Here is a 118,592-nt window from a genome sequence, read left to right on the forward strand (position 1 = left end):
TCAAGGGAATCTCATGGATGTTTCAATTTTGCCCCACAGCCATAAAACTACACGAAATCTCTCTCTCTCTCTCTCTCCCCCACACATTTTGCTGGCCAGCACAAAGGTTGCCAAAACTTGGAACCTTTTGCTATAAAAGTCTACTTAGTTTTTATCTTAAATGGGAAATGGGAAGAAAATTTTGATCCCAAGACTTAGAAACAAGAATTTCTCTAATGCTAAAACAGCACTTAATGATATAAAAGATTTAAAATTAATATTAATTTTTCTTGGCCTTCCTTTGTATTTTCTTTGCTAATTATTTTTTAGACCCTCCAATTAATTACAGCACAAATTGTACTTAAAGTTAGAATATCTTCTATTATAGATAAGATGTATAAAAATAATTAAGATGGTTTGCTATGGGAGAAGAAGATCAATAAGAACTCAAAATTGATAGAACAAACGAAGTTTTTAACCCCAAAAAATAAATAAAAGAACACTAAAAAATTTATTAGAAAATTAGTGTGTTTATATGAATTAAAATCTTGAATTCATGACTTGGCATTGTTGTATTGTTATTCCCTAGCTCTCTTTGATGATCATAATCGTCTAATTGAGATGCGTCAGCGAAGGCCAATAATGAATGGAAAACAAAGGTATTCAAACAGAAGAAAGCAAAGCAAAGCAAAGCAAAGCAATTTGATCTTTGCTTTGGCTGTCCTGAGGGCAGTTTGGCAACTTAAAAAGAAATCTCAGTGTGGAAAGGTGAGAAAGTGAGAGCTGTGGGGGCAGATGTGGAAACCTCACTAAAGCCTTAAACCAAAATTTAGACCCAGCCCTCAATCCTGGAAGCAACTTAATTTAAAGCGAATTCCCATTAAAAGTTGATTTAATCTCAGTTTCTTCCCAATAATTTTCCCTTTTTGACCAAAGACCCCAGTATGAATTGTGAACTGGGTGCGAACATGCATTAGATACCAGAGTTTTAAGTGGCAAACAAGCCCCAATCCTTTGCTCAACAGATTCAATTTTGCTGCCCGGCTAAGCTAAGAGATGCATTGCCATTGTCTGATGGGAAGGGAAGGGAAGGGAAGGGAAGGTTTCCTCCAGTTCAATGGTTTCAAGTGAATGGGATGGGAGGACCCAATTAGCATTATCTCGCGTGGTTACAAAGACATCATCAAACCCAACAAGATTTTAGTATTTTACTTCACCTTGTATTAATAATCTCATGTGTGATCGACTTATGATGAGTTTATTATTATTATAAGATTATTTTTTATTATTATGACTTGGAGGATTTCAATGGTTTGTATTCTTGCTTTGTGTTTGGCTCTGGTTGTTGCTCTGCTCTAGTGTAGCTAGGTTAGCGTATTTTGCAATTGAACTCGTCGATAGTGTTAGTTTTGTTTGTGATTTTGGCTCAATATATTTTTTGAAGAATTGAATATTGACAATAACAATCATTTTTGCTTGCTTAATTGAATAGATTATTTGGAGTTATTAAATTCCCCCCCTCCCTCCCCTAATCAATCATTCATTCATTTTCAGCAGCAGCGACAACAGTTGAAGTGTCCAAATCTTGCAAGGATTTGGTCCACCATTGCTTCCATTGAATGGTACATTAAGTTGCAAACCCAAGTGAGGAGCTCATCTCCAAAACCAAGAAAATTTCATCCCTTAAAAAGTGGGATTCATCCTCCTTATTAAAGCATCCCTACTTTACACAATGACTTTTTCTCTATTAAGACTTGCTCTTAATATATATATATATATATATATATATTCTTTAGAATTTTAATTTTGACATAAATAAGATCATTTTCACTCAATACAATAAAAAATAAATAAATAAATATTCCATAATATTTCACAAAAGAAGTATTACCAAATTATAAATCTCACAAGAATTAGATCGTGATACCCTAATTAATTTTAACCGATACCCTATTTGGACATTGATTTTTTTTTTTTTGAAATGCGATGTATTTTTGAGAATTAATTTTTACATTTCTTATAATTTTTTTTTTTTTTTTGGGGGGGGGGGTTTGGAATGAGATAGATACATCATTAAGCATTTCTTAGCTCACACATGTGTTGTGTTAAATGTAGCAAATGATAAAGAACTCATAATTCGAGTACAATTTATTTTAAAAAATTAGTGAGGAGAATCTTTCCTTTTCATCATCTACCTGCCTTCCATTGTTTAATTTAATTAATGTTCCTCCCGTGGCCGTGGAGGTCAAATGAAACATGTCTATGAAAAGTTTTAACTTTTTATTTGTAATTTTTTTTTTACAAATTATAATTTTTTTCTCATAACTTAATCAATCATGACATTTTTAGCTAAAAGGATTAATAAAATAATATTTTTATCCTACTACAATTTCTTTTTTATTTTTTCTTCTTTGGTAGGTCTTAAAACATGTTTCTAAAGCCATTGAAGTTGGGATGCTTCTAATTTAAAAATCTAGTGAGGATACCTACCAATGAATTTAAAATGAAAAAAGAAATCACCTCAGTACTCAACTTATACAATTAATAAATTAATAAATAAAATAAAAAATGAAAATGAAAAATTCACCAAAGCGAATATATATATATGTTGTGTGAAGGCATGGATAGAGGGAGAATGATTTGAATTTTTTTGGGGGTAGGGAGAGGGGGGGGGGGGGTGCCCCATGGTAATGATGGTGATTTGAGAGCATTTTAGGGTTTGTCAAAGGAAACCCCCACACCTTTTGCTTTTCTTCCTACCAAACATTCACAGTATTTTAAGCGTGAATTCATTCAAATATCAAAATAGCCCACTCTTAACTCTTTACCATATCAAAACCCACAATACATATTATATTTATTTATTTTATTGAAATTAAAAATTTATTAACAGGAGTTCAAAATGCTCACTTTAATCAAAACTTTCTAAAATTAAAGGAAAAAGGAAAAAAAAAACTAAGTTTTAGTACACAGCTTCTCAAGCTTGCTTGTCAAAATGTCCTCTGCTTGCATGCCCATGATAAGATGACAGGGTGGTCTGAATTAAAACAAACAATAGTTCGTGCAAGACACCCAATCCAATCCAATCCAGCAGCAAGCAAACTTTAACTGCATGAGGAGCAAAGCAAGACTTGAAGACATCAAAATGATTAATGGATGAAAAAAAATTAGCAAGGACGGAGGGGGGCCACCCTAAATGATTAAACAGGGGGATCATGATTGATGAAGCTGTGGTGTGGTGTACATGCACCACGTTTCTGCTTAGTATTACCCCCTCCCCCCAAATTCACATCATTACCAGTACCAGATACCCAACTCCCTTCACTCGGTTTACAACAAAATAAAAAATAAAATCCCAAAAGTAAGATTAGGTATCCAACCCAAATCCCAAATTTAGATGAAGTAATCGTACATTAAGAGCTCTCATGACACTTCTATGCCATCTAATAAGTGGGTTGTATTTTCATCTATTATATTATTGTGTTCGATTTTCATTTTCAGTTAGAAAAGTAAAAAAAAAAAAAATTAAATTAAATTTATTGTTTATGACAAATTAGGGGTTCTCGGCCTTCTTTTCTCAGTACCAATTCCTTCACAATCACAATAACAAGATATTAAACCTTAATTACTAGCTAGGTGATTTCAGTTAAACCAAACTTTTTTATCTCACCGTTAACCTTTACGCATACAATACAATGACTAAGAATGTTTTCATTCTCCACCACACACGAGGTTGTCAATTACTTGAAAATAACAAAGTGGAAATAGGATGCACCATCGAAATCGAAAGAGAACAAATTGATCAACAGTAAGGGAAGGGTACCATATGATTCCTAGCCCATTGTTTCTCTCCTAGAATACAATGCAAAGAAGTGGAATGCCAAAAGTTTTCATAAAATCTGCATTCACTTTGACCATTCCGATGCAATATGATGATACATTTTTTTTTTTTTTTAACGCACCATCACGAGCGCTCCCGCTATTCAGTCCCACGATTAAGCAAAAGAGATAAATCAAAAAATTCGGCAAACAAGTTTCGACCCCTGACACAATATATGTATAGCTACATACAAGTAGATGAATAAAACACTTCCAATAAATGCAGCCCAGACAATATACAGTTCAACCCCTAACTGACTCTGCTTGTCTCACCAATTTGTACCCAAGCTGATTCCGTCACATAAAGAAGTACTGCTTAACTAAACAGTAAACCAATGCTTGTGCCACAAGCAACCACTGCTTTGACAAACAAGGATGAATCTTAAGTCATTTTGACCGAAAATTCTTACATTTTTGCATCATCCAGTTCCTACCTTTTACAAAACCATTTGATTCAAGCTCCGAAATCAACTATGAAGAAGGATGGAATACACAAAGCCACACCCTGCTTTCACTCATCTCCAAGTACAACAAAATCAACTGGGTTGGGGGTACATTACAGTGTTTTGATGTTTCAATCCGTCGCTTAAATGAGGCCTGTGCTTCCAAATGGATTATTTGTTTGTGGATGAACTGGGTTCGCAGGAAATGCCGTAAACCCAGGATCACCAAAGGGGTTGTGAGGGTCTACCATAACATGTTGCTGCTGTGGCTGGTGGGGATAGGCAGGTTGAAATGGACCGAAGGGGTTGGCCTGCTGCTGAGCCATTGCTGCCATTTGCACCGCTGGGGGAGGGGCAACACTGTTTGAGAAAGCAAATGGATCTGCAACTTCAAATGGGTTTGGAGCTGGCGTTCCATACACGGGCTGTTGAGAAGCTCTATATGCACCTTCATCGTACAGACTATTAAGAGTGAGCGAGTCCATTCCACCTGCCTGATATATTTAATAGGGTCCAGTGAGCATAGACGAAATCCCAATCTTTATAAAGCCCAATGGTAATAAATAGTTGAAACCAAGTGCCAAACAGGGGATGTGCTTTGCATTGCATTCTACACCACATTCCTAGACAAAGAATGAGCTTCCTGCTGAGTTCAGGGATGGAAAGAATGTGCACTTAGGGGACCTAATCAATTTGAAGCTAGAAGATATGGCTAAAACTTACTTGATAGAAGCAAAACTTTTATTCCAAAATAATTCCCTTCTGGTTACCAATATTGTTTTGTCTAATGGAACTCTTCAAAGCTACATTATTGAACCTTCCGTCATATCTTTCAACCTATCTCTCTATGGTTCTATAACTTCTTTGGTATGGAAAAGTCAAAAATTGTGGATGAGCCAAATTGGTATATGTCTAGGAAATCAAAATCATAGGATCAACTCAGCCAATTTCTTTTAACAAGGTTAATGATATTTTGCTTATGTAGGCATTTAACCCACAAGGGAAAAAAATAAAAATAAAAATAAAAATAAAAATAAAAATAAAAAGCTGCCATTCAGTCTTAAAATGCTTAATATACAAAGAAATTAACCGGCCATCTTCATTCTGTAACTAATAATGGAAGTACTAGATTTACTCATACTATGTCATAAGCAACGTATAGAAAAAACAAGGAAGGTGAAATGCACATAAAAGGGCCTACCAATTGCCTCTCATTAACAGAAGAGATGTTGCTGCTTGGTGTAGTGACCAAGGCAAGTTCCCATCCAGTAGGATCCAGATCCTTTGCTTGAACAGTACCAGAGTCAAGAGATGAAGAAGTACCTGGATAGACAACAAATTACAACCATTCTTATACAGAAAAACATGCAACACATAGATTATCTTGATTACCAGATGGAACAATGGCTAAAGCCAACGCATTGCTTTCCTCAATTGCAGATGCATCAGGTGTTGTAAGAGATAATCCCTGAAAAACCAAAAAACACAAAAGATTCATCAAGAATTGAGACCAAACGAAAAACAACAAAAAAAGTGCTGACAAGCAACTTTACCAGCAGGTCATCAGTAACCAGGTCAGTTGGAGGCAGTGGAGTGGGAGGAACCTCAACAACGGCATTAGAAATGTCCTCTGGAGGTGGTTGCTCAGCATCATCAGCTGATGCTTCTGTATCTTCAGGAAGAGGGGGTGAATCTTCTGGTTTATATGTCAATTGGAGCCTTTCTGGATACTCCTGATTCATAAAGACCATGTATTAGTCCCACAAGAAATAACTCAAAATCATAGCTGAAAAGATGGAAGAAACCTTGTGCAACACCAATTTAGTCTTGCAAATAAAATTATCATACACACCAATGTCTCCCTGGGAGCAGAAACCATCCGCGGTGCCTCTCTTATATACTCTTCCATGGTTGCAAGAAAGGACTGTGGAGGCTGGAAAAGATTTATAAAATGTGAAGTTGGCATCAATGTTTTTATTCATTTAGAAGGGAAAGTTGGCATCAGTTGCAACGACACTACGTTTTTGTAAAAGAATCATCACCTCTCTCAAGACAGGAAACTGGAAATTTCTAGCAAGTTCCAAGCCTTTGCAAACTTCATAAAAATCAGAAAGGCTCACAGCCTGCAGTAACCACCAACCATTTATCAAAACTCAAGTTTAATAACTAGTGGCAATTTTAGAGTCCAAGCTTAAGACCATCATAATTTAATTTAGTTAAATAAAATATGACAAGTAAATTTGAATAGCAGAAGATTGCCGACCTAGAAACTCGCTGTTATCAAACAAAAGGAGAAAAAAAAAAAAAAATGCAAAGATCACCTGCTGACCAGCTCGTCTATATATATCCAGAGCTTTAATTGCTTCATGTCTTGGCATCTCAAAAAACTGGAAAATAGATTATTTTGGTAAGAGAATTGTTAATCAAGTAAGATGTGCCACATAACACTTGGTACTCTTGCAAGGAAAAAAGGGAATTTACCTTATCAACTAGATTGATGATGCCATCATTGACTGCACAATAAATCTTAAAACTCTCCTTGAGAACCTGAAATTACATTATTTTGGTAAGAAATTGTTTGAAGCCCATAAATTCCCCCCACTAAAGGGGAGCGGGGGGCACTGGGGATCCTCTGTTTCCTTCCTTACCCATATGTGGCTGGAATAGTTATGTTACAGAGACAGGAATAGATGCTACAAAATTTAGCAGGTTAGTTCTTCCACCACCTCCTCCCCCCACACAAAAAATAGGTAAACAAACAATATATGTTGCAATTCAAACTCATGTGAGTAGGGTTTTTCTTTTTCTTTTGGTGGAGGGTTGAAAATATTTGGACAAGCATGTTTAAAAACAAAGGCAAATGTAAGATAGAAATTGATCAAAATTTACAACAGAAGCACAACCAATTCCATGAGCAGAAAGAACAGTTCTTGTAAGTTTTTAGCTGTCTTCCCAAATTTATCTACTTACATGCCATACATCCTTGAAACCAATGTATTAACATTTATTTTAAGTGAACAAAAACCAGACGTACCAAAGCTAGGGCATACTGTATTACGTAATTGCTGACAGCTGCTCCTTCAGGCTGTTAAGTACAATGGAATATCAAAAGCAAATCAAATTCTGCCCATAAAGATCATCTCTGAAATAAAGAATTTATATTCTGAGGTTTCAAAGAGAGTACTCGACATCCAATTAGACGATACAGCAGCTGCTGCAAGGCAGGCAACTGCTCTAATAATTCTTCACTGTTGAGCTCCCTAGTTCTGCTGTAGCCCTATGAGCATAGAAAAGTAATGTTAGGAAGTGTCACAAATCCAGAGTGATAAGAACTGGTGGCACCCAGAACCTTATACAATCAATACCACAGTCAACATGATTCAATATCTTCCCATATAAAGGGACCAATTTACAAATTATAGTTAATGAAAACATAAGTGACACCTGAAAGAAAGTAATGGAGGGAGGGAGAGGAAAAAAGGTCAACCATGTTAACCCGTCAAGCATGGGTGAGTGAACTCACTAAATTATGAAATATATAAATTTCAGACCACATATTTCACAGGTAAAAAGGAGGCTTCCAACCATAGTTTTAATAGGTTCTTTTGGACTACCCCAAACCAACTTAGTAGTTATTAAGCACTTCAAAGCTCAAGCAAGAAATGAGAAACGATCTTATACTGGCTGACAAAGTAAGCCTAAAAAAAAGTAGACTTCTGCACTCAGCCCAAAAAAAGGGGAAAAAAAAAAAAAGAGCAGACTTTTGCAACATTCTACACCCTGAATCATGATAAGTGAGAACTCATAAAATCCACTGTTTTCTTCATTAATTTTCTTCTTTTCTGGCCAAGTTTTTAGCAAAAGAGGTAGAGGAAGACAAACAAAGAAAAACTTGGCTGGAGACACATAGGTGTGATATTAATTATAACAGATAAGGCTATAGATACAAAGTATTGGCTAGCTAAAAAGGCCATGGATAGAAATAATTGGCAAGCTAAAATTCATACAGCCAAGCCCACATAATGGCGTTAAGCTGGATATGATGTTCTTGGCTAAGTTATCTATTTACTAATTTTCAACTTGTAGATGACCAACACTCAATTTGCGGTACACCATAAATCAACCAATACTTCATTTTTCTGAAGCTATTTGGCAGACACAATGTTTCATAGTTGAACAATATTTCCACTTCTCTTACCATCTAGCATTCCCCAGAAATCACTAATAAACGACTGTGTTATAAATATACTCTCTGTTTGCAGTATATATTTTTTTACAGGATGAGTACAATAGTTTACTATTATTTATCATTATTTTTTAGGGTTAATTGCCAAAAAAAAGACCGACCTGTTATGGTATTTTCAATTATGTACCAAGCTTTTAATTTTTCAATACTATGACCAGGCTTTCATTTTTGTTTCAAATTTGTACGCCATCTCTTTTTTGTTAGAATAATCCATTAATTACTGATGTGCCATTCTCACTTAAATGGCCGCTTTGAAAAGATGAGTTGGGCGAATCAGGTGGCATGTAATGTCCATGCATCACCTCTCCACCAACATCCAAGGGTGTGATACATTGGTAGAGAGATGACACATGGGCATTATATACCACCTCATTTGGTCAATTTATCTTTTTTAAAACCACACCATTTAAGTGAGAATGGCATTTCAGCAATTAATGGACTATTTTAACAGATACAGATGACTGGTATACATTTGAAACAAAATGAAAATCTGGCCCTAGCATTGAAAAAAATTTAAAAGATAGGTACATAATTTAAAACATGATGAAGGGTCGATCTTTTTTTGGGGAATTAACCCTGTTATGACATTTGTACTAGATTAGGATTATATGTGTAAACAGATAGTTCATGTATACTGGCATTTGTATGTTTCCTTTTCTGTTTTAGGGTTAGAATAAGTATACTTCTAGAAGGAATGTTTCTAGAAGGATAACTGACCGAGTTAGTTATTTAGGTAATTTCGGTCAGTTGGTTAGTTATTGTAACTCACGACCCTATAGTCTATAAATAGGGATCGTGGGGCAAGGCAGTGTGTGTGCTTCATTTCGAGAAAGCTTTTATGTTTTTGTCATGATCCTAGGGCTTAACCTACGATCAGTTTGAGAATCGGAAGAATCCGAGTCAACTAAAGCCAAGATCAGAAGGAAATTAAGGAGGAAATTGGAAGAATGAGAGAGAGATTAGAAGAAGTGTTAAGGGGATTAGAAGAACAGAAAAGAAGGGGATGAAAATCAAGAAAGGGGAGAGAATTTAGAAGAGGAGAAAAACATATTTCAATTCATTAATTTCTTGGATAAGGAAACAAACCATTATAGCAACCTTTTATGGGCACATTTTCCTTCTAATAGCCTAGGACATGCTCCCATGTGCTTCTAACCACTTGCTAAAATATCTAAAATATCTTCTAACAACTATTATCAACCTATTACTATATTGCCATCTATAGATTCTTGGGTCATGACAATTCCCCACTCTTTGAGAGAGTTCTTGTCCCCAAGAACTTACAACAATTTAGCCATTGCTCCTCAACCAATACCAACTCTCTCTAGCTTGGTTATTCTTTCTTTTATCATTCCCTTTCTAGGCCGCTTCTTCTTTGTTCTTGGATACTCCTCAGCTGAAACAATAATGATAATCGGTGCAATCAAAGCTGCATCTTCCTCCAAGGAGCGGCATACCATTTCTCGTGGGTTGGTGATAGCTACTAAATTAAGATAGCTTGTATCCATAGATTGAGGATCCATTACGATGCCAAATCCAGTCAATATATCCTCATCTAGTGCCTTCATTGAATTAAGCTACTTCTGGTCACAGGCAACAGCTGAAACTTGCAATTCTTTAGCCTTCAATTGATGTTGCTCCTCAACTTCAAAATTTACAGCAACATTGTGGCACATTTTAGGATCAGTTTTACACACCTTCACAACATTGAAAGATATTTCAGCTACATGCACTCCTCCTTCAAAAGGATTCGTGGGCTCCTTTTGATCTATTGTCCTATCAACTTGATCAGTATAATTTTCCTTGAGATTATGCTTTTCACCACCAAAATTACTCTCAATATTGCAGCCATCTTTCTGGTCACTATTGCCTCTGTCAAAATGTTTCTTTTTCTGCCCAAAGTCTAGAGTAGGCAGTGAATCGATCGTTCGTAATCTTGTCTCCTCCTTCGGCTACTCCACTCCAAGAAATTCTTCCTTGTTAAAACTTCCGTGATAATCATCAAAGTATTCTACCGGAAAGTCGTAATGATACTTCTTAATAAGTATCATCGCAAATTCTTGTAGCTTTTCACGTATCATTTGGCCAAATTCTTTGCTCTCTTCATGTATTACACTTCTTGTTTCCTTGTCAACTTGGCTGATCCCTTTTTCCTGTTCCCTGTTGCTGCCAACTGAAAATGCAGCCTTCTTTGGCTGCCATGGAGGCTCCATTCTAGCTGCAAATGAAGCACTCTGCTCCATGTATGCTCTGCCTCCCTTAGCTTCACTAGTAGGATACCCCACTGAAAATGCAGCACTGGTCCGCTGCAATTTAGGCTGCTCTCTTGCTTGAAAATTAGCCACTGAAAATGCAGCATCATTCGGTTGCAATTGAGTCCACATCTCCTTTTGTTATTTGCTTTACAGCAAGCACTTAGGATAAATGATTGCCTCTCAACCCTCAACGGTCTTCAATTTCTCAGCAAGATGAGCCACCTTTGTCACCGTCATAAATCAGCTGGCATGGCCTCAATGGATCTTCAACAGATTTGCTTCAATTCACTCTTCTTGCCCAATCACCGACAGTCTTCACAATTCGCCAGGAATCGTCGGTGCCGTTCCTTCTCGCCTCAGTCACTTCAGCTTCAATAACCCACTGAATTTTACTCGCCTGAAGCACCAACAATCACCGGGCCCATAGGAATTAGATGCGCTGAATTGCCTTGGCTTTAGTAGCTTCGATCAGAATTGCTGCTCGATCAATCGAAGCCCAATTCCTCCTGGCACTAGTCGCCACCCAATCACCGTCCACAAGCTCCCAGCCCAATTGTGCTCGCCTCTGGTATTTCCGAAATCTGGTAGCAACTACAATGGGTTTAAAAAGTCGCCCATATCCACTTTTTACCGTCTGGGTCAAAATCACTGACCAATCAAAGCGGTAGTAGCCCACAAAACTGCGATCGGAATTTCTCGATCAAAACCGCAACACCCAGCCACGCCTACATGAAGCTTATCGGTCTGGTAGCAACTCTCTGGGTCATTCGCTTCACCTTCGACGGACTCACGCTCGCCTCAACAGTCGCACTTCAGTGATCGTAGACCACCCTTCCTTCGTTGCCTTCCAGCCGAACCCCGCTACACAACTGCGATCTCTTGGAACTCCTACACCAGTCGCGACTTCCAGGCTTGCCTGCTGCCAAGCCTCATATTCTCGCCTCAAACGCCTTCCAACTTGGAAATTAGCAGCCTAGGGTGTCGGAACTCACCAGCAAAGAAGTCGGAGGAATCCGTCTCTTCGAACGGAATCCGCGTACAGTTTCGAGTCGAAACTGCTTGCTCTCCTTCGATTGGAAATTAGCAGCTTATAATCACCGTTGGAACTCGAATCAAAACCACAGCTAAGGATGGACTGCTCTGATACCAATTTGTCATGATCCTAGGGCTTAACCTAGGATCAGTTTGAGAATCAGAAGAATCCGAGTCACAACTAAAGCCAAGAACATAAGGAAATTAAGGAGGAAATAGGAAGAATGAGGGAGAGATTAGAAGAAGTGTTAGGGGGATTAGAAGAACAGAAAAGAGGGGGATGAAAATCAAGAAAGGGGAGAGAATTTAGAAGAGGAGAAAGACAGATTTCAATTCATTAATTTCTTGGATAAGGAAACAAACCATTACAGCAACCTTTTATAGGCACATTTGCCTTCTAACAGCCTAGCACATGCTCCCATGTGCTTCTAATCACTTGCTAAAATATCTAAAATATCTTCTAACAACTATTATCAACCTATTACTATATTGCCCTCTATAGATTCTTGGGTCATGATAGTTTCTATCTTGTGGGTTGAGATCGATTGAGAGGTTGAGAGAGTAAGGCTGGGGATAAGTCTTGTAATCTCGAGAATCCATTTAGCTTTCAGGGTATATGGGATGGGTGTGGATTCGGGTACTCCTTGTAATCATCCTAAAGGTTGTTTCAAGATAGCGGGTTGGAAGGAGGCAGCTTCAGTCTAGACGTAGGTCTCACTTTGAGACCAAACCAGGATAAATCTCTTGTTGTTGTTATTGTTTTTTTCTTTATTCTTGTTTGTTCGCTATATTGGTTGTGTTCTTGGAAGTGTAGAGTGGTATTTCTGTGAGTCATTCGGTTGTGAGAGACTTGGGGATCGCTATGTTCTACTCTAACAAACCCTTATTTTTATTTTCTCTTTACCATTTGCCTTCATGTATTGCACTTCCCTCTTTTCATTATATTCAATTTCAAGTGCTTCACAAAACATTTACATTGACAAAAGTCTAGTACATGGCATGCACAATTATATAAAGAGTAAAAATGTCATACCACCTCTGAGGTTTGCCTAAATTGCACCAACCACCTGTCTTTGAAAAACTGGCACCAACCTCCCTTGACTTTTATGATTCCACATCAATTTTCCCCCTGCTATCTAAAGACAGTCATCAATTTTTTTGAATAACCAAAATACCCTCATGAGACAGTCATCAATCTTTAGAGCCTAGATGGGTTTGTTCATCACAAAGACAGTCATGAGAGAGAGAGATAAATGAGGGTATTTTGGTTATTCAAAAAAATTACTAACCAAAATACCCTCCTTCAAACCCAAATCTGGGTTCAAGATGCTTGGAGCCTAGATGGGTTTGTTCATCACAAAGATGAACCCATCTAGGTTCGTTCATCTCCAACCCAAATCTAGGTTCGAGATGTTTTGAACCCAGATGGGTTCGTTCATTATGAAGATGAACTAATGAAAATGAATGAAGATAAACAGGTAAAGAGAAGTATATGTGTGTATCTCTCTCTCTCTCACTCATCTTCGAACAAACCCAACCTGATCTAGGTTCAAAACGAATGAGATTTGAGTTCATTCATCTCAAACCCAAAGCTTCTCATTTGTCTGGTACCTAGAGCTTCTAGGTTCATTGTTCATCTAGGTTCAAGAGGAATAGCAAACCCAAGTCTGGGTTTGGCTGGCAACCGACAGCTGGTGGTCGACTAGCGATAAGATATGAGAGAAGTTAGAGATAGAGAGAGGAAAGAGAAAAAGGGAAGGGGTAATATAATTAGGGTAAAGTGGTCCTTTTGCTTTTCGTTTTAACAACAAAGGAAGTCAATGTCGTTTTTGAAAACACAAAGGTGGTCAATGCAATTTAGGCAAACCTTATGGGCGGTTTATGAAATTTACCCTTGCATAAAATAACCAAAGGCTTCCAATGTTTAAAAGGTAAACCAAAGAAAAGTTAACTCAGTGTTCATAGACAGTCATTTACTTAACAAAAACATGATAAATGCTTCCATAAGCATAAAAGTGAACGTAAACTAGCCAAAGTGACAACATACACCTATATCAAATCTTTAATAGTTTAAACATTTTACGTTTGAGCATATTTCAAAGTTAATTATGGATGAACCTTAAAGAGAGCATCTTCAATAAAAAATGTCCTTTTCCTTATTAGTTGAATTATTTTTTTTGGCAATTGATTATATGTTAAATTAGTTTTAGTAAGAGTTTATTCTAAACAAGGGAAATTTAAAGAAGGTAAAATGATATTGAATAAAAATCTTGACTTCCAAACTGAAAAGACAGAAACAAATGAAACTTTAAACATGGATGTAAGGAAATATTCGAATAGCAAGTTATAGTTACCTAAGGAATTCTAATTGAACAAAAACTAGTGAATGATTATTCAACATAAAACAACAGAATACAACAAGCCAAAAAGAAATTGACTTTGTAAAATATTAAAGAGAAAGGGGAGGATTAAGGGGAAGAAGAAGAAATTGAGAATAAGAGAATAAGCAAAAGTCAAGAGAGATACAGAGAAAGGAGAGAGAATATGTGGAGAGAGAAAATTCAACAGAATTCTGTTTTCAATATTGAAAGTATGTGAATTTCTGAATATATCGTAAACCTATTAACAGGCTGAAATCCATTCCTAATTAAAACATAATTAACCTAACTACAATTACATTACCAAAAATAAATGAAAAGGCTATCTAAAAGATAGTCTAAGGTCAAAAGATAAAACCTAAACCAAATAAGACAAATCAAAATAAGATAAATCAAAATAAATCAACTAATAACCTATCAGAAATCAATCTCAAGAACTAAGACACACCCAAGATTAAGTGTTTTAATCTGATAATTTTATCATTTACTCATCCACAGCTGATAACCCTTTAAGTCTCCCCTATAACCTCAGTAAAACTACAATAATTTATCTGGTGCATACCTTCTCCTGCCCTTGGCCAGGTCTGGGCAGACGCTCAGCTTCAATGTCATATTTCAGAATCCTAAAGCATTCAAGTCGTTCCTCCAAGAACAGTGCATATGTACGAACCCAGGCAGAACAATCCCAAGCTACAGGGGAATAAGAATTTTAATAAAATGTTCAAAACCATAAAAATAAAATAGAAATTAAAAAAGCATAAATTCTTTTTTCTCAAAGTTCAATATTGATTAAGCAATTCATTGCAGAAATATAAATCAAGGAACACTAAGCATAAATTTTGAAATATAGTGTTAAACTAACCAATGGGGCTTGAATCATCTTTGAAATTAGACAATTGGAGAATGCGCCCTCTTTGATGGAAATTCAGAAGTTCTTCTCTAAAAGTGGGATCTCCCTCCCTCAATGTCCTGTGAATAACTATGAGTGTCTTTAATGCCACCTGTTCACCAAAACAGGAAAATAATTCATGAATACAAGGTTGAGTGTTTCCATTAGATAATTCTGGGCTAAACTTTAAGTGATTACATAAGCATCAACTGTCAATCAAATCTTTTGGAGCTTCAGGAAATGTTTTAAGTGTTCATCAATTATATAATGTAGTAGATCCAACAATGAATATCAGATGGTGATAATGGGCATAGAAAAGACAAAAAGCATTAAGAAAATCATGGAATTCCTCTAGATGGTTTAAGACAAACAGAGACTAGTAAGTGTCAGATCCTCAGATCTGGCAAGGGTTGTTTTAGGTAGAATTGGGAATTCTAAAGAATTTGGAGGGAGAGTTAGTTTGAAAGGGAGGGAAAACAGCAAGAAGAGGAGGGAGAGCAGAAGGTTCGAGCGAGAGAGAAAACAGAGACTTGGAGGGAAAGGATTCAATTCATATCACATGATAATCCCCATCCTCTAGGAAAGTGACAGTAAGTTGATCCTCAAATTGCTGAAGAAATTGAGCAACTCAAACGTGTGTTTTTTAGGAAGCAATGGATATTATTAAATAACAAAAAGAAATACAAGAATCAGCAATAAGGCTACTTAACTGTAATCAGAGAAAAGGGAGTACATGAAAAGCAAAAACACTATCCAGCAGAAAATACAAAGGGGTATTGAAAATATGGCACTAAATTGCTAATGTTCTCATTGACTGGAACTCATCTCAGCTATGTGATGTAGAAATATTACTAAATATTCAACTTAACAAGTTTCTCTAATTTATTGAGGGAAAACAGTAATTTTATGTAACATGTGGAGTTCATATTAGATACCTCAATCTTTTGATACAAGTAATTGCAGAAAAGGACCACAATGAAAACATTCGTTTAAGTAAACCAAAAGGCAAAAGGAAAAGTAAATTAAGCTAAAAATATAGCCTCCAAATTACTTGATAACTTCTTTCAACAACTATTTACCATTGCTTTTTATTTATTTATCTACTTATTATTATTATTTTCCCACAAATAAAAGTAGCCTCAACTTCTAGTAACATACTAACAATAAATAAATATACCCAGCCCATGGACCATATACCAGTACATATGACAACTTATAAAAGCCTTGTTCTCACTAAATAGGGTCAGCAGATATCAGCATATATGAGTAGCATAAAATATATTGCGATCTAATAAGAAATCTTCATCTGTGCACAAACTAGCCAACAATTAAGTGACATTTGGGAGAAAGGAATTTTGTAAGGGATATAGTATACTTGATTGCTCTGACATCAAAAAGTCCCATTTCCTTTAATTCCTATTTTCCCCTTCTTTCCAGGATAAAGATTTTAGGCCATAAGAGAATAGTGGTGGCTTTACTTCGAAATCCTAATCCCAAGTTCCAACTGAAATCATTTCCTGATCCCTTCATTTGCCTAATTTTATTCTATTTTATACTTTGGTAACTTGACTCAGTTTTACTATAAGATGCACTTTTACTTTGCTTTGAGGCCATTTTTAGGCTATGTGAAAATTTAACTGAAAGTAGATTATCCTTATGGCACATGTGGAAAGCCCTCAAGTTCATCCTATCTTTACATCCTGAAATTAAGTTGCAAACAAGTTGGAGAAGCTCGAGGAAGACTTTTTATTGAAATGGAAGTAGAGATGAGTTCAACTATAAACTTGTTAGTTAAGATAAGGCCGGCCCTGTTAGGCAAGTGGCCATGGGGCACCATCAAGTCTTACATTCTATAGAGAAGAATTTTGGTCAATGGAGTATAGCTACCTGCCACAACCCCAAGGAATCCCCAAGGATATAATAGTAGTATGTATTATATGTATTTTCTTTTGGTTGTATTCTTCTGCTATAGCTGTTAGTACCTTCAATTGCAAAGCCTATAAATAGGCTGGATTAGTTAGATAATCATATAGTTGAATGACATTTGAATTCTGATTTCCCTCTCAATTGTTCTGATCTCTCTCTCTTTCTCTGTTCTGTCTGTAATTCTCCCCCAATTCTTGCTGTATTTTCCTCTCTTCCAGTCTAATTCCCCCTCAATTTCTTCCAAATTCCTATTCAAACCCTAGGCAAATCCTAGGATTGTGACACTACCTTAGGAGGGCTTGGTCTACACATCCCATTCCCCTTACAATCTAGGGGTTTGGAGAGGCATTATGTGTGTTTGGAATGATATATAGACTTGTTTCTGTCCAGGTTATGGATAGGTCGAAAGTAAATTTTTTGTTAGATAATTGGTGAACTCATAAGAGAACAAGTCTTGATAATAGCAAGAAGATTGTTTCTTTGTGACTAAATTGCCACATGTTCGAGTTGTGCAAATAATTTCTTTGCAAAAGGAAAAAAAAAAAATGAAAGGTTATATACAAATACGACCCTCCCTGCATCTTGCAAAGCAGTGAGCCTTATGCACAGGAGATGCTCTTAATTGGTGTTAAGCAATGTTTTTTGGATTGTTTTGCATAGGCCATGGGGAAAGACATCTCAGTGAAGGACTCCTCTCTTTTTGAGAGTACTTTTTGGTCCCTTGCCTTTCAGACAGAATACTGCAGAGACCATGGATCCACCTACTCTTACTTATCTAATATCTAGTAACCCATTAGTTGTGGGCATCTAGTTTACTTATATACTCCACCCTGGAGTTACATGGGTGATGTCCACTTTGGTTTTAAAATTACTATATTCTCAGGCACAAAAAGTTGCCCAAATAGAAATATGAAATGCAATTGCATGTGATGTGGAGTACCTCGCATGAAAGAAACAAGAAGATTTTTAAGGTGCAAATAGTTCTTTACATCACTTTAAGAAAACACTCCTCATTTTCTTTTTCTTTCTTTCTTTTTGTTCCCTTCCCCCTTTTGTGGCTAATAGAGGATACTGCCTTTTGTCTTTCTTCTTTTATCCAGTTTAGAAATCAGACTTTTGTTGCAGACAGATACTTCCTACAGGATTCAACACAATGTTTGAAGCCTCTTTGGCACCTATTCTTCAATCAAATCTTTATTAAGAAAAAGGAAAAAAATAGAAAAATAAAAAGTTAAATAGTTCAGATTTCTACTAAAGTTATTTAAAGCCAAAAGGATTATGATCAACATAGATCCAAGTATATTTTCAACAGTCATCAACCTCATGAAAATAAATATCTTCAGGCCAAAAGGAAACACAAATTTGGGTTTAATTTTATAGTTGCTTCATACTTCATAAACTTTCCACCCCACTGAAGCAAGAACTTAGACTTGCTAACTACTTTTAGTTCCTAAACAGGTGTGGTCGTCTAACTATAAGATTTTGAGTTTGGCCAGGTATATTACAATGGTGAAATTCCCTTGAGACTCATTGGCAGGCTACTCAGAAATAAGATTCTCCAACAAAAACAAAGGATAAGACACTTGTTAACAACTAACTAGGCATCTTTACATTCATCATTAACAAGCCACCTTATCCTACCCAAGTTAGGTTTGGTGGTACAGCATTCATGATGTCAATTGATTTCTAAAAGTCATATAAACAATACAAATCCATGCAAAAGAACAAAGTGGCAAAATTTTATGCTGGATGCCCTTCGCAAGGCAACTCTCTAGCAGAAGAATGATAAAATAAAGTTCCAACACCAGTTTCATATGGAAATTCCATGATGGCAGTGAATAAAGATAATTGATATGGTTGCTCCATCACATAATGATATTGTAAAACCAACCTACACAACATAGAAACACAACTTTACGAGGCATCTTTATGCTACTTAAGTTTTTAAGCTGGTTTACTTTTATTTCCACTATGTTAATAGGTACTTTCTTTACTTTCATTGCCCATCATCCATATTATGTTTTTTTAATTTTTATTTGTATAACTAAATTAAAACTGCAACCATTATGCTTGGCAAGGTATAAATTGCAAATAATGGCATTTTTCCTGCCAAAACATTAATCTTAAAGTTAATATGACATAGAAAACAAGAGCTAAATAATTAATATACTTAAGGGGTTGTTCCTTTCTAGCCAAAAAAGGGCCCCAAATGGTTTCACCTGAAGCCTACCCAGGTAAATCAACACAAAACTTCAATTTAACACCATTAAGGACATCGTGGTGCCACAATCCACATTAAATGCATTCTCCTACTAACACATCCTCTGTCTTGGTTCTTAGCACCTGTACTGTTACATGAACAGCTACTTCCTGTCATGCCAAATAAACCCAATTGGGTAGAAAATTATTTAATACTTAGAAAGTGAATAGTGCAAACAAAATGAACTCTAAATGATAATTGGGTATAAAAAACCCTCTTCCATCCCTAAAGGCGGAATGCTCTAAATGCAGAGTTTGTGTAAATACTGCGCAGGATAATAACCTAGATTTTGAACGCTCAATTAAAATTATGAGCAACGCAAACCAAGAGACGCCAAGCTAAAAGGACAACCTGATTTCATCTATCAGATCCATGAGAAAATGAACTAATAATAGAAACCCAGCACAGTAAAGTGAACAGCAGTAACGAATAAACCACTAGTTCATTTCCCAAACACATGATTTCAATACAATATACAATCGAATCCAACAAAACACAAAGAATCCATACCGTCCAATTATGGGTCTTTGCCAGTCGTCTTGCAAGCGCATGAATGCAGTATGCAACATCGGCTCGAGGTCGAATCGCCGATGTGGCAGACAAAATTTCTGAAAAAGATAACCAAAGAATTCAAGAAAAATCACAAATCGAAAACCAGAAGAAGAAAAAAACACAACAGAAAATCGGATCTGCAAATAGAAAAGGCAAGAAAGAAGAAAAAGAACTCACTCCTAAGGTGCCTCTCTTTGGGCGGACACTCGACGTGATTGGTAGCTTTAACGATCGCCACATCCACTTCCTAATTATAGAAAACATCATGGTCAAATTAACAGAAAACCCACAAAGAATCGAGTCTATAATTGGCGTATCTACATCCAAAAATCTAGAGAGTGACCTTGAAATCGCTGTTGACATGAGCAAGGCCGACTTTGGTCTGGTCTTTGAGGGCACCGTAGGCCTTGCGCCATGTCTGTAGCGTCCCCATCTTTCTCGCCCCTCTCTCTCTCTCTCTCCCCCAAAATACTCAGTACTGTTCCGTTGCCGTTGAGATCGCTGCCTCTTCTCTCTCTCTCCCCCTCTCTCTTTTACGTGTTCTTCAGACCTTCGCAGGAAAATGGTTTTTTTTTTTTCTTCCCTGAAAAGCCCCCCCAGTTGGCAATATGTCATCATTGCATTTATTATAATTTTATTTTTTTTACTTAAAAGGAAGGTATACTGATTTGTCAAGTTATTTATTTGGTATTATAAATTTCTTTTAATAAATTAGACTTGTCACTAAGACTTACCTAAATTACAATTCATATCTCATCATTTCAAAAATTATACTGACAACCTCTAATAAATAGACATTTAAAATATGTTTCAAAACATATAAAATATCAGTTTACCTTAATTTAATGATAAAAATAATACTCCATATATTTATAAAATTTATTGTATAAATGAAAACTAAAAGAAAATCATAGCTTAAAATGTGCTGGAATCCTAAAATTTGATATAAATATGACAAGTACCAATTATCTTGTAAAAATCATATTAACTATCATTATTCAAAAATTATATCAAATTACCCTTTACCCTTAGATTTACTTTGTGCAAGGTTCTATATATTTATACAAATTTCGTAACTTCCATTTAACAAAGAGAAAATAGATGTAATTTTTAAAATATAAAAAATACAATTATAATTTTGTTGAACTTAAGTGGGTAAAATATAATTTACTCAAAATCATATAAATAAGCCATAGTTAAATTTGTAACATGCATTGCTTATTGATATATGAAAAATTTAGATCGTATTCTTTATATTGTTTTCATGCTATTTTTAGTTTTTAATTTTTTAAAATAGTAAAAATGTATTTATTTTTACATTTCAAAAATATATTTTTAAAAAGAAAGACAAATTTTATAAAAAAAAATTCAAAATAACAAATAATTATTTTGATTGTTTTCATCACAAATACACTTAAAATTTTTAAAATACAAAAAACGTTACAGATAAAAAAAATACATTTTCAGTAATCTTAGACAGACACTCAAAATATAAAATTTAAAATGAATTCAAAATTAAATATTAAAATACGAAAAGAATAATCTTTTATATTCTTTTTTTTTATAACTCAAGTTTCAAGGTTTGCTCAACAAATTTTGGAGACGGGCGACCTTTTCCCTTCGTTTGCACTTCAAGTAAACTCGAATATAGTCACAGCCTATAAACACATAGAAAAAAACATCCAATTCATACCTCCACGTAGGATAAATGTCACCACAAAAATTTGATCCCTAATACTCTTTATGAAACTTCACATACTTTACTATTGAGCCATGACCTCTTATTTATATATATATATATATATATTGGTTAACATACCATCATGAGCGCCTTCTGTTGTTCGACTTTATAATTTTAGTAGGAGAGGTAAATCAGGGAATCCAACAGGCAGGTTTTGATCCCTAGCATAACTGCAAACGTAAAGGCGATAAGTATTTTTCATTTTTTAGGGTCGCTCCTTACCTACGAAACTATCTCCTGAGCATGGTTCGAACACTGAATCTAGGGGTCTAAAGAGCAACACCTCATCACATTTTTTCTTTATTATTTGATCTACGCCCTGAGCCCCTCGATATTCGTTTTAGTTAAAGAGATGGGTGCCACAGAATGTGGAATGGTTTCCATTAAAAAGAAGCCATTGAAAGTTGGAAGCTGTGTTGGTGGCAAAGTGTGTTTCCAGGTTGGATCTCACACAAGCCACAAAGAAATGCCATCTTAGCCTCACGCCACAAAAGAAATTCAAGCAAAGATCAAGCTTCGAAATAGAATCTTCGGAGCTTTGAACATGTGCATGTGGGTGATTATTATTTAAATAATATTGTAAATTATAATTAGGAGCAGGAGGAGAATAAGAATATTATACGACCTTGTAATAATAAAGTTCCAACTTAATAATGTATGAACAAAGGTGTCCCCATCAACATAGTTATTTAAATATCCAAATAAAAAATTACAAAATTTTTATTTTAATGGGATGTTGTTTCTCAATAATTAATTCCAAAGCTTAATAGAAAAATTCTCAGTGTTACTACTACTGCTTTTATTGAAATAACGTTACAAACTAAAAATTAATTTTTGTGCTTCATTTTGAAATAAGGATATCTATCTACTACTATGAAAAAAGAATGGGGGCTATGCCTATGACTATAGTTAAAATGCTATATGACATAATTTAATTCGTTCTAGTACTAAGGAAATGTGATTGATTGAATGTGGGCCTGAACATGGCCCCTACGGTATTGGTGGAGTAATCTCAAGTAGCTGATTAATGTCACCTAATTGTAAAAAGACCCGTGATTTTTAGGTACATAACACAGGCTAGTCTTTCTTCTCATTTTATTAGATTTGATTGCAAAGTGTTTACAATTATTTATTTCGTAAAAATTAAAAGGTCTATCATATCCGTAATTTCTTTACTAAAGTAGTGTATGCTAATTAAAATATAAATAAAAAAATAAGATATAAAAAACATTTTAGATTATTTGTTAAACTTATTTGACGATTATTAAAAAAGAAGTCACGTGAGTTTTTATTTGACAGTTTTAAGATATATTGATCTCTCATTCTTCTAGATAAACATATATTAGAACTTACAGATAAAAAAATAAGGCATATATCCTCCATGTATTCCAAAAAATTTAACAAATAATTTGATAAAAATTTTAAAATACTTCTCAAACTTATCTGACTATTTTATATCTTAATTTGAAAAGTATTTCAATATTATCTTGATACAATTTTTATCTTATTTATTTTAACAAATGCTACTTAAATAAAAAAATTCTAAAGCACAAGCCTTCTCGCTTTTATGAATATCTAGAGAATAAAATATAAGTTGAACGTCTTGTTGTATCAAATTCGTTTCTCAAAATGCTATAAATTTTAGCATTTTCTCACTAGATTTTCTTGTCTACACTATATTGCTCGAACAACTGTTGTAACATCTCACATCGAGCGATAAAAAAGACCGAAACAACTTACCTTAATGGACCTATGCGAATTTTCCAGGGAGGTCATCCATCCTTGGATTATCCCATATCAAACACGCTTAATTTGAGAATTCTTTGCCAATATTCAGCTCAAAATATATTCAGTTAATTTTATTTCTTTTCTTGCTTATTCTTAATATATATATTATTTTTTTCCGAGCTCCTAGGTATTACAACTGTATTCTGGCCGCAAACGAGGTTTGACCCAGAAGCCATGGAGTGAGCCGCCAAACCCATCAAAAGAACAGAATATGTGTTGTCAGCCAACCAATAAGAAATGAATGAATGAATAGTCAAATAGGATGGCTATCTAGAAATACTTAACAAAGTAGCCAGACAACCACGAGACTTGTGTGCTATGAATTTTCAAATTGTATGTCCGCTTTGAATTTCACTTAGGCAACTGACTTCTTCAACCTAGTCAAAAGCCTATCCATTTCGACAAGTATTATTTTAGAATATATGTGCTATTGCTTGCTGTCCAGTCGTTACAAACCTCCTCCCCTGCAGCCTTAGCATCATATTAATCACTCCTGTTGTTTTTTTTTTTTTTTTCCCAATGAGTGCTAAGATTATGATGAAGTTTTGAGTTTATCTTCATAGATTTTGATTTGGGATTGAAGTATAGTTAAAAAAGTACCACCCATTGATAGTCCATTAAAAAAATCAGGCCATAAACCCTTTATTAAGTCTTTGGAAGAGAAATGAGTTGAACCTATTTACTCAAGACTTAAGGAAGTCTAACCTCCTCTGCCTTGCCTTAGCTTTAGCATATAAAAGTGCTCATTTCCTTCTCATGTTATCTTTATTGACGACTGATTCTCTCTCTCTCTCTTTGCTCACCTGATAGTTTCCATGTATGGTCGATCCGATGTGTTCACTTTTCTTTCTCAGTTTGATCCATTTTTCTTTGCTAATGTTCGCGTCTTTCCTTGTGAATGATTTAGACGATCCTCAAATGTCCTCTATTAATCCATCCCGATGGTCTCCCTTAAAAGTAAGCTTTCGGTCACTGCTCTTCGTCCCATATCTTCGTGATTGATCTTGTTCCTTGGTGAATCTTGCTATAAGCATAACCTGTGTGATTTTGGCACAGGTTATGGGTAAGAGATCTGGTGTTCTGGCCGAGAGGGTTTTGGGCTCTGATTTGGGAATTTTTCATGGCTTGGCTCTTGTGTGCTTCTGTGAGGCTTGATGTCCCTATTTTTTGGAGTTATCTGGGTGGTATAAACTGGACTGATCCAGATCTGAGCCTTGAAACGCTATTTTACAGGGAGTTTTATTTTTTACTCTTTTGTGTTATTGGCTGTTTCGATATTTCTTTAATTTTGCTTATATTTTGTTCTAACCCTTTTGTTTTGGTAAGTGTTCTTCCGCAACAACTCCCTCATGTCACAAGCTATTCCATTGTACAGGTATATAGCATGTTCTCATTACTACAAAAACTAAAACAAGAAGCTGAATTTCCGTATATAATTCCCTTCTCCAAATTAACCACAATCTTCTTGAAGCTGAGATCTCAAGATAAATCAACGCAGAGACTTCAGAGCTGGTTTCCAGATTTCTATCAAGCTATCAGCTATCCTCTGAGCTATTCAACTTCTTTTGAAGTTAGTATACATGAAAACATATGGATAATCCTTACAAGGTGTACTTATTTCTTCAATAAATCAAGGGAAACGATGCAATAAATACAGGGAATAGCCAAAACTTTGGACTATGTGCTTCGTAATAAAATTGTTACATATTACATACGTAGTTTAGAGGAATGCGACCCAGAGAGATGAGGTAGGTTATTTCTGTGAGTATAATTCCAGCAACATATGCAAATTCCTTAACCCTTACCCTAGATGTCCCTCGGATGAGAGGTCATTTTTGTTATACTACTTCCAGCTCATAATCTTCTGCTAGTTGGCAACATTCCTCTGTATAAACTTCGAGAAAATTGTTGTTCACATGATAAGATCATCAAGAAGAGGGATACTGAATGGCAGCTTTATTATGCCGGAAGCTACAAGAAATGACAATATCCATATTGGTAGAATCCATTGGAATACAGCCATCAGGATACTTTTCCCTGCAAGATGATGCCCAAAAAGAAAAATGTTAAGCTAATGAAAAGAAATGAGAATTCAGATTACAATGAGACATGCCGGTAAATGAATCAGAATAAAGGTAAAAAGAAATGAGAATTAGAAAGAAACGGATAAGTTGACCCACATAGAGTAACAAGAAGCGAATAAGCAATCGGAAGTGTTGTAACATGGCCAAACATTATGGGGTGTTGGATCAACAAATGAGAGCATTAATCAAACCGTCCATGAACTACAGTTATTGATCCACACAAGCACAACAGCCACAAGCTAATCTGAATTATCAATGTTCTTACCTTAAAGCAAACAAAGAAGAAAAAGGCTTGACAACTCTCTGGCAAATTTGGATTACCAATGTTCTTACCTGCCTTCTTATTTCTTGCACATGCAACACCTCTTCATTTTGATATTCTGTCTCTATTGCTCTTATGTGTCACTGTGAATGGCATTTCAAAGAGCAATCCAAAAATCATATCTTTGAAAGAAACATTTGAAAAACACCTGCGATCTCCTCCGTGGGAAAGAGAGAAACCCCACCCAGGCTGTGCAGCCTGTGCTTCTCACAGCAAGATTCTAAAAGAGAACATTCCAATCTTACTCTAAAAGAGAACATGCCTAAATCACTTAACAAATAATGCCATAAAAAAAACAGAACAAATTCATTCTTCGATAACAGAGTCCGATTTCTCTTCTTGAAATGGACCAAAAAAGAAGTATAAGCAATTTGTTCTGTTGAAATTTCACTTCAACCAATATAAAGATTTCTATTTTCAAGTTGCCCGAACTGAATCCAACTCAATTTGCAGGCGGACTGAACTTTGCAGCCTTTAAGTTTCTGCCAAATCCCACTTCCTGACTGCATATTTCAATTGCAATAATTAACACCACATCATGAAACTTTTCTTTACAAAGATGGTGTTGGAACTTGATCACATTATTCCCTCATTACAGAGTTGCATCAGGAAGGGCATTTGGCATAAAATTTTGCCACGTTATTGTTTTTGCATGGATTTGTATTGTTAATGTAATCTTTAGAAGTTAATTGACATCATGAATGTCTTGACCCTTAACTTGGTTAAAATAAAAAGCAGTTAATGATGATGAACAATTGACACCACAACTTCCAATAGATTCTCGAACTCAATTCAGATAAGGAAATTGCCAAATAAAAGAAACTGCTAGGAGTAAATCTCAAACAGATAAAAATATTCACTTTAGTGAAGAGAATGGCAAGGCATAACACAAATAAAGCCACATGAATTCACTTCCTTGTATTGCATTTGCCAAAGAAGTGCGCTTATCTGTAAGATGGAATTATTCTTAAATTACAAAAGGCAACCTTCAGTTTCTTCCTCTTCTTTCATTTTTTTGACAAACAAAGAACCAGACGTAAATCATCTCAGGGTTTACAGAAATAAGAATCTAACAAATTAACTCCAAAAATGAAAAAAGAAAAAACAAAATTTACCAGCAGAATTAGATTCCTTCTCAGTTCGATCAATGATCCACTCTCCGGTCTCCCGGAGCCTCCTCTCCACCGACCCTTCCGACTTCCGGATGGAATTCGACAAAATTGAATCAAACAGAGTCTTCCTCTGCTCTGAGTTCCTAAAAATGAAAATGAATACAGAAACTCACAAATTTAGCAAAAAAAATTCGAAATTATCAGCATGAAATCGAAATGGGTTTTTGCCTGTTGCTGGTGTCTCTGTCCCGGAAAACGCCGGCGCCTATGGCTCTTTCGATTTCAGCCACAGAAGGTTGATTTTGCCTTTGAAGTTTCTGCTTTGGATGGAGATGATTTGTTGCTTCTGTTGTAGGAATGGCAGTGTTCGCCCCACTGGTTGGAGGCTTCGGATTAGTGTTATTCGAAAAAGAACAAAGAATCTGAGGCTTGTTTGAGAACGAAAATGTCGTTAGACAATGCATCATGAGTCTACCACTGTTCTAGGTTCTTCAATCTCTGGATTTATATCTTGTTTCTATGCAGATTTTAACCAAACCGAGCAGCTGTGACGTCAGGAAAATATCTCCATTTCCTGATAGCTTTGCGGGTTATATGGTTGGAATTCATTTTACTCGATAATACAAGTTCTCTCTTAGCCAAAAAAAAAAAAAAAAAAAAAAGAATACGAATTCTCAATAACATTTTCATATTATTCTTTCAGGTAGTTAAAATAAGAAATTTATTGGGTTCTTTAATAAATTTTTATTTGTCTATTTTTATAGATAGCAAACTACAATTATAATAAGATCGAATCTCTTATCTCTATACTTCCTACTAAATAGAAAATTATTAAGAGACATTTCTTATCAAAAAATGCTTACCTGATGAACGCACACCAATCTCAATCTCATTTGAATTTAAGAAGCTGTGTGTCTCCACATTTGACCCCATTTGGGAAAAGAAAATGTTGTGGTTTTAGTGTGTGAGTGTAAGTGTGTGTGGATAGTTGTCTCACGTTGGTTGTGTAAAAAAATGGGAGTGGGTATTTATATTCCATCTTCTCACTTGGGGTTGGGTCCTAAGGGGCACCCAGATTTTGTGAGCAAGCAAACCCCTTGGGTCTCGCCACCACCGTCCGTCTGTCCAATCGATCGGGCGGGTCAATATATGTATATATCTTTTTATATAAAGAAAATTAAAACAAAAATAAATTATTTTTTTTATATTTTATTTTTGTTTCTTCTAGAAGTGGTCTGGGTTTTCGAATCGACTCCCATTTAGTTTGCCGTCTCTTCAATGTTCAATGCAAGCTTTTAGTTCGTCGTCTCTTCGGTGTCCCGATACAGCCTATAAAAGGCTAGTCGCGCTCTGATCTTGGATTATCAAATACACAGAGCTTCTTCCTCCTCTCAAGTGTCGTTTGTCACAGAGTGCGGCTTCATCGAGTTCTACCAGATCTGAACGGTCCTAGTCGCTGTCCATCGGAGTTGACCGTTGTAACCTGCATTGAGAGTCGCCGTAGCCTGCCAGTGATCGGAGTAGGGCGCATCTGTTTTCAGGCCAGCGCTCCTAAGTGTGCCTCGGTCGGTTTGTTGGTGGCTTCCTGCCATCGTTACCGTCACTAAGAACCAGGTTTGGATTCCTATTACACCTTCCTTGTTGCCATTCATTTGGAAAATACTGCTGTGAGTATCTTGTGTTCATTATACTCTGTGTTTGGGAACTTCGTATAGACAACGTTGCTGCCAATGGGTTTGGGGATTTAGTAAAACCGGTCTAAATATTGTTTGCCATTATTGCTGTTGTGTCAACGTTCTGCATACGTTTTTGTGTTGCTGTTCCTACAGAAAATACCAACAGGAGATCTAAGATTCGTACCGCTTTAACAAATCTTTACCCAGTAGTTGTGAATAAGACAGCACTGGGACTGGGTACACCATTATCACTCATTTAAAGAAAGGATTACAGTATCATGAAAGTCATCAGATCAGTACAATGCCTAAGATAAGAAGAATGATAAAAGCTAAGAAAATATACATTATTCCTACAATTTCATTTTCTCAGCACAATGATAGAAAATCTTTCTTTGCTCCATCATGTAGGTAAAGTCCTCAGTAGATGAAGTGCTCGCATCCAGTGTGACCTTTGTGATAGAATAATCCTTCTCAGAACTGAAACTGCTCCTGCAGCTATGATTGCCGAATGGTTCTCAGCATCCATGCTTAAATTATACAGTATCGCGATTCCTGCTTCAGAAGCCCTTTTGGTCCCTTCGTCGATAAGCTTCACCAGCGGAAAGATCGCCCCCTCTGCTGCAACTGCTCGAGTTGAATCCACCACCTCTTCGGAGATTATCCTGTTCAGTTCTACCACAGCTGCTTCTTGCACTTCTGGGGAGGAGAACTTGATCTGTTCTATCAATCTGGGGATTATCTCGTAGAGAGTTACCTCAATGTTAATCGGGTTTTCGAAGTTTACATTGGGGCCGGACAATGAGCTGAGTCTAACGAGGCAAGCAGCAACCCAGTCCTTGTTGTGGAGTGGAATAGCCGATATGAGGATTTTTCGTAGCACCTTCGTGAACCGGGCTGCGTTTATGGCGCTGCGGAACTGCTCAAAGTCGAGCAGTCTTGTCAGTAGCCGGGATGCTGCAGATATTGCAAGTCCAGCTTCTTCAACTTCTAGGGCGTGTAGTTCTGGCTGCTGAGAGTCCATATCAAGTTCCGTATCTGCATGCATAAAAACTTTTCAAGTATCAACAAATTTGGATAAGAAGGAAAAGAATAAATTCCCTGGCGTTATTTATTGGATGACTCCAATTCTTTGCAACTGTTGTGCTTTTCCAAAAGCACCGGCTGGGGTGTAAAAGTCATTTGCCAGTTGCAAGGTGCCCAGCCAAAGTCACCCACGGGGGATGAAATGAAAAACAGTAGCCCACCACCCAAGGTGATAGCTCTGTGGGAGTCTAAAACTGTCAAGCTAGGGCTTGAGGTTTCAAGTTTGAGTCTACGATTTTAAGGGTGGGGTGTTAATGGCATTGCCTTAGATAGCTCCTAATTGGGGTTTTCTCAAATGTTCTGGATGACTAAATGTGCTAACCCCCACTGGGTTAGAAAGTCGTGCATTGTGTCCTTGCCACATGAATTTTCCCTTTTTACCAATAAAAAAGAAAATAAAAGAAAGGAAAACAGGCAGCCTATCTGAAAAGTTTGGGCCAAGTTTGGTTGGGCTTCCATTTTCAGTTCTCAATTTAAAAATTTTGGAAACAAAAAATTGCAAAGGACATTTTATTGCTTATTTTCCCCCCATAAAAAGTTTCTGAAAACTTATGGAAAATATGATAACACTTTTCACAATTTTCACCTCGTTTCCATTTTCTACCTCCCCACCAATATCCATCCCCCTCCCCACACTCAATGATCTTCACCGTCAGTGGGAGTAACCAGATAACTCCCAGAACAGCTCTGGGAATCATGGTGATTCCCCGAGAGTCTCTGGAGCTAGGCCACTCCCACTAGGGGTGGAGAGGAGGAGGAAAACGAAGGGGGGGGGGGGGGAAGAAGCAAAGCAAACAAAAGACAAAACAAAGTTATCAAACAACATGTTAATTTTTTTTTTAATTGAAAATGGAAATTGAACACACAAAAGAAAGAAAATAAAAACCAAAACAGATAGTCAGTTAAAACCACCCCCCTCCCCTTCATCCCTTTAAAAGACTAAAGGGCATGAAAATTGATTCATACCAAGCACAATTTTTTGTTGGAAAACTGCGTCCAAACCAGATTCAATGTCCGCTGAGATGATTTTGTCAATGGATAGATCAGCCACTGTCACAAACTCTAGTATGGAGGCTGCTTTTCTTTGCAAACTAGGGGAAGTTTTCTTCAGTATCCCAACAAGGCAAGCAAGGGCAGCAGAATCCAATAGATCTCTTGCATGGTCAATGTGCAAGCTGTGCGCAAGGTCAAGGCAACATTCAGTCTATTGGATTTTGAATGGAAAGTATCAAGGGCATATTGTTGGTTACAGATAATAGTGAGAATATATTTCGATTCGCATGAAGAATGTGAATTGGCAGCATAGTAGAACTAGGAAGTCACATAACAAATTTTTTAAGTCTGGTCTTTCACAAATGCCAGAAAATTTGTTCATCCATGAGTGAGTAAGAAGCCGTACTGTTTGCAGAGAAGGCCATCAGTTCTAACAGATTGCCCTACCATAGACACTAACACTCAACATGAGCACATATCAAACTGACAATTGCATGGACACTAACACACAACACCGGCACATATTAAAACTGACAACTCAACATAAGTCTTCATAAAATGCAACACAGAACATGAAAGCGGCACAGCAAGAAATATGTATTTTCACATACTTTTATATGTAATATAATTATATTTGATATAAAAAGAGTGATGAAGATGTAAAAATAATACTAATTTAACATATCAATTGCATTCAAAAGATTAATTCCAAGAATCCATGAGTTAAAATTTCAATTCAAATGCATCACATGTTGGGAAGCATTCAACTAGTATTCCACAAGAGTAGGTAGGTCAGAAGGCAATGAGTTAGTGGACAAATTGCTGGATAACAGGTCAAATGCACCCACCAGAAGTATTCCCATGGCATATAAAATCAAGAAAGTAGCTGGATAACATTGATTCCAGGCAGGGGCAGAGCTAGCATGTGTTCAGTGGGGTCAATTGATCCCACTGAAATGATTTTGCACTCTATAATATATATGTAAAATTTAAGGTTAATTAAGAATAACTCCCCTAAAAAAAATAAAAAATTTCAATTGTTCCCACTTACTTAGAAAATTACAAAATAATTTTGTAATTAACGAAAACTGACATTTGCAATTAATTGTTCCAATCCTTTGATCTCTTTTGTCTAATTTACACTTAATAAAAAATGTGTTTGGAATTACAAATGATTTGTCAAAGGTTTTGTAAAGGAAAGTACACTATCAACTATGGTCAATTAAAATATCCAAGTAAAAGTTTCAAATGATGAGAGATTATGGACGGGATGATTTTTTAGTTGAAATTTCTTTATTTTCTGAAAAACATGAAATGGATTTTGTGTGTGTAGTTCCTAAAAGTCAAGGAACAAAACTATAAATGTTACAATTTTGCATCATTATCAACTAATGTAGACAAACAACTTCAAGAGTTTAATAATCATTTTGATGAGATTGAGTTCCTCTTTTTGTTGTTACTTTATTTTGTTTGATATATAGTTATGAAATTGTTTTTTAGAAATTAGTACTAATTTACTTTTATTTTAATAATATTTTAAACCTTAAACTATTGACCCCATTGGAGTCAAATCCTAGCTTTGCCACTATATGGGGGCTGTTTGGTATTGTTGTGTTGTGGCAGCTATGTGCGTTGTGTCGTACTATACAAATAGTATTTGGCAATTGAGTACGGTGTTGTGCTTACTGATGTTAAAAGTAAGCAATAAACCATAGAAAATGTGTAATTATTATACATATTTTCTATGGAAGCAATCAAACACTTTTAACTTTTCTATGGAAAATATGTGTATGGTACAAGCATTTAAAGCTTCTTTCCATAGAATTCATTTTCCAAGGGGGTGGGGTGGTTTTTGTTTTCTAGGCAATCATTACCTAGAATTAAAATCTAGGTAATGCAATCGAACACACTCTAAGTGTTTTGTTAATATTTTATTATTAAATATTGTAAATATGTAAAATGACTCAAAGACACATCGGTATATTAAATAAGCATTTTAACCTAAGACTCGAATTTGTTTTGGCATAAAATATTTTTTTAAAATTTTTTAATCAAAAAATATACCTGAAAATAAATCAACAAAAGAATTTACATTGAAACAGATAGAGCCTAAATTATTTATAATATTTTTTCCATGCATATGATGAATAAGTAAATGAAGCCATATGTTTAAATAAAACGTGAATATTATTTTATAAAGAAAAGTATAAATAAGTAAATAAATAAAATTTGTATAAGAATATTATTTTATATATGCATATAAAAATGAATTTAGAATTAATAGAATTAACAGTATTAAGTTATTATGGAAAAGCGGCGTGATAATGAAGACAGAGAGTGGTTGTAAAAGTAAATAGCAATGCAATGATTGTGGATCCTACTAAAAGCTTCTATGCTTTTGAAAAACATAGGGGATCCTTACTTTTACTTAGAACCAGCATAACCTGCTTTTTTGGAAGAAACACCTATGCTTTAAAAGCAAAGTTACATTAACCAAATGCTACTTGTATAAAATTTTTTATAAAAGAACTGATGTGCTTTAAAAGCACAACAAGCTACTTGTGTTGGGAATGCATGTAGAGGTATTAATCTTTAGTGGTATAGCACGTCCTTTAGATACTTTATACCTACAAGCTAAATGAGATACAAAATTTGGATTCATGCATATTGGATCTGTAGAAAATAGATCAAAAGATGTAGGAGGAACAAAAAACTATACTTCTCTTGATAACTTGAACTGAATATTGCAATGCCTATTAATAGGGAAGAAGAGTACAATATAGAGAAGATAAATAATAAGGAAAGATAGGCTGTACACTATACAAAAGTCAAAAATACGAAAACACAAGAATAGGAAATATCTAAATCTGAATAATTTCTTTCTAAACACTGAAGATAGAATCTGTGTTAAATTAGGAAGATTAGATCAAGATATCATAATCTAATTTTCTCCATAATCTCGTGAATCAATCAACACTCTCCCTCAAACTAGTGAATGAATATCTATCATTCCTAACTTGCCCATAAGCTCTTCAAACCTTTTGATAGGAAAGCCCTTTGTCAATAAATCAGCTAGCTGATTTTTTGAAGTAACAAAGGGTATGCAAATTTCTCCAGCCTCTAACTTTTCCTTGATGAAATGACGATCAATCTCAACATGCTTGGTGTGATCGTGTTGCACTAAATTATATGCAATGCTGATAGCTGATTGATTGTCACAAAACAACTTCATTGGACCATGACTAGGGATTTGTAGATCATCTAGCACAATTTTTAGTTACAATAGTTCACATAAACCAAGAACCATTGCCAGAAACTCAGCTTTTACACTAGACTAGGCCATTATACTCTATTTTTTACTTTTCCAGAACACCAAATTTCCTCTTAAGACTACACAATAGCCTGTAGTAGATCTTCTATCCATAAGAGAACCTCCATAATCAACATCTGTGTATTCTATAACTTTCAATTCTTTTCCTAATTTGAACAAAAGACCTTTCCATAGTGTTGCCTTTAGATAATATAAGATTCTTCTCATTGCTTGCATATGTTCACCAGTTGGACTGTGCATAAATTGGGTCACCAAGCTGACAATAAATGCAATGTCAGGCCTTGTGTGAAATAAGTAGATTAATCGGCCCATTAACCTTTGATACCTCATTCTGTCTACTATTAGGCTATTAGATTTTCCCAACTTGAGATTTGGTTCTAATGGAGTACTAGTTGTCCTGCCACCTAACAACCCAATTTCTTCCAATAATTAAGTCCATGGTATATTTTCTTTGGGAAAGAAAGATATCATCCTTAGAGTAGGCAACTTCTATGCATAAGAAATACTTAAGCTTGCCAAGGTCCTCTATGTCAAAAACTTGGGCCAAATTCTCCTTTAGATGCCACTTTCATCAACATCATTCCCAGTGATAATAATATCATCTACATACACAAGTAAAGCTGTTAGATTACCTTGCTTAGAATGCTCAATAAATAGAGTATGATCTCCCCTACTTTGCCAATACCCCATTTGCTTCATAGCCTTTGAAAACCTGTCAAACCAAGCCCTTGGGGATTGCTTTAATCCATAAAGAGCCTTTTTCAATCTGAAAACTTTGCCTAATACATCACTAGTGAAACTTAAAGGTGGCTCCATAAAGACTTCCTTCTCTATTTCACCATGTAGGAAGGCATTTTTTACATCCAATTGCATCAATTCCCAACTACAACAACCAGCCAGAGATATAAGTATTCTAACAGTTGTCATTTTTGCCATGGGTGCAAATATTTCCAAATAATCAATGCCATAAGTTTGTGCATATCTCATAGCTACCAACCGAGCTTGCACCTTTTTAATGTACCATCTGCATTATTCTTCACATTAAACACCCATTTGCAACCTACAGGTTGAATTCCCCTCGGTCTAAGCACCATTTCCCAAGTCTGATTTTTCTCCAAGGCTCTCATTTCTTTTTGCATGGCCTGTATCCAATTCTGATTCTGTAATGCCTCTTCTACTGATTTTGGAATGGTTATGGAATCAAGAGAAGACAAGAAACTCTAGTGTTTGGATGAAAGACGATGATAGGAAATGAAATTGGCTATAGTATGTTGTGTGTAGCTTTTAACTTATTTTCTAATAGCAATGGGCAAGTTTAAATCAATGTGAACAGGGTCAGAATAAATAGAAGGCTTAGATAGTTCCATGCCTAACCTTGGGACGTATGTTAGCCCTTGCGTGGCACATGAAATAGGTTAAAACTCTTCTCTTGTAGACATAAGGTGAACCTTTAAATCTGGCAGGAGATGGTATCACTAGTTGGTCTGGAATTGGAGAACCAGGAGATGTTAATAACTCTCCCAATTCTCCTGAATTGGAGGACTCTGGTACAGAGAGAAAATGCAGGGTAGAGGAAGCAAATTCTGATGTAGATTGAGGCTGAGAATTAGGGTGTAGTTGAGAATCCAAAGAGTCCTCCAAAGTAGGCAGATTAGGCAGATCATGGTCACCATCTACAATCTCCCCCTGGAGACTTGAAATAAAAGGCTTATAAAGGGACTGAATTTCCACAAAAGTCACATCTTTAGACACAAAGAATTTGCGAGTGGAAGGATGATACCACTTATAGCCCTTTTGGGTAGGAGAGTAGCCAATAAGAATGCATCTAATAGCTCTAGGATCAAATTTGTCCCTGTTATGTCTAGAAATATAAACAAAAGCCACACACCTGAACACTTTGAGAGGAAGAGAAGTACAAAGACCAAGTTCTAGAAAGTGAGAAGAGAGACACTGAAAATGACTCAGATGATTTAGCACTTTTGAAGGAACTCGATTGATCAAATATGTTACAGTTAAGACTGCTTCGCCCCAAAAGGATTTAGGAGCATAATGCTAATGCAAGAGAGCTCTAGTCACATTAAGAACATGTCTCATCTTTCTTTTGGCAGCTCCATTTTGTTGTGGAGTATCAACACAAGAGGATTCATGGATAATCCCCTTTTTTTGAAAGACCTAATTTAAGTGGTGATTAAAATAATCTCTTGCATTATCAATTCTAAACCTTTTAATAGAAACCCCAAATTGACTAAGGATCATCCTATGAAATAAAGGTAGGAAGTCACTGATGGTTGCCTTAGCCTCTAGTAAGTACACCCAAGTCATTCGTGTGCAGTCATCAATAAATGAACTAGATCATTTAGCCCTGGAACAATTGGGAACTTTAGAGGGTCCCTACACATCAGAGTGTACCAAGAAGAAAGGAAGCAAAGAGAGTTTATTACTAATAGCATAAGGCACCCGATGATGTTCAAATAACTCACACACATCACAATGGAAATTAGTAACATCTAAACCTTGAAACATATTAGGAAACATGGTCTTTAACAAATGAAAATGTGGATGTCCTAATCTCAGGTGTTGGAGCTAGACATCAGTTTTGGTAGAGGTAGGTTGAGAAGAGCAAGCTAGAATAGGTTGATCTCCTATAGGTGACTCATAGTTCCTTTGTAAGTAGTACAACCCATTTTGTGCCTTGGCAACACTGATCATCTTTCCCGCAGCCAGATCTTGAAATACACAAGTATGAGGGAAAAAAATCACACGGCAATTAAGATCTTGAGTGAGTTTATGAACTGAAAGTAAATTAGTAGAGAGGCTAGGCACATGAAGCACATGTTGGATAGGAAGAGAGGGGTTCAAACATGTACTTCCTTGTCTGACTATAGGAACCGTATGGCCATTAGCTATTGTAATTCTTTTGGAGCTAATTACCGGTTTATATGTTTCAAACACACTCAGGTTAGGAGTCATGTGATTACTAGCTCCAGAATCCAAAATCCACAACTCATTCCTAATAGTGTGTGAGGCAATAAAAAATTCAAAATTAAAACACATACTTGTTTGGGCTAGACAACATGATTCACCTTGAAGAGTCTTTAAGAAGGATTTCAGCTTACTAATTTCTTCTACATTTAATTCTCCCAGATCAGAGGGGGACAATAGAATCAGCTTTCTCAGCTGGTTCCTCTGGGTCTTTAGTTGTAAGATACATCATTGCTTGACTCTTAGGCTGTGGATTCTTAAATCCCCCCATTTTGTTCAAAACGACATCTTTTCCATGCAATTTAAAGCATGTTTCCCTCATGTGTTTTGACTTCTTACAATAGGAACACCATAATCCCTCTTTGTTTTGCTTAGAGGAAGACATATCTCTACCTTGCAATGATTTAGTCCATGAACCCTGCACTTTGTTATACACCATAGCTGACCCTTCCAGATTATGATCATTAAACATAGCTACCCTCCTATGCTCCTTACTACGTACTATGAAATACACCTCATTCAAAGATGGCATTTTTTCATTGCCAGTGTTCAAAAACGCGCTAGGCGCTAGTCGGGCGCCAGGCTGGGGCCTAGCGCCTAGGCGGCGACTAGGAAAAATGATTTTTTTTTTTTTTTCTAAAAACCTTTTGATGTAATTTGATATTATTTTCAGGTAAATCAAAGTTGAAAAGACAAGTGAAATAATGGAATTAAGACTCAAAAAATAAACTATTATATTAGTTATAAGTTCAAGAAGGTAGAAGTAGCAATAATACAACATAAACCATATCCGAAGAATCTAAGTCTAACTATCTAATTGGTCTTCTTCCTCTCCATATTCTTCCAATACACGATCTTCATCGGACTCAAAATCAAATTCATTGATTTCTTGCTCATCTTCTTCTTCTGATTGAAAATCATCTTCATGAAGCTCTCTCATCCTAGAACTTCTTCGAGCTTGAAGCATCTCGTCTGCTCCTGATGCTTCACCAACCACTTCCCAAGTGAGCCCCGTACTAGGCTCAACTTCTTCATCATCTTCTCCATCAACGATCCATCCTTGTACATTACTAGCATCACTAGCAAGTAGCACATCAACATTCCTTTCCTTCTCCCTTTTGTGCTTGTTCATCAATTTCGCATTAAATTGAACATAGACTAGATTGTTCAATCGATTCACGTCTAGTCTATTTCTTTTCTTCGTATGTATCTACATAAATAAAATAAAAGCAATATCAATATAAATGATAACTGAATAAGGATAACTAATTGATAGTAAATAAATATAATTCATATATACACTAACCCCTTCAAAAGTGCTCCAATTTCTTTCACAACCGGATGAACTAGTGGTTAACGAGAGAATCTTTCTCGCCATTCGTTGCAAGTTTGGAGTTTGATTTCCATAAGTCATCCACCATGTAACTACATAGGTCAAACAAGTATAAAGTAAACAAATTTAATTTATACACTAATACACAATAGAAAGGATTAAAATAATTTTATACCTGGATTATAATTGTCATCATTTTTCGCACACCCTTGAGTTGCCCACGATTTTCCAAAAGCTCCATCTTTACGAGTATACTTTGGCAACTCAACATTTATAACATGGCCTTGCAATTCACCATCATAATGATAAAACATCTCCACACAGTTAAAAAGCCCATCCATCACTTCATTATCAAGTTGTATATCCATATCCTTGAAAAAGTAGTAGGGATTCAAAAGGTAAGCTGCAAAATGTAGTGGACTATCTAGCCTATCTTTTACCCTTGCTTCAATAATCTCCATAATAGGCTTATAGTTCTTTTCAAGATTATTTAAGGCCTCCTTAATATCTTCCTTTGCTTGCTTAATCTCTCCACATAAAAAGCCCATAGAAGGCTTTCTATCCGCATCAACAATTCGAAGCACCTTCACCAAAGGTGCAAAAACTTTAAGGCATATAGTCACACCATTCCAAAAAGCAATGCTCATCACAGTAGCATAGGCTGCTTTCCCTTTAACAATCTTTGATCATTTGCACTCCTCCCATTCGGAGCTGGTAAACATTGCCCTCAATTGGGCCTTTTTCTCCATCAAACTCTGTAAAGTCAAGAAAGCAGAAGCAAATCTAGTAACTCCTGGTCTCACTATATCCCTCTTCTTCGTAAATGACCTCATTAAGGACAAAGTCTTATGGTGTGCATAAATGAAGATTGTGAAACTCTTGGCCTGATCAATGACTTTCTTATACTTCGGCAGTTTTCCAATACTTTCAAGCATCAAATTGATGGTGTGAGTAGCACATGAGGTCCAAAAGATATTTGGCCTCTTCACCTTCAATAATTTTGCCGCTCCCATATTATTGGCAGCATTGTCGGTTACTACTTGGATGACGTTTTGTGGCCCAACTTGCTCAATGCATTTATCCACATACTCAAAGATAAGTTCACTTGTATGTGCTTCATCTGAAGACTCTCTAGAAGAAAGGAAAGCAGTACCTGCATTAGAATTAACACATAGGTTCATGATGCTCCTCTTTTTTCTATCTGTCCAAGCATCTGTCATAATGGAGCACCCAGTTCGTGCCCACTCTTCTTCATGCTTCTTCAATAACTCTTTTATTCTGTCAACTTCCCCCTTTAATAGTGGTTCCTTCAATTGGTATTGACTGGGAGGTTTGAAGCCCGGCCCAAATTGACCAACCGCCTCAACAAACAATTTGAAGCTATCATTGTCAATCGCATTGAAAGGTATACCAGCTTCATACACCCATCTAGCACAATATTCACGAACAGACTGTGTTCTCTCTTTAAATAGTGCTTCACTAATAGTTTGTTGCCTTTGGCTCATTCTCGCAGTCAAACAAGTTTCAGGGCTGATGGAGCTTGCAAACTTATCGATAGGGCCAAGAGTACGGGACGTTTTTCTGCTACCTAACTCTTGCAATTCATCTTCATCATCCCCTTCCACTCTTTCGGAGATATTAACAGTTGATCTCATCAAATCTTCCTCCTTCTTCTTATTTTTCCTCTTATTCTTTGCCTCGGCAATAGCATTCTTACATTTGGCTTGATCAGTTGGAGAAGATTTTGGACATGCAGAAACATTTCCAGAAATGTGGCCAATGTGTTCTTTTACTCTGTAAACACCTCCAGACATAATTTTACCACACAACTTACATTTAATTTTATCCATATTTTTCGGATCAATTAACATTCCATACTCCCATCCGACATCATTTGACTTCCTTTTAAGAATTGAGGAGGCCTTGGACGATGCTCCCGTACTTCCAGTCCTATCCGAATCATTCATTTCACTTCATGACTCCTGTTTTTCCCTGAGTATTGAATAATTTCAATAATATACATTAAAATTTAACTAAAACTCATCAAATGAAATGAAATCAGCTGCTGCTTGAAGCAGCAAGCTTGCGTATTGCTTGCTTGCTGCTTCAACGAGCAGCAAGCAGCAGCAACTTGCTGCTTGCTTGCTGTGCTGCTTGTTGTAGCAACGCAAGCTTGCTGCTTCAACGAGCAGCACAGCAAGCAAGCAGCAAGTTGCTGCTGCTTGCTGCTCGTTGAAGCAGCAAGCAAGCAATACGCAAGCGAGCCATGAGTAGCTTTGCGTTGCTGCTTGCTGCTGAGTTGCTACAGAAAGGCAAGCTTGCGTTGGCGGAGGAAGATGGATGGTTGGATACATACCGCAGCAAGACGCGAACGGCGACGAGAGAGAACGACCAACAGGCAACAGGTGAGGTCGACAGCAACGAGAGAGCAAGACCAAGAGAAGAGATCAATGGCGGTGGCGAACAACCAAGAAGAGATCGAAGGCGAGAGAGAGAGAGAGAGAGGAGCCGCGATGAACACAACCAGAGAGAGAAAGGGAAAGGGGATCGGGAAATAGAGAAAGGGAGGGGGAAAAAAGGTTGGCCCAAGACGCGCACGACCTAGGTGGCCCAGGTCGTGCGCGACCCAGGCGGCCGCCTAGGCGGTTAGGCGGCGCCTGGTCTGCCTAGGCGGCGCCGTGGACCAATTAGTCGGCCATGGCGCATAGGGCTACCGAGTAGCCCTAAATCGCTGCGGCTGGTTGCCGCTCAGCGCCTAAGCGGTGCTTAGGCGGCCGCCTAGGCCGAATTTTCGAACACTATTCATTGCTAAGGATCTGTGCTCTTACCTGATCAGACTCAGGATTAAGCCCAACCAAAAATTCTACTATTCTATCTCCTTCCAGCATAGAGGTTAGGATAACATCATCTTTGCTAGACACCATTTTAATGACTTGATAATGGTCTAATTCAAGGCAAAAACCATTCATCCTATTGTAGTAATCAATCATAGACAAGAATCTTTATTTTATGCTACTGATTTTGGTTTTTATTTCATAGACAACTGATGCATCTTGCACCTTAGAATAAGTTTTCTTAACTGTCTCCCAAATGTCTTTAGCCGTAAATAAAAATATATAGTTCTTGCTTACCTCGGTTAGGGGTAGCATTGAACTCCAAAGCCATGACATCAGCATTGAATCTTCTACATCCCAAGCAACAAACGCCAGATCCGAGGCTTTAGGTGTTGAACCAGTAAGGTGAGCAATCTTGCCCCGACCCTTCAGAAACGTTTTCATCAATTGAGACCACTAAAGGTAATTCCCACCATCTAGGCGGTATGAATGGTGCATTCATGGTAGCTCACACCAACAGGGGCACCACCGGTTGATTGTTCGATTGGCATAGCTTCTCTCATTGAGATGGGAGAAGTTGTTTTAGAAATTTCGGACATTATGCGGGATTACAACAAAACAGTGAAGGGAAAAACTGAGAGTAATCGTGGAAATGAAGCCTCACAATGAATGATTCGAGAGAATAGGCTCCGATACCATGTAGAAAATAGATCAAAAGATGTAGAAGGAATGGAGAATTATACTTCTCTTGATAACTTGAACTGAATATTACAATCCCTATTAATAGGGAAGAAGAATACAACATAGGAAAGATAAATAATAAGGAAAGATAGGTTGTACACTATACAAAAGTCAAAGATACAAAAACACAAGAATAGGAAATGTCTAAATCAGAATAATTTCTTTCTAAACACTGAAGATAGAATCTGTGCTAAATTAGGAAGATTAGACCAAGAGATCATAATCCAATTTTCTCCATAATCTAGTGTATCAATCAACAAAATCACTTCCTTGTCTCCTTATTCCTCATAACAAACCTTTCTTGAAGATCATTATACTACTCTGCAGGCCTACCACTTCAAGTAAAAACTTAACTAGGTTTTGCAAATAGTGACAAAGACACCTATTTAAAATGAGATGATTACCTAATACCATGCAAAACAAGAATACAATAACAACAATCACAGGCCTTACTATGCCACTAGGTGGGGTAGGCCATATGAATTTTAGACCTCTAGTCATCTCTATCCATAGCCATATCATCTCTAAAGGCCATTATACCCTATGTCATGTTTTAAGGGTTTCCCACCAAGTTTTATTTGGTCTTCCTCTCACTCTTTTGTTACAAACTTCTTCCATTTCATCCACTCTCCTCACAAGTGCGATTAATAGTCTATGTGCAAAAGAAGAATCCAACTACAAAATGATTATTATCTCTTAGAAATAACCAAAGACAATTTGTCTTCATTGATTCAAATGAGCAAGAACAGTATCCTCTTTTAAAGAGAGGATTATGAACAAAAAAGGAAGGAAATAATCTAAACATTGACAACATCCTAAACTACATCCTTGACTTACTATATTTACATATTATTTACATAAACTCAGATCCTAGAATATTTTAGGATCAAGGACAAATCTCTCTTGATTTTAGCATATTTCCAGCACTCCCCCTCAAGCTGGCTTGTAAATGTCTTCCATAGCTAGCTTGCCAATGAGTTTATCAAATTGCTTCTTATGAAGACCCTTAGTTAGAACATCAGCAATTTGTTCAGTTGTTGGAAGATATGGCATATTATTCCAGCATCGAGCTTCTCCTTGATGAAATGTTTGTCCACTTCTATATGTTTCGTACGATCATGCAATACCGGATTATGAGCAATAGAGATGGCAGCCTTGTTGTCACAATAGACTTTTATAGGTTTTGATTGAGGAAATTTCAGCTCTTCAAGTATCCTTTTGATCCACATCCCCTCACAGATTCCATGAGCAACGGCTCTAAATTCTGCTTCTGCACTACTTCTAGCCACAACATTTTGTTTTTTGCTTCGCCAGGTGACAAGGTTTCCCCCAACAAACGAACAGTAGCCTGAAGTAGATCTCCTATCATTAACACTTCCTGCCCAATCTGCATCAGTGTAGATCTCAACTTGTAGATGGCCATGTTTCTTGAATAGTAAGCCTCTTCCAGGAGAACCTTTCAGATATCTTAGGATTCTGTAGACTGCTTCAAAATGCTCTGGCCCTGGTGAGTGCATAAATTGACTCACCACACTCACTGCAAAAGCAATGTCAGGTCGCGTATGAGACAAGTAGATTAATTTGCCCACAAGTCTCTGATATTGTTCCCTGTCCTTTACTTCTTCAGGTTTGACAACATATAGTTTCACATTAGGCTCAATGGGAGTTTCTGACACCTTGCAGCCGAGTAATCCTGTTTCTCCAAGAAGGTCAAGAACATATTTTCTCTGATTGACAAAGATGCCTTCTTTGGATCTTGCAAACTCCATTCCAAGGAAGTATTTTAGGATTCCCAGATCTTTGATTTGGAACTCATTTGCAAGTTTCTGCTTGAGGACTGCTAACTCTGTCTCATTATTACCAGTTAAAATAATGTCATCAACATAAATAATCAAAATTGCAACTTTACCATCTTTTGAGTGTTTATAAAATATAGTGTGATCTGCCTGACTTTGAAGGAAGCCATAACTGGTAACTGCCTTTCCAAAGCGTTCGAACCATGCTCTTGGAGACTGTTTGAGACCATACAAGGATTTCTTCAGTCTACATACTTTGTTACTCCCAAGTTTATTTTCAAATCCAGGAGGTAAACTCATAAAGACCTCATCTTCAAGATCACCGTTAAGAAACGCATTTTTGACATCAAGTTGGTGTAGAGGCCAATCTGAATTTACTGCAAGAGACAACAGAACTCTGATAGAGTTTATTTTTGCCACAGGAGCAAAGGTCTCCTGATAATCAATCCCATAAGTCTGGGTGAAGCCTTTAGCCACCAGTCTGGCTTTGTACCTGTCAACACTCCCGTCAGCCTTACATTTTATTGTAAACACCCATTTACACCCTACTATTTTTTTGTCTCTGGGCAAGTTAATTATCTCCCAAGTACCACTTCTCCTTAGAGCATTCATCTCCTCTATAACTGCTAATTTCCAGTTTGGATCATCCAAAGCTTCCTGTATATTCCTTGGCACAAACAAGTGTGAAATCCTAGATGTGAAAGCCTTATGATTCTTAGATAATCTGTGGTAGGAAAGGTATTTAGCAATAGGATATTTAGTGCAACTTCTGACACCTTTCCTAATTGCTATAGGAATATCAAGATCAGAAATACTAGGTAAATGATTGAAAATAGTTGAAGAATCAATTTTGGAACTATTAGGTAAAGTAGAGGGAGGTAGACTAGAAGTTGAAGTGGGAGTTCTTGAACTTACAGTGCCATTTATCAGGTTTTCAGATTGGTCTTGTGCAAAATTGACATTCAAGTCTTTGTTCTTTTGATGAAATCTCTTCCTGGTATAAACCTGAAGCTCAGAATCTAGATCATTATGATCAGTTTGTAGTAATTCTCCCCCTGCCCGAGAAACCACTTTACTTAGCATCAAAGAACCAGAATCTCCTAGCTGACCATTATCAGAAACATGTGATTCCTGAGTAGGACAAATTGCATTTGGAAGGGGGACAGAAACATCCCAAAAATTGTCTTCAGCTTCATGGTTCTCCCCCTGAAGGGAATTTTTGGTAAAATAGGGTTTGTTTTCAACAAATGAACATCCATACTCACGTAAGTCTTTTTTGTGAGAGGATCATAACACTTATAGCCTTTTTTATGAGAGGTATAACCCAAGAAAACACATTTGACAGCCCTAGGATCAAGTTTTGAGCGAAATTGAGTAGGTATATGAACATACACAGTACATCCAAAAATTTTGATGGGAAGGTCCGAATGTAATCTAGTGTTGGGAAAAAAGTCTTTGAGGCACTCAAGGGGGGTTTGGTACTTTAATACTTTAGTAGGCATCCTATTTATCAAATAGGACGCCGTTAAAACAGCTTCGCCCCATAAATATTTTGGAACATGCATAGAAAACATGATGGCACGTGCTACTTCGAGTAAATGTTGATTTTTACGTTCAGCAATGCCATTTTGTTGAGGAGTATACAGACAAGTAGTTTGGTGGTGAATACCTTTGGTTTTCAAAAAATCCCCCAAGTGCTCATTGAAATACTCGGTGCCATTGTCAGAGTGTAAAATGCCAATTTTAGTTTGAAATTGGTTTTCAATCATAATGTAAAAGTTTTTGAATAAAGTTTCCACTTCAGATTTTTTGTGCATCAAATAAACCCAACACAAACGAGTATGATCGTCTATAAAGGTAACATACCATTTTTTTCCAGATAGAGTAGAAATTTTAGATGGCCCCCAAACATCACTATGAATTATATAAAACGGTTTGGATGCTTGGTAAGGCTTTGGTAAATATGTAGAATGATGATTTTTTGCCAAAATGCAACTTTCACATTGAAAAGATGAACAATCTATTTTTTTAAATAATTCAGGAAATAAACGTTTCATATAGGTAAAACTAGGATGTCCTAGTCTAAGATGCCATAGCATAATTGTGTTTTGAACAGGAATTGAACTAGTACTACTAAAGCCCTGAGCTTTTTTATTACCATAAGACTTTTCATCAAAGTAGTAAAGACCTTCAATCATCCTAGCACGCCCAATCATCGTCCCCAAGTTCTGGTCCTGAAATTCACAATAGGATTCAAAGAAAGTAACACGACAGTTAGAGTCTTTGCAAAGTTTACTAACAGACAAAATATTGCAGGCTAAGTTAGGAACATGAAGAACAGAATGGAGATTAATTTTTTCGGTTAGTTGAATAAGACCTTTTCCTGCAATAGATGAAAAACTACCATCGGCAATTCTGATTTTTTCATTTCCAGAGCTAGGAGAATAGGTATTAAATAAATAAGGAGAACTAGTCATATGATCGGAGGCTCCAGAATCAATAACCCATGGAGAGGAATGTAGACAAGAAAGAGCTTTAGGTTTTCTACCTGTGTGTGCCAAGGAAACACTAGGAATACCAGATGAGGAACTGGATTGTAACAGCTTCAAGAGTTGATCAATTTGCTCTTTGTTGAAGGGACCTGTGTCAACCTCATTCGCAATAGGGACCCCATGGTTACTGCTCTTGTCTCCTCGCTTGTTGCTCTTCCAATTGGCAGGTTTGCCATGAATTTTCCAGCAAGTCTCCCGAGTATGGCGTGGCTTGTTGCAATGGTCACACCAAACCTGAGGCCTCTCACTGCTTCTATGTTGGTAATGTGCAGCCTTGTAGGCAGATGTATCAGTAAACAAGGCAGAGTTTTCAATGGACTCACCAACAGTTTTTTTGCCGAGCATGACACTCCTTCGACTTTCTTCTCTTTTAACCTCAGCAAATACTTCACCAATGGGAGGTAGGGGGGATCGGCCAATAATCCTCCCTCGGACCTCATCGAACTCAATATTAAGGCCAGTAAGAAACTTGTAAATACGGCCATCTTCAACCATTTTCTTGTGGTGGTTGCAATCTTCAGTAGATTTCCACTCATAAGTGTTGAAAAGGTCAAGATCTTGCCACAGTCTCTTCAAGGAATGGAAGTATTTAGTAACAGAATCATCTCCTTGCCGAATCTCTCCCAGCTTCCAAGTTAACTCAAAAACCTGAGATTGGTTACCTAGGTCAGAGTACATCTGATTTACATTATCCCACAACTCCTTTGCAGTAGGATAACACATATAATTAGAACTGATATCTTCATCCATGGAATTAACCAGCCATGTCATGACCATAGAGTTTTCAGCATCCCAAATAGAGTGTGCTGGATCATCCACTGCAGGTTCCTTTTTGTCGCCAGTAATGTAGCCAATTTTTCCTTGCCCGCGGATATACATCCGAACAGATTGAGACCAGCGAAGAAAATTATCACCATTTAAACGAATGGTGGTGATTTGGACAAAATGGGTACTTGAATGGTTTGGCTGGGTTGCTGGATATTTTGTTTGGATAGCAGCAACAGGATTTAAGGATGTTTCGGAAGTGACTTCCGACATAACTTACACGCTGGAAGAGGAAAACACAAGAAGGAAATGAAGCAAGCAAGGTTACCAAGATCTGGGAGATGGCTGCAAAATTAGTTGCTGTCAATGTAAGGTGCCAGCAAGCAGAAGGCGGTCGCGGCTCTCTGCATAAGCGGTTGCAACAGTAATGTTGTGAACGACTGTGGCCGCTGCGTTGTGCAGAAGAAACAGTTGCGCCAGTGCTTTCCAGTGGCTACGGTGGCTGCAACGTGCAACTGCGCTGCGCTGTGCAGCAATGGTGACTGAAACTGGTCAAGGTAGAGAAGTTGCGAGCAATCGGCAGTGGCTGAAGCGAACACAGCGGACCCAATCGGAGTGGGTGTCACCGTTCGGAAGCGAACGCTGGTCACGGTAGAGAGGTCGCGAGCAATCGGCAGTGGCTGAAGCAAACACAGCCGACCCAATCAAACACCGCTTGCACTCGCGCAGCAGAGGCTTGCACTCGCAGGCGGTAGAAAGAATCCTGGCGGTTGACGATGGAGAACGCGACAGAGAAGATGACCTTGGGTCAATCTTGGGTGGCCTCGACCAACAGATTCAGGCTTGGCGAAGGCTGGGAATTGCCGAATCCGGGCATCAACAACCAATCGAGAGGCCAATAGAGGAGGCGTAGACGGTTGCGTGAAGAGCCTCACACGGCGTGGATGGTTGGGATTTAATCCAGCTCTGATACCATCTTAGAAATAACCAAAGACAATTTGTCTTCATTGATTCAAATGAGCAAGAACAGTATCCTCTTTTAAAGAGAGGATTATGAACAAAAAAGGAAGGAAATAATCTAAACATTGACAACATCCTAAACTACATCCTTGACTTACTATATTTACATATTATTTACATAAAACTCAGATCCTAGAATATTTTAGGATCAAGGACAAATCTCTCTTGATTTTAGCATATTTCCAGCATTATCTACACAATGCCCAGTCATCTTTCCTTTAGTCCATAAAGTGTCACCAGTCACCACAGCATATTAGCAAACAAGAAAGTCATTTGATCACATAGTTACAAAGATGATATAGAAGGGAACCATAAAAAGAAAGAGGTTTTGACATGGGGACAAACATAAATGACCTGGAAATCGGGTTTGATACAGGTATCTCATCCACACTTCCTGATGATCCTGTAGTTCTTGTTGCTTGCAGCTTCTTTGTTGATCCATTAAATGGTCCATCATAAAACTGATAAGACCTCAACACAAATTACATCAGGAAAACAAATAAGCAAAACTGCAAGTTCTCATGAAATACAACTTGCAATATGTCACGAACCTTTGATTTCATTTCTTTACCAGGGTCTAAAATCCGAGCAAGAATATTCAGAGTCTGCATTGCAGATATTTCAGGCCATTAAAATATATGCATTTTGCCAAAAGATTTGGTCAATATACAAAACCACTGAATACCTTGTCCATCAACTTTTCAGAGACATCAGAACGCTTCAGTGAATCTATCAGAGGTTGTAAAACATCTTCTGCTTCAATTTTCTGGCAAACATCAGTGCTGCAGATAAGAAATTGATCAAAGGTCAGTCAAATAACTCGAGCAATTAGTAGGGACAAGGGAAGACTAGTTAATCCAACCGCAATAATGGAGAGGCTACCCTGAAAAACAAGTGAAAGTTTTCTTATACAGAAATATGAAAACATACAAACAGCAACATGTTCCACAGATTCTAGGTATTGGTTCATTTTAGCAGTCAAACTGCCCAAAGGGAGAGCAAACATGTACAGAACATTCTTTTTGAAAGAAGGTATAAAACGACCAGTCTTGTGCACATACTGGAAGACAAAGAAAACATCCACCTTGGAAAGGTTTTCCCGAACCACTTACTTTCACGAACTCCCACCCCCCCCCCCCCTCTCCAAAAATAATAATAATAATAATAATAATAAATAAATAAAACTTAAACAAAACAACAAAAAAAGAAACATTCTCGGACCTTGTGCACATACTGGAAGATGAGGAAAACATCCACCTTGGAAAGGTTTTCCCGAACCACTTACTTTCACGAACTCCCCCCCCCCCCCCCCCCCCCAAAAAAAATAAATAAATAAATAAAGAAAAATTAAACAAAACAAAAAAAGAAACAGAAGAACGTTCTCAGATAGGAAAGGTCTGGTCACCAGTAGGACACCCCCCCCCCCCCCCCCAGCAGATAACAGAAAACTTGATCAAAGTCGATAATCAAATATGCCAGTTGATTGCTGACAGCCACAAATTTTTTTTTTGTAAATAAGAATTGCATTAAATGAAGACTACAAAGCGTCTACAGATTACCCCCCAAGAATGGGAAAATCATATCTTGCCCCGTGTAAGTATTCCAGATTGAGCCCTACAATCTTTTTCTTCTTCTGCAGTATTATTTTCAGAAAGTTTTCCTCATTCACACCAAAAGAATTTATGTAGAAGTGATTCATCTATAAGAGTTAAAGCAGCCACGCAATAAACAACCTGACCGATAGCCTCTCCAAAGCACAAATTGCAGCAAATTGAACAGCATTCTCCTGATGGTCTAATAGCCTACATAGATGCTTGACAGCTCCAGCTTCCTTAAAAGAGACCCGCATATGCTCGCTGATGCATGCATCAGCAATTGACTCTGCAGCTCTGGTAATAGCTGACTCATCTTCTAGTCCAAGAATCAGGACCAGTCGAGCAACACCATCCATCCATGGCAAAATGGTAAACTGCCAATCTGAAGAGGATCCACTCTGATGCTTTCTCTCACTTTCCATTTCTAGAGCTCCAATGCGAGCTAGAAACTGTTGTTGCGTTCGTCCAATAACTGCATTCATCTTTGCTTCCTCTAGTTTGGCATCCTTTTCCTGAATATTTAATCCAAGCAGTAATTCAGAGGCACCATACCTTGAAGGTCCTTTCAAGCTCTGTTCAATCTCCGTACCATCAGGCAAAGAAGGCCATGAATGCAAAGCTGGTTTAAAGGACTTGTAGGTGGCAGGACCAACCAAAGGAACAAGAAGCAAACCTTCCTCCATAACAAGAATTCTGTGGTATTCATCTTTAGCAATTTCCAATAATGCAGTTCTTGCCTCCTTCCTCATGATCTTGGATCCCTCTACATCAGTCTTCAAGACCTTTGCCTGCATTGGTGGTGACAAGGTAATTAGAATCTGTAAACATGGTTCTAGTAAACAATAGCTTCAAAGTACATTCCTCAGAGGTTAATCGGCCCTGAAAGCGCATTAACATAATACTTCAAAATGGAAAAATGCGGACATGAGGAAAGAGAAGCCAACTATTGAAAAACCAACACAATACCTATAAGAAAATTTCATGCCATCTCAATTAATTGGTCTTAATCCAAGTCCCAAAATCCATGAGAAAACTTCACCCTGCTTTTCTAATCAAAACTATACTGAAGCTCAAACCTTGAACATAAGAATCTGTTCCATTCTAAAAGCCAACTTTTGGGGTCAAAAGTACAAAAACATCATTTTGAACTAGACCTCATTCATCTGTCACTTCTGCCATTCTGCTTTTGGACATTAGAACTGTGAAACTGCACGTTATTATTGAAACATCCATAAGTTAAATAGACTATCCCCTCAACCAAATTTGCAATCTCCAGTTTCCTTCTTGTATAATTAAAGCTAGAAAGGAAACTGATTGAATGCCACAAAAGAAAGTGCCTCCCAAGTACGAGCACCAAAAATTTAAGATAGGGCTAAAACAGACAGTACCTCCCTAGCATTTTAAGCGCCCAAGTAGATGCAAATATGACCCTAGAAACTTATACATCATGAATCAGAATTTCCTTTTGGTGGACTAGTGGGATCAAGAAAAATTAGCTTGAAGTTAGTTAAAACAGCTTGCATGCCTTTTGCTGGCCCATGTCTTGTAATTTCTAATAGAAATTGTGCATAGTTCTTGCATTGTTTTCAGTACATAAATCATTGATGTTTAAAATTATCTTCACACAGACTGACAAGAAAACTGAGGGATAATGTGAGGCATCACATGATTACTAACAAGTGGTAATAAAGGCTAACAAGAGCTATTATTTGAGTAAACAAGGCACAAAAATGTTAAATTCAATCCACAGAAAAAAACAGTGCAAATACTTCTGATTAACAATTTGGTGTGGTTACATTAGAAGCCATGAAGCCTTGATACTTGAAATAGGCATGTCTCCATATGTGATATGTGTTCTGCGAGATAACTGTCAAACAAGTTAAAATTCCTATCAGACACAACACCTGTCCTATCGTGACTGGCTGCCAAGTCATCGCCTGCATGGACATCCTGAGAGGACAGCAAGGATGCCCCGAAGGCAAACTCCAGCAGGCAATGGTAGACTTCATCTAAGATTAAATTAGAGTACACTCATAAATATCTCTTGCATTGTAGATAAGCATAAAAATAGTTATTTCTTTGTGCCAACCACTCGATAATATATTATAACCTTAGGAACAGATTGATCTAAGTCATTTATTGATAAGGGAAAGACTATAAATGGGGATACCCTTCCCAGTTGTAAGCAACAAAGTTCAAGAGAATAGAAGAGCACTCTTTTTACTCTCTGTCTTTAAGCTTATGCTTCCAACCTCAAGTGAGGAGAAATGCTTATTTGGCCACTTCAAGAAAAAGAATGGTGGTCTAAATGTCACACAGGTACGATGGATAAATTCAGTCCGTGAAAATTGGCGTCAGAGCCCCTGACCTAGCACCTACAACTTAGTCATTGATGGTAGTTCATGTCCCCAGACTCTGGCAAATTGGTTTAGCAGCTGCAGGAAATCATAACATGTCAATATGGTGGCCCAAGCCCAAAGTACCAAGGCCTTGGAGAGATACAGCCTAGCAACTAGAGGATAGGAAGTACACTCAGAAGCATTAGCAAGTTAAGTTATTAAAGAGTCAGTGCCGCCAGTAATTGTGAATAATATGCCCTAGACATGAAAGCACTTCAAAAGGAGGTGACAAGTTTGCAACAAGCATTGGAGGATGACAAGAACCGTATCAGCATGCAGACGCATTTGGTACCCTTGGAAGATGGAGCACCCCCCCCCCCCCCCCCCCCCCCCCCAGAAAAAAGGGCAGCCAGTAATTATTAAAGAGTCAGTGCTGCCAGTAATTGTGCAATAATATTAAAGAGTCAGTGCTGCCAGTAAGTAATTATTAATAACTCTTTTCAACAAGTTATTAAAGAGTCAATGCCGCCAGTAATTGTGCAATAATATGCCCTAGACATGAAAGTGATAGAACCCTTACACAATTGATTGAATTTTAGCTCTAAAACAGTAGGAATTCCTCAATTACAGTAGATTACAGCAATGGATACAAGCGAATACAATGAAAGAAAACAAAACAGGCCCATTTGAGAGGGTCTCACTCTCCAACGACTTCAACAAATTTTCCAGATGCTTCTCCCTCTTTCTCTCCTCCCTTTTATACCTACTCCTTTGCTCATTCCAGCCACATGCCCGATTATTCCCCTCTAACTAACTTGTGACTCTTTTACCCTTGAGTCATTTTACTTGGTTGCCCTTGTGGTCCCCACCACTTTTCCTCTCCTTCTTTCTTCTCTGATAAGTTTGTTTAATGGGGGTCCTAACAACACTCCTGCCCACAAGTCTCACCTTGTCCTCAAGGTGGAATTCTGGAAATTGAAGTAGAATCTGATGGTAAGGCTCCCATGTTGCTTCCAATGGTGGCAGCCCCTTTCATTGAATAAGGACATCGAGGTTCCTTAAATTTTTCCCTGCGCTTGTCCTTATTCCCAACAGAAATTCCGATGACACCTTCATTTCCAGCTCAGCTGAAAGCTGATCAGGAATTTCGAGGGTTTCCTTAATTGCTCCTTCCGCCTTGCGCAGCTGCGACACATGGAACACAGGGTGGATAGCACTAGAAGGTGGTAAGGTCAGCTTGTAGGCCACATTCCCGATCCTCACACTGGAAAAGGCCCATAGAACCTTGGTGATAACTTCTCATTCAGTCTCTTTGCCAACATCTTTTGCCGATAGGGACGAATTTTTACATAAACCATATCACCCACGTCAAACTACACATCTCGCCGCTTCCTATCTGCGATTTCCTTCATCCGAACTTGAGCTTTCAACAGTTGGGATTGCAATTCATCAAGAATTGAGACCCGCTCCAACAGTTGTTTTTCGATTGCTGAAACTGTTGTAGTACCCTTCTCAAATCTCAATAAAGGGGGAGGTTCATGCCCATAGACAATCTGGAACGGAGTTAATTTTGAGGATGCATGAAAGGAAGTATTGTACCAATATTCGGCCCATGGCAACCAGCTACACCATGCCTTAGGTTTGGACAAACAAAAACAACGAAGATAGGTCTCCAAGGTGTGGTTTAAGACCTTCGTTTGTCCATCGGACTGTGGATGGTAGGAGCTGCTCCTGTTCAATTGAGTGCCAAGCAACCTGAATAGCTCTTCCCAAAAATGACTAACAAATATTTTATCTCTATCGAAAACGATAGAGTTTGGAACCCGTGTAGCCTGACAACCTCCTTCACAAAGATCCCTGCTATGCTTGCTACTATTTTACAGCAATGAAATGTCCGTATTTGCTTAACTGATCAACCACCACCAATATTGTATCCCTCCCCCCTGACCTTGGTAGCCCTTCAATGAAATCCAGGGACACGTCCTCCCAAATTTGGCGCGAAACTGGAAACAACTGCAGCAACCCACCAAGTGATAACACTTCATATTTATTTTGTTGACACACAGGGCAATTACGAACATATTGTTGAATATCTCTCTTCATCCCCACCCAATACACGTTCAAAGAGATCCTTTTATAGGTCTTGAGAACCCCAGAATGGCCTCCAATCCGCCCATCATGCCCCTCCTTCAGCATTAAAGGAATCAAGGTGGAGACTTTAGGTAGATACAACTTCCCTTTGAACAACAAATGACCATCTACTAGGGTAAACCTAGGTTTTCTAGTGGGATCAGCCTTCACCTCCTTAACTATTAGTTGAAGTGTCACATCCTCCTCCACCTCCTTCTTAAGTTGGTCAAGTTGCACCGCTCGGGAATGATGAGAGTCAATAATGAAATAGGAGATTAGACATATGAGAGGGCATCCGTTGCCTGATTCTCCAACCCAGGTCAATATTGAATCTCACAATCATATCCCATCAACTTCATGACCCATTTTTGACACTCCGAACTCAACACCCTTTGTTCCATTAAAAACTTTAAGCTTCGTTCGTCTGTTTGAATAACAAATTTCCACCCAATCAAATAGTGCCTCCACTTCCTCACCACAAATACCATGGCCATCAGCTCTCTCTCAAACAATGACCTCTGTCGACCTTTGGGATTTAGGGAATGGCTGAAAAAAGCCCCAAACCGTGCCCGAATGCATCAGTCTCCACAACAAATTCCTTGGAAAAATCTGGTAAGGCCAACACCTGAAGTTCGGTCATCACTCTTTTAAAAGATTGAAAGGCCTGTTCTATTAACTCATCCCTAAAAAAAAATCCCCTTCCAAAGGCAGTTTGTCAATGGCCATGCCAGCTTCCCATAATTCTTTACAAACATCCGATAATACCCCGTAAAACCCAAGAATCCCCAAAGCTCCCATAAGAATTTAGGACTAGGCCATTCCATGACTGCCTTAATTTTAGAGTTACCCACAGCCACCTCTTCGTGAGAAATGACATGTCCCAAGTACTCAATCTCCCGCTGCCCAAACTGACACTTCTTCGCATTAGCATACAATTGATGCATTGCTAACAGCCCCAAAACACACCTCAAATGTTCCTTGTGCTCGGCCATATCCTTATTGTAAACCAAAATGTCATAAAAAAATACCAAAACAAATTGCCTCAACTACTACTTAAAGATCTCATTCATCAAGGATTGAAATGTGGCAACGGCATTGGTTAACCCAAACAGCATAACCAAGAATCCATAATGTCCCTCATGTGTGCGAAAGGCGGTCTTAGAAATGTCCTTAGAATTTATTCGTATTTGATACCCAGATTTTAAGTCTAACTTGGAAAAAACAGAAGCCCCATTCAATTCATCCAATAATTCTTCAATAACTAGAATGGGAAATCTATCGGGAATGGTTACCTTGTTTAAAGCTCTGTAGTCAACACAAAATCTCCAACCTCCGTCCTTTTTCTTGACCAACAATACCAGACTGGAAAATGGACTTACACTCAGCTTGATAAGCCCTGCTGCCAACATCTCCCTAACCAGCCTCTCGATCTCATTTTTCTAAAAGTGAGGATATTGATAAGGTCAAACATTCACTGGTGGCACCCCCGGTTGCAGTGTAATCACATGGTCTCTCTTCCGGTGTGGGGGAAGACCCCCTGGCTCCTCAAACACCTGTTTGAACTCTGTGAGCAGCTCCTACAAGCTATTTGGAACTGCCCCTCTAGCCTTGTTTTCCACAACAGTCAAACTCCCCAATTCAAGTAGCACCCCTTCCCCATTCTCTCTGAATGCCCTCATCATAGATTTCAATGTTACCAAGGTCTTACTAAGGCTGGGATCCCCGTGCAGTGTCACGATCCCCCCCCCCCCTGCCCCGCCTTAAATCTCATCACCAATGAGCCCCAATCAACTTGTGTCTTCCCTAGGGAAGCCAACCATTTCATTCCAAGGATCACATCTGAACTCCCTAGCTCCAATGGCAGAAAATCCTCCACTATTTCCATCTTTTGTAGCCCCCTTACACATTCCCGCCCCCTAAACAGCCATACGCGACCCCATGATCACCCCATATCCTCTTGTTTGTGTCTGGGTCAGACCTAATTTCTGCACCAATTCAACTGCTATAAAATTATGGGAAGCCCCACTATCAATTAAGACCACCACCTCTTGTCCCCCCACTTCCTCTTTTACTTTCATGGTTTGTGGAGGAGTTAATCCCACTACCAAGTTGAGGGATAGCTCCACCACCTCCCTTAATTTGACTAGGTCTCCCCTTTATCCTGAATTATCCCCTGTTTCAACCTCCTCTATCTCTTCTTCTTCCTCATCCCTTTCCTCCTCATAAATCACCATAAATGCAGCTCCCTATTCTTGCATTTATGGCCCACCAAATACTTCTCGTCACAACGAAAACAAAACCCCTTTGCCCAACTTCTTGAAAGGGAAATGATCCACTTACTTGCAACCGGCAATATGAGGCAGCCGCATTGGCCGTCGATGATCTCGATGATGCCGGTGGGGGAGGCATAATCACCACCCGTTGGTGATTCAGAGATGGATTGGAATCGTTGGAATGAATCAATCCCTTGTTCTGGCCGGTACCGACAAGGCTTCCCCAGACCACCTGATTCCTCTCTTCGATCCGTTAGGCCATGTCCATCATCGGCTCTAGCTCATTCGGCCTTAACACTCTCATTTCAGCCCAAACCTCCAATTTTAGTCCATTGAGAAATTGGCCCTCTAGCAAAGTCTCAGGCATGCCTTCAAGCGACGAGGCCGGCGTCTCAAAGCTGAGACAATAGTCCTTAACGGACCCACACTGCCTGAGAGCCAGGAACCTCTCCTCCATCGTGAGCTCTTGCGTGGACCGAAAACAACTTCTCAGCATCGCCTTCAGTTCCTCTCAGCTCCTAACTCTACACCGCCTTTGTTCCCATTGAAACCAGGTAAGTGCAGGCCCATCAAAACAAAGAGCCGCTAAGTCTAATTTCTCGGCTTTCGTTAACTAGTTGACGGTGAAGTATCTCTTGGCCTTGAAAACCCACCCGTCAGGGTTGCCCCCTTCGAAGATTGACATCTCTAGCCGTCGACTTCTACCGTCTTGCCTCCAAGGAGCTTCGTCCTTCGTTCCAACCTCACAGCTACGTTCCCCTTGTGTTGGCAAGCCTCCCACGGTAAGGGACGAGTCCGTGGTATGTCCTCCTCGCCCTGTTTCCCCTTTCATCCCTTCTCTTGCTCTCCCCACTTCTCCGCCAGCAAGTTAAACTGTTCCAGCACCGTCGCTAAACTCTTCTCAATTCCTTGCAACCTCTAAAACTTGATCTTAAGCGAGTCCATTCCCACTTGCAACCTCTAAAACTTGATCTTAAGCGAGTACAACCTCTAAAACTTGATCTTAAGCGAGTCCATTCTCGCCTGCAGACCATCCATCCTCCCTTCTATTTGCTACTAGTAAGTCTCCAACCTCCCCTCTAGCTCGCCCACCCTCTTCGATACAGACACCCCCATGGATCAAGCTCTGATACCAAAATGATAGAACCCTTACACAATTGATTGAATTTTAGCTCTAAAACAGTAGAAATTCCTCAATTACAGTAGTTTACAACAATGAATACAAGCGAATACAATGAAAGAAAACAAAACAGGCCTATTCGAGAGGGCCTCACTCTCTAATGACTTCTTCAACAAATTTTCCAAATGCTTCTCCCTCTTTCTCTCCTCCCTTTTATACCTACTCCTCTGCTCATTCCAGCCACATGCCCGATTATTCCCCTCTAACTAACTTGTGACTCTTTTACCCTTGAGTCATTTTACTTGGTTCCCTTGTGGTCCCCACCACTTTTTCTCTCCTTCTTTCTTCTCTGATAAGTTTGTTTAATGGGGGTCCTAACAGAAAGCACTTCAAAAAGAGGTGACAAGTTTTCAACAAGCATTAGAGGATGACAAGAACCATATCAACATGTACATGCGTTTTGTACCCTTGGAAGATGGAGCAACCCCCCACGGCCTACCCCCCCTACCCCCCCCCCCCCCCCCCCATTGGAGGATGACAGGAACCATATCAACATGTAGACGCGTTTTGTACCCTTGGAAGATGGAGCAACCCCCCACGCCCCCCAAAGAAAAAAGGGGGCAGCCCTAACCCCATGCAAATGGTGGTGCCCGGGATGTCGGAAAAATGAGCTAACATCAATAACTACCTTGACCATAGATGAGTACATGAAGATGGAGCTAGTGTGCAGATTGACCTAAAAGGTCTCAAAGCAATTTAAAGACATTAGATAAGCTTCCTAAACAATTTTTCGGGAGGAGCACAGATCACAAGATCAAGAAGGTTCTGGAAGCAAAGTCACCAACCCATGCTCCTTACAAGATGAACATTCTAGGTTTGCCAAATCCAAGAAAACAACTCGATTAATGCTAGGTTTATCAAGCCAGACAAAGTATTGTACAGAGCCAATCCTTCTTGTTTCAAATAAAACATGATAACAGCCTACAACTATTCATAGACTACTAAAATTTTGAATTCAATCACCATCCCAAACAGGTATCCAGTTCCTCTCATAATCTACTCTTTTGATTGGTTTAATAAAGCGAGGATCTCTCAAATCTTGACTTGCAGCAGACATACTACCAAATCAGGATGGAGGGGAAATAATCCAAAAATATCTGTTATAAAGTATGGGTCTTTTTGAATTCCTTGCCATGTTGTTTGGCCTTACCAATGTCCCAACAACCGCTCATGCTCCCATGAATGAGGTATTGAAAGAGCATCTCCACAAGTTTGCGGCTCAACTTAAATTATATTGTCATGTGTAGTTTCATGTTGGAAGAACTTCCAAAAAATTGAGGGAAAAATTAATTAAATGTTAAATAAATTCTTAAATTGTTGTTTCCACAAACATATAAAATTATAAATACAAAGTAAGCCTCACCAATTTTGGAATGACACCTGCTTCAACCATGGTCTTGTGATTTGAGTGACTCAATGCCAAATTAGCCAGAACCCTGCCAGCAGCTTCCTTCACTTTTACATCCCCATCCTCCAAGAATTTGATCAGTAAAAGCAGAAGATCAGAGTTTGCAATTTTCTCCCGAAGTTTCTCATCTACAGACAAGTTCCATAATGTACAAAGACTTTGCTCCTTGACCTGCAGGACAGATGCAAGCTTTACCTCTATTTTCTAAGTCCAGGAAAAATGTGCAGATAAGTAGCAATGACAATGCAGCTCTTTCATACATCAGCAGTCAAGGAAGACCGGCTCAACAGGGCAGTCATCTCTTCTATTGCCCCACTTTCTGCAACTAATTCTCTGTATATATTGACTGAAGATATCATTCTCAGAAGACCTGATGCTGCTTCACATGCAGAACTGGAGTCTGATTTCAGAAGGTTTACAGTGAGATTTATGGAGCCGCGAAACTGTGTGATGGCATCAACACACTGCTTTCCACCTAGTGAATATTTCCATAATGCAACTACTGCCTGTTCTCTGTCAAGTGGATCATTGTCTAACCCAAGCATCCGGACGAACAGGCCCACATAACCATCAGCTGAACTGGATGAGCTGCTTGTTGATGACCCAATATCCTGAAATTTAACGAAGAGGGTTTACAATGGTGTACGGCACAAAAATAATAACATCGTTATCCTTTTTCAAATCTATGTTAAAAAAATAGATGATGTTTCATATACGAACAAACCATGTCTTATATTTCCAGAATATTTGGTAAAAATAGTGCCCAACATTATAACTGCATGATCTTTAAGAACAAATTAGGAAAAAGATTCAAGTCGCACGGATATTTTATCAGACACAAAGCTACATATATTTAATTTCATCAGATCAGACACAAAACTACATATCCAAAATCTTTTCCTTATGTACCACTTCTATACACACACAAAAAAAAAGAACTTTTTAAAAAAACACAAGAATAACAATAATAAAAAAAAAAAGTCATTAAATTTGCCTACCACACACGGAATAATCAAAACCCAGTTGTCAGATTCAACAATTCACACACTAGACCCTATTAGGGAGCTCGGAACATCCAATGGGATTAACCAAACCACGTTTCCCCTATAGTATAACTCTTAACAACGTCAGCATTCATTACCCCACTCCTACAAATACCTTTGATCTGCAAAATAGCTATTTTCATCATCAAAATTGTCATAGTAACAAACGTTTGCACGCATATATAGATATCTCTGCAAAGAGATTAGAAAAGAAAGATCAATCGAACCCAGATTGGCTGTCAAGAGAGTTCGTAACTTACAGAAGGGGCAGACTCTTGTGGAATGGAACCAGATGGAACGCCACCATCACTGGAAACTCTAGTGGCGACTGTACGGGAAGAATTTGATCCTGGATCGAGTCTACCATGGATTGAAGGGTATGAATCATTTGACCTCTTGGCAATTCTTGAGGTTCTGACTCTGGTAACTTCAAAAGGGGCATGCAAGTTCTGGAAATGGAGATTGCTGGGCTTGAATTTGAAGTGAGTGGGAAGCGATAAAGCCATCATGCCGCTGAAGATTTGGGTTTTATTTTCTTGGATTGTACGTGGTTTTCCAAGCTCCCAAGTGTCCTGAGTGTTTGGATGATAAGAACCTGCTAGAAATCAAGAAGCGAACTGAATAACCTATGGCAGCATTAGCATAGTCCTAAGATACATGGTGGCGATGCACCTTCGCCTGCTTGGTATTTGAGACTTTGTTTTTCGGTTCTTTCTATTTTGACAATTCTTCTTGGATTTTAGGATATAGTTTTCTACCATGTTATAATAAATGTATTTTTTAATAAAAAATTAAACACACTTTATTTTTAGGCTCTAAATATGTCTATGGATTTAAAAGATATTTGAAAATATGGTATATATTTGTTAATAAAAATACTCAAGAGTCTAAAAATAAGTTATATGTATTTATTATATTTTATATTATGTTTGGACACGAGATAGCAAAACCCTACATATATTTATCCAATAGATTGAGTCTCTAGATTTTTTTCCCTAAATAAAAAGAAAATTTTGGATTATTGGTATCATGTTGTACTATATCACCAAAGTCAATATATTGACTATTTAAAATATTAAAAAAAAATTCTTATAATAACCAACAATTAACAATAATGTTGAAATATCACATGGTATTACTCAACAATGCTAATTGAAAGTTGAGTTTGCGTTCATAAATTTTGATTTTGGTCAATGCAATGGAAATTTTTTTTTTTTTTCTTCAACGGTTATAAAACGGTTGGAAAAGAAAATAGAGCACTCAATTAAGAAACAGTATTTGGGCTTCTGTAGCAAGGCTAGGCCCAAAAGAGGCATTGGGTAAGGCTAGAGTATGGAATTCCGAATTTGTATGGTGATCAACTCACCAGTCAATCAAATCCTTTTCTCTTGTCCTTTCTTCCATTTTCTCTCACTTTCCCGCAGACCAAGCACTTCCTGCCATGTTTACTGAAACTCAGAAAGGATAAGGGAAATCCAGCTCTAAGATATGAGCTGCTCATTGAGCTTCCAGTTCCCCAAAGGTCTGCCTTCTCTCCATCAATCTCATCGGGGAATTCCTTCACTCACAGCCCAAAATCAAAAAAATCAACAAAAACAAATCCACAATTCCATACCAAACAAGGTATATATATATATATATATATATTCTTTCTGCATATCTCTACATAATTCTTAACCATTTTCTTTCTTCCATTCTAAGATGCCATAAACTGAATAAATATCGCCATGACAATAACAGGCACCGGCGGCCATTGCCGGAAAGCTCGCCCGCTACTTTAACCCGAAGAACTCTTGTTTGGCAGTCCAAGTTGGAGCACTTCTGAGCACTGTACGATTATACTCCCACATTTTTGTTTTGGAAAACAAAAGCTCTCATCTCTTTATTCTTCGGTTAACTTGTTTCTATTATTTGGGCAGATTGTGGAACCAGCGTATGGTGTCACCGGAGTGAACAATGAAGAAGATTTCACTTGGGTTCTGATACAATTAGGCATCTCGGCCTTCTTGTACTTCCTTGTCATGCCAGTTAGTACCGAAAACTTTTCTCTGTATTTTGTATTTGCAGTGCTTTAAAGGTCTGGTCTTGATTTTTTTTTTTTTTTTTTTATGGCAGCCCATCATCATGAACTGGCTTAGGATCAGATGGTACAGGAGGAATCTCTTGGAGATGTATCTGCAGTTCATGTTCGTGTTCATGTTCTTTCCTGGGTAAGTGACTTCTTCTAATTCACTTCTTTTGACTCGTATGTCCGATTGGTTTGAATTTATATATATAAACTTCAAATCTGAATCAATAAAATCGCAAAATAAAGCCGGAACTAACACAGCCCAATTAAATTTGGGTTTGGTTGAAAGCCAAACTCTCTAATCTAAGGAAATGTTCTTTTGGCTGTCTACAGAGTATTGCTTTGGGCACCATTTCTGAACTTCAGGAAATTCCCAAGGGATCCTTCAATGAAGTACCCCTGGTCTACCCCGCAAGATCCCAACAGTGTCCCAAACGCATTCCTCAAGTATCCCTGGGCCACGCCTGAAGACTATGAATAACAAACGCCTACCTCACATTAATTTCATCACCATACCAACTGCACCCATCTTGCATATGTAATTCAAACAGTTCGGAAATTTATTCTCACATCAGTGTTTGAAATATAAATATGACACGAAAGATGCTATATCTCATCAAAAATCCCTTCGGATGATGTAACATAACTACGGTCAAAAGGCAATGGAAGTGGTAGAGATAAAAACAACTAAAGAGATCTGCATTGATCCTTTCTCCAGTCTAGCTAGTGACCTAATTTCGGTATTGGCACAAAAACCATACAGACACCTCATTCTCTCTGCCTTTTTAACTTTTGGCAAATTTGATTAGTTTGGCCGTAAAAAGTGTTGCTATTGAGGGATAGGGTTCCACCACTGGCTGCCGTAACCTTCTCCAAGTTGTTGCGCTTAGAAGGACTGCTGGGCAAACAGAAGAGAGATTTTGTTCCAGTCCCAGGACTCGATGCTCGGGGACATGACAGCAGCACCAACGGCTAAGGTAATGGCAACGAAAGCCAAGCCTTTCAGACATCCATGGCCCCGGGATAGTCTTCCCAATAACAACTTACAGTACTTGTCTGCGTCCTTGAAGATTGACTGATGAGCTGCATCTTCTCCACCAGCCAATGCTGTCTCATTCTATCAGACAAAAGAAATAAAATAAGTTGGATAAATCACACCACAGAGATAGATGTGCCCTTCAAGAAATACTAGAACTTAAAACCAGTGTGCGCGTGCAAGAGAGACGGGGGGAAGGCAGAGAACCTTTTGCCTGAAACTCTTCAGAGTTTCCCTCAGAGGATCAAGAGAAGACTGCTTGCCAGAGAACTCCTTCCATTCCTCAGCCAACTTTCTCAAAATAGAAACACTTGTTTCTAAATTATCCACATAGATCTTGTCCTGTTAATATAAAATTTAAAAGCAGATGAGATCCTCAACAAAGAGATAGAAGGCAGTTTTCTCAAATTAAAAAATGAATCTATAATTAATTAAAAAAAACAAAAACTCACCCACTGCTTGTAACAATCTGGGTTTTGTATTAAGCACCAGACAAAAATGCTTCTTGCTTCCTTTGACAGCTCAGGGTTGCCTGCCAATCATACAACCACTTAGCAAATAAAACAAAAACAAACACCTTAATTGACAACTGAAGTGTACAACTGTTCCAGAGGATCAGTAACAGAGATGACAAGCCAGTCAGTTCGTGATCATCAAAGTTACCTTCTCCAGCCGCTTTCACGGCATTAGCTAATATTTGCTGTGAAACTTGCTTCATTGCCTTGCTTCCAGCCGGACCAGCAAGAGCCACCTCTTTGAGAGTGGGATATATGGCCTCAAACCTTTCAGTTGCCTGCAAACAGAATCGCACTGAAAGATGAGTCCATCACTTTCTTAATAAGAACAAAAACTGCTATTACAAGAGATTCAACCAATTAGCAAGCAACTAAAACTGAAAATCTCACCTTCACCCGAGCAGAAGAGGCAGGGAAAGTCAATCGCATAACCAAATCAAAGGCCAAAGGTGGCAACAAGCGCTCCCCTTTTTTGGCAGCACCATTCACCAAAATTGTACGAGCTTTAGGGCCAGACAAAATTCTGCAACCAAGAGAGAGTCAATTAAATAGAACACATGCAAGCAACAAAAAGTGTGTCAGGAGAATTGATATTTCTAACCTTTCCACCAGCTGCAAAATCAAATCTCTAGATTGTGGATTACAATTTGATTTGCCACCAAGAAGAGGCAAGAGATGGTGTGCCCATGAGTACAATCCTACAGTCGGATCTCCTTGAGAAGCCTACAAGAAGAAATTATCAAATGACATCAGAACCAGTGCAATAGGATAAACAATGATCATTGCCCTTCTTGCTATGGGTTTAACATTATCTACTTACCTGAGCCATCATCCATACAATGACTGGCAGCTTATCAGCTCCTTGGTACTTCGAATTTTCCCTCAACTTTGGCAACACACCAACTAAAACATCAGGTTTCCGTCGTAATACCATAGCTAAAACGGCAAATATAGCAACCTGCCAGTTTAAGAACAAGTTAGCAGAAGATTAGCCCACAATTAGGTGAACCATTTACAAGCAACAAGTGAACACATGGTCTGGACAGAGCTGCAATACCAGAAAAACAAAAAATGAAACAGAAGATAACAATGGAGAAAATAAAAATCTATCAAGAGAGAAAATGAATTATGTTCTGTAACAAGAACAGAAGAATGGAAATGAATGCTCCAGTGTGAAACAAACTTTCGGAAGAACACTAGGAGACCATTACAAGAGGAGGACGAAGAAGGGTTACTTGGGTGATGCCAGCTAGAGTTAGTATTTTGGGCATGTAGGTATCCAAGACCGAGTATAATATGTGTGTAAAAAGTCACCTGTTTATGTGTGATTCAGGGCATTGGAGAGAAAGAAATAGAATAGTTTCGAGAGTCCTGAAAGCCCAATTCATTTTTGTTACGGGAACACCACTCATTTCCCCTTTTTTGGTGGCTGAAAAAGACTCCTCATTTTGCTGTCATCTTTCATCTCGCTGACAGATGATGAGGTTAATTCTAAACAGAGAATGCACTTCTTCCTTTTCTTTTTCTTTTTTTTTTTTCCCCTCTCTCTTTTTGTATAGGATTTGCTATTTATTTATCCACAGAAAAAAAACAATGATAAACTAAGCATAAGAGAGTTGTTTTCTGTCCCATGCTCTTATAAATACCAGACTGTAAAGACTAACTTTCATATTTACAAGATAAATAGACAAAATAAAAAATATTGAATATATAAGCATGTTTGCACAATAAACCTGAGCAAAGTCGTATTTCCACTAATCAAGAAGCATCATATCCCAAGATGACTACTAGGTGGGCACAAAATACAAAAAGGGCAAGAAAGCAACACATTAACCATTTTACCTGAGATTTTGATGATGTTTGCTGCGCACTCTTCTTGGAGCCCTTTACTTGGATAACCAAATCAGCAATAATGCTATCTAACAACCATATTACAAAGGACTGAAGTTCCTCAGAAGATAGTTTGCCAATCCAGTCAACTGATGTTTTATAAACAGCTTCTGGAATATGGGTGACAGGGATCTGCCCAAACAACCAACAGGAAAACAAAACATTAGTTTAATTGATATTCAATTCTTGTTGCATCAAAAAGTTATGACAATGTAAAAATACTTCCTCCATCAAGTTTAACAAACAAAATAAAAATATAATAGCTTTAAAACAATTCTCAAAATTTCCATGGAACACAGGCAAAGCTACAGGAACAAGATATTACACATTTTGAGACTTCGACACCAAAAACAAAATGGCACGTGAAAGTCCACAATCAATATCAACAGTAGGACCAGATTTTTTTATTAAAAAAATGCCATTGATTTCAGCTGAATTAGTTCCTCGAATGTAAAGTGCATATTTGAACTTCTAACTAAAAGAACCCATAAGATGAGGGATCTATTACAGCTAATAAAAATGATGCCCTGCGACAGTCTATTTTCACACAAGTTTTGTTAACAATGGAACTAGGTAGAGCACTATGCTGTACAACCAGAAAAATAAGCAGAGTGTACAAGAGTGATCAGATCACAGTTATCAAAACCCAACCACATCAGAGTTCAACTGGAAACTAGCAGGTCTGCGTGCATCAATAAAGAGGCCTTCTGTTAGCATTTTTTTCATTAAACCTATAGAAGGCTTACTGGTAGTAAACTTATGATTGAAAGTGCACCTTTTGAGACTACAACCTTTTCTTAAACTGTAAACAAGCAGCAGTTACCCTCTGCATGCCACACTAATGTTTGGTAGATTGTTATCCACTAGAGAAGCCTCTGCTAGATGCTTGTTGCACTACCAAATTAAGCTAAGCAGATGACACCAATGAACTCAACCGAAAGTACTCTCCTAATCAGTATCCTATATGTTTCCAAAAGCATTTGTAATGCTCTCATAACACCTTTAATAAGATTAAGGCAACCTCTATTAGACTTTTAAGGCAACACCATGGAAAATAGACCTAAGGACTGCATGAAGTTAGTGCCATAACCAGGGCTTCCCAAGTGACCCTTGAATCTTGCAAAAAACCTCTACAGGCTTTATGAATTGATGACTACAGTTAAGGGTTCATTAAGACATCCTTCTCCTCAGCGATCTCACCCAAAGGATTATTTGAAGAAACATACATTCTCTAACTCCTCCTGCCTACAGAAGAACCAATCCATCTTTCCAGTAAATGTTACAGGAGACTACCTGATTCTGTGTCATCAAACAAAAGTGAGGAACCCTAGGGATGGCAATTTTTACCCACCCCAACAAATATCTGATAAATCCGGTCCATTTAGGGCAGGCATGGACCTAAAATTTTCTCCAACAAAAAAGATATGCACTGAAAAGAAAAATCCCCAATCCAATATGGGATAAGGTAATGGGTATAGGGCCCCTGATCTACCTACATCTAGTAAATAGATTTTTATTTTATTTTATACTAGAACTAGACTAGAGTAGAAGCTCGTTAGCATAATTGCATAATAACTCATGAAGCCTGTGAGAACTCAAACAGATTTGATTGGGATGAGAAATGAATGTAGTGAGTTCTTGTGATTGCATTACTATGTTTCATTTGACAATTTCTGAATTTTCCTTCAATTGAATAAAATTGCACCCTCAAATTGCTTCATTGGAGTCTGAAAGTGCTATTCAACTCAATAACATATTAATCTCAGTATTTAGCGTATAGTACTTATTTTCTCTATTTTATGACTACCTTTATCCAATTTACAGTTAGAGAAAATATTGTGAGCATATTTTATATATATATATATATATATATAAATTGAGCGGATACAGTTATCCGATGAATATACATTATTGGATGGGAATGAGAATATAGAATTAAATACATTACCAAATGGGCAAGGGTATAGGAAAAGATATGCGAGGGTGGGGGTGGGGACGAGGGAAGGGGTACTTAGTCCATTTCCAGTCCATTGTCTTTCTTAAGCAACTCAATTTCCTTCATCATCATCCAATCACAGAGTATGGTCCATGGTGAGTTCACCCTCCAATTAGAAGCAGATAAAAACTTTCATCTATACAAAGGCATTCACAACTTCAATAGCATGTCTCTAACAAGCACAGAAGCATTCCCCCCCCCCCCCCCCCCAAAAAAAAAAAAAAAAAAAAAATCACCTGCAACCCAACACACATGCATGCATTAAGTCTCGTCATCTTCCTCCTCTTAAACAATCCTGTACCTAGGTTTTTTTTATGGAAATTACTAATTCATGGACAAAGAAAATAATAATTTTCGATGTTGAAAATGATTACTCTATCCAACCCAGCTGCCAAATTACTATGAATAATGACCAATGAAAACCTTCTAATCAATGATATCCAAACCTCTTTGCAAAATCACAAGAAAAACACAGGAGTTCAAAAGCTTCTGATCACCTAGCTAGACTACCTTCCTTGAAACTTGTCTTTATTTCAAGCAAGTCGTCATGAAATTCATTTCAACAAACTAACCTACTCAACATTTTTATCTTCTTTGTCAATAGTAAAATAGAAATTGAGCTTTTTTAATCTTCTAATCCCTGATCATCTTTTTTTACTCAATAACACTACTATTTAATCTGCCAAATGAATTTTAGAATACCATGTAACTTCTCAAACATCTATGAAGGAAGAATCTAAACAAAGACATGAGTTTAATTAGGCTAACTTGAAAAATGACCCCACATTAATATAACTTGTCTCTAATTTGGTCCCATTGCAGAACAGCAGCAGAGGGCAATTCTATTTCGAAACTTTAACACCCCATTCCACAAAAGGATTTTACTTTAAAGAATGGTCCCAAGGCCAACCAAAAATAAGAAGCGTGGAGGTAATCCACCCAAGGCCAGAAGTCAAAATCATTCACATTTTGCGCTCCAACTAAAATAAGTTTTGGTTTGCCCAAATCCATTAAGTGATTATCTGAAAAAAATTCTATCTCAAAAGTTGCATCCCTAAAATTTTCAAAGTTACTTGGTCAAGAATTGTTTAGAAATTTCCAATCAATTTTAAGTGAATGTAGGTATAATTCCACCAACACAACACGAGGCCATTCAAAGACGTGTAATCATCACATAACATAAGTGAAAAGCACATAACCAGATAATCTGACTTATTACAACCACTTATGTAACATCTATAACATATTTTGCTTAAATGTGTTTCATCAATAAGAAACATCTATTTGTACAACACCTAAGTAATCATAGACCATCAATTGGCACTGCCACATCCCAATATAATGATTTCATGACGACCCATATCCATTGCTGTTGATGACTAAATAATTATAAGCTTTCAAAGAACATGCTAATTAAAATTTATGGGCAAAGAGTCTCCGCAAACAACACAAACTCGATAAACTAGAGATGAACTTACATCAGCAATTTTCGCTATTGTCGACTCCCTGAACAACTTTGTCCATGGAAACTGGGAGACGCTCACAGCAGAAAATGCACGGCCAAAATAATCTGCGAATCGCAGCAGCTGGATATCCCGTTGTGATCCGTACAATTCCTAACGGCAACAAAATAAAAAAGGGATTTTTTTTAAGTTATACATACAACGAATTAATCACGCAGAACGAAAATTCCCAAAATTTAATAAACTCACCGATACTTCAACAAGAAAAGCCGCCAGATCAGCCGCATCGATCTTCGCTGCGGCTTCGGCGACCGTGACCTTCGGCTTCTTAGGCTTTTTCGGCTTCACCTTCTTGTCATCGGAAGCTCCATTCTGAACAGCACCATCAGCCGCTTCGGCCTCGCTAACATCACTATCGTCATCGGATCGCACCTTCGATCGCACCGTATCGTCCGCCTGCGAAGCGATTGCCGCTCTCTGAGCCTCCAGCCGCATGCGACGCTCCTCAGACTGCTTCTCGAGCGACCGGAAAACATTATCAGCCCCGCCGCCGTCAGATCCATTGGCCAGAACCTTGCCGGCAACCGACGGCTTGGCGGCCTGAACCTTCCTCTGGCGCTTGGCGTACGTGACCTTTTGCCAGCCGTGGTTGTTGTTGCTGCTGCTGCTGCTGGCATTGGCGGCGTCTCCGTCTTCGACGTGGCTGGCTTCGAACATTGGTACCTTCTCTTCCATGGTGTTTTAGAATGCAGGAAGCACAAAGGGAAAAGCGATGAGAAGAGATCGGACGGAGAAAAAGAAACACGTTTAGTCGTCGGGGAGAGGATATAAAGGGTTGACCGCGTGAAATTAACCTCCATTCCTGGACGGAATTTCGAGAATGCCACGGAAGAGAACCGGAGCGGAGATCACGAGAAAGTATTCAATTTAAATCGTAAATATATAATAGTTGATAAAACGTTATTTTAACTTGTAAATTTTATAATATATCAGCTATCGTTCGTGGTTATATTTTTATGTATGTATTGTCATACTTATAATGTGGTATTGCAATTATAATGATGTGATCTGGAACAATTATAAAAGAAAATGCTTTAATATCAAATATAATGCCAAATAATAAAAGAAAATAAGGGAAGAGAGTGAGGGGATCGAGACGGAGATCATTTGAATTTAGGTAAAATTTTAAACTTAATTATAATATAATTATAAATTTAAATCCTACAATAAGTATTAATTTAAATCAAAGAGAAATGAAACCACCCTACTAGCTAAAGTAAAAGAAGATAAAGATAGTCTTCAAGACATGGGTTAAGCGGTTGAATAAGTAATATTACGGTGTTAATTTGATAGATTACAAATTTAATTTTTGTTCAAAAATTAAAGACTTAATCTATAATTTATTTTTTTTAATTTAATCAAGGTGCGAGTATCGAAACTGTACAATAACGATTATCTAAAATAAATAAATTAAATAAAACCCAATTTAAATCAAATTTCATGATTCGAAGATCACGTGGTGGTTACGGCTTCGGATGATGTCTCCGGAGCAAAGATTTGATACAGCGGGTGCAACTTCGAATGATGGCTTGTCAAGATGCTCGTCCAATAACTGGCTATTATTTGTACATGTGTCGCTACTTGATTGGTTGGAGTGACGTGGTTAGACCAAAATGGTACAGATGGGAGATTTTTTCAAGCACAGTTGGCAACTCGTGGGCTCGCAACTCACTTGCTTCTAACTTTGGTTAAATTGCATATACATCCATCAAAATTTTAGAGTATCAATATTTACTAACTGCCCCCAAAGTTATAAAACATTGTAATATCTTCTCACATAGTATATTAAATTAGTAACTCATTTAATTGGAATAAAATAAATTAAGTTCAGAATAATTTTATTGAAGTTGAATTATATAAATTTTAGAGAGGGGGTGGTTTAGGATGTAGGCCCCATTTGTTACAGCTTAATTAAAGAAATTATAGCTTCTAGTTTCTTAAATTATAGTTTCTAAAACTTAGAATAAGTTGTAAACCTGTTTGTTACAGTTTCTTAAAAATTGTAGTTAAGTAGTTGTGATATTTGATATCATAAACTGTAAAATAATTTATTTTTGTATAATTGTCCATAATATCCTTAGTAGTTATAGAATGATAATTTAAAAATTAATTAGTGTATATGTATAAGTTTCAAGTGTTATAAAAAAATTAATTAAAGTATAGAAAGAGGAAGATGACGAAAGAGATGAAGATATCTGAAAATGGAGATGGCGGTGGAGAAGAAAAACCCATGATTGCGTAGACAAGAGGGTAATTCTTTGTTAAAAATAAGGGCAAAATTGTCATAAAAATGTAATCATTTAAGCAGAAGTTGTAAAAGCTGAGTTACCCTAACTTTGAAAAAATCAGCTTCTACCTCTTCTAAAAGCTAGTAGAAGCTATAAGTTAGAATTTTATAAACTAAAACAAACACTACATCTCAACTTTTTTGAAGCTAGAAGCTAAAAGTTGCAGCTTTTAAACTGCAACAAATAGGCCCGTAGGGTTTGAGAATTGGAAGGGACGGTTTTATATAATTCTATTTTGGTATAATTAAATATTTGAATTGTATGAATATTTTGTCCTTAATTATTTTTAAATTTCATAAAATAAATTTTAATTAAACATATATATATCTAAATAATATATCAAAATTTTAAAAATAAAGAAATAAATTTGAGAAGAAAAAATAAATTATCATAGCAAAAATATATATATCTTTTTATAATTTGTTTAGATAAAGGAATAAATTAGCCTTTTAACAATTAATTCAAAATAATGGTTCATTCACAATTTGATATTTGATATGGCAAATAAAGGATTTGCACAACTATATGTAAAAAGATGCAAAATTTATAGTTAATCGAATTAACAACACCTAACTAAATGAAATTGTCAATTCAATATAGTTAGTTTCTTATTATGGTTCAGTTTGATTGTTTTTCTTGTAATGTTTAGTTATTTTAGTTCGGTTCAATTAATTTTGATAAACCAAATGAACTAATTGAACAGACCAAAGTAACAATAACATCCAAACCACTACCTTTTTGAATATTATATTATGATAACGTTTGTTAAAATGAGCAAGATAATAGAGTATCAAGATAAGATTGAAATATTTTTTGAATTAAAATATAGAATAGTTAAGATAAGACGGGAAATGTGACGACCCAAATTTCCACCTCAATTTTTATTCTCAATTTTTATTTACAATAATAGAAGCAAATTGGTTAAGATTACACATTTCAAGAACTTTTACATACATATTATAGCATTAGCAAATTAAATCTAACAAAACACGCTATCTGAGCCCCTACTCACAACTTATACCCAAAAGATCCCAATAGATCATAGTTAACTTCAAATATGAAAATTAATGATTATTATTTCTCTCAAATTATCGGAATGTTATAGTCTCCCCCTTAACAAAATTTCATCCTTGAATTTCCCGTTGGTTCATTCAAACCACCAAATGAGACACACATTCTCCAAAGAATTTGGTCATTTAGGTCTACATTCACTCAATTCTAACGAGATAAGTTTGCAGTTCACGTGACATCAACCAACATTATCTCAAAGACATTCCATGTCATCATTTTTCAGTATTTCCACAAGTTCGAGTCCATTAAGTACACCATTTGACTTTACACTCTAATCACAACTCCTTAATCCGTCACCTTATTTGGCCACATTAAGACCATAAGCATTTTAACCAGCTCAAGGAACGTCATCAATCACTCTAAAGACATCAACAAGATTTCCTTATTATAATATCATAATATAATCGTCACCCTAAGATAGAGATGTCAAAAGGGCCGATCCGAGTCGGCCCATAGGCTTTTTAAACGGGCCGGGCCCGAGCCCTTTTGCCATGGATAGCGCCCGGCCTGACCCACGGCCCCCTACAAAGGGGGGGGCCGGGCCAGCCCATGGGCTAGAAGGTCGGGTCGGGCCCTTAGCCCATAGGGCCTAGCGGGTAGGCCCTGTGGGCTGGGCTTTTTTTTTTTTTCTTTTTTTTTAAAAATAATACATATAATATATGCATATATAAATATCAAAATAATACATATATAAAAATCAATTTTTTCTTTTTAAAAGATTTTCTATCTTAATTCTTAAGTTTTAAATATTATTTCATCATTTTATATTTCAAAATTCTATATGCCTTATAAATTTTCTTGTGAATTGATATGAAAAGTAATGTACATATAAAAAGGAGAATGTTTATTTATAATTTAAATATATAAAAAATTTAACTTAAAAATTTTAAATAAATTGATGGTTATTATTTATATATATTGCGAAATTAAATTTTTTAATATCCAATATCAATAATTACAAAAGAATAACAAAATTAAAAAAAAAATGAATAAGTGCCTAACTGGCCCATAAGGGCCTCATGGGCCGGGCCTATAAGGGCCCAACGAGCCACGGGCCGAGCCCTTAGACAGGCCGAGCCGTGGGCCCAATTTCTTTGGCCTGGGCCGGCCCCCTTATGGGGGCCGGGCCAAAGCCCGGCCCTTTTGACACCTCTACCCTAAGACTATCTCATGTTCTCATTTCATTTTCATTTGGCAATATCTCAACCACACATCAATCTAGGGACATACTCAGAATACAGGGGTATTCAATCACAATGATAATCTGATTCATAGCACAATGCTCAATAAATATATTAAATTCATATTTGTTCCCATTCACAAATAGCTTAGAACTACCTCGAGAATCACTTGGGGGTAAATTAAACCCTTATCTAGCAGATTTGCATTTCTAGATGAACTCTTGCTACTCAGTTCGCTTAATTCTCATGTCTCTTCTACACTTTCTTCTCTATGGCTCTTCGTCATTTGCACCATGTCTCTATAAGCTTTAGTATTCAACATGTTCAAGTTTTTATTACCGGTATGATCACTAAGGTTTGTTCCAACTTCGCGCCACCAGTGACCTCTATTCACCTATTAACGTTGGTTAATTGGTTATAGATAATAATTGAGGAATTTCTGGATCGTCATAGTTGGTATCAAAGCAAGATTGGGATGAGTCACCCTTATTTATGTAGGAATGCGAGATGTGTCTAGGTTGCGTTTAGCGGCTAGTATGAGTCTAAATAAGAGTCCTCATTCTTAAGTCAAGATTAAGAAGAGGGTAAAGTGAAGTATCCCCATACATATGTATATAGTAAGGTATAGATTTGCGTTGGTGCTAATGCTATGATGTCTATGTAAGAGTCCCTAAAATGTGTAATCTTAACCAATTTGCTCCCACTATTGTAAATTTATGAGACAAGATTTCAGCCCATATATTTGAGTTGTTAACTAGTTATAGATAATAATTGAGGAATTTCTGGATCATCACACAGAAATATTCTAAAATTTTTATCAAACTGTTTGTATTAAACTATTTGTTAAATTTTTTGGAATGCACTAGTGGACACAAACGTCATTTTTTTCTTATTTGTAAGGACCAATATATGTTTATCTTGAGGAAACGAGAGATAAGCATATCTTGAAAAATCAAGATATATAAGAAGTTACATAACTTCTTTTCCAATGGTCACCATATAAGTTTAACAAACATTTTAGAAAAAACAAACGTTTAGAATGTTTCTCATATCTGACATTTTCCATCACATATCTTGGATAACAAACACTTCCTAATTAAACCTAAAACGCACCCCCTATCTCTGCGAAATTGCGACTCAAACTGTACCTCTATTCTTTTGTCTCTTCGTTGTTTTTTACCCTTATTATAGTTTTCAACTCAAACTCTATAATTTCTGCTAAGAAATGATGCTCTCAGTCCTCACGCACATTATTGGCTCTCTGCTATTAGCTCTAGTCTCTATCCCATATCTTCTTCATTCAAAACAAACATTCATATTCTCCTCTAACCTTTCCTCTCTTCTTTTTTTTTTATCTCTTTTCCTTTCTTCAACTTCAACAACAAAAAGCAACCTAGCTTCAACATTCAGATGAGTTTTTAATTATTTTAGTTTCAGAGTTTAGTTATGCTAGTTAGGGTTTTAAAATTTTGCACAACTTGATTACTTTACAATGAATCAAAGTTTATGCACCTAATAAAGGATAAGAGTTTGGAATGTACATGAATAAGAATAGAGTCAACATTGTTTGTTTGTTGAATGTTGGGACTTGGAAGTTATTTATTTTTCTTAAAACTTAGTTTTCTATTGAATGTTGTAATATAATTTGGTTTGGTACTTTGGTTTTTGTTTAGAATTATTGATATTTTGAATTGTTATTACCTAAACATCATGTGTTTCAATTAGCTTGATCGAGTTAAAAAACAAAAATAAGTATTGTAACATCCGAGATTTTTCATATTCAAGAAAATAGAATCATAGGAGGTTAGGGGCAAAATCGTAATTTCAAAGTATGGGTAGAAGTGTAAGTCTAAAAGTCTTGAAAATTGGTGGAATTTGAGAATAGCCTAGGGACCTAAATGTCATGGATTTCAAACTCTTATTAAATATAGCTTTGGATTTCAAATCCAATTTAAATCCAACTTTGGGACACATGGCATCATTTGAATGGAAACACATAGATAGAAATGATTATATGGAACATATGACATCATTTTGATGAAAACACATGGAAGTAATGATGATATAGGACACATGGCACCATTTGGATGGAAACACATGAATAGAAATGATTATATGAGACACATGACACCATTTGGATGGAAACACGTGAAATTAATAATGATATAAGACACATGACACCGTTTGGATGGAAACACATGGAACTAATGATGAATCCCAAATAATTACAATGACACATGGCAGATTATGATTTTCCGAGACATTTTATAAATAAGGCTCTTGGGAAAGGATTTGAGGCATTTGGATAGGGAAACTTTGGGGAAATTTTGGGTCATTTGGGAGGTAGAGAGTGGGGATTTTTCTCTGTAGAAAGAGTGAGAGATTTTGCAAAAAGAATGAGCGGAATCGGAGAAGAAGTGATGGAAAACAGGTTTTGTCGAGAAAAAATTGAAGCTTCGTCGGAGTTCGGACAAAACTAGTCGAAAAATAGCAAGGTAAGTTCTGATCTAAGTTGATATTCCTGTAGAGGGATGAACGAGGAGTGTGTAGGGAAAAAACGGGGGTCGAACCGGAGTTAAAACGAGGGAATTATAGCCAAAATACAAAAAAGCAAAGCTGGCCCAAAAAGTAAGGGTGGCGCGTAGGCCACTTTTCCCAGGCACGTGTGAGCGCGTGAAGGCCCTTTTCTATCTAAAATTTTTCATATGAACTCCTCTTTTAATTCCCTACAACTTTGTATAAAAATATATGATTTTTGGCTTATAGGAACTGGTGTTTACTGTACAAAAACTGTCGGATTCACCATTAAACAAGCAAGCTCCTACTCATTTGTCTCCTTTATGAAAATTCCCACTCCTTTATTTCTTTTATGCAAACTCTTAACCTTGTCTAAAGTTATCATCTCTCTCGACTACATGTAAGTTTTCGTTGCGAGTCTTCTTCGTATTATTCTCTTTGGTATGAACAGTTTAGCTCGATTTATTTATTTGGCCTATAACACAAGTTTTAGTTGAGTCATGTCCATACTCTAAACGAGGGTTTTGATTTGTTCTCAAAATTTTCAAGAATGACGCTTTATTGTTAGGTTCAAAATACGTGAGGAATTATGTCTCCTTGCAAAAGGGATGGTTATGTTAAGTGTCTCAAAGGGAAAAGTGCATGAAGAGTCATGGGGAAACTTATGAAATACTAAGCCTAAAAGAAAATGTAAGTAAATGTTGGCCATAGGTATTAAAGGGTATGGGGTACAAAGCCACTGACTGTTGACCGTGGGTCGTGGCAGTCGATGACTAGATGTATGGGCAATAGTCATCAGCTGTAACGATAAGCGAGAAACAGGCCAGAAGAGCTAGTACTACTGGATTCCCACCTTGACTTGTGCATATCATGGTATTGTGTGATGCATGGGATTGGGATTACATGGAAGAATCATGCTTTGTATGTGATGGGGTGTGTAAGCATTGGCATGACCCGGTTGGCGTAAGAGCCAATTTGGGTACTCTAGGTAAGCATATGCATTTGGAGCATTTCACATGTGTGTATTCTTATGTGGGCATAGTATGGTCTGATGCTCGATTTATGGGGGCCTTGACATCACGTTTATGCTACAGATGCTATTGCATTTCTTATGTGTTGTATTGTATGGTGAGGATGAGTGGTTATGAGATGTGGGTTAGGCCCACAGCGTAAGACCGTGGAACAGGTCTACGGCAGGGACATGTTATGATGACAAGTTATGTATGACAGGAATGGCCAATTATGGTGATAAGTTATGTATGATAGGAAAAACATGTTATGAATGTTAGGAAAAGCCGACTAAGGTCAGGAAAAGGCAAGTCAGGAATGATGATATGATAGCTTATATTGGGCTGCTCGCAGGTTTGCATGCGGAACTTGGGTGCCATTATGTGTTCTTATATGGGCCTCAAGGACCCTCTATGTGCCGTTACTTTATTTTTATGCATTTAGAGCTAATACACGGCATGATGTGTTATTACATTGGCATGGAATACATGTGGTATGGGGAAAATGCTATTCTTAACCTATTGCCTTCATACTATTATGCTTGCAGGCCTTACGACTCACGTTGCTTGGGTCATTCCAGGTAAGAGCAGGGTACCAAGCAAGGACGGGGTAGGCGGTACTACAGGCAAAGGTTAGACGTGTACAAAGCAATCCCGACCAAAAGGTCCTGGTGGTGTCTTTTATTATAGATCTTGTAATGGGATATCGTGTTAGGTTCAATATTGCCTAATGTAATTGATCTCAATATATGCTACGAATATATTAAGTGGATTGATAAGGCAATAGAAGAGTTTTGTTATCAGAAGAAAATATGTTAAATGTTGTATTTTCACAAAGACTCCGATAGATGTCAACTATTTTGACATTTCCCCTTATATTCCTCAGCCGGAGTTTCCAAGGAAGAGGTTGCTATGAGTTTTTGATAGCCATGCTGGCGTCACGTCCCCAGAAAAGGATATATAAATATTAATTTTAGAAAGGGGAGCATTACAAGTATCCTTTTTAAATTTTAGTTTGTTCGGTTAATCGATTAAATCAAAGCTTTCTTCGATCAAATCGGCCTGTTTAGTTGATAGAAAACTTTGGTTTGATTGATTCGGTTAGTAAGTTAGTTTCTATCCATTCGATTTTTAGATTTTGATTCGGTTTAGAAACCTAACTAATAGAATATTTACCCCTAACTCTAGGTTGTACCTATTTTAGCAAATGTGAAATAAGATTATATAATTATATCACTATTTTATGCATTATTCATCACTATTTAATTTAAATACTATATGAGTGGTAAAGATAAAAAGCTGGTTTATCCTCAACTTAGTGCCATTTTTGTAATTTTATCATGTTTTTAGAATTACTTTAGTTTGATTCTCATATTTTAAGATTGACGTCAATTTTGTCCTCAATTGACCTAGCGTGTGGCCTAGCTGACATAGCGATTGAAGTGGTATGTTGATTTGTTCAATAATTGATACATCATCAAAACAATGTCATTTTGTCTTATAATTTGTAGCAAAACAATGTCGTTTTGCTAATGTGTCAATCGAGAATAAAATTAACATCAATTTTAAAATATGAGGACTAAATTGAAGTAATTCTTAAAATGGGTTAAAATTAAAAAATGATCCAAAATTAAAGATAAATCATTTTATTAGCCATTTTTTTAACTTTTACCCAAATACCAAAAAAACAACAAAATACTTTTATTAGTCAATTTGGATCATTGCGCAAATGCAAACACTAAACTGAGAGCAAGATAAACAAATTAACGATAAATAATTAACTTCCCTGAAGAACTATTTAAATCCGTTGTCTTATCGGAACAAGATGAGTACATAGTAATGAGTCATTTGAAACATTCATTCACCACACTTTTTTTTCTTTTTTTAAGCAATTAGAGCTATGGCCTCAAAAAGCAACTCTTCCTAATAGATTTATAATCTAGTCACATATTTTCAATACTCTGATATAATATCTCTGAAGTTAAAATATAATAATAATAATAACTAGATTCAATTGATATTTAATTAACAAGCACATACTATTATATATATATATATATATATCGATCATAATACAATTGTCAAAAGATATTAATCTTCAAAAACTACTAGGGACGAAAAAAGATAAAAGCTTATTTCTTTTATTTTTAAATAAAAGTACTTTATGAGTTTTTATGGTGTTAGAATAAAAGTAAAAAAAATGAGAAGGGGGTTAATAGGTTGATTTATTCTCAATTTTAGGTTATTTTTTAATTTTATCTTATTTTAAGAATTGCTTCAATTTAGTCCTTATACTTTAAAATTGATGTTAATTTTATCCTCGATTGACACATCAACAAAACGACTGTTTTGTTGATATATCAATCATTGGACAAATCAAAGATCTCAATTGCTACGTTAGCAAGGTTACATAGGTCAATTAAATATAAAATTGATATTAATCTTAAAGTATGAGGACTAAATTGAAATAATTCTCAAAATGAAATAAAATTGTAAAATAATCCTAAATTGAGAATAAATGAGACTATTAATCTAAGATAAAAATATATACTTTTAACTATTCTATGAGTGTCAAAATAAGAATAAATACAGAATTATAATGCTATCAAGGAAATTGAATGTTTGAAGACAATATCCTTGTATCTCACTTTTTTTTTTTTTTGGTTACTTTTATTCGTGTTTGATTTAATAAAACTAATGTTTTTTTTTTTCTTAGACAATTCACTAATTCTATTTTCACTAGCAGTTACTGACAATAGTGGGTTTTTGTTAACAATAGTTGGTTATGGCCTAGGTAGTACGGAAACGGAAAACAATACGTTTCCGAAACGAAACGAAAACGCTGAAACGACATTTTTAAAAAAATTAAAAAACAAAAACGCAGAATAAATTGTAAATTTTAAAAATATAAGGGAAGTTTTGTAAATATAATTTTTAATATAGTAAATTATAAAAAATAATTTAAATATAAAAATTTATTTTCAATAATATGTAATGTGCCATAAAATTAATTTAATTTTGATATAAATAAATTAAAAATAAAATACCAAACAAAAATTAAACAAAAACATAAAACACAAAAAAAAACGCATACAACTCCAAGGCTCCAACCAAACACGCCCCAATTAGCTGTCTGCCATTCGCGTACTGCTCATGCTCGCAATCCAATGGGCGACGCCGACGCTGATTTTTGCCCACACATGCCTTACAGTAATCTTGAAATTATTGTTTTTGATCCAACTGGTTTTGAACTGTGCATCTGCAAGCACATATATACTTATAATGCTAGCTGGGTGCCGACGCTTACTGAGGGGGAAACTTAGGGGGGTTCGGCCGAAGAAGAGAGAGGGAAACTGAGGAGGGTTAAGCCGGCCTTGGGGATACGTGGGGAGTGGCCGCTGTTGCAGGAACCAAAAGAGAGAGGGAAACTGAGGGGGGATTCGGCCGGGCTGTGGCCGCTGTTGCAGGAACCAGAAACGTGTTTTGGCTTAAACGCGTTTCCATTTAATTTGAATAAATTGCGAAACGGCCCTCAAACGTTTTGCAATTTACAGAAATGGCCCGAAAATCGTTTCGGGCTGTCTTTGCTATTTTCAAAATAGGAAACGGTTCGGAAACGTTGAAACGGTGTCCCAAACACATTTCCATGCAACTTAGGTTATGGCTAGCCTTATTTGGCAACCTATAAGAGAAAAGGCTGTCATATTTTGATGGCACTCATACATGTTTGGCCATCTACATGACCTTCAGGCTAAGTATCATAGTGCGATTTTGTTCACTCCCTTTAACGGGATGATCATCACCCTCACAATTTGTGTGAGGGTGAAAAATAACGGAATGGCATGGGATCAACAAAATTGCCGTTCCATTATTTTTCACCCTCACAAAAAATATGATGGTGATGGTCACCCCGTTAAAGGGTGAACAAAATTGCACTCTATGTACCACACCATCTGCTGTTCTCACGTTTACAAATATATATATATATATAGTTGAAATAATGTGATTACATGTTTAAAGATAAGGTTTTATTTATTTATATGTAAAATATTTAATATTGGAAAAATATTTTTTAGGCTTTACTTATTTAGAAGTTAAATGTTTTTTTAAAAATATTTGTCTTATTTTTTGATATTTGGTTAACAAAAAGGATACACTTGGAATGAAAGAATTTTATAAAATTCATTTTTAATTCCAAATTTGTGTGTTTGGAATTAAAAAAGTTATGGATTTGAATTTCATGGGATTGACCACAGCCAAAACAAATTCCACCAAATTTGGTGGAATTTACAAATTAATTCTATCACTTAAAACACAACAAGTTTAAAGACCAAAATAACCTTATCTTTTCTCATATTTCCAATTATGATATACTATCTTAAAATATCAAACTAGGGTTTTAGTATTTTGTTGAAAAAGCTGCCTTCACCTGAGTCTCATAGCAATTTCTATTACAACACAACAGCAAATAAAGGGTATTCCTTGATATACGATATAATAGTTTGTGTTTAATAAATTTGATGGAATGAATTCCGTCACACACAATTATATGCATATATATATATATACATATATTCACTGTTTTATATATGCAATTTTAGTGTGAAATAATTTTAAATATTCGAATATATTTATTTTTTAACTTTAACAAGGTTATTAACAATAAACTTTTTTCTTTTGTCAAAATATAATTTCATAGATGTATATTTATAAATAATGTTGTTGGAAGTGCCATATGGACTTGTGTGAAAATTTTAAAATCTCTCATCAAATATATGCAGCGGAATTCTACACAATCTATGTGCAATTTGGATGTTTAAGCAGCGCAACTATACATCATAGTAATCAAATTAATGTGTGCCTGAAGGCTTGAAGTCAAGTAGGTGCAAAAATTGTTTCTACAATAAGATTGAATCATTCTCAAGCTGTGAAGAGACTAGTTAGTTAACACCAAGCAAGTGTTCTAAAATCAACTCGTTGTCTTTATCTTGTGTTAGTCGCGGACCCCAAGTCACCAGCACCCGTGGTGTTCTTGTTATCTTGCAAAACCTTGCCTCAATAGTTGAGACTGTTATAGTAAGCTGCAGACCAAGAGCAAGATAAAAGAAGAAAACACAAACAAAACATCTAAGAGAAAAATCCATAATGCATGCATAAATCTATTTTTCTATTTTAATCCTCCGTCCTTTTACTTAGTCAAGGGCCCAATAGCAGCCCTACAATTTCTCTCACGATCTACTCTGAAAGAGACACATATAAGCCACTAAACCTGAGCAAAGATGGCAAAAACAGTCTACCAACTTCACTAAACTGTCGACTGTTTTTCCAATATTTGGAAAACCAGTCAACTGTTTATTGAAACAATCAACAATTTTAACCCGCATGCTACACGGTCACATCAATTTTAATCTGCATTCATGTAGCTGACCCCACATAGTGGGATAAAGGCTGGATATGTTGTTGTTGTTGTTATAGTCCATTAACTCTTAACGAACATTGTCATTAACACTTAATGACATAATTAAGACACATCATTAACAATTAACAATGTCAAGAACACAATAGGTACATAGATCCAATTTCGAACACTCTACTTTATAATGTGTGACTTTCTAGGTTCACGACCTAATAGCAATCAGATAATATCAAATCCATTTGATACCGGTCAAACACTTCGACCCATTTCAAGAATCTTTTCATATTTTAGAGACGTTTTGAAAATTCCTAAAAAACACTTAACAACGGCTCAAAACAATCTAGCAATAAAGTCTATTCATGTGTGAACCTATTATAACTGAACGATTATCGTGTAATACAATCCTTCCATCACCTAACATCCTGACTAGATGAGAGTCATGGAATGATAAACTCACAAACTTAATAATTACGTGTTTGATCTCATCAGTATAACCATATGACACATCAAGAAACTCATTTCCTAATCATTCATACTGCTCTAGCCGAAAACTTTTTTGTCACATTAACAATAGACCACATAGGACGTTCGCCTCAACTTAATAAGATGACAGATCATATCCACAAATACTTGCCTCCATGTACAAACAATATGAAAGTTCGCCTCAACTTAATGAGGGGATAGATCATATCCACAAATACTTGTCTCCATGTACCAACAATACGAAATCACATAAGATGAACGTCCCACCTTGCCATTGGGTGGTTCGACGCATTAGCAAATCTCACACACCAACACACAAGACAACCATGTCACTTCAACTCAAATGATCAATTACACTATCGCAATTATTAGTGGTTAATTTTGTAAAATTTTGTTATAATTATAACCCTCATTTTGATTTTAAATTGGTTTAATTGAATAGTTATGTGTAATATATATATATATAATCTAAAATATTATAATAAACATGTAAATATAATATATATATTATAACATAATACATATACTCAATGGAGTGCATGAATGGAGCATCTATATAATATATAAGTATATAATATACCATATAATAGATCATATAAATATATACTTAATATATAATTTAATAACACTCAATTGCTTGTTTGTAGGCATAAAAAAGGTGGGTTTAAAGATTCAAAATTGGATTGAAGAATGAAGAATTAAAACCCATGAAAAATTAAAGCCCATAAAGAATTAAGGCCCAACTTGAGCAACCCATGGAAGATATCATTTGGAAAAGGCCAAAGTATTATTTTTAATTCTAATGAAGATAAAAAACCCAATTGTATAAATTTATTTTTTTTATTTTTAAAAATTTATTTTATGAGTGCTCTATTAGGTGTATTTTTTAGTTAAAATCCATTTAACTATTAGGTGTGTATTATAGCTAAAATTCATTTAACTTTATGAGTGCTTTATTAGGTATGTATTTTAGCTAAAATCTATTTAACTTTAGGTGTGTATTATAGCTAAAATCAACTTTAAGTGTGTGAGTGTCCATTAGATATAAATAGCTCACTTGATTGCATTTGTAAGGGAGATTATTATTATTGAATCAAAACTTAGTTCTTTTTTTAGAATTATCTCTTTGAGAATTGTTTTTGTTCTTTCTTATTTTCTCTATTGTTTTCTCTTGTGATCTTACTTACTTTCTTTCTTTCTTCTCTTAAATCCTTATGTCATTTATTGTTACTTTATTATCCACCGCCTAAATGGCCGATTAATTTTTATTATTTTAATTCATGTCATTTAAATTCTATTATTTAAATTACGCCATTTAAATTTCTGTCAATTAATTTTTAAATGGATATGAGTAGCTAAATCTAATCTTGGGTTAAGGCAATGATAGTGTCCAATGCCAATAATTCCCAAAGAAAGCTGCGATTTAAATGAGTGACATTAATTTAAATTTCAGTATGGGTGCATAGTAATTATTGAGAAATCACTAGGTTTGGATTGGAGCGTAAGCCTAACTCAGAGTTTTCATGCTATGTATGGGAGTTACTAGAACTGGAAACGCTATCATACCCAAATCCGGATGATCAATTTAGTTGTTTTGTATATTAATTGCAATTGGATTTATGGTAGTTGCTTAAATTAGAATCTCCCATAACATGTATGGGGATTGCTTAAACTAGAACTATCATCATCTCTAATTGCATTTAATAACAAACCCTCATATCTGAAATTAAATTAATGTTACTAACATTGTCTGCTAAAATTTGGGAATCAACGGGTTGGCGCTGAAATTGTTTTAACTCAAGTGCTATCCAATTTCATATTCACACATTTAGTATTTATTTCAACTTCTACCCTGCTTTATTTCCTAGTATCTGTTATCTAAAAAACACATAAAAAAATCTTGTTACCAATTCATCCAAATGCGTGTACGTGTGTGTGACATTCTTTTTCTTTTGCCATAAATAAATCTCTCAGTGGATGATCTAGACTCATTCAGAAAATATAAATTTAAATTTGGACTACAACTGTACTTGTACACTGACGAGTATAAACCTCTCACCAAAATAAAGAAAAACAATATAAAAGTTTTAATGTGTTTTTATTGTATTTTAATTGCAGGGTGAGAGTGCAGCTACACAACTAGATAACAAGATCACTATCATCATGCCATGTGATTTGTCATCAGCATCACATTTGGTGCATCGCATGCTCTGTGATATGTGACTCACCACTATTTCCATTAGTATCTCATACTAATCGAGGTAATAAATTACGTGCTAGTTTATAATTGTTTAATCAGAGTCCTAATGTAAAATATCTAAGAATTAAGAATATTTAAAAAATCTTGTTATCAGATAATCTCATTACTTATTCTTAACACTTTAAAAATAATATCTCAAATAGGATATCTAGGGACTCATTCATACAAAACTAAAAAATAATAAATGATGAAAACTTACCTTTATTAATAATATACAAAGATACATCATATGATTTATGCCCCAATCAATGTCATCTAAATCTAATATTAAAGCACATCACTGACAAATATGTATATAAGTACATGCACACATAGATACATGAATACACACACACATCTAATACATATACATGCACACATATACACATGCATACATAGTGCACATATATACATAAGCAAACGAGGTGAAAACATAAATACACTCTTATACTTTACCAAAGAAAATCATTGTGACACCTTGAATTTTTAAAACGTCACATTAGACACACGTACTTAAAAAAAGTGAGATTATTAAACACTTTAACATAGCAAGTGAGAGCATGCCCTAGTGAGCGCATGAAGTATGACCCTTGTTTTGGGTGAAGGTATAAATATACCCTTGTACTTTATCAAAAAAGATTTTTAAAACGTCCCATTAAACACCAGTACTTCAAAAAAGTGAAACTATTAAACACCTTTTAATTTTTTATTAAATTAAATGCACCTTTCTACTTTACCAAAAAAAGTCATGTGATATCTTGAACTTTCAAAACGTCCTATTAAACATCTCTACTCCTAAAAAGTGCAACTATTAAACACCTTTAAACTTGTTATTAGATAATTAATTTTATAATTAAAAAATAGAAAACTAATGTTACATTTAGTTTTAGAAAATATTTTCTTTTTTTTTAACTTTAATTTTATAACTAAAGATGTACTAACATTTTATGTTTTAAAAAGTAATGGCATTTACTTTTAGAAAATTTAAAAAATATATTTTTCTAGTTTATTAGATTACAAGAATGCCACATTATATTGCTTATGCCACGTCACTGCAAGTGCATTTCACGCTTCCAAACTATCTCTAATAAGTATTTAATAGTTTCACTTTTTTTTAGTATAGGTGTCTTAATGGGTATATTAATAACAAGCCAAATGGTTCATTACATTCAAGTTGATCATGCTCAACAAAATCGATTAAAGACAATCTCTTATAAGAGTGCAATTATAAAAATCCAAAATAAGGCTCATAAATCATTGTATTTACCAATCCAAAAGCATCCTCATGTACGAGAAAATTTTACAAGCAAAAACCATACATATTGGTGCTGCCTAATTCTTTCAATTTGAGATCTTCATTATGCCATATTGGTGTTGCACGCCTTGTGATATCTGAATGGTGGAATTAGTTTGATGGCTCTGTGTAGTAGTGGTTTGCCTCCTACTCATTTGCATTTTATCCCTTTGACTTTGTAATTATTTGGATGTAAGAGAATCTTAGCCTTGCCACTTACAACGACATAACTTTTTATTTTGTCTGGCTTACTAATAACCATCGAGGCTCCAGTTGATGTCCACAAATCAAAAAAATGGAAAACCTAAAATTTGTTGAGTATGAGGTTCCCTATTTGAGATAAAAAAAAAAAAAAAAAGAATTTAGATTTAGGAACAGAAATGACTTACTTCGAAAGTTATTCCGCTAGTTCTATGATTGTAATATATGCACCAAATCTTTTTGACACTCTTGGCTTCTTTGGTTGATTTGCATATCTCTTTTTCTAGTTTGCACTCCTTTTTGCAGCACTTATAGATACATATTCATTCCCAGAAGTAGCATTTCTCATCCTTATACCACTCAAATCATTCCCTTCATCGTGTCATGTTGGTGTTTCACCTGTAGTTTGATTAACATTTTGACCATTTTGATTCTGTCAACACTAAACGACACTAATATCATTACAATTACATAATAAATTAAATAGTGCACTAATTTAAAATATTTCAGTTAAACTATAATTGTGCTTATCTCATTATGACTGACTTGCTTTCGTTTACATCTGCTAGTATTGTGTCTTGTTGGTATTTCACTCATATTTTGACTAACATTTTGACCATTTTTTATTCTGTCAACATTAAACAACTTTAATATCATAATTACAACTACATAATAAATTAAATAGTGCACTAATTTAAAATGTTGAAGTTAAACTATAATTGTGCTTACCTCATTATGACTAGCTTGCTTTCATTTACATCATTTAGCATTGTGTCATGTTGGTGTTTCATCCATATTTTAACTAACATTTTGACTATTTTGATTTTGTTAATATTAAATAACACCAATATCATTATAATTACATAATAAATTAAGCAGTGCACTAACTTAAAATATTGAAATTAAATTATAATTGAGATTACCTCATTATGCTTAGCTTGCTTTTGTTTACGTCCTCTAGCATTGTGACCTATGTGTTTGCATATAGAACATGTCACATTAACCCATTTTCTTGAAAATTTACCAATTTTCTTCCTAGGAGAATCTTTATCTTTGTTCCTCCTCTTTTTTAGTTTGCCAAACATCTTCTCAATTTGTGGAGGCTCCATTGTAGGATTATCTGAATCAAGCCAATGCTTTATGCCCCTAACTAGTTGCAAACTATATGAATATGACTTCAGATAAGTCTTCTTCCTACACCATTTAGCAATGAAGTCTTCTAGGTTGAGTTTTCTGTGAAACATGGCACGTATGACATGTTGACATCGGATATCCTTCAATTTCCAATACTTATAGCTGCATATTTGTTTCCTTAGGTCCACAAGATGACCATACTCTTCCTCAACTCTCTCAAATCCAAAATTCCCATTGAATGTTATTTGACACTTCATAGCAAGTACTATATATATTTCCAACTTATCCATAGCCACTGGAGATATTTCACATGTCCAAGTGGATGCAAACTCCCTCATCACTGCTATCATTTTCATCAATTGTATTCTAATATCCCCTAGCATGGAGATGATGGATTTGAATCTAGCAATATCCCACTCATGATGAGTTTTAAAGAAAGCCGTACATTGTGTTTGATGATTATAACATAACAAATCTTCAAAAATGCCAATACCAAACTTCTTTAATTCTTTCAATTTATCTTTCTTTGAACTTCTTCCTCTCTTCCCTCGTTTACTTCTTTGCCTAATTCTTCCAAATATGTCTTGCACACATTCTACGTTCCACTTTAGAAGCTCCTCATTTATGGCTAGAATCAACCTCTATTATACAAAATAATATCTATTAGGTCATTTTTTACAACAAAAAAAAGTTAAAAAGTTGATTGTCGTTACCTTTTGCATGTTTGTCACTATAGTCCAACCTTCTCTAGTTGTAATTCAAAAATCCTCTTTCAATATTGCAATGAACCACTTCCAAAATAACAACAAAATTTATTGAACCTTTAACCCCCATTCTCTAGCCTCTTAGCTTTAGCAAAGCAAGTGGTCCCAAGGTTGGACCTTTTAGTTGCACCAACATAATTGTGCAATTTTGCAAATTCAACCCTATACACTTATATTCTTCCCCCTCTAACAAATTGTTCTTCCCACAAACATGATATTTTACTTTTGTGTTGGTTTTGATAATGAAAAACAAATGATTTATATCTTAAGTCAAATATATGATTTTTAGCTTTTCAAATAAAAATTAATTTCAAGTACTTTGTTAAAATGACTATGAAAACCAAATGAATTACATGTATGGAGATTTGCAAAAATAAGTATTTAGATTTAAAATAATCTCCTAAATAATTTTTACAAATTGGTTTTGAATCCATTGGATAAATGAAACAATATTTTTCGAAGGCAAGAGAAACATCTTTGTGTTCTTGATAAATTGATATTTTGTCTTTGATATATCTTTCATGATAAAAATCAATGAAATTATTTTATCAATGGTTATTATCTTGGTGCTCCAAATTACTTTTATATAATCTATTAAACACTAAAATTAAAATCAACTCTATCATGCATTCCAATGTTAAAAATCTTGTGATAAATCTCTTAATGACATTTGGAATATTATGTTTTTATTTGATAAAAAATGAAGGAATTTTCTTAAGGAAAAATCAATCATATGTCGACTATATTGAAAATTTTCTACTGCATCTATCGACTAAGCTCATTCCAAATGTCGACTAACAAAAGCTTTAAAATTAATTTGTCGACCAATTCTCTTCATCTATTAATCGAATTAGTCGTTGAAAACCCCCAATGGCTAGTTTTTCAAACTCAAACGGTAAAAAATAACTAGTTTTGGGTAAGCCTCTTGGGATGCTTATAAATACAAGTCAATGATGATTAAGAAGATGAGAATGGATGGGAATGAAGTGAAGTGAGCTTACAAATTATTTACATCTTCTTAAATTATATTTGTGCTTTCATAATTTTCTCTCAAAGGTTTTGATCTTCATTTGTATTTAATTGTTTCAAGCCTTATATCTTTTTGAGAGAAATTGTAACTAAGAGTGTATACTCTTAGAACCTCTCTATTAAGCATTTCTTGTATTTCCTATCTTGTGTAGCTAGAATGAGTACTTGTGTAAGTAGGAGGTTATATTTCCTAGTTTTGGATTAGAAGGTCTACTTGGGTTTAAGTAGGAGATTATAATGGATTTGTTTACAAAATCCTTAGTGAGGAGTTAAGGTAATGTATTAGGCTTATAAGTTTAAACTGAACTGCTATACATCTTTACGTTCATCTCATGCTTATGCTTTTTGTTTCATTTATTGTTTCAAGCATTTCATTAATCTTCACTTGCATTGAATTTTTATTTTTCATCAAAAGGATTTCAAGTTTCAAACTAAATTATCCAATTTACCCCCCTCTTGGGTATGTGCCATAGCATTTCAAACCTATCACAAACACATTCAACTCTTTCCTACATAGTTCTTGAATCTCTGCTATATATTTTTGGTTGGGATACTATCATTTCTTTATATTGCCTGGTTATGAACTTTGAATTACATTTTTTATTTCTAGTTGTCCTATAGCATTTGTGAATTGGATTGTAAGTTTTGATTAAAAAATTGTTGGTTTTGGTCTTAAGACTAACAAATAGCAACCAAGGACAACCTTCTCTGCACTTGAATCTAACCCCCTTTTGGTTCATTTGGCCTTAAAATAATATCAACCCTCCTTGCAACAACAGACTTCAAAACAAACTCTCTAAATTCCTGCACATTTTTAAATAACATTCCAAGTTTCTAGTAAGGCACAACATCTAGATCAAAATTGGTTTTCCTTTCCTTCTTTCTTTGAAGTATTGACGTCTAAATCATCTAAATTCAAGATTCCTAGGTATGGCTCACCACTACCTATTCTGCATTCACGAGATCTATTACATATATCATCACCATTAAACCTAACATCAGTCCCAACCTTTTCTATTTCTACAACTCTTGAATCTGTGTTTTTTGTTGGTCCACCTCTTTTGGCTTTATAATTTCTAATATTCTGTCTTGCAGCTACAAGTTCCTCATTTAGATCATTGCTATCATTTGGATCATCCTCAGGTGCATCGTCACTTTTATTCTTACTCATAGACTCAGTTGAACTACTTGAGTATTCACTAACATCAATATCCACCCTTTGATTGCTTCTACCATAATCCTCATTACCACCAACACCTAACCCCTTACCTCTTTCTCTACCTTTATCCAATCCAGCATCGTCTTCACTTATATTAAAACCCTTATTTATCTCAACTTGTGCATTTGTATTTCCATATACTTTTGGAATTACATTTGCATTTGCATGTGCATTTTCCACTTGTACCACATCTCTTTCCTCCACATGTTCATTATATAAATCTACAGTACTCCCATTTGCAAGCTCATTGAATATATCAACTGTAATGACCCAATAATGGGTCTTGTTATTTTGGCGTTAATTTTTACGCGTTAAGTTTCAAGGCATAGGTAATATAAATACTAGTTTGTTTCGTTTAGTAACAACAACAACAACAACAATAATAATAATAATAATAATAATAATAATAATAATAATAATTAAATAAATTTTGGAACGGTTGAGGGTGTAAGTGAAATAAGCATAAATGAAGTATGAGATGTAAGTGCTGATTTTCGAATGGCGCTAGTGCAATTCTAGAAAGAAGGTCAAGGGTCTCCCTAAATTTAATGGTGTGCATATAAATATTGAAGGAGAAACTGGTGTGGGCAGTCGCGCGTACACATATGCTAGGGGAGGTCGCGGGTTCGAGTGGCCAGTTGAGCGCGCGCTAGAGAGAAATTTGCTGGATATTTTTCAACGCAAAGGCGCCCAAAATGGCACCATTTTGGATAGGGCACGAGAGGTTGCGCCACGGGGCGCGCCTTGGACCGCTCATTTTGCCTTGGTCCCAAGCTTCCGTTTTGCTTCATATTTAAGGCTAAATTTGGCCATTTTTAAGCCCAAACAAAGAGAAAAAAGATGGGAATTGAAAGGGAGAAGAAGAAGAAGGCACACAACAGCGAAAATAGGAGAAAAAGTAAGGAAATTAGGGGAAATCTTGGGATTGTTTAGTGTTTAAAGTAGCCAGGTAAGTGGGTAAAATTATTAAAAGTGTTGTATATTTAAATTATGAATTTTATACGGTTAGATTCGATTATTTTGAGCCGTAATATTATTAATCTCTATAAAATGTATTACTTCGCAACGGGAGTGCAGGAAAGATGAGAATCAATAGTTTAAAGGAAAGCTTCTAACCCTCTTTTCATGTTCTATAATCCCTATGCAAGTTCTCGTTGTTTTCCATATTTTATTCCCTCTCTTATCGTGACTCGGTTCCATGCATTAATAATGTAAATTCTCGTGACAATCATGTTAGAACGGGAGATGCTATGGCACACACCAAGAAGGGGGGTGAATTGGTATAATTAAAAATCTTGATAGAATTTGAAAACTTTTTGACCCAATTGAGGTTTTAGTGATTTAAAACATTGAACATATGAAATGACAAATGTAAAACACGAAGAATAAATGACACAAAGGATTTATAGTAGTTCGGTTTAAACCAAGCCTAATCCACTACCTTAGCTCCCACTAAGGATTTTGAACCAATTCACTAAAACCTCCTACTTACACAAGTAGGCCCTCTAACTACACAAGCTAGGAAATACAACCTCCTACTTAAACCAAGTAGGCCCTCTAGCTGCACAAGCTAGGAAATACAACCTCCTACTTAAACTAAGTAGGCCCTATAGCCAAGAAGTGTACAATTGGAGAGAATCTAAGAGATGAATCTCTTAGTTAATTACAATATCTCTCAAAAATGAAACAAGGTTTAAAGTAAATAATTACAAGTGAAGATCAAAGCCTTGAAGAGAGAAAATTAAAGCACAGTTAATATAAATACAAATGTGTATACGATGTAAGCTCAAATCATTTCCTTTCCATCCATTAGCCTTCTCTTGATCATCGATGACTTGTATTTATAAGCTTCCCAAAAGATTGAAGAGAAATGTAGCCGTTTGTGACCGTTGGAGATTGAAAAACTAGCAGTTGAAAGCTTTCTGCAAAAGATATAGTCAACAGAAGAAAATGCATAGTTGACTATTTTTACAAATAAAACAAGATATAGTCGACAGACAAGAATGCATAGTCGACTATCTTATAACACAAATTTTTCATAGTCGACAGACATATAAACATAGTCGACAGATGTAAAAATATGAAGAGGATTTTGAATTTTATGAACAAAAATAGTCGACAGATGAAAAGTCATAGTCGACTATCCTTACATGATAGTCGACAAATCCAAAAATAGTCGACAAAAGCCTTAAATAGTCGACAGATCAAACTAGCATAGTCGACTATTTTCAGACATAGTCGACAGTACTAAATCACATAGTCGACTATCCACAGACATAGTCAACAGAACATAAACGCATAGTCGACTATTCTTTTTATAAAAACTGAAACGATAAATAATAACATGAAAAAGAATATTTTGAATCATAAAATTCTTTAACATTGAAATCTCATAACTTTATTTCATCATCAAAATATAATTTTTTTTTATCATCAAAATTATATCAAATGCAAAACATCAAATCATTATATGACTTATGCGTTATTGATGGGTCTATTGTCAATAAAGTTAAGTAAATGATTCCTTGGAGTTGTTGATTGCATCTGTTACGGGGCTTTGTATTGCTCTGCTTCCTTTGAAAATGATGCCGACCCCGTTGGGGCTAGGCTTTTAAAGATTTGACTATGGTCGAATTTATTGGGTTAGATTAAGAGTCTTAATGAGAAAATTGCAATGTTTAGTAATATGTATGTCGAGATAGTTTCCTATGTATGAGAAGAGACGAGAACAAGAATGGTATATTGATGTTTATGTTGCTTGGTGCATGAAGAGTCATGGGAAAAGCTTATGAAATGCTAAGTCTAAAGTGTATAAGTTTAACGTTATCTATGTGTACTTAAGGGTATGGAGTATAAAGCTATTGACTGTCAACCATGGGTCGTGGCAGTTGATGGCTGGATATATGGGTGCAAGTTATCAACTGTTACGATAAGCTTTAGACGAGCCGAGAAAGTTGGTACTACCAGATACCCATCTTGACTTTTTGCATATTATGGTTTTGTTGTGTTGCATGGGGATTGGATTGCATTCATTGGGAGGACATGCTTTGTATGTGTGGGGATGTGTGAGCATTAGCATGACCCGGTTGGCCTAAGTGCCGACTTGGATATATTAGGTGAGCATATGCATTTAGAACATTCTGCTTGTGTGAGTTCCTATGTGAGCGTAACATGGCCTGATACTTGGTTTATGGGGTTATTGTCATCACGTTTATGCTGCATAAGCCATGGCATTTCTTATGTGTTGCATTGCATGGTGAGGAAGAATGGTTACAAGAGGTAGGCGAGGCCTACAGTGATGCATAAGACTGCGAGGGTGTGACCTATGACAGTTACATGTTATGATGATATGTTATGTATGATGGGAAGAGATGTTTATTGATGTGACAAGGAACAAGTTAAGAATAATATTATGGTAGCCTATATTGGGTTGCTAGCAGGTTTGTATGTGGGACTTGGGTGCCAATGCGTGCATCTTATGTGAGCCCCAAGGATTTTTTGTGTAATTTACTTTATGTTTATGCATTTAGAGCTAACCACGTAATGTATATGGCATGGTATGTTGCAGTATTGACATGAAATGCATGAGGTGTTAGGGAAGTTATATCTTTAACTTATTGCATTTCCTTCTTATGATTGCTGAGTCTCGTGACTGGCTGCACTCTCACCCTGTAATTAAAACACAAAACAAAATACAATAAAAAAATTTATATTTTTTTCTTTATTTTGGTGAGAGGTTTATACTCATTAGTGTACGAGTGCAATTGTAGTCCAAATTTAAATTTATATTTTCTAGATGAGTTTAGGTCGTCCACTAAGAGATTTATTTATGACAAAAGAAAAAAGAATGTCACACACGCACACGATTTGGACAAATTTGCAACAAGATTTTTTTTATGATTTTTAAGACAACATATACTAGGAAATAAAGCAAGATAGAAATTGAAATAAATACTGAACGTGAGAATATGAAATTAGATAGTATTTGAGTTAAGACAATTTTAGTGCCAACCTCGTCGATTCTCAAATTTTAGCAGACAATGTTAGTAACATTAATTTAATTTCATATATGAGGGTTTGTTATAAAATGTAATTAGAGATAATGATAGTTCTAGTTTAAGCAATCCCCATACATGATATGCGGGATTCTAATTTAAGTAATTACCATAAATCCAATTACAATTAATACACAAAATAACTAAATTAATCATTCGAGTTTGAGTATGATAGCATTTTCAGTTCTAGTAACTCCCATACATGGCATGAAAGCTCTAAGTTAGGCTTACGCTCAAATCCAAACCTAGTGATTTCTCAATAATTACTATACACCCATACTGGAATTTAAATTAATTTCACTCATTTTAAGCGTAGCTTTCTTTGGAAATCATTGGCGTTGGACATTGTCCTTGTCTTAATCCAAGATTAGATTTAGCTACTCATTTCCATTTAAAGGTTAATTGACAAGAATTTAAATGACGTAATTTAGATAACAGAATTTAAATTATAAGAATTAAAATAGCAGAAACTAACCGGCCATTTAGGCGGTGGATAATTAAAAGACAAAAATTAAAATTACAGAAATTTAAAGGCATAAATTAACCGGCCATTTAGGCGGTGAATAATAAAGTAACAATAAATGATATAAGAATTTAAAAAAAGAAATAAATAAAGTAAGATTATAAGAGAAAATAATAGAAAAAATAAGAGAGAACAAAAGTAATTCTCAAAGAGAGAATTCTAAGGAAACAACTAAACTTTGATTCAAGAATAATAATCACCTTTACAAATGCAATCAAATGAGCTATTTATAACCCACAAGATGCAATACATACCACACAATTTCAATTATTAAACTAAACATAATTATATCTAATGGGCACTCACACATTTAAAGTTAAATGGATTTTAGCTATAATACACACCTAATATTAAATAGATTTTAGCTAAAATACACACATAATAAAGCATTCATAAAGTTAAATGGATTTTATCTATAATACACACCTAATAGTTAAATGAATTTTAGCTAAAAAAACACACTTAATAAAGCACTCACAAAACAAATATTTAAAAATAAATTTCTACAATTAGGTTTTTGATCTTTATTAGGATTAAAAATAATGCTTGGGCCTTCTCCAAATGATATCTCCCATGGGTTGTTCAAGTTGGGCCTTAATTCTTCATGAGTTTTAATTCTTCATAGATTTTAATTCTTCATGGGTTTTAATCCTTCATGGGTTTTAATTCTTCATTCTTTAATCCAATTTGAGTCTCTAAGCCCACCTTCTTCATGCCTACAAACAAGTAATTGAGTGTTATTAAATTATATATTATGTATATATTTATATGATATATTATATAGTATATTATATATTTATACATTATATAGATGCTCCATGCATGCACTCCATTAAGTATATGTATTATGTTATAATATATATTATATTTACATGTTTATTATAATATAATATTATATATATATATATATATATTACACATAACTATTCAATTAAACCAATTTAAAATCAAAACGGGGGTTATAATTATAACAAAATTTTATAAAATTAATCACTAATCAGTGACTCACCCTTACTTTCCATCATTTCAGGTAAGAGAATCACTTGGGTGGACAGGTACGTTCAGTAAGGTTGGGTCTAAACCGTTGAGCTATGGTAGCATATGTAGAGTTCTCCTAAAACTAGGGTCCTGGGTGTCGTTTTGTTTGGTCAAGTTAATGATCTTTTGTTTTTAAGGTCAATGTATATTATGTAGTCTCGGAATGTCTCATGTTGTGTATGGTTATATAAGAACTTGATTGAGAAACCATATAGCTGATTATGTAAAGATGGTTATGAAGCGTCGTGTGACCAGAAGGTTATCGAGTCTAAGGTATTGAGTTTTGTGTGTGTCTTTGGTTGGCGTTATTGTTTTATATCATCCAAATAATAATCCTCTCACGAATTCTCTATACGCGTGTGGGGGCTCTAGAAGATGAGCCGTTACATCCACTGTAACAACATCATTCCAATATTCCAATAGCATCCTAAAGTACTCCACATCACCATCTATAACATCATTAAGGAATCTAAAATATATGTGCTCATAATCTAAATCTCTTGTATAGGTCTTCAATTCCACCACATATAACTTATCAGGATCTGTATGAGGCATAATTGTTTCAGTCCCATGGTGCCATCGCAAGTTCACTACTTTATCCATAATATATAACAGAAATAAAGAAAGGTGAAACCAAAAAATAAGAAAATTGGACCATAAATTGACAGAAAAGACAAAAGATGGAATAATTTTGTATTCAGGAAAATAAGTGCTTACTATTCACTTTTATAAATAATTTTTTATAAAATTTTAAAAATAAAAATTACAATCACACAACCCTAAGTGAGTAGAATAGGGTCGGGGTGGGTTTATATATATATATATATATATATATATTTTATCCCAATTCATTTTTCTTTGGGGGCAATCCCAATTTCAGAACGTTGTACAAATGCATTTTAAGCATCAGAATATATACACCTAATGAACAGTGGAATCAAATGGAGAGTGAGTTCATATATATACTTGTAATCGATGCATACAATAGTAGAATCAAAAAGCAAAAAAAAAAAAATGAAATTGTTGGAATCAAATGAACAGTGGGTTTATATATATATATATATATATATATCTTAGTCAATTCATGTCATCTCAATACTGCTTCTAGAGGACTGTTTTATCCTTGTACCGATGACCTTTCTATTCAAGCTTACTGTGACGTGGATTGGGCTTCTTGTTCATTCACTCGCAAGTCTCTGATAGACTTTTGTATCTTTCTTAGAGGTTCCCTCATCTCTTGGAAGGCTAAGAAACAGTCCACAATTTCCGGTTCATCTGCAAAAGCCAAATATCAAAGCATGGCAACTATTGTATGCGAATTATTTATGGATTTCTTATCTACTCGTGGATCTTTGGCTCACACTTAACGCTTCTTATTCCTCTACATTGCGATAACGAGGTTAACATTCACATTTCAACTAATCCTGTTTTCCACGAATAAACCAAACATATTGATATCGATTGTCATATTATTCATGATTATCTCAAGAAAGGTTTGATCCAACTTGTTCACATTCCTTCCAGGTCACGGCTTGCTAATGTTCTCACAAAGCCATTGGGTTCCCTACAACATCATTATCTTATTTGCAAAGTTGGGGTTGCTTGCTCCCCAGCCTCCAACTTGGGGGGTGATGTGGAGATTTACAGAGTAGTGACCAAAAAACTTACCTCTAAGGAGACAATCGGAATGGATTAATAAAGAACATCCACAGATCGTCCAAGCAACCCATAAGAAAAGATGCGGATATCAGCAAAGAAAGATGGATCAGACCGAGAGGGAAAGGGGAACAAATCGAATTGGCCATACAAGGAAACACCAGAGAAGCACTTGTCAATGGGTGTTAAGGCACACAAAGAAGGAGCTGGGCTTGGGCTCAGTGGGCCTTCTTCACCCTTGAGCAAATGGGGTAAAGCCTACTTCACCTCCAAAGGGTTGATAAAGGGCTTATGGCCCGACTTCACATTTGGGCTGCCAGTGAGTGATGTTTATGATGGACTTAACTTCAATCATGAGTCGAGGCCTATGAAGAATACCAGAAATACCTCGTCATAGTCTTGGATCTCATTAAGAAGCACAAAACCCAACAATAACACCTCTCTCAACAAAGACAGGAAAGATAGAGAATTTGTTCTTCCATTGATTCTTCTCTTCTCTTGCAAATTACACAAATTCTATAGCAAACTTCTGGTTCTTAACACTGGCGGCAGAGAAGAAATTTGCAAAATGGCAAAGAAGATAAACGGTCAGAACAAAATGGATCTTACAAGCATTTGCAAAGGCTACAAACATATTAGAAATACTTAGAGAAAGAAAAACATTTTTTTCTCAGATAAATTATACAAAATTGTATATAATAATTCAATTAATCTCCTTGGCAAGGAAGGTTAATTTTTCCTTGAGAAGGGAAAAGAAATTTGGGTCAAAAATCATCTTAATTCCCGGGCCCAATCAAGTAGTGCAAAATGGGCATGAGAGGTCCATTAATGAAAATGGGTCTGGCCGTGACCCACTGCCATGTATTAATAATTTGAACATTCCCAAAAACATATATTTTTTAAATTAGAATGATGACTTGTACTATATATGTGTAAATAAAAATATAAAAAAATATAAATAAAAATTCATTAAGTGTATTTTTAGATGAGAAATAGAATATGAAGAAATCTGATTTTTTTTTATAGCAATAAGAAATAAAAAGGAAATATGATTGTTTATTCTTAATTTTTTAAAATTTAATTCGCTTTATTAATAGCACATTTTAGCATATATGGGAGGCAATTTTAAGTGGTATGTGTGGTAGCTGTTTATGGCCACTTCACTGTTTCCCTTAGTGGGACAAGGCGGTCCATGATCAGCTAAAGAGTCATGTGGGTGGGAGTCACAATGTATAATCATAGGAAAATGATATCAGTTTTTTTTTTTTTTGTAAATATAGCTAATATTAGTTAAAATGTCCATGATTTTTGATAAATATGTAAAAATATAATTAAAATTGTTTGCTTTATGGAAAAATGAGAAATCAATATTCTTTTGCAGCTTCTTCAATAAATGTTATTTTAAAAAAGAATTAGAGGATTCGAGTTTGAGTGTTCTATTTTTTTGTACGGGATGTGCGTAGACGTCGCTCGCACTTTTATTAGAGTTTTAAGAAAAAAATTAATAATATTATCACTAGTGACTCATTAAAAGTTATTTGTGATGCCCTAAATTTGTCTCTTGAAGCCTAACTTAATGTGTGAGCATTTTGAAAGCAATAATTCCTAGACATCAGGATAATTGTACTTACCGACAATATGTATATATATATATAGATATAGTTCATAACCTTTATCTTAAAAAAAAGAGGGAATAAAATAGAAAAATTATTTAACAATAAAAATGGTAGAAAAATTCCAAGAAAATTAGATGGAAACCCTTAAGAGATTGCATAAATTATAATAAAGGTATAGAAGATATAATCGTAAATATAAATAATTGATTAATTAGTATATATTTATATAGTCAAAAGCCAATTCGATCTACTAAATGAAAACTAAAAATAAAAAAATACATATATTATTTACATGATATAATGTGAGAAAAGGTATCACCATTACAGAAGAGCATATATATATATATGTGTGTGTGTGTGTGGGGTACTGCAAAAAAGAAGAGGGCCTAGCAGTGGGAGTTAATGGTTTGCCCCTCTGTGAAGGGCAGATGCAGATGCAGATATGCTATCTGGGACAAAGAAGGCAGCAGGGCAGAGCAGAGCAGTGGTGCCTTGAGATGTTGTCAAAATTAATGCAACAGTTCTTCATCAGCCTTTTGGAGCTCTGAATGGGGTTCCTGTCCTTAAACCCCTAAAGAGAGAAATGGAAACATGATCACATGAAGCACATGCCAGACAGCTTGTGTTAGTACCCACTGCCCCTCCCTCCTCTTCTGGTCCCATGTGCCTCTGCACACATTTTATCATATCGTTTATCATCACTTACTTTTTAACACTTGAAAAAATAAAAACAATTTCTTTTTAAGGTATCATATATATATATATATATATGATAATTGAGGGTTGTCAAATGTTATAATTTTTTAACAAAGGATATCAAATCAGACATTAATACAAAGCATCCCTTAACACATTTATATAATCCTTTGTAGCTAAGAAACAAAAAAAAAAAAAAAAGGGAAAAATATGGTAACAATTGATGTTAGATGGGATGCTCTATAGTTAATTGGGTGGGTTGTTTAATCAATGTTTTGAAGTAGAAATGAGAACAAAGACTGAGCATAGCTGGTGAATTATAAATAATTGTCATAATGAAGTCTTTTAGGGTAAGTGAAAACTTTGTTCAAACCAAATGCATTTGGATGATGAATACTGTCCCATGAAGAATGGGCATGGGCCAGGGCCATATATATAATAAATAGAAATTATAACCTAGCTCGCTCTAGTACACACAGTAGAATGTACAATTTGATCAAGTTCTATAAATAGAAATCACAATTTTTATAAAACAAAAAATCTTATAATTTAATTATTATATTATATATATATATATTTGTGTGTGTGTGTATATAAACTCAATCACTGAAAAGGTCTAAACTCCAATAATGATGGAAATTCTTATAATCATAATTTAATTACTATATATATAAATAAAAATATATATATTTCCAACCTTGAAAGATAGGAAACAAGAAGTGCGTCCCCCTTGCTCCATTGCTTTCCATAGAAATGAAATAATTGAGTCCAAATTAAGTGCCTTTTGTTGGTGTTGTCCAATCAAATGGCCGGAAAATATTTCTTTTCCCCTTATTTTGTTAGGTATTGTTTGTATCCAAAATGGTAATGCTTTAGTGGATCAAACTTTGAACCCAAGGCCTCATCAACCCTCACCTTATTATACATATATATATTACAATAACAGATATCACCTTCTATTCTAAATTTCTAATGCCACGTTTAAGTGAATGCAGAATTTATCATGAATGATGGTAATAATTGAAGGACTAGAATTTATGGAATAATTTTAGCTAAATTAAGTAGCACTAACACCAATCAAGCCAAGAGGATACATATTAACTATGTCCCTTTCAATTGATGCATGATTTAAATTAAAATATGTGCTATTACATGCAACATGATTAGAATGTCTGGTTAGTATATTAAGATTAAAGATGGTGGCTCTAATAAAAAAAAAAAAACTAACATTAACATTAAAGTTCACATCAAATTAGGTCAGGCTAGCCAGCCAGCCAGCCAGCCAGCCATGTTGTTATACAAATAATAATAATTAATCAAACACATACACCACAAGAATGTATGATTTTTCTTTTTCTTCCATATTCCCAGGCATGAGCAGCTTTCATTGTTTCATATCAATTATTAAAGCATGACCATGAACTGGACTCAATAATTGTTTAGTTTGCTGGAACATGATGTTCAATTCCTTTTATTTGCGTTGGAGAAGGGCTTCAGATCTTTTTAGGGTTAGGGTTAGGGGGGTTTGTTTGCAAATAATAAATTTGGTTGTGATTACTTAGTGGTGCAAGTAATTATATATGATTGTTACTTTGTGCATTTCACCAATTTATAAAGAAGTTTACACTTGAAAAAGTAATAATTATATATTTTTACTTTCAAAATATATATATATCTTATGCAAAATATTTAAAGATAAATTATCAATACATGGATCCCTATAATTTGGTTTTTCGTGGAGCTCGTGTTCTTGATTTCGATAGAGAAGATAAATTACAGGTAAAAATTTTATCTTATTACATAAAATAAAAAATTAAATTTACAATTTATTAATGTAAATTCTCAAATACTTGAGCTATGAGTTGAGAGCTTTGATTTTCCTGGTACAAATATGAGGTGTAGATGTTGTGATCATAAAGTTTATTAAATGCGCACACAACCAGGACGAGGCAGGCAGGCAGGGCAGTGCTTGTGAGTTTTTCTATGGTCTATGGAATATGGATTCTGGTAATAGTAGTAAAATAATATTTTGTCTCCCATTAAGCAAAATTATTTACAGGAACAATTGATTAATTATAAGTTAATGAATGTAAGTTGTATCAAAAAATTAATATATAAAGAAATCGAAAAGTCTCATCCAAAAACCAAAGAAGTTTGCTCTGTCCGTCTCCCTCGATGGCTTGCTTGGCTTGTGAGTTGTGGGTGGCAGCAGCTTTAGCCTTTACGTATTTAGGCAACGGGGCGGATGCAATAAACATGTGTACACTACATGTCCACCAACTGTTCGCGTAAATGCCGACAGTGAAGGCTGCCAGTTACAGCTGTTGACCAACGCCGTAAATTAACTTGTTTATTTTCATCTTTTTATTAGTTTTCTAAAAGTACTTTGTAAAATTTCACTCATTTTTTATCATTACTTTTTTCACAATAAAAAAAAAAAAAAATCAACTTTTACTGTCTGTCTGTCTGTCTGTCTGTGTTTGAATAAAAACTATAAAAAATAAAAATAAAAATTGTAAATGAGTGCTCAAACTTTAAGGAGTGAATATTGGCATTTTCACTTTTATTTTATTTTTTGTTTTGTTTGCATTTAAACAAATTTTAGATGGTGCTTGGCATTTTCACTTTTTTTATTTTGAGTTATTTATTTATAGTATTTAAGATTCTCCGGATCTACTATTTTTAGAAAACTCTCTTCATCGTTATCCAAATAAATTGCTTTGATAGTAGAGAGTTTGAATGGTGAAAACAAGAATAAATTAAATTAAATAGGTCCAAACCAAACAGCAAAAATAAGATCAGAACTATCTGAAGTGAGGCATTCATTTTTTTTTAAATCTTATATTAAAATTTTGTAAGGTTGAAACGTTACTTGGTGTAGGAAAATAATTTTTTTTTTTTTTTTTTTTTTGGGTGTGTTGTAGATTACTACCCTGGCTGGGAGGGACTTGGTTGAAAAACTGTGCCAAATCTCATCTGATGGAGAGCAGCGCTGCGCTGCTGCTGTATGGTGCTTCGGAGGTGGCGCCTAGTCACGAGCGTTTATTATTATGCCTCTCCCTCCCTCCCCATTATTTCCTGACTCTCTCTTATCTCTTTCTCTTTTCTCTCCAACGAAGCCCTTTCTTTCTCTCTCTCTCTCTCTCTCTCTCTCTCTGGAACAAACAACTCAGAGAGGAGTGAAAAACCAAGCGCAGATCGCCCAATCCCCAATGCCCTGATTCTACGCTCACTCCACTTCACGCCACCCTCTCCTTCCCCCCAGAAAAGAAAAGTTTTCCTGCCCAATATGAAGCGCGACCACCACCACCACCGTCCTCCACCACCTCCGGCCACTGGGAAGGCTAAGATGTGGGAGGAAGCCGGCCAGGACGCCGGCGATGACGAGCTGCTGGCAGTGTTGGGCTACAAGGTCAAGGCCTCCGACATGGCCCAAGTCGCTCAGAAGCTCGAACAGCTCGAGCAAGCCATGGGCTACGCTCAGGAAGACGGCTTCTCTCACCTCTCCACCGAGACCGTTCACTACAACCCCTCCGATCTCCATTCCTGGCTCGAATCCATGATCTCCGAGCTCCACGCGCCCGACCCGCCGGTTATCTTCGAAGACTCTGCTTCGGACTACGATCTTAAAGCTATCCCGGGGAAAGCCGTGTACCCCCAGATTGATCCCCCATCTCCGCCGCCATCCAAGCGTCTCAAGCCCTCCGCGTCCGCTGCATCGTCGTCATCCTCATCGGCGATTTGTGAGTCAATGGAGCCGGCGCGGTCGGTGGTTCTCGTCGACTCCCAAGAGAACGGCATCAAATTAGTCCACACGCTCATGGCCTGCGCAGAGGCTGTTCAGCAAGACAATCTCAAGCTCGCCGAAGCTCTGGTCAAGCAAATCGGCTTCCTCGCGGTTTCCCAAACCGGCGCGATTCGGAAGGTCGCCACCTACTTCGCCCAGGGTCTTGCGCGGCGAATCTACGGGCTATATCCCGACAACGCTCTGGATTCTGCCCTCTCCGATCTCCTCCAAATGCATTTCTACGATTCGTGCCCGTATCTCAAATTCGCTCACTTCACGGCCAACCAAGCGATTCTGGAAGCTTTCACGAACAAGAAACGAGTTCATATCATCGATTTTAGTATGAAGCTGGGGACTCAATGGCCGGCTTTGATGCAAGCCTTGGCGCTCCGGCCGGGCGGCGCGCCGGCTTTCCGGTTAACCGGAATTGGACCGCCGTCGCACGATAACACCGACCGGTTACAGGAAGTCGGCTGGAGGCTTGCTCAATTGGCCGAAACGATTCGAGTTGAGTTTGAATTCAGGGGCTTCGTGGCCAACAGTCTCGCCGATCTCGACGCTTCGATTCTGGATCTTCGAGAAGGCGAGGCCGTGGCGGTGAATTCGGTGTTCGAATTTCATCAGTTGTTGGCGCGGCCGGGCGCGATGGAGAAGGTTTTGTCGGCGGTGAAGGAGATGAAACCGGAGATACTCACTGTCGTCGAGCAAGAAGCGAACCACAACGGTCCTGTTTTCTTGGACCGGTTCACCGAGTCGTTGCATTACTACTCGACGCTATTCGACTCGTTGGAGGGCGGCACGGCGACGGTGTCGCCGGTGTCCGACCAGGACAAGTTGATGTCGGAGATGTACTTGGGGCGGCAGATCTGGAACGTGGTGGCCTGTGAGGGGCCGGACCGGGTCGAGAGGCACGAGTCGTTGGCCCAGTGGCGAAACCGGTTCAGTTCGGCCGGTCTGGAGCCGGTTCCCCTCGGCTCCAACGCCTTCAAGCAAGCGAGCATTCTATTGGCTCTGTTCAACGGCGTCGACGGGTACAGAGTGGAAGAGAATGGCGGCTGCCTGACGCTGGGTTGGCACAGTCGCCCACTCATCGCCACCTCGGCTTGGAAACTCAGCTGATTCCGAGTTAACTCAGCCCGGGCCCCATACCTAGTTGGCCCGACTGTGCCAGCCCATAAACCTCGTGTGTGGCCCACCATTCCCCAAGTGTCTCCCCCGTTTTAGCTCCTTTTTTTTTTTTTTTTTTTGGTTTCAAATTGTTTTTGAGTTTCTTCCTTCTCTCGGGTGGAATCTTGTAATTTTCATGGGTGAATCAAATCTTGTCAATGTGTAGCCATATATAGCCGCTTCTCAATAATAAAAAAAAAAAAAACAATACACTACTAGTTTGTGGTTGTAGACGATGTCGATATTAATTTCTTTTTTCAAAATTTGATATTTTCTCCATGAATAATGTTTTTTTTTTAGTTCGTTGGCCGATTTTTTTTTGTTTTATATTTTTATTAATGTCCCATTACGAATATTCTCATCTACCGACTTCACAATGCAGTGAAGGGAATAAATTAGAAAAACTTAATGGTTCTCGATTTCAATCTCGAGTGCAATACGTAAACGTGATGACGTGACACTAAATGCAAGTTGTCAAAACCATCGAGACAAGTCTCTGGAGACTACTGTTATTTTATTTTGTCAAAAGAGAATATCAACTTATCGGATCGATAAAATGTGCATCTATCATCCTAATTTTATTATAGATCAATTAAGAAAGAATGAAAGAGCGAACATTTTATTACTTTAACCCAATAAATTAGTGGGTTAAACTTAATTTAAATATAATGATTCTTTCTTTACTAGTTCTAATTTTGTATATTTATTGAGAAATTGTCATCTTAGTGTGAATATGGTGAAATGTGGGTCACCCTTCCTTTTCATAATTGGAATATTATCTGACGAAAGTTTTCTTTATATTTCAACTTAGAACATACATATCTTACCTACTTTTCCCAAAATAATTCATCTTATGGCTTCATTTTCTCTAACTTTTCCATTTTCTTGGGGAGCTTTCGTTACTAATTAAGAAAGTGGTCAAATGACCATCCACTTTTATTAAAAGGATGGATCATCTGCATCTCCAATGAACTGAGCGAGTTGAGTTCATGTCAAAAGGGAGTTAGTATATATACATTCTATATTAACGAGAGGACAGTCATTGTCGCAGTTTTCTCTCATATCCAATTGAGTCTTAAAGTCTACGGTACGAAGTTTAAAGATTAAAAAAATAAAAATAAAAATAAAAACAAAAACAAAAACAAAAACAGTTCTACGAATTTTTCTTTATGGTGGAATTACTTTTTATTATACATATTTTTTACATCACTTCTTATTAGTTAGACACAATTCAATAGGCTGATGTCATCGCCTAAAGTCCAGTAAGCCTAGTCGAGCTCGTCAGGCAAGCTCATATATCTCTAAAATTGAAGCTCAAATTGCAAAACCAAGCAAGACTTTCAGCGATATACCCAACAAGCTGCCCACAATGCTTCTAGCTCCCTTGCTTACAGTTTAGTTCGCCGGTCAAACTATTTAGCTTGTATAATAATATTGTTAAATAATTAGAAGTAAGGACTCACCTATTTTATCTAATGCAAACCGGATCCTTGATAATACGGAGCGCCACTCTCGATTTTATGGAGATGATAAGGACATCTTGTCCCCCATGATATCATCTCTACACTTTTTGTATTTTATGCAATTATAAACGCCCCTCACTATAAATAGAGATCGAAATACCATTGTAAAAGAGAGAGAACACCGATAATACTATACTGTTACTCTATAAAATACCTAGAGAACAGTCGTAGAGTAGACATCATTATGGTCGAATCATATAAAATTCTCTTATCCTTGCTTCTACTTAATTCTTCCTTCTTGCATTTTGGGTTTATTTACCCATTGCGAGCCTACGAATCACAATCGACTAATTCTGAACGTCGACACCTTTATTAAAAATTTATTTTTAATTTTTATTTTTTTGACAAAATTATTGCTGATCAATATTTAATTATACTTATTAAATAATATTAAATAAATAAATACTTGTATCAATGCATTTTTCTAGTAATTTTATTTTTTGAATAATTTTTATAATAATTGATTAAGCGCGCGCGCGCGCGCGCACACACATATATATATATATATATATAAAACATTGACTTGATCTTCAGGAAAACAGGTAGCCAGATTGAATACTTTTCACATGATATTTTAATTAAGAAGAAGCTAATACTACAAGTAACATGCATCAACTTGCTTTATTAATTCTTATACATTACAGTCAGAGGTGGGAGATATATTATATTATGTAAGGAACATTTGTGGGTAGTATTATATAAAAGAATAACTAATTAAGCTCTGCACTAAAGGCTATTTGATGTAGTATTTTAGTAGCAGCTTACACTAACTTGTTGGAGATCACATCACCAATCCATTTTTTTACAATCCCACATGCTTATGCTTTTGCTTTTGCTTTTCTTTTTCAATTTCTCTTCATCTTCTAAAGGTAGTTTCATACATAGATATATATATGGCCAGGAAGAAGGATGTTTGCAACTGCCTAGCTAGGTAGCCAAGTCAAACTATAATTCTTGCCAATCTGTTGGCTCATAATATATAAGCCATGAAATTGAAGTTGAAATCAAGAGAAATTAATGGATGACCAATTATACAAACCTATACAAAATTTAATTAGTTTTTTCACCCCCTTTAGCTTTAAATGTCAATGTTATCACTTAATCCTAATTAATAATAACGAGAGATAATAATAGAACACTAAATAACAAGTGAGGATGCTCTCAAATAAACTCTAAACACGAAATCTTTTATACGTTTGAGCGCATTAAACATCTAAATACCACATTGTTGATAGTTCTAAGGGTAGCAATGGGTTGGGTTGCCCATTTAATTACCCATTTGCTTACCCATATACTAAATTTTTAAAATATGTCTTGTGTTTATAATTTTTAAATTTATTTCAATTATAAATGGGTAATTAGGGTTTATTTTAGTAAATGTTCAAATAAAATTTATCTCTATATATGACTCAAAATATGAATTTTTTTTTATAATTGTTTTAATTTTAATTAAATAAATAAAACTCGTGATATCTCTTTTAAGTAATTCTTGTAGCCACAATATTATGCGTAACAGTGTCCAGCTGAGTGTCAAACATTGTATGAAATTAGTTGAAGACAGGGAGGGAGGGTTGGGCAGTCACACCAGCAGAGTAGAGCAGAGCAGAGCAGTGTGGGGTTGTCGTACATTTTGGATTTGAAATTGACTTTAGGTAGAGGGTACTAATTATGATGATGCTTTCGGAGCTTTTGACAATCGCCACTACCCAATGTTTCCACCTTCTCTTCTTCTTCTTCTTCTTCTCTTTCCTTGTTTAGTAGGCTGGTAAAAGTAAACCAGCTCAGCTCAGCCCAGCCCATGCATGCGTTTGCTGAAGCTCAAACCTCCTGTTACTGGCTAGCTATGTTTTGGGGTGCTTAATTAATTAGGCCAACAGTTTTGCTTTCCTCTCCGTTGGATATTACTACCAAGTAAGAAGTATCAACACAAGATGATGAATCTTATGCTACATATATAAAATATTGCATCTTAATTACTTGAAAGCAACAGTGGGATTTTTCACCTAAACATGTATCATTGTTTGGATAAGAAGAAACTGAAGCATCCCTCTTTTTCCTTTCCATTTTCCTCCATATCTCTCTCATCCAATCATGTGGACCTTTCACCTCACCACTTCTATCTCGTTTCCTTCCCCACCCCACCCCCACCCCCACAACAACCCAGTGGGTTCATTGTTAAATTGCCTTTGCCTTTGCCTCACGGCTTGACACCTCATTTTACTTTCACCGCGCTGTCATAATGAGATTGAATTCCCCATCCTTCTCAATGTCAAAGTGACAAACCAACAGCAATCCCATCGAAATTAATAATAATAATAATAATAATAAATTCACAGCATGTTGCTATTAATTAATTCAAATATAGTACTAAAACAAGATATATAGAGTTAGTCACATAACTTTCTTCTCAGAAAGAGTCTTTACCAGAAAGGGGCATGAATCCTTCCTTATTTAAATATATTAATTATAACTTCTGTTTTACTCCCACTAACAAAATAATAAAATATATATATATATATATATGATTGAGTTATAAAATAAAATAATAACTAGCTATACTTATTAGACAAAGTTTAAATCTTGATAATATTTAGCGTAATTGTGATAAATTAAATTAAGCTAATGATAATTTAAAGATTATAAATTTAAATCTTATTAATAAAGATTATTTTATTTTTAAAATAAAAAGTATGAAAATATTTTAAAATTTTATTATAGAGCAACCCAATTCATAACATCCAATTACTGTATTTACGTAATATAATACAATAAATAATATATAGAGTCCAAACTAAACCTGTATATTAATAATAATATATTAAAGGCTATAACAGCAAACTGAATTTTAATCACTAGATTAGTCTCTTGAGATTCCTTTTTGGATTTCTTGATCGTATTTTTCTTCTTTCTCTTCTTTTTTCAACTGGAACTTTGACTTAATAAGAATAATCTTTAACTTTGAAGTATCAATTCTATCAAATGTTAAAGCTTCCGTCTCTACTCGACCTCGTTTGCCCTTATCCTTTATATCTAATCCCGTATGCTCAAAACACTCACCTCCTACTGAAGATTCAATTTCCTAAGAAAAGTAATATTCATATTTTCCTCCATAAGAGACCAAATACGATTCTTCATCAATGACCCCACCTCGAGTGGCTTATTAGGAATAACTTTAGATGCATTATCAACAATCTAAATTAGAGACACTAATTGGAATGCTGGCTCATTTTCTAACAAACTCAACACTTTTTCCCTTATTATTTTCAAAAATAAGTTTATCCACCTGAGCATTGGTCTTCTCACCCTGAACTGGGCAAAGACTCTTAGGATATATAGATAGATTATAACCAAACACATGATAATAGAAACACGTAAAAGACACCCATTGATATTCAACGGCAAACAAGCAACCTTTTAACCACTCATGAACTCATCCAACCCTTGATCCAATTCAATATATTTGAAAAAAAGAAGAGGACACATGCATCTCCACACACACACACACAAGTATGCCCCCAACCTTAATCTATCCTTAGTCATTGGATCAACATGCAATGGCTTTTCCAATCCACTAACAATAACAGAAAAACCCTCAAGTGACCATCCCTCCATAGGCACCTTATAAATTTTAATTCACATGGGAATAGATGTATATGAATCTTGTGGAAGAAGCATGCCAAGTTCCTAACATCACAAAAATAATAGCCTACCCACCAAATACCATGGACTAGCATAAAAAATACTCAAACATATGGTCTTGTGTGTCAAAAGGAAAGAAGAAACAACCATAATTGTTAGAAAGTACCTCAATGAGTCCATAACACTTCCAAAGCTTCATAGCAATATTCTGAACCATTAGAAAAAGTAATCTTTTTTTCTATGAAGTAACCAACAAGTGTACTATTCCAATAAATCGAATTTTCTTCAATAACCTCCAACGACAGCTTGACTCTAGGAATTCCATTCTTCGAAATGGGGAATATACTCAAATTTCGTTGGAATTCAAGGACCACTAGAATCCAACAATTTTGCTCGAGATGGTTTGGATTGGATCCAACTCCTTTAGCAGAGCCATTACCTTGATTTGGAACCTACCCCTCCTTGGTTTAAGAGTTCAAGCGGCCATTGTCACTACTCTATCGGCACTCGACTACTATCACCATTTTCGCAATTAACCAGGATGAAAATATTTCCTTTACTGCATGTTAAAGAAAAATTAAGTATAAATGCACTAATCTTCGGTCATTACTTGTATGAAAAATCTGTATTGCAATTGAATTGAATGCTTTCAATCAATTAGCCAAATACACAATGATGGTGTATGCCCTTAGATCTTGACTTGATTGGAGGTCCAAATTATTTTTAATATCTGTATGACTATGTTATTTTTTAATAGAAGAATTCTTTATTTATAGACCGAATAATATTTAATCCCATTAAATTAGTTTGAAAAGCAATCACTCAATGGATAAATATTAAAAAATAATTTTTTAATAGTTTAAATGATATTTCTCACTACCTAATAGATAATTATACCAATAGGTAATTCTATTAAATATACAGCCTTGTGTTGCTACTCCAGTAGCCCGATGAAAAACTCGAGCAGCAGTACAGTCGGGTCCGCCTTGATTAACCCGGATGGCATCGTAACCGGAGTGAGTACCATCAGCCGTAACTGGCGGAACATGGGGGGGGGTTTGCTTAATTGACTAATTAATCTCGATCCCCTATATATATTGCGGTTAACTGGAGATCTTACGCAATAATTCTCTTCACCCACCCACCCACCCACGCACCACTCGCGAGACCAATTTAATTACCTTTCCAGAACTCGGAATCACCCTGCGGCATGAACGTACGATTGATGATCTATATTTTGCTCCAACATCTCATCATCATCATCATCATCATCATCTATATTAATTTAGTGCACATGATTCATAAAATAGACTAATAAATTTATGTAGTAAATATTTAAATACTGATAATTATAAATTATTATTATTATTATATATTGATCAAGGGAGGTCTTAAGTAGATTTGCCACATCATCAGTCAAAGCAAGACTTATATGTTAAAATATATATAAAAATGTCTTGGTAATCAAGGGAGGAAAAAGATTAGGAGGTCCATGTCACCCCACTTAGGGGTAGGTAATATATATATATATAGGTATATAATAATAATATTATAATAGAAACTCTAAAAGGAGCCTAGCTAGGCATTCTATCTCCAAGCCCTCCCATATCCCACGCTTTCAAACTTGTCAAATATATATACTATTTTGGCTTTTAAGTGTTGAAGAGCCAATCTAGAGGTGCCTTGTGTAGTTTATTATTCTACTTCATGCTTGTAAATTATTCCAATGAAAAAACTGGGATTGAAGTTATAAATAATATAAATTTAACAAATTTAATTATTAGTGAAAGACAACTACAATTAATTAAGCAAGAGTGAATATTAATTAAGCATGAGATTATTAAATGAAACATTTTAATGCCTCCATTTGTTTGGGGGGAAATGTTTTCTTGAGGAAAATAATTTTTTGAAAAGCATTTTTTTAAAATGTGTTTTTTTTGTTATTTAGCTATAAACTGAAAATGTTGTTGGAAAACCATTTCTAGTATTTGGTTGATACTTAGAAAATTACAATATTTTTTTTCTTTATCATCAAATTCATAACATAAAGGTCATTATCATATATATATTTTTTCTTTATCATAAATACATAATAGTAATAAAGATCAAAACATGACATTATCATATATATTATTATGATTGGCTTTGGTGACATAGGCAAAGATTGAGAGAGGCGGATTTCAACAGAAAAGGACAAAGGCGGAGCTCGATGAAGACGACTAACAATATGATGATTTAAAAAGGCAAATCTCAATGGAGATGGAGAAAGGCAAAGCCTAACGGAGATGATGATGATAGTTTTGACAACGCCAATAGACACTAAGAAAGATGAATCTTGAACGAGATGGACAGAGATGTAGAAAGATGAAAATGGTGATGTAGAAAGGCATATCTTGATGGAGAAACCCCCCCTCAGAAAAAAAAAAAAAAAAATAGAGTCCAATAGAGATGGCGATGTAGATAAAGGATAAAGTGCAATGAAAACGAAAAAAGGTCTATCGATATAGATAGAATAAGGAGGAGCTTGACGAAAAAAGGTGATAGTTTGTTATTAAAAATGACTTTCTTTTTTCAAATCGATAAGTCATTTTTTGAAAATCTTTCACTTTGTATTAACTGGAAAGTCATTTCCTTTTATTGTCTTATTTTTCTAATATCAAACACAAAAAGAAAAAAAACATTGTCCAACAAACAAAGTCTTCTTAATGTGCGTCTGTCACCCTCTCTAAAGTGGCTTACCCTTGCTAAATAAGTTGGAAGCTCCGACGCATCCTGACTTCAGACTTGAACGAGGGGTAATTTGGGAAATATGTAGATATTCTGTAAACGAATAAAATAATAATGTTCAGTATAGACATGGCCACGGTTCATGAACCGCCGGTTCCGGTTCATGAACCGCAGGTTCCGGTTCAAGAAATCTTTGAACCTGAACCGAACCGCCCAAGGGCGGTTTGGGACGGTTCGGTTCTGGTTCCGGTTCATGCCGGTTCGGTCAACGGTTTAGACCGGTTCGGTCAACAGTTTGAGCCGGTTCGGTCAACGGTTCCGGTTCCGGTTCAAACCGAATTTTTTTAATTTTTTTTAAATATTGTTGTATTCAATTTTGGTCCTTGTTCCGTTGTTCGGTTCGGTTTGGTTTCGATTTTTAATTGTTAAATGTAATTGTAAATATAAATATTCTCAACCATATTTTTAATAAAAAAACACTACTAAAAATTGAAGAAATATAAGTAATAATTTCATTAAAAATAATTAAAACAACTAAACAAGTATGTAATATAAGTAATTAATTTTTACAAATGTGAAAAATAAAAAATAAAAAATAGAATTAGACTTAATTTCATTAAAAAATAATTACAACAAAAATGTAATACAAGTAATTAATTTTTACAAATGTGAAAAAAAATAAAATATGGACTTGGATCCTACGCATCTTCATTGGAGTCGGAAGTCGCCGTTGTTGAACCATCATTAACCCATTCGTCAGATGATGATGAATGGATAAGTTCTTCTTGACGTCGCATGTTAGCTCTTTCCCAATCATCGAGGCAAACTTGAGCTTCCAATGATTCTGGAGCCAATCTTGATCTTCTTTCGTCCAAAATGTTGCCTCCACTACTGAATGTTTGTTCAACGGCTACAGTTGAAGCTGGAACTGCAAGAAGTTGACTTGCAATAATTGCAAGAGTTGGAAATGTCTCCTTGTGCCTTTTCCACCACTCCAAAATTTCAAAATTTAAACCTGTATCATCACCAAACTCAAAAACTGTGGTTAGATAAGTTTCGAGCTCCGAATGTGAGCTCGATCTAGGTTTTTTCCTCCTTTGATCTAAAAATTTATGACCCCATTTCATTGGTTGGGAGGAAGAGGAATGCGGAGCCATGGATGGAAATGATTCTTCACTACTAGGAGCAATAACATATGCTTCATATAATTGATTGCATAAAGTTCTAACCTTAGAAATTATAATATTCACATCAATTTCTTCATTATTTTCTAATCCTAACAACGAATAATAGTTAGACAAACACTCAATTAAACCATCAAATTTACACCTAGGATCAAATACCATAGTAACAAGAAAAATTTCAGGAATAAATTGATAATAACGTAACCATTTTTCTCTCATTTCTAAAACAGCATGACAAATTTCTTCAACATTAATTCCTTCCATTAATACACCGGCCACATTCATTGCTTCTATTAAAAATTGATGTGAAGTTGGTTTATAAACACTACTAAGTGTATGAGTAGCATCATTAAAAATTCGTAAAATATTCAAAATTGAACTACAAACATTCCACATAGTTGGAAAAATAGGATATTGTGGAATATAATTTGCTGCAAAAGAACACAATAAATCTTTATATTCAAAAGATTGATTAAGTAATTTAAAAGTTGAGTTCCAACGAGTAGGGACATCTTTTGAAAAACGTTTTGGGGTTTGACCATTGGAGGTGCAAAAATGTGCCCATGCTTTTGCAGTTCGAGGGTGTACCCAAATATAAGAAATAACATTTCTAATTGGATCTAAATAAGAATTAAGTGACTTAATACCATCTTGAACACATAAATTTAAAACATGACATGCACATCTAACATGAAAAAATCTTCCACCAAAATTTGGTTGGCAAATTCTTTTCAATTCATTAATAGAAGCAGTATTAGCCGATGCATTATCAAAAGAAATTGAAAAAATTCTATTAACTAATCTATATTCTTGTAAAATTTGTTGAATTAATCTACAAATATTTTCAGCATTATGACTTTCATCAAAACATCGATACGCAAGAATTCTTTTTTGTAAAACATAATTTTCATCAACCCAATGACAAGTAATACCCATATATGAATGAGTTTGCCAATGATCACTCCAAATATCACTACAAATAGAAACATTAATATTATTGTTTTGAAAATATGTTATCAATTCAATTTTTGAGTTTTTAAACAATTTTAACAAATTCCTTTTCAAAGTATTTCTAGGAATTGATTTAAAACTAGGATTAACAAAGTTTTGACAAAATCGAGTAAAACCTAATTTTTCACCAAAACTAAAAGATAAATGATCAATTGCTACCATTTCAGCTAAACCAGACCTACAATTAGCTTCATTATAATGAAATAATTGAGGAGAGTTTGAAGAGGTAGCAAACCCGGATATTTGTGTTTGATCGCGGCTCAATCCAACCTTGAGCGGGTGCTTTGTTTGCAAATGTCGGGCGAAAGTACCATATCCACCTCCTTGCTTGAATTTGTATACTTGATTACAATAATTACAAGATACATCAAATTTACCATCTCCTTTTGGTGTTTTCTTGAAATGAATATTAAAAATATCAGAAGTAGAAATTTTTCCACCTCCCTTTTGTTGAGTTTCACTCTCTTGTGTTTGAAAATTTTGAGCTTCAAACTCAACATTTTCAACATTTCTACCTTCACTTGCCATTTTTTTGAAAAAAGTATGATAATAAAAAAATATAATAATGATAAAATAATATAGTAACAAGTAATAAATAATTAACAATATAATTGAATAAATTGATAAATAACAAAATGAGAAGATTGAAGAAATTGAAATTAAAATATTAAATGAGAGACAAAATTGAGAGAATAATAGCTTGAGACTTGAGAGAGAGAGAGAGAGAGAGAGAGAGAGAGAGAAAGTGTGAAAAATGAGTGGGGGAGGGAGGGGTATATATAGATAGGAATTATAAAATTTAAAAAAAAAAAAAAAAGTTGGGGGGGGTCCAACGGTCCAATCCAAATTGGACCGTTGGGGGGGGGGGAGGGGGGTCCAACGGTCCAATTTGGACCGTTGGGGGGCGAGGGGGGGTGCACCGTGCGCGGCCGCACGCGCACGGGGGGGGGCGGTTCCGCGGAACCGGCGGTTCCGGTTCTCCGGAACCTTGAACCGGAACCGGACCGAATTTCGCCGGTTCGGTCCGGTTCCGGTTCCGGTTCCGGTTCGGCCGGTTCCGGGTCCGGTTCCGGCCGGTCCGGTTCCGGTTCGAACCGCCGGTCCGATTCAATTTTGGCCATGTCTAGTTCAGTATAGGCACACTGTATACTATTTTGGTACAAAGACAAGTATAAATTCTCAAATCAACATATATTTTAAAATCGTCAATTCTTTTATGCATAGTAAAATATGGTGGTATTATGATATTAGTAAATAGTAAATGTTTGTTTCCTTTAAATACTTTTTTTTTTCTTTTCGTGTGAAAGAGTTAAAAGGTGACCGACTCCTTGCTAACTGTTTTGTTTAGAATAGTAAGAGACTCTCTTCTTTTCGTATTTTAATTTTTACTTTTGATTTTTAAATTTATTTTTAATTTTATATTTTAAAATTATTAAAAATGTGTTTTTTTATCTGTATTATTTTTTGCATTTTAAAAATTTTAAACGTGTTTGTGATGAAAATAGTTAAAATAATTTTTTGTTATTTTAAGTTTTATTTATATATTTTTTTTGTTTTCAAAATATATTTTTAAAAATATAAAAATAAATATATTTTTAATATTTTAAAAAACTAAAAACAGTAAAAGGAACATGGTAGGCTCAAAAATTCAAAATTATGATTTTAGGAGGAAAGATATAGATACGATATATTTTTATATATTATATATAATATATGTGGCGTCATATTCTAAAATATTTTTTTATTCTTAAATCATAATACTACGTACAAAAGCAAGCAGCTAGCTAACAATAAGATTTATTTTTTTTCTTTCTTTTAATACTTTCTCCAGCCTTTTGCTTTTCATTTTCCTGTCCGGATACGTCCCTTGCCTTTTAAGTCCAGGCTAGCTTTTTTTTGTTACCCTTTTAAAAGCCAACTATTTGTTGTAAAGTTAATGTCAAGTGGAGAACAAAAAAAATGTAAAAAATTATTAAGCTAACTTAAACAATTTATGTTGTGTATATGTATATAAAAAATATTTTAGAGCAATGTTAGAAGTCATGTGTTGTATTTTTATTTAAAAATATGTTAAACTGAGAAGACAATATTACATAATCTCCTTAATCTTCTCGTTAGAGGAGATGTCACACGACTCATGACATCATCATCAATTATGACTCTTAACGTTACTCTTTTGATGGTTCTTAAATTGTGATTGAAGTGATGACTATTAAATTTAAATTTTTTATTATTTTTTAATTTGGAGATTTACCATTATTCATTATTATTGGGCATGTACTAGAAAAAGGAATATTTTATGGTACGACTGTCTAAATTGTAGCGTGACTGTGAATGGAATGGAGATGCCTAAGGCACATGGTGCAAAGGGAAAGGGTAGGCTTTCAACAAGTGTGAGGATGTGAAGCATACTGCGAATTTAGCCACGGGTGATGATATTGTGTGGGATTGGCAGTGTGGCAGTGGCAGTGGCAGCAAGTAACATCACCTGTTTGACTCTCAACAGTTGCCTTCAATTTTAGTGTACTATTTATTGTTGTTACATTTAGGCTTGATCACATTTTTTCATGAAAAATAATTATTTTTCACTCAAATTTTAAGTTTTGATGTGTTTGATTATCTAATTTTTTCATAAAAAATTATTTCTATCTTTTGGTCAAGTGATGGTCAATTCTTGCTTTTGCTGAAAAACTAATTCTTGCGCTGGGAGGAGGGAGTGTTGGAAAAACTTTTTTAAGGAATTAAAATTTGAGAAGCAGCTCACCGTGTTCGTCGCCATCTTCGCTGGATACCTATGAGATCTTTTTCTAGACTATCGCAATCTTCTTCTTCATCCATAGTAAGGTTTTTGGTCGACCTCTGAGATCCCCTTCGTGTTTGTCGTCGATCCTTCCCTTTCATGTTCGTCACCAACCCTTCTCTTTCTTGTTCGTCACCAACCCTTCTCTTTCTTGTTCGTCACCAACCCTTCCCTTTCCTATTCGTCGCCATCTCTGCCGACCATCGTTCATCTTCCTCTTCAGCTGCTAACTGTTATTCATCTTCGCTGTCGTTCAAAATCGCCGTTCATCTTCCTCTTCAGCTTTTGTCCCCTTATTTCCTAGTTTTTGGCCCTCTTCTGAGCTCCCCCACGTTCATG

The 118,592-nt window shown here is 35.9% G+C and overlaps 6 protein-coding genes across 7 annotated transcripts; 2 read left to right on the forward strand and 4 right to left on the reverse strand.

The window, feature by feature from the left end:
* Positions 1 to 4,155: 4,155 nt before the first annotated feature.
* On the reverse strand, positions 4,156 to 20,434 carry LOC127810074 (putative clathrin assembly protein At2g01600). Its single transcript, XM_052349314.1, has 15 exons — positions 20,183 to 20,434; positions 20,017 to 20,086; positions 19,798 to 19,895; positions 15,075 to 15,213; positions 14,775 to 14,902; positions 7,486 to 7,578; positions 7,336 to 7,386; positions 6,783 to 6,848; positions 6,623 to 6,688; positions 6,344 to 6,424; positions 6,154 to 6,234; positions 5,855 to 6,034; positions 5,694 to 5,769; positions 5,503 to 5,624; positions 4,156 to 4,795 (listed from the first exon to the last, which is right to left on the reverse strand). The coding sequence occupies exons 1-15, from the start codon at positions 20,270 to 20,272 to the stop codon at positions 4,445 to 4,447; spliced, it is 1,692 nt and encodes a 563-aa protein (XP_052205274.1). The 5' UTR covers positions 20,273 to 20,434; the 3' UTR covers positions 4,156 to 4,444.
* Positions 20,435 to 24,963: 4,529 nt separating this feature from the next.
* LOC127809469 (probable NAD(P)H dehydrogenase subunit CRR3, chloroplastic) lies at positions 24,964 to 27,454 on the reverse strand. Its single transcript, XM_052348278.1, has 3 exons — positions 27,115 to 27,454; positions 26,890 to 27,029; positions 24,964 to 25,405 (listed from the first exon to the last, which is right to left on the reverse strand). The coding sequence occupies exons 1-3, from the start codon at positions 27,351 to 27,353 to the stop codon at positions 25,281 to 25,283; spliced, it is 504 nt and encodes a 167-aa protein (XP_052204238.1). The 5' UTR covers positions 27,354 to 27,454; the 3' UTR covers positions 24,964 to 25,280.
* Positions 27,455 to 28,760: 1,306 nt separating this feature from the next.
* Positions 28,761 to 60,678, reverse strand: LOC127809671 (uncharacterized). Of its 2 annotated transcripts, none has more exons than XM_052348658.1 (9): positions 60,221 to 60,678; positions 59,178 to 59,528; positions 58,873 to 59,088; positions 49,726 to 50,375; positions 48,678 to 48,774; positions 48,544 to 48,597; positions 48,347 to 48,453; positions 30,612 to 30,820; positions 28,761 to 29,597 (listed from the first exon to the last, which is right to left on the reverse strand). In XM_052348658.1, the coding sequence occupies exons 1-9, from the start codon at positions 60,467 to 60,469 to the stop codon at positions 28,963 to 28,965; spliced, it is 2,568 nt and encodes an 855-aa protein (XP_052204618.1). In that variant the 5' UTR covers positions 60,470 to 60,678; the 3' UTR covers positions 28,761 to 28,962. The 2 variants fall into 2 exon arrangements, with proteins under 2 accessions (XP_052204618.1, XP_052204617.1); XM_052348657.1 differs by having other exon boundaries at positions 28,761 to 29,612.
* A 652-nt stretch (positions 60,679 to 61,330) lies between these two features.
* On the forward strand, positions 61,331 to 62,739 carry LOC127810231 (NAD(P)H-quinone oxidoreductase subunit L, chloroplastic). Its single transcript, XM_052349579.1, has 5 exons — positions 61,331 to 61,583; positions 61,701 to 61,790; positions 61,880 to 61,987; positions 62,076 to 62,170; positions 62,362 to 62,739. Exons 1-5 carry the CDS (start codon positions 61,449 to 61,451, stop codon positions 62,507 to 62,509), a joined length of 576 nt encoding a protein of 191 aa, XP_052205539.1. The 5' UTR covers positions 61,331 to 61,448; the 3' UTR covers positions 62,510 to 62,739.
* Positions 62,566 to 69,735, reverse strand: LOC127810230 (uncharacterized). Its single transcript, XM_052349578.1, has 10 exons — positions 69,178 to 69,735; positions 68,944 to 69,081; positions 65,422 to 65,601; positions 64,400 to 64,537; positions 64,181 to 64,302; positions 63,970 to 64,102; positions 63,728 to 63,857; positions 63,517 to 63,596; positions 63,272 to 63,406; positions 62,566 to 63,145 (listed from the first exon to the last, which is right to left on the reverse strand). The coding sequence occupies exons 1-10, from the start codon at positions 69,661 to 69,663 to the stop codon at positions 62,915 to 62,917; spliced, it is 1,773 nt and encodes a 590-aa protein (XP_052205538.1). The 5' UTR covers positions 69,664 to 69,735; the 3' UTR covers positions 62,566 to 62,914.
* A 33,710-nt stretch (positions 69,736 to 103,445) lies between these two features.
* Positions 103,446 to 105,600, forward strand: LOC127810644 (DELLA protein GAI1-like). Its single transcript, XM_052350217.1, has one exon. The coding sequence runs from the start codon at positions 103,705 to 103,707 to the stop codon at positions 105,319 to 105,321; it is 1,617 nt and encodes a 538-aa protein (XP_052206177.1). The 5' UTR covers positions 103,446 to 103,704; the 3' UTR covers positions 105,322 to 105,600.
* The last annotated feature ends 12,992 nt before the right edge of the window (positions 105,601 to 118,592 follow it).

The sequence above is a fragment of the Diospyros lotus genome, chromosome 9 (assembly GCF_014633365.1).
Source record: "Diospyros lotus cultivar Yz01 chromosome 9, ASM1463336v1, whole genome shotgun sequence".
NCBI classification, from domain to species: Eukaryota; Viridiplantae; Streptophyta; class Magnoliopsida; order Ericales; family Ebenaceae; genus Diospyros; species Diospyros lotus.

Coding starts and splice junctions, on each gene's coding strand:
- LOC127810074 (XM_052349314.1), bottom strand. CDS start 20,272: ATGGGGACGCTACAGACATGGCGCAAGGCCTACGGTGCCCTCAAAGAC. Junction 19,896..20,016: donor CAAAGAGAGGCACCTTAGGA/GTGAGTTCTTTT, acceptor TATCTTTTTCAG/AAATTTTGTCTGCCACATCG. Junction 5,625..5,693: donor TTTAGCCATTGTTCCATCTG/GTAATCAAGATA, acceptor TTGTCTATCCAG/GTACTTCTTCATCTCTTGAC.
- LOC127809469 (XM_052348278.1), bottom strand. CDS start 27,353: ATGATGCATTGTCTAACGACATTTTCGTTCTCAAACAAGCCTCAGATT. Junction 27,030..27,114: donor GACAGAGACACCAGCAACAG/GCAAAAACCCAT, acceptor TTTCATTTTTAG/GAACTCAGAGCAGAGGAAGA. Junction 25,406..26,889: donor GAAGGAATCTAATTCTGCTG/GTAAATTTTGTT, acceptor ATCATCTTGCAG/GGAAAAGTATCCTGATGGCT.
- LOC127809671 (XM_052348657.1), bottom strand. CDS start 60,469: ATGATGGCTTTATCGCTTCCCACTCACTTCAAATTCAAGCCCAGCAAT. Junction 48,598..48,677: donor CTGAAAAGTTGATGGACAAG/GTATTCAGTGGT, acceptor TCTGCAATGCAG/ACTCTGAATATTCTTGCTCG. Junction 29,613..30,611: donor CCAACAAAAAATTGTGCTTG/GTATGAATCAAT, acceptor ATACTTGAAAAG/TTTTTATGCATGCAGATACG.
- LOC127810231 (XM_052349579.1), top strand. CDS start 61,449: ATGAGCTGCTCATTGAGCTTCCAGTTCCCCAAAGGTCTGCCTTCTCTC. Junction 61,791..61,879: donor TTGGAGCACTTCTGAGCACT/GTACGATTATAC, acceptor TTATTTGGGCAG/ATTGTGGAACCAGCGTATGG. Junction 62,171..62,361: donor GTGTTCATGTTCTTTCCTGG/GTAAGTGACTTC, acceptor GGCTGTCTACAG/AGTATTGCTTTGGGCACCAT.
- LOC127810230 (XM_052349578.1), bottom strand. CDS start 69,663: ATGGAAGAGAAGGTACCAATGTTCGAAGCCAGCCACGTCGAAGACGGA. Junction 65,602..68,943: donor CAATAGCGAAAATTGCTGAT/GTAAGTTCATCT, acceptor TTGTTTGGGCAG/ATCCCTGTCACCCATATTCC. Junction 63,407..63,516: donor CAGATTGTTACAAGCAGTGG/GTGAGTTTTTGT, acceptor TTATATTAACAG/GACAAGATCTATGTGGATAA.
- LOC127810644 (XM_052350217.1), top strand. CDS start 103,705: ATGAAGCGCGACCACCACCACCACCGTCCTCCACCACCTCCGGCCACT.